This window comes from Bubalus kerabau, chromosome 5, assembly GCF_029407905.1.
Source record: "Bubalus kerabau isolate K-KA32 ecotype Philippines breed swamp buffalo chromosome 5, PCC_UOA_SB_1v2, whole genome shotgun sequence".
In the NCBI taxonomy this organism is placed as follows: domain Eukaryota; kingdom Metazoa; phylum Chordata; class Mammalia; order Artiodactyla; family Bovidae; genus Bubalus; species Bubalus kerabau.
Genome location: NC_073628.1, coordinates 48,686,225 through 48,830,403, shown reverse-complemented (window position 1 = coordinate 48,830,403; position 144,179 = coordinate 48,686,225).

Here is a 144,179-nt window from a genome sequence, read left to right as displayed (position 1 = left end):
TAGTCCCAGAGACTGTAGACCACCAAGGCTCCTCTGTGCATGGAATTCTCCAGGCAAGAATACTGGAGTGAGTAGCTATTCCCTTCTCCAGGGGATCTTCCCAAATCAGGGATGGAACCTGGGTCTCCTGTACTGCAGGCAGATTCTTAACCATCTGAGCCACTATCCAAGGCTGTTCTCAAATGCCTTTTTGTCTTTGAAGCTGACCTCCCATTTGGGATGTTACTCTTTCTTCCATGCCTCACAGTGTATATCTTGATTATAGCAAGCATTTAATTTTCATTTATGTTGAGGGAGCCTTCACAAGAATGTTGGGAACTACTCTGGAATTTATGAGGAGCTAGTAAATTTTTGAAGTCAAATTGGATTTGTTTAATATTTTAGTCTCTAGCATTAGGGCTCATCTCAGCTTTCTATATTCCTGTATTTCATCATCAGGGTGATAATCTGTACTTTTATCTTCGAACATACTAGCTTCCTCTTTCCTCCACCAGTGTGTTGGAATTTTTTGCAAAGCTGCTGTTCATTTGATCTGTTCATGTTGAACATGAAAGTTAACTTCAGTTTCATCCTAGGAAAGAAGCAGAGAATAAATGCTCTTCTACTTGCACACTTCACCATGTTCTTGAGCAGATGAACTTAGGATACTGAGAATTCACAGAAAAATAAGACAACATCATAACTCTCCAATTAGGGCCAGGCCCTTCTTGTCATGTCTGTGTGGAAAATGGTGTGGGGGTGCAGTTAGAAGTGTAGATTTGGAGACAGACTGCCTGAGTTTGAATCCCTGATCTGTATTTATTAACTGGGTGTGATGGTTTTGTGCTGTGTCAACTTAGGTAAACTGGAATGACATTTTGAGAATCTCTTTTTGGTATGTCTCTGGATTAGGGTTGGCCACAGGAGAAATTTGTGCTTCCTTCCAGCTGTGACGGGCATCATGACATCACTAAACTCTCCTAGGAATCTAAGACTTAGAAAAATTTGTAATCACTCAGAAGCTCAAGGGGTCAAAGATGCAATAATAATAATAAACATTGTTTTAATAAATGCTGAAAAATCTTCTCTTGTCACCAAGTTTTTATGTTTGTCTCTTCTACCATATAATGTGGTCTTTAAGATCAGCAGATTTTTTCAATTATTTTTCATCTTGTGTCACCCACACAGCCCGAGATAGTGCCCTACATATAACAGAAATGTTACTGAAAATAATTGAATTAAAATAGGGAATCAAACAAATCAATTCTAGGAAATCAACCCTGAATATTCATTGGAAGAACTGATGCTGAAGCTGAAGATCCAATACTTTGGCAACCTGATACGAATCAGTCAGTTCAGTTGCTCAGTTGTGTCAGACTCTTTGTGACCCCATGGACTGCAGCACCCCAGGCCTCCCTGTCCATCACCAACTCCCGGGGTTTACTCAAACTCATGTCCATTGAGTCGGTGATGCCATCCAGCCATCTCATCCTCTGTCATCCCCTTCTCCTCCAGCCTTCAATGCTACCAAGAGCTGACTAATTGGAATAGACCCTGACGCTGGGAAAGACTGAGGACAGGAAGTAAACGGGATGACAGTGGATGAGATGGTTGGATAGCGTCACTGACTTGATGTACATGAGTTTGAGTAAACTCCAGGAGTTGGTGATGGACAGGGAAGCTTGGTGTGCTGCAGTCCATGGGGCCACAAAGAGTTGGACACGATTGAGTGACTAAACAATAACAGTATTTCGTGACACTATAGTTTTACTTTTTAAATGTTATTTATTTACTTATTCTTTTTTAAAATCTTTGATGGTGCTGGGTCTTTGTGGTACACACTGGCGTTCTCTAGTTGTGGCCAGCTGTGGTGCATGGGCTTCTCACTATGGTGGCTTCTCCTGCTGCAGAGCGTCAGCTGTGATCACAGGGCTTCTGCAGGTGCAGCACACAGGCTCAGTGGTTGGGGCACAAGGGCTTAGCCTCCCAGGGCATGTGGGGTTGAACCCCTGTGCCCCTCACTGTAGGTGGATTTTTAACCACTGGACCACCAGAGAAGTCAGATCTTTCTTTGAAGATCTCAGGTAGTGCTGCGAGGACACCTGTGCCAAAGGAAGGCTAGCAAGAAAACTGGAGCAGTTAAAAGGAAATCAAAGGACCACAGCTGCATCTTTTCCAACTAAAAAGAAGTGGAGGAATCAGTGGTCACTGTTCAGTAACTGATAATATCAGACTTGATCATGGGGTCATTGAAATCTTGTGTACCATTATCCTAGATGAGTGCTTAATTAATGAGGTGAATGAATTTCATCTCAAGTTTCTTAAGTTTGGGGGAGCATGATTATAGTGATGTCAACATTCCTTATAACAGGAGTCTCTGGCCCCCAGACCACAGACCAGGGCCAGTCTGTGGCCTGTTAGGAACTGGGCCACACGGCAGGAGGTATGAGTTGGGCAAAACTGAAAGCATACCTCCATCTTAGTCAGTGGAAAACTTGTCTTCCACAAAGCCAGTCCCTGGCACCAAAAGTGTTGGGAACCATTGCCTTATAAGACTGGAATTAGGTATTGATTTGATTAAGGGCTAATGGTCTAGTTTTAGTGAGGCTCCAGCTGTTAATTCTCTTTTCCCTGAAGCAATGAATTTTTACATAGGTTTGGATGTGATGGTTATTAAGCTTTGACCTCTTGATTCAAAACTCACCAATCTATACTTTGCTTTGTGAGCCCGGGACTTCACAGATCGGATTTCTCCTTGGTCAGCTTGCTCTCTGTTAGGCTTCATTGATGAGAACACCAAGGACTGGAAGGAAAGACAGAAAATTGATTTTTTTTTGGTTTGATTCCTGTTTGTTTCTGTACAACTCCAAATACCACCTTCCACTCTGGCTGCAACTGTTGAATCCAAGAGCAGCAGTTGGCTCTGGTTTTCGTGACCCCCCTAACCCCACCTAATTTCAGAACCACCTCAATCAACTCACCTCACAGACACCAGCAGTACTCCCTGGGGCTGCTTAAACCCGTTCTCAAAGATTTAATCCTGCTAGGGGGAAGGGGTGCTCCCCAGACCTTCTGAGTGTGAGAGTCAGTGGTGACGTCTTTTCTCCTTAGAGCTCTCAGTCCCAGGTGAACAGGGACTTATCCAAGTTTCTAAATCCTAGTAACCTCCAGCTGTTTGTTCAATCAGCTCTGAGAATGGTAGCAGCTTCTTCTAGTCATTATTTCTATGTTATTTCAATGCCCCCTTTTGGTCTTCAATCCTTCAATTGTTACTTAAACAATTCCTTAGAATATGATTTCCATTTTCAGTAAAAGAGCAACTAGTTCCTGTTTTCCTAAGTGGACACTCACCGACACAATGAGGAAAGGTAAGTAGGTTTTAGTGTCACTTGTAATCTTTAACTCAACAGTTAAAAAACTAAGATCATGGCATCCAGTTTCATCACTTCATGGCAAATAGATGAGGAAACAACAGAAACAGTGACAGACTTTATTTTCTTGGGCTCCAGAAACACTGAAGATGATGACCTCAGCCATGAAATTAAAAGACACTAGCTCCTTGGAAGAAAAGCTATGACCAACCTAGATAGCATAAAAAAGCAGAGACATTACTTTGCTGACAAATGTCAGTCCAGTCAAAGCTATGGTTTTTCCAATAGTCATGTATGGATGTGAGAGTTGGATTGTAAAGAAAGCTGAGCACCGAAGAATTGATACTTTCGAACTGTGGTGTTGGAGAAGACTTGAGAGTCCCTTGGACTGCAAGGAGAGCCAACCAGTCCATCCTAAAGGAAATCAGTCCTGAATATTCATTGGAAGGACTGATGTTGCAGCTGAAACTCCAATACTTTGGCCACCTGATGCGAAGAACTGACTCATTTGAAAAGACTCTGATGCTGGGAGGGATTGGGGGCAGGAGGAGAAGGGGATGACAGAGGATGAGATTGTTGGATGGCATCACCTACTCCATGGATGTGAGTTTGAGTGGACTCCGGGAATTGATGACGGACAGGGAGGCCTGGCGTGCTGCAGGGGGTCGCAAAGAGTCAGACACGACCGAGCAGCTGGACTTAGCCGAAATAATCTTTAACAAACACAATGAGAAAGAAAGAGAATGGCTACTATCCAAAAGAAAGAGTAAAGTCCTTTTGCTTCTCAGCATGCCAGGCAGGCTGAGGTTCAAGTTGACAATAGAGAAAACGGAGATGGGTTTGTTTCAGCAGTTTTCTGGTTTCCAAAGAATGTGGGTCCTTCCTTATGTAGTCAGGAGATGAACAACATTTCCCAGAAGGTATCATAGGGATTCAAGCGAGCGGCATGAGTTGTTTGTACCTTATTGCCTCAAACTGTCCCCAACAGATAGCTACTTGTTACTATCCATTAATGGGGACAGCTGAATACATGTAAAGGCTGGACTATCCAGGCACAAAGAGCAGTTTCAAGACTACCACATTGGTGTATTACAGACACAGTGATAGATTCTAAAATCAAATGGCTGTAGTATAACTTCATTGTGGCAGCCAGACTATAAGCTTTAATAATTCAGGAAACATTTTGGTGTGCAAAGAAAGTCTCATACAAAGTGAAGTCCCCAAGTCCCTAGTTGAGTTTATTCCAGGAATACCAGCAAGACAGATAATATCTGGTTTATCTTTGTAAGTTTCTGGAAACCTTTCCTCACTAAGGTGATGTATAGGCCATGGGTATCACAAAGGGGTATTTTTCATGTTTAATGTTGTAATGAAATAGAGGACAGAGGCTAGCGGTATCTGATGAAGCACAGGAAGAATTAATCTTGTTTATAGAGTTGTTTGTTATCACTTGGCGTGTCTATAAATAATAATTTATAGTAATCTTCATATAAACATTTGCTGTTTCTAAAAATAATCACCTAATTATATTGAGTGTACGGCATTTAAAATAATTAGACACTCATATTTTATAAATAGAATAACTAATAATTGCTAAAAAAAATCAAGAAATGGATATAATTACTCAGAAAAGGTATAATGCATATCAGAAAAACAGTCCAAACTCAATTTCTACTTGAAGGATATGGAGTCATATCAAAGGACCTCTGTCTCTATTATGATATTCCAGACAACTTGATTGGGTAAATGTGGAAATGCATTATTTAAAAAAGATTAAAAGTGGTAACAGTTAAAAAGTCAACAACATCAAATAAAACAATCCAAATATTCTAAACTTAGCCACAAGTATGTCAAATTGTATTAGATTCTGCTGACAGATTACATTAGATAAGTAAGTAAGTAGCCCTCATGGAAAGAAAGGACATCTTTGTGATTTTAATGTGCATATTTATTGGAAGACAAACAGTCCCTTGGAGAAAGCTCTATTTTCTGATTACCAATAACAAAGTCATTTAAAAGGCTATCAGAGTATCTATAGGATAAGCAACAATTTCCAGTGTCTCCTTTACCTCAGAAGTGTTGAAATGCAAGGATTCAAAGGATAACTAATGAATAGAGATAACTTTCCATTATGTTTGAACTTCCCAGGTGGTGTTAGTGGTAAAGAACCCACCCGCCAATGCAGGCAAGAACATAGGAGATGAAGGTTCAATCCCTGGGTTGGGAAAATCCCATGGAGAAGGGCATAGCAACCCACTCCAGTATTCAGGCCTGGAGAATCCCATGGACAGAGGAGCCTGGTTAGCTACAGGCTGTGGGGTCCCAAAGAACTGGACGGGGGATGGTTGGATGGCATCACTGACTCAGTGGACATAAGCTTGAGTAACCTCTGGGAGTTAGTAATGGACAAGGAGGCCTGGCGTGCTGTAGTCCATGGGGTTGCAAAGAGCTGGACAAGACTGAGTGACTGAACTGACCTGACCTGAACTGAACTGAGCACCATTATTTTTATTGGACCAAATCTTTGTAATAATTCTGTGAATTGCATGTACTTAAAAATAGGATTCAGATTAGCATTATACATTGTTCATATTGGAGAAATCCCTTCTTCTGTCTTTAGAAAGGAAGGAGCCTCGGAGAAAAGAAGAAAGAAGTTAATCTTTCATTTTTGAAACATTTTTTGTTTTCTGAAGTAAAAAATTTTCTAGAGGTAAATAATTTACAAAATGCAAAATGATTAAAATGGTAATTCTTCTAGGCCAAGGTCCAAGTTGGGTAGCAGATGGACCCTGAATCTTCCTGGCTCATTCCTGTTTTATCAGTGCTTGATTTCAAGCAGCTAAGTGTAAAATTGGCTGCTGTAAAGAATGACTTCGAACATTTCCGTTGCCACTCTAGAACTGTGGGAGCTACAAATCTCTGTAAAAAATAGAGCATAGTATCTGACTAATTTTAAAAACAAACAAGCGAATGAAACCAAACTAAAAAGCAAACCACAGATTTCCTCAATAAAAATGCTAGTCTATTTTTTTTTAAGTCAGAGTATTTATGCAAGTGCATGAATCCAAGAAATTATAAATTATTTTAAGGGTTACTTTTAGTCATATCTTTGTATATAAATGTGAGATGGTTTTTTTTTTAATATTTATCTGTGATTTTTTTCATGAAAATTTAAATAGAATTTCAGTTAAACTTTAGCATTAGGCTAGTTTCAGGTTATATTTTTGAAATGTGTTATGAATTTTAAAAAGCTGAAAACAATCTTATTACAGAATAACTTTTTCTTCTCTCTGTCTCCGTCCGTCCTTCCTTCTTTCCTTTCTTTCCTTTTCTTTCTTTCTCCTTCTCTCACTCCTCGCTCTCCCTAATCAGGTAGAATTGTGAATCAACCAATATATCTCTATCATGACTTTTTTTGTATGATTATGAGCTGCTTGCCATCTCAAATTTGAGTTTATCTATCTTTGGAGATGGTTTTCCTGGTGGCTCAGCAGTAAAGACTCCAACTGCCAGTGCCGGAGATGTGGGTTTGATCCCTGGGTCAGGAAGATCCCCTGGAGTAGGAAATGGCAACCAGCTCCAGTATGCTTGCCTGGGAAATTCCATGGACAGAGGAGCCTAATGGCCCATAATCCACTGGATCACAAAGAATCAGACAGAACTTAGCAAAAAAACAACAGCATCTTTGGAGAGGGTGCAATAATATTTTCAAAGCTATTCTCCTGCTCTCATAAGAAATAGGTTACTAAGGCAGGAAGCTTCCCGTACTTAAGTTTTGGAATCTAGGTGGTAATCTAGATTTCCAACTAGTTGGCAATCTCTTCCAACTAGTCCCCAAAGTGAGGGCCCCTGAGAACATTTCCCCTAGTTGGAATTCCCTCTGATGTGTCAGCATTTATTTCTGGATATACCTCAAACATATTGAATCTATCCAGTAGTCTATTTATCCCACCACTAATTCAAAGAAATACTTATTGATTACCTACTATGGATAGGAACTCTAAGAATTACTAGATTATTAAGGACCTAAGTAATTTGAAATTTATCTTGGAAGCTACAGACTGTTACTGCAAGATTTTAAGTAGAGCAGTGATGTAATTAACCATTGCTGCTAAGTCGCTTCAGTCGTGTCCGACTCTGTGTGACCCCATAGATGGCAGCCCACCAGGCTCCCCCGCCCCTGGGATTCTCCAGGCCAGAACACTGGAGTGGGTTGCCATTGCCTTCTCCAATTAACCATTGCAGGTGTTTATAGTAGCAATTTTTAGAAGATAACTATAATAATGGGAGTGTGACTAGAGAGGATTAATTCCACAGATATTCAGCACAAAGTATATAAAAGATTAAAGAAAAGTGAAAGTGTTAGTAGCTCAGTCATGTCTGACTCTTTACCCATGGACTGTAGCCCTCCAGTTCTCTGTCCATGGAATTCTCCAGGGGATCTTCCCAAGGGATCAAACCTGGGTGCCCTGCATTGCAGGCAGATTCTTTACCATCTGAGCCACCAGGGAAGCCCATGTTAAGCATACTAGGGCTTATAAAAAGAAATGATCATAAGCCAGTTGGATACACAAGTCTGGAACACAACAGAATCACATATATAAAGAAATTTTTCTAGATTTTTCAGCTAGAAACAATCTTTATTTCTCACACACCCATAGCAGCCTACGTGTACTGCCCTGTAGCACTTACCACCGTCTATGACGCATGTAAATTATTTATGTGGGTGTCATGTCTGCCTTATTAGCAAGCTCCTTGAGGCAGGACCCACGACTGTTTATAATAAACATCCTTTTAGCCACAAAAATGTCTAGAAAATGACAGGCCTTCAAAATCATCTGCTAAATGATGGACAGACATCCATCTCACTGAAGATGTTCCCGGGAGATTTTATGAGACTCCCCCTCAGAGTTCCTGTTGTTATTAATGTTTGCTTCATTTTATTTTGGCTACAGGGTTGTTTTTACTAGATTGATGCTTTGTAATCAGATTATCTCCCACTAGCATCCCTAGCAGAACCAGTTGTCTGGTTGGCTGAATTCTATCAGAATCATAGGTTTTTTCCATTGATTCACATGCATAGTATCAGAGGGGAAAGGCTCTTGATTCAGTTGAGCCGTCCTGGGCATACGCAGTACTACATCAATGTTCTCAAGCTTTAGGGACAGCACATTAAGACCTCTCCCATTATAAACAATCCTATGTGGGGGAGATACATATATATTCAATAGGTGTTTAGTAAACCTTTTTGTAACAGTGATATTACATGTTTCTGAGTGGTAAGTTTATCAATGGTGTTGCTCCAATCCCCCCAAAAGATTAAAAGCCTTTTTTCTTTTTTTAAATAACAGATTCAGCATTTTGGATGAATGTTAGCCGGCAAAAGCCAGCCAAGATTCAGGATTCAGATGTACCATTTACTCTGAGGGCTGACATGTGGGAGCTGATTGTTTGATACACATATTTAATGGTGTATTAAACTGCCTTTATCACCAAGTGCTTAGCTTGGCATATCTAAAATGGTACAGGTGTCACCCTGTAATCCTGACCTTCAAGCTGGTATTCTGTTTCTGACATTGATACCATGGAATGTTCTGTGGGAAAGTTTTTAGAACATACTTACATCTCCATTGTATTCATCTGGTTCATCCATTAAGACCCAGATCATGCGGCACCCTTCCAATAACCCATCTATTTTCCTGGATTCTGGATCAGGCACCCCTCTTTTGGGTTCTTATAACAGAAAATGTTATTTTTTTTTAATACTTGTAGGCTTATTGGTCGTGGACATTGAATTATAAATTTTAAGAACTGGTAATTGTCTTCAATGTTCTATCTCTGCTGCTGCTGCTAAGTTGCTTCAGTCGTGTCTGACTCTGTGCGACCCCATAGACGGCAGCCCATCAGGCTCCCCCGTCCCTCGGATTCTCCAGGCAAGAACACTGGAGTGGGTTGCCATTTCCTTCTCCAATGTATGAAAGTGAAAAGTGAAAATGAAGTCACTCAGTCTTGTCCAACTTAACAATCCCATTGAGCCTACCACGCTCCTCCGTCCATGGGATTTTCCAGGCAAGAGTACTGGAGTGGGGTGCCATTGCCTTCTCTGGTTCTATCTCTAGCATCTGGTAAAGTACCAGACATATAATAGGTGGCATGCTATCAAATAAATTGGGCTTCCCTGGTGGCTCAGCTAAAAAAGACTATGCCTGCAATGAGGGAGACCTGGGTTTGACCCCTGGGTAGGGGAGGTCCCCTGGACAAAGGAACAGTACTCTGGCTTGGAGAATTTCATGGACTATATAGCTCATGGGATCACAAAGAGTCAGAAATGACTGAGGGACTATAATTGTATAATAATAGTATAGTATCAGGTAAATTAAATAACATAAATTTTCAGAAATCTAGAATGCATTTTGGCATACCAAATTTTTCTTAGAAATTGCAATGAGGTAAGAAACTTTCTTGAGGAACCATTGGTGTGGTTGAGAGGGTGGGAAACCAGATACCTTCCATGTGTTTATTCCTATACTCATAAACTCATTAGAACTTTATGCTTTTTCTCTTTTCCCAGCCACTACTTATAATTCATCTTACGAGGGAACCTGGTTATGACAGACCTAGCCTCTCCAGGAAGCAGCAAGTAGGAGGTTAAATAGTTTTGGAGTGAATTCTTCAGATAGAGTTGAACCTAAGGTAGAAATATTGACTTTGTACAGACTTTATTGGGTCAGTCAAGCCAAACTCTATCTAGACTATGGTAATCTCCTCTTGAAAATCACATTGTAGCAAATTTATTCGCATAAATTTTTTCAACTGTTCTAAAAACTCGCAGGAGAGGATATAATGCTGACAAAGAGTTACTTATAAAAGGTGTGGAATCAACAAATGATTTTATAAGACTATTTTAGGTTTTTAGGCTTAAAAATATGTTCTTTTTTTTCTTTGTCACCATTTCTACTGTTTTGAACTTTTCTTTTTGTTTCACGATGTAATTTCTTAGCAAATTTTATTGAAAAATTGCTGTCTGTTCCAAGTTGGTCCAAGAGAAAAGGACATTTATTCACTCCCGCTTCAGAAGAACCACAGCAGTGAAAGCGCTGGGCATGGTTGGTGTAGTGCTGGGTGGCACCTGAATGGGTGACATTGTGACTTCAGCTGGAGAAATGGGGGTATGTTGGGTGATGTGAGTGTAAGAGGACTTCAGACAGATAAGTATAAAAGGTTAGGATGGGGGGCTTGGGAGAATTATGATTGCAAATTTCTTCTGATTTTTGGTTTTATCCAGTAAAAATCTGTCATGCATTATTTTACCTAAACCAGAGGTCACAAGTTCCTAAAAGGTAGAGATGATTATCTAGGGATGAGCCAGTAACACAAATGAGGGCAGCAGAGTGAATGAGTCAGTAGGAAGAGATGAGAACTTAGGCAAACTAGAAAGGACATGCAAATTCTGTCTAAAAGCTTTCAAGTTATTTTCTTTTGTAACTCTCTACAGTAGAGGGCTAAATGCAAAACAGACATGTAAATTTAAATTCAGATCACTGGTCAATATTTTTGTACCTCTTTGTATGGTTCATCTCTTAGCATAACCTACTTAAAATGAACCCTTAAGATAATGCATATCATTAGTAATGCAACTATAGCCGCAGTATTACTGATATCTCCATAGAAATCGCTGCTCCAGGACTAACCTTTACTGTTTGTAGCTCTGTTCCCAAGGATTACTAACAGCAGGCATCTGGAGATGCTCAGACTTAACAACTGAGGTCATTATGTTAATGGCTTTGGAACCTCTTCTCTTCTGATCAGTGCTTTGCCATGTACATCTAGAAATCAATTCTGGGCTCACCTTGCTAGCCAGTCAGACAAAGCCTAACATGCTAGAATCCCTATTGAGCACACACCAAACTGATTTCCACTGAACACATCTACAACATAGAGTGTCTAGATCCCTCTGTTAATAAGTTGCAGGCATAGAAATGATCACTGCATGTTATTCAAACCATTTAATAAGCTGTTATGCCTTTAAAATGAATTAATGTGTTCTAGAGAAGGCGATAACACCCCACTCCAGTACTCTTGCCTGGAAAATCCCATGGACGGAGGAGCCTGGTAGGCTGTAGTCCATGGGGTCACAAAGAGTGGGACACGACTGAGCGACTTCACTTTCACTTTTCACTTTCATGCATTGGAGAAGGAAATGGCAACCCACTCCAGTGTTCTTGCCTGGAGAATCCCAGGGATGGGGGAGCCTAGTGGGCTGCCGTCTATGGGGTCGCACAGAGTTGGACACGACTGAATCGACTTAGCAGCAGCAGCAGCAGCAGAACATAGCACTTAAGTCAAAGTCTTATTACATGTTTAAGTTACTATTTCCTGTAACCAAAATGAATGAGACAACACTTCCCCCCCCCCACCAGATTGTATGGATTATTTATGATCTTAAGTTAATTCTTCAGGGGCACTTGGAGGTTTCCAGCTCTATCACTTAGCCTGTCAATTATAGGATACTTGATTCTTACTTACTTACTAACTGCAGCCATGAAATTAAAAGACACTTACTCCTTGGAAGGAAAGTTATGACCAACATATATAGCATATTGAAAAGCAGAGACATTACTTTGCCAACAAAGGTCTGGCTAGTCAAGGCTATGGTTTTTCCTGTGGTCATGTATGGATGTGAGAGTTGGACTGTGAAGAAGGCTGAGCGCCGAAGAATTGATGCTTTTGAACTGTGGTGTTGGAGAAGACTCTTGAGAGTCCCTTGGACTGCAAGGAGATCCAACCAGTCCATTCTGAAGGAGATCAGCCCTGGGATTTCTTTGGAAGGAATGATGCTAAAGCTGAAACTCCAGTACATTGGCCACCTCATGAGAAGAGTTGACTCATTGGAAAAATCTCTGATGCTAGGAGGGATTGGGGGCAGGAGGAGAAGGTGACGACAGAGGATGAGATGGCTGGATGGCATCACTGACTCGATGGACGTGAGTCTGGGTGAACTCCGGGAGATGGTGATGGATAGGGAGGCCTGGCGTGCTGCGATTCATGGGGTCGCAAAGAGTCAGACACACCTGAGCGACTGAACTGAACTGAACTGATTCTTACTTACCAAGAATAGTTGAACTCATACTGCCAAGATATTAGATATTGTACACACTAAGTTATAGTCTACAGGAATGACACGTTGTGAATTATATTTCATTGATCCATAATTAATCTGTAGAACCTGCATGCAATGTGGGAGACCTGGGTTTGATCCCTGGGTCAGGAAGATCCTCTGGAGAAGGGAATGGCTACCCACTCCAGTACTCTAGCCTAGAGAATCCCATGGACAGAGGAACCAGGTGGGCTACAATCCATGGAGTAGCAAAGGGTCAGACATGACTGAGTGACTAACACTTAAGTGCCTTGTATTTAGTAGGGGCTCAATAAATAGCTACTGATGAATTGATACATGCTTCAATAAAGTGAATCCATTTCATTTTCCCCCTTTCTCAATCCTGTTTTGATATAAGAGGTTTAACATGCCTGATTTGAGGATACTTTAAACCATGTAGATCCCTTAGTTTCAGGATTTACTGATCACATTTGTCTCTTTCATGGTAATAGATGGAAAAGGTAATGGAGCTGTGGAATGGGGTTTAAGTTTGAAGTTCTACCTGAGCTGTGTTTCGTGATGTATACACTCTTTTCACCCTTAAAGTGTCCCTGGAGTGTGAAACAGCATTTCTGTACCAGAGTCAGGTTTTCCTCCTTCACCGAGTATTTTATTTGCTGATTTATGCTATACTTCCTCACACTTCTCTATTTCATTCATTCAGTAGTCAAGTATGTCTCATTCTCCTCTCTTACTATAGGGTCTGCCTAGTTAGCACATGCGTGCATGCTAAGTCGCTTCAGTCGTGTCTGACTCTGTGACCCCATGGACTGTAGCCCCCAGGCTCCTCTGTCCATGGGGATTCTCCAGGCAAGAATAGTAGGGTGGGTCACCATGCCCTCCTCCAGGTGATCTTCCTGACCCAGGGATTGAACCTGTGTCTCTTATGCTGTGTAGTCAGACATGGTCCTAAATCATATTTCTTTCAAACTTAAAAATGTCCTTCAGCCCCAGGTTTATATTTGTTTTAGGCTTAATTGTGGTCTTCTTTCTATGAGGGATGAGAGTCCAGAGGGAGTTGGATTTCTACCCAGTGTGATGTCTTCTGCTGTGGTTGGGAACCCAAAGGCTTGTGGCTAGAGCCCAAGGGCTTGTGGGTGCAATTCCAAACACCTGCCCTTTCCTCGGTTAGAGGAATAAGTTGGGTCCTGAGAGGCTGAAGCTGCACTGCTGCACTCGTTCTGCTCCTTCCTGCTTCTGGCAGGCAGGATGAGGAAGGCAACCTCCTCCTTGACCGGAAGCGGGGTCCGGGCCCAGGCTGAAGGTTCCTTCCCGTGTGTGTGCACCTGTGAGCGGGCAGCGGTGGCCTCTGGCCCTGGATGGAACGGTGTCAGAGCGGGAGCCTAGTGCAGACCTGGGGGTCCCTGGGGCGGTCCTGGCAGGCTGAAAGGCCAGAACACAGGCACTTTTCAGTCTGCTGCCTGTATACTGAGACTGGAGGCAAGCAAGTCTGTACTTGTGCTCTCAAAACTCTCTGTTTTTCTTGCAGTATTCGGACTTTAAAAGTCACACTACTGTTCAAACAGCTAAGGGGGCTTATCTCTCTGATGTCAGACTTCAGGGCTGAGGCACCTGATACATGGCTCGAAACACTTGTTTCCCTAGGATAGACCCTTGAAACCATGATCGCGCCCTCCTTATCTGGGTCACCTGCTGGGGTTTGGAACCCAACGAATTCACTTCTCCTGTCTTCCTACCAGCACTGTGTAGTTCTTTCTTGATAGCCTTGGTTGTAGTCTGCTAATCTTCAGGTGATTCTCAGCATGAGATGCTCTATATGAAATTGCAGCTTTGATGTGTTTGTGGGGAAAGTGAGCTCAGGATCTTGATCCCTACTCTGCCATATTGATCCTGCTGACAAAAAATGTTGTTTTATTGGCACAGTATTGAAGCACAGGGGGCTTCCCTGATAGCTCAGTTGGTAAAGAATCTGCCTGCAATGCAGGAGACCCTGGTTCGATTCTTGACTCCAGAAGATCCTCTGGAGAAGGGATAGGCTACCCACTCTAGTATTCTTGGGCTTCCCTTGTGGCTCAGCTGGTAAGAATCTGCCTGCAATGCAGAAGACCTGGGTTCAATCCCTGGGTTGGGAAGATCCCTGGAAGAAGGGAAAGGCTACCCACTCCAGTATTCTGGCGTGGAGAATTCGCAAAGAGTTGTACACGACTAAGCAACTTTCACTTTCTTTGAAGCACAGGGCATAAAATAATTTCACACATACATGACAAAATATAGAAGAGCTGATTTGCACTAACAGATAATAAACCAAGAAAGGTGATTTGGCATTTCACCAAAATAATTATTTGGAGAGAAGATCTGAATCAAAAAAACAATAGTTATACATTTCAGCCTTAACACAGAAGTGACAAAACCCTCTCTAGTTTGTGGCTTTAAATAATGTGTAGCTTTAAACATTTCATTCATTCAACACACATTTATTTGGTGTTTAGTGTACACCACTCTTTGCTAGGAATTGATGCTGAAAAGTGAATTGTCCCTTCCTATGGAATTTATAGATTAATATGGGAAATATCCCCAAGAATGCTGTGATAAAATTATGCATAGGGTAAAGAGATGACCTAAAGGAAGGGTTGGACAAATTCACCTGAAAGACAGAGGGAAGATTAATGAAAAGATTCAGGGAGGGATGAACCAATGAATCTTAACAATTTAGTAGGTCATCAAGCAGACATGGCAAATCCATATGGAATGAAAATTAATCTTAATTATAGTCCTAATAATGCAAACTACCCTGGTAGCACCAAATGTGTAGCACTTGACAAATGCTGTTTATATTAAACATACTTTATTTTTATTCATTTTCTTCTTTGTCAAATTGCTGTGTACAAGTTTTTCAATATTATTTCTAAATTGTCATATGCTAAAGTAAGTTTTTATTTTGGTTTAGCCAATTTTAACATGTATAGATCAAAGCAATCCCATTACCCCCCAAACAAAGCTCCTAAGGTTGCCATCACACCCTCCCTACCTCCTAACCCCTGTTTTCTGTCAATGCAGGTTTCTGCTTATGAAAATGTCATCTGTATTGAATCGCTGAGTATGTGAATTTTTGAGACTAGCTCCTTCATTCAGTATAATGCATCTGAGGTACAGTCAAGTTTTTGTGGCATCAATAGTTTTTTTCTTATTTTATTGCCAAGTTGGATTCTTTTATATGGATGTACCAGTTTCCTTTTCCACTTACCTGTTGAAAGAAATTGGAGTTGTCTTCAGTTTTTGAAGATGATGAATGGAACTGATTAAAAAAATGTATATAGGTTTTGGGGTGAGTTTAAAAGTGGAGAAGATGAGTCATATGGTTAGTGTATGGTAACCATTTTAAGACACTGAAAAATGGTCTTGCAGAACAGCTGTACCATTCTGAATCTCCAGGGCAATGTATGAGTATTCTATTGTTTCACTCCTTTACCAGGACTTGGTGTTCCTGGTTTTTATTTTTTTAATTTTAGCTATTTTACTAGGGTAGGTGGTAGTGTCTCATCATGGATTTATTTTGTATTTAGTTTTAATGGGGATCATTTTGCCAATTTTCTTTTCTTTTATAGATTGTACTTTTACTGTCACATCTAGGAATTCTTTATTTCACCTTCATTCTTGAAATATATTTTTACTAGGCAATACTGACATGATAGCTTTTTCTTTCAGCATTAAAAAGTGTCCTGTCACTTCCTTTTGGTTTCCATAGTTTCTGATGTGAAGTCTATAATAATTCAAGTTGCTTTCCCTGCATAGAAAATGCTTCTCTTTCTTCTAGATGTTTTTAAATTATTTTTGTTGCTTTTAGTTTTCAGATTTTTATATGTCTGGGCATGGACCTTTGGGGTCCTGCTAAATGTTTGCTGAGCTTCTTGAATCTATAGTTTTACGTCTATTGTCATATTTCCAACCATTGCTTCTTCAGATATCTTCTTGGTGTTACACTACTGTATGTAAAAGAGATAGCCAGTGGAATCTGTTATATGACTCAGGGAACTCAGCCTGGGGCTCTGTGCCAACCTAGAAGGGTGGGATGGAGTGGGAGGCAGGAGGGAGGTGCAAGAGGGGGGATATATACACCTATGGCTGATTTCATGTCGATGTATGGCAGAAACCAACACAATATTGTAAAGCAATCATCCTTCAATTGAAAATAAATGAATTTTAGAAATAGAAAAAAATCAAATCTTATGTTACTGTTGCTCAGGTCTCTGATGTGTTATTCACTTAGTTTCATATTTTTCCCCCTGTGTTTTTCAGACTGAATAATTTCTGTTAATCTGTCTTCAAGTTCACTGAGTACCTTCCTTGTAATCTCCGTTCAAAGATTTCAAAATTTTAATTATTTTACTTAGTTATAAAATATGCTTAGATATTCTTTCTTCTTCTTTTTGCTGATAACTTTTTTCTATTCATTTCAATAATGCTTATGATTGCTCTTGGAGTAATTTTTTAGTAGCTATGTTAAAATCTTTCTCAGAAAATTCCAAGATCTGGAAGGGATCTTTGATCCCTTGGATCAAGAAATGCAAGGGATTTCTGTATGTTGATTTTATATCCTGCAACTTTACTATATACATTGATTAGCTCTAGTAATTTTCTGGTGGAGTCTTTAGGGTTTTCTATGTAGAGGATTATGTCATCTGCAAACAGTGAGAGTTTTACTTCTTCTTTTCCAATTTGGATTCCTTTTATTTATTTTTCTGCTCTGATTGCTGTGGTCAAAACTCCCAAAACTATGTTGAATAATAGTGGTGAAAGTGGGCACCCTTGTCTTGTTCCTGACTTTAGGGGAAATGCTTTCAATTTTTCACCATTGAGGATGATGTTTGCTGTGGGTTTGTCATATATAGCTTTTATTAAGTTGAGGTATATTCCTTCTATTCCTGCTTTCTGGAGAGTTTTTATCATAAATGGATGTTGAATTTTGTCAAAGGCTTTCTCTGCATCTATTGAGATAATCATATGGCTTTTATTTTTCAACTTGTTAATGTGGTGTATTACATTGATTGATTTGTGGATATTGAAGAATTCTTGCATCCCTGGGATAAAGCCCACTTGGTCATGGTGTATGATCTTCCTAATGTGTTGTTGGATTCTGATTGTTAGAATTTTGTTAAGGATTTTTGCATCTATGTTCATCAGTAATATTGACCTGTAGTTTTCTTTTTTTGTGGCATCTTTGTCAGGTTTTGGTATTAGGGTGATGGTGGCCTCATAGAATGAGTTTGGAAGTTGACCTTCCTCTACAATTTTCTGAAAGAGTTTGAGTAGGATAGGTGTTAGCTCTTCTCTAAATTTTTGGTAGAATTCAGCTGTGAAGCCATCTGGACCTGGGCTTTTGTTTGCTGGAAGATTTCTGATTACAGTTCCAATTTCCGCGCTTGTGATGGGTCTGTTAAGATTTTCTATTTCTTCCTGGTTCAGTTTTGGGAAGTTGTACTTTTCTAAGAATTTGTATTTCTGTGTTGTCTGTTGTGATCTCTCCATTTTCATTTCTAATTTTATTGACTTGATTTTTCTCCCTTTGTTTCTTGATGAGTCTGGCTAATGGTTTGTCAATTTTATGTATTCGTTCAGAGAACCAGCTTTTGCCTTTTTGATTTTTGCTATGGTCTCTTTTTTTTCTTTTGCATTTATTTCTGCCCTAATTTTTAAGATTTCTTTCCTTCTACTAACCCTGGGGTTCTTCATTTCTTCCTTTTCTAGTTGCTTTAGTTGTAGAGATAGATATTTATTTGACTTTTTTCTTGTTTCTTGAGGTATGCCTGTATTGCTATGAACTTTCCCCTTAGCACTGCTTTTACAGTGTCCCACAGGTTTTGGGTTGTTGTGTTTTCATTTTCATTCATTTCTATGCATATTTTGATTTCTTTTTTGATTTCTTCTGTGATTTGTTGGTTATTCAGCAGCGTGTTGTTCAATCTCCATATGTTGGAATTTTTAATAGTTTTTCTCCTGTAATTGAGATCTAATCTTTCTGCATTGTGGTCAGAAAAGATGCTTGGAATGATTTCAATTTTATTTGAATTTACAAAGGCTAGATTTATGGCCCCTGAGAAGGCAATGGCACCCCACTCCAGTACTCTTGCCTGGAAAATCCCATGGACAGAGGAACCATGGGGTCACGAAGAGTCAAATGACTGAGTGACTTCACTTTCACTTTTCACTTTCATGCATTGGAGAAGGAAATGGCAACCCACTCCAGTGTTCTTGCTTGGAGAATCCCAGGGATGGGGGAGCCTAGTGGGCTGCCATCTATGGGGTTGCACAGAGTCAGACACGACTGAAGCGACTTAGCAACAGCAGATTTATGGCCCAGGATGTGATCTGTCCTGGAGAAGGAAGGTTCCGTGTGTGCTTGAGAAAAAGGTGAAACGCATTGCTTTGGGGTGAAATGTTCTATAGATATTAATTAGGTCTAACTGGTCTATGTATCATTTAAAGTTTGTGTTTCCTTGCTAATTTTCTGTTTGGTTGATCTATCCATAGTGTGAGTGGGATATTAAAGTCTCCCACTATTATTGTGTTATTGTTAATTTCCCCTTTCATACTTGCTAGCATTTGTCTTACATATTGCGGTGTTCCTATGGTGGGTGCATATATATTTATAATTGTTATATCTTTTTCTTGGATTGATCCTTTGATCATTATGTAGTGTCCTTCTTTGTCTCTTTTCACAGCCTTTGTTTTAAAGTCTATTTTATCTGATATGAGTATTTCTACTTCTGCTTTCTTTTGGTCTCTATTTGCATGGAATATCTTTTTCCAGACCTTCACTTTCAGTCTGTATGTGTCCCGTGTTTTGAGGTGGGTCTCTTGTAGACAACATATATAGGGGTCTTGTTTTTATATCCATTCGGCCAATCTTTGTCCTTTGGTTTGGGCATTCAACCCATTTACGTTTGAAGTAATTATTGATAAGTATGATCCCATTGCCATTTACTTTATTGTTTTGGGTTCTAGTTTATACACCCTTTTTGTGTTTCCTGTCTAGAGAATCTCCTTTAGCATTTGTTGGAGAGCTGGTTTGGTGGTGCTGAATTCTCTCAGCTTTTGCTTGTCTGTAAGGCTTTTGATTTCTCCTTCATATTTGAATGAGATCCTTGCTGGGTACAGTAATCTGGGCTGTAGGTTATTTTTTTTCTTCACTTTAAGTATGTCTTGCCATTCTCTCCTGGCCTGAAGAGTTTCTATTGAAAGATCAGCTGTTATCCTTATGGGAATCCCCTTGTGTGTTATTTGTTGTTTTTCCCTTGCTGCTTTTAATATTTGTTCTTTGTGTTTGATCTTTGTTAATTTGATTAATATGTGTCTTGGGGTGTTTCGCCTTGGGTTTATCCTGTTTAGGACTCTCTGGGTTTCTTGGACTTGGGTCATTATTTCCTTCCCCATTTTAGGGAAGTTTTCAGTGATTATCTCCGCAAGTATTTTCTCATGGTCTTTCTTTTTGTCTTCTTCTTCTGGGACTCCTATGATTCGAATGTTGGGACATTTAACACTGTCCTGGAGGTCTCTGAGATTGTCCTCATTTCTTTTAATTCTTTTTTCTTTTATCCTCTCTGATTCATTTATTTCTACCATTCTATCTTCTAATTCACTGATCCTATCTTCTGCCTCTGTTATTCTACTATTTGTTGCTTCCAGAGTGTTTTTGATCTCATTTATTGCATTATTCATTATATATTAACTCTTTTTTATTTCTTCTAGTTCCTTGTTAAACCTTTCTTGCGTCTTCTCAATCCTTGTCTCCAAGCTATTTATCTGTGATTCCATTTTGATTTCTAGATTTTGGATCATTTTCACTATCATTATTCAGAATTATTTATTAGGTAGATTCCCTATGTCTTCCTCTTTTGTTTGGTTTGGTGGGCATTTATCCCGTTACTTTACCTGCTGGATATTCCCCTGTCTCTTCATCTTGTTTATATTGCTGTGTTTGGGGTGGCCTTTCTGTATTCTGGCAGTTTGTGGAGTTCCCTTTATTGTGGAGTTTCCTCACTGTGGGTGGGGTTGTACAGGTGGCTTGTCAAAGTTTCTTGGTTAGGGAAGCTTGTGTCGGTGTTCTGGTGGGTGGCACTGGATTTCTTCTCTCTGGAGTGCAAAGAAGTGTCCAGTAATGAGTTATGTCAATGGTTTTGGAGTAACTTTGGGCAGCCTGTATATTGGAGCTCAGGGCTGTGTTCCTGGAGAATTTGCGTAGTATGTCTTGCTCTGGAATTTGTTGGCCCTTGGGTGGTGCTTGGTTTCAGTGTAGGTATGAAGTCGTTTGATTAGCTCCTGTCAATTAATGTTCCCTGGAGTCAGGAGTTCTCTGGTGTTCTCAGGGTTTGGACTTAAGCCTCCAGCTTCTGGTTTTCAGTCTTATTTTTACAGTAGTCTCAAGACTTCTCCTTTTATACAGCACCATTGATAAAACATCTAGGTTAAAGATGAAAAGTTTCTCCACAGTGAGGGACACCCAGAGAGGTTCACAGAGTTACATGGAGAAGAGAAGAGGGAGGAGGGAGGAGGGAATTATAGGTGATCCGAATGAGATGAGATGGGATCAATAGAGGAGAGAGCAAGCTAGCCAGAAATCACTTCCTTATGTGCACTCCACAATTGGACTGCTCAGAGATGTTCATGGAGTTATACAGAGAAGAGAAGAGGGAGGAAGGAGACAGAGGTGGCCAGGGGGATAAAAGGGGGGAATCAAAAGGAGAGAGACAGATCCAGCCAGTAATCAGTTCCCTAAGTGTTCTCCACCATCTGAAACACACAGAGATTCACAGAATTGGGTAGAGAAGAGAGGGGGTAGGGAGAACACAGAGGCGACCTGGTGGAGAAAAAGTAGAGTCCAAAGGGGGAGAGAGCAATCAAGCCAGTAATCTCGCTCCCAGGTAAAAATGGGTACTGGATATTGGATTCTTAAAGGTACAAAATTGATACAAATACCAAAAAGCACAGATTAAAAATCTAGAGTTTGGAATGTCAAAAATACAATATTAAAGAAAAGAAGAAAAAAAAAGAGAAAAAAAAGTAAAAAAAAAAAAAAAATATATATATATATATATATATATATGAAGTTTGCTTTTAAAAAATAGGGTATTTTTTTTTTTGCAAAGTAATAGTAGGTTATAAAAGTGAAAATTAAAGGAGTAATAGAGGACTTAAAAATTTTTTAAAAATTAAAAAAAAAGAATGGTCGTAAAAATAGTAAAAATATATCTAGGATTTTCTCTGGTGTTGTTGTGGGTATTGTAGGGTCAGTTCATTTTCTGATAGTTCCTTGGTCCGGCTTATATTTCTCAAGATCTATAGGCCCATTCCCATGTAGTCGGTACTACAAACAGTGTTTTAATCTATTGCACCTGTCACTTCCAAGGCAGTTCCCTCTGTTTTAGCTTCTTCTGTTTGCTGGTCTCTTCAGTGTCTGATTTCCACCCTGACACAAAGGGGCAGTGGTGGACACCTTTTTAGGCAGGCTTGTTCAGTCGTGCTGTGGGGAGGGAGGGAAGCTGCAAACAAATAGTACTGGTATGTGCTCGCAGTGTCTCAGCCACAATGGGCCTGCCACCGCTCACGGCACATGTGTCCTTCCTGTCCACACTGCTCAGACTCTAGGTTGCTCCACCAGGAAACGTCCGAGGCCAGCCCTGGGCTGCATGTACCTCCCAGGTCTAAGCCACTCAGGTTCAGGCACTTGGGTAGTCCTCACAGGTGCAGACTCGGTTGAGCCTGCGTTTTGTGCTTTTCCCAGGTCCGAGCAGCTCAGGTGATGAGGTGTTTGGCGAGCACGATCACTGCGACTTATCACCTCCCCTGTCCCTGCTGCTGGGTTTCTGGGCGTACAACCTGTGCACCTTCTCAGGCGGATGTTGACTGTCCAGAACCTCAAGAAGTCCTAGTTAGCAAGGAAGCCTGCTTGCAGTTTGGTAGATAATGTCTCTCTGGGGCTGCAATTGCCCCCTTCTGGCTCTGGCTGCCTGTCACTGAAGGGGGATGGTCTGCAGCCGGCTATCTCTGTTCAGTCCTTTGTTCTGTGCACAGGCCTGGCCGTGTCTTAGGTTAGCGCTGGCTTTTCACGTGGTAGCTATCCCACAGTCTGGTTTGCTAGCCCAAGTTGGTTCCCTCAGATTGCCCTTAGGGCATTCAGGCCCGGTCCTTACTCTAAGCCATGCAGCCTGCACCTCCCTGCACAGCCCCCACTTGCTAGTGGTGGGTGTAGGTGTCTGCGCTGCTTCTCCGCTGGGGGAGTTACCATTGGGCTCACAATCTGTGGGTTTTAATTATTTATTTATTTATTTTTCCTCCCTGTTATGTTGCCCTCTGTGCTTCCAAGGCTCGCCACAGACTCAGCAGTGAGAGTTTTTCCTGGTGTTTGGAAACTTCTCTCTTTTTAAGACTCCCTTCCCAGAACGGAGCTCCATCCCTACCTCTTTTTTCTCTAATTTTTGTCTTTTATATTTTTTCCTACCTCCTTTCGAAGGCAATAGGCTGCTTTTCTGGGTGCCTGATGTCCTCTGCCGGCCTTCAGAAGTTGTTTCGTGGAATTTACTCAGCGTTTAAATGTTCTTTTGATGAATATGTGGGGGAGAAAGTGGTCTCCCCATCCTATTCCTCCACCATCTTAGGACCCAAAATCTGCTCAGTAACTTTGAATTATATCCTAGATATTTTGAGTATTATGAGTGTATTTGTCTTTTTTAAATTCTATGGATAACTTATTTTTGTTTTAGTTAACAATCTAATTATGTTCAGATTGCAAGTTCTAGTTTATCTTCTATCAGTAATGGTTCCTTTGTTGGTTCAGTTTCAAAAGACCTTATTAGACTATTCGCATCTGTCTCCCACCTGGGGACGATCTGTGTGTTGGTTTAGTTCTCAAATTGTTTCGTATTTTTATTACTATCAGATCCACACATAAATAGCTCAAGCTTTAGCTCAGAAGTTTATAAATTATTCTATGATGTTGCTTTTCCAAGCTCCATCCACCCTATTTGCAATCTCTCTGGTGTTGGAGAAGACTCTTGAGAGTCCCTTGGACTGCAAGGAGATCCAACCAGTCCATCCTAAAGGAGATCAGTCCTGGGTGTTCATTGGAGGGACTGATGCTAAAGCTGAAACTCCAATACTTTGGCCACCTCATGTGAAGAGTTGGCTCATTGGCAAAGACCCTCCTTCCCAGCGGAGGGATTGGGGGCAGGAGGAGAAGGGGACGACAGAGGATGAGATGGCTGCATGGCGTCATTGACTCAATGGACATGAGTTTGAGTAGACTCCGGGAGCTGGTGATGGACAGGGAGGCCTGGTGTGCTGCAATAGATGGGGTTGCAGAATCGGACATGACTGAGTGACTGAGGTGAACTGAACTTAACTGGATGTTTTGGTTCCTTTTCCCTGGAGCCCCTCTTTTAGGTCATGTGGCCAGGAAGCTGGGGTTTTGGTTAATCCTTTTTCCTTGCCCTTTCATAAATATACCCATCTCTTGACGAAGCAGAGATACAGTGGAGTGAGAGAAAAGGCAAGGAAGGATCACCTCACCTCCTTGGGACCATAGTTCCACTGAAGGGGCAGAATGTCCACCTGTTTCACAGTTTTGCTTCCTATAGGTTTCTGTTGTGTGTGGGTGCCCAGTCGTGTCAAACTCTTGTGACCCCGTGGGCTATAGCCTGCCAGGCTCCTCTGTCCATGGGATTCTCCAAGCAAGGATAATGGAGTGGGTTGCTATTTCCTTCTCTAGGGGATCTTCCTGACCCAGGGATCAAATACAGCTCTCCTATATTGCAGGAAGATTCTTTACTGACTGAGCTATGAGGGAAGCTCAGGTTTCTATTAGAACTTTTATTTACCTCAGTCTTCCCTGGTAGCTCAGATGGTAAAGAATCTGCCTGCCAACACAGGAGATGTAGGTTTGATCCCTGAGACAGGAAGATCCCCTGGAGAAGAGAATGGCTACCCACTCCAGTATTCTTGCCTGGAGAATGCCATGGACAGAGGAGCCTGGTGGGCCACAGTCCACCAGGGGTTCCAAGGAGTTGGACATGACTGAGCAACTAACACACACAGAAATATTGTTTGGGTGTTCAAATGCAAGAGGATGGGGAAAGAGGGAAAAATACAAAAAGGTGGTTTCTGTAGTCTATCTAAATACTAGATGTTCCTTTTCCTGCTTCTTAAGTCAGAACTAGAGTCGTCTTCTAGAATGCTCTCTGGATGAACCCTGTGCCATTTCCTTCAGGCTTTACTTAATTTAGCTCTAGGATGTTGTTGTTTAGGCTCTAAATTGTGTCAAACTCTTTTGCGATCCCATGGACTGTAGCCCTCCAGGCTCCTTTGTCCATGGGATTTCTCAGGCAAGAATACTGGAGTGGGTGGCCATTTCCTTCTGCAGGGGTTATTCCAGACCCAGGGATCAAACCCACATCTCCTGTATTGCAGATGGATTCTTTACCACCGAGCCACCAGGAAAGCCTTAAAGGATATCCTGGTAAAAGTAGTAATCTCATCTCTGGTTTGGTATTACTTTGAATTCTAGTCATGATACACAAGTTTCTGGTATTACTGTTTCCAGAACCCTCAAAATCTGCTCCACGCATTATATCTAGTTTTTATAGTTGCATTCAGTGGGAAAGACAGGGTAAAATGTGCTTATTCTGTTTCATTCAGTATTGAAAATGCATATGATATTTTTAAATATCTGTTCTTATTTATTAAGCCTTTACTTTTCTTTTGAGGAGCTATGAAAAACTTTTCATGTCAACCAGGCATATTTATGTAGAATCAGCAATGCCACTTGTGAATATATGACCCTGTCAATGGGCATTGAGTAAGACTTGATCTCAACAAGTTAAAAATTACCATTTGCTATTTTGGAAGTTATAAAACCCATTTTGTATTGTCTTAAATAGTTCCAGAATGGCATACACAATCAACATTCCACAGTTAAACAAAGTAACTTTGGTTTAGTAATATTAATGTATCTATAATATTAGTTGTAAATTGTAAATTGTTTTTCTTTTTTTTAATTTGAGGATATATATTTATATTTAATAAATATTGGTCCATACTTTATTTTTATCTTTCTTCAGATAATTTAAATCACTGGGTCTACTAATAAGATAAAATAGTAAAAATTTAAATTAATACACATCTTTGAGACTCTAATGTAAGCAATGGACCCCCTTTCCAGAAAAATAAAAAAAAAAAAAAGAAGCAGCACAAAATTTAGGGCTTTACAGATGGATTAGAGTTCATCTGTGAAAACTAGGTAAGAATTTCTATTATGATCAGCATATTTATCACTATTAAGTAGTCAGTCATTAAAGTCTAGTTAAAATGAAAGTTTTTATTAGAAAAAGCTGAAAGAGAAGACCCAGGAATGAGTTTTACATGCATTTCAAACAGGATAATCAAAGACTAAAGTCTGAAGAACTATAAAATATTTTCCTGTCAGAATGTCTACTTTAGTTCAGCTTGAATATTCTACTTTCATCTGATATTACATTCAGTATTCAGAAGAAGAATATTCTGGGGATTTATGCCAAAGTCTTTTCACGGAGACACACAAGTGAGCTCTCAGAAATCTGAGCTATATCGTGACCAAATTGCTGACAGCATCTTCTAATGCAGACAGCACATCTGCCGACCTAGAGAAGCGATGACTGGCTGGATTGGCATCCCCTTCTTCTATATTAGGAAAGGGGAATATATAATCGTGTGTGTGATTGGAGCAAACATTAGCATTTTGGCTGGTAGAACCATCATCTTAATGCTTCGCCTGAAAAGACTGATCTGGAAGCAATTTAGAGAGTTTGATTTACAACCAACTTTGAAAAGAATAACACATGTTCTCAAGACGTCTCGAACATGCAGTGAATAGGGAGCTGTCCAGTCACTTAAACTTGCTTTAATCTTATAGTTTAATCAAAGATTCCCTCACAAACTTTACCCTTGGGAAATCGGGGACACTCCTCGGAGAGCCTTAGGTCAGAAATCAATGTGTAGTTTTGCTACAGTCACCACATGCACCTCATGTTTGCAAGACATGTTTCAATTTACGTGCCAGGTTGAACTTAATTGTTTCAGAACTGCAGATACCCCCGGAGAATGAAAATCAGAAACTGTGCACAAAACACTACCAGGGGACACAGCATGTCCTGACAATGAAACGAAAAGCATTTCTCTAACGATCCTGGAGAGATTCTGGCATATTGGGTATCTGCTTGTTGAAGCTAAAGTGATGGAGCTAAGACATAATAGACTGAGCAGTTCAAGTCACACTGTATACCTACGGACTCCCTATGATAACACCCTGGTAGATACAGGGAGGGGAAAGAAACTTCAAGGAATTCAGCAGTTTTTAGGTCTGTGATTTGAACTATAGTTTCACAGTTTTTGGTCTACCCTCTTAGGGTACACATACAATACATACAATTATTTTTTATCCCAAATAATTGTCTCTCCTTTATTGTTGTTAAGTTAATAACACCCATTACATTACTCTAATTATAAAAAAAAACAAAAACAAAAAAAACAGTACTTTTGCTAGAAAGAGATGGTAACCATATGGAGAAATATAGGGAAATACAATGAAGACAAAACAATATTAAATTATATTAACTATATTAAGTTATGTTATTAGATAACATAATACATTACAAGTAGAAATAGAGATAAATAAGGAAATTCAGATGCTAAAAATTTAACTGTTTATAAAGTGTATTTCTAAATTACAAGAAAAGAAATTCTTCTTCTGGAGAAATGGAATATATTTCCCCTGGTCCTCCTGGTAAGTACAACTAGAACTCTTGGACATCACACATAAAACAAACACAAAGAGAGAAAGATGGAGAGAAGAAGGCAGACTAGGAAGGAATCTTGGGACCAAGGGAATGACACACAGTATCCCCGAATTTTCTTTTTGCCTTGTATATCCCAGGCTTGGAGCTGAAGAGGCCAGCAAACTGAAAACACCAAAAATCCCATCAAGAACCTGCTCTTTATTCACTAATGATCAGAAGAGGGGCTAGAGAGCAAGATAGAAAACATTTAGATAATTACTTCCCTAAACTAGTCAAATACCATTGTTTCTGCAGTCCCACGTCTGTCTATGTCAGCAAAAGCCCTAGGGAATCCAGATATCTACCCTCTTGAGGCTGTAACAAGATGCTAATCAACAATGACAGGTGTTGTTGGGGAAAAACAGAGACACAAGACTTTCATTGCTGCCAGCTGGTAACGAGCTGTCTTTCCCCCATAGAGCTGTTGGAACTCATGTGGGGAGCCTGGCTTTTTAACCCCTACTTTGCAGTAAGGCATCTCTCCTATCTGCTGAAGAGGGTATCGGTGGGAGTCAGCAGGTTCAACATCTCCCAGGGATAATGAGGCCACCCTCAGTTCAAGGTTAGTGGAGACAATAAGGGGAATCAGAGCTTGTACTCAGCCCAGAAGTAACAAGGACCACCCATCCCTCAGGTACCAATGGAGGCTGATTGGCAATCCTGCCTTTCTACGTCTACCTGGCAATAACAAAACAGCATTCACTTTTCTCTCAATTGAATAGTGTCAGAGAAAGCCAGTTAATATAAAAAGGTTTAAATAAGATCTAGAGTTCCTATATAATATGAAAATATTCAGGCTTAATTGAAAATCACTTCTTATAGCAAGAGCAGGAAGGTTTCAGACTGAATGATAAAATACAATCGATGCCAAAGTGAAATGACAGAGAAGTTGGAATTATCTGGCAAATAGCAAGGCATCCATGACAAACATGTTTCTGCGAGCAGTTATGAGCAATCTGGATATAAACGATACACCAGAAAGCCTTAAGAAAGAAATAGAAACATTTCAACAAGGGAATAAAAGATATAAAGAAGAACATGTAGAAAATTTAGACCCAGAAAATACAATAACAAAATTAAAAAGCACAGTGGTTGGGTTTCCAGTATGAAGGAGGAGATAGAGAAAAGAATCAATAAACTGGAAGATAATACAATCTGAACAGCAGAGAGGAAATCGAGACCATGAATGAACAAACCTTAGGGTGTTTGTGGGATTATAAAACAAAAAATCTAATATCCATGTGATCAGAATTTCATGAAAGAAGAAAGGGGGTAGGAATACAAAAGAAAGTGGCTCAAAACTCTCAAATTTGGCAATACATGTAAACCTATAAATTCAAGAAACTGAGTTAAATAGGCCAAATAGAGAAAGACATATACTGTATGCTGTCACTCACGTGAGGAATCTAAAACAGTCAGAGGCATAGAAATAGAGGGTAGAATTGTGGTTGCCAGGGACTGGGGACAGGAGAAATTGGGAGATGTTGATCAAAGAGTATAAACTTCCAATTATAAGATGAAGGAGCTATGGGACTCTAAAGTGCAGCATGATAAGTGTAGCTAATGACACTGCATTCTGTCCTTCAAAGTTGATAATAGAGTGGTAACTATGTGAGGAGATGAATGTGTTTATGAGCTTGGTTTTACTAACCATTTCACATGGAATACATTTATTAAATTATCATAATGTATATGCCTTGAGATAATTAAATTTAGAGAAGAAAAACTTAGAGAGTGAATTCCAAACAGTATAAACCCAAAGATATCCATGCCAAAGCCTGTCATAAATAAACTTATAAAAGCTTAAAACAGAGAAAAAATTCTTAAGGCCAGTGAAAGCAAAATAACATTTCTAGGGAAAAACAATTTGAATGACAGTGGCTTTCACATCAGAAACTGAAGGACTGAAGGAAGTGGCATGATACTTTTTTCAGTGCTAAAAGAAAAGAACTGTCAACCCAGTTCTAGTACAAGTGAAAATATCCTTCAGGAATGAAAGGGGAAATCAAGACATTTTCCGATGAAGAAAGCATAAGAGAACTTGATGCTGGTAGTTGTACTATAAAAGAATGGCTAAAGGATGTTCTCTAAACAGGAAGGAAATGAAAGAAATACGAACTTGGGAACATCTAGGAAAGAAGAAAGAATATGAAATGCAAAATATGGGTAAACATAATAGTTTTTTCTCCTCCTCTTATGTTTCAATTCTGTTTGAAAATTGAAACAAAAAGTATTGCACAGTCTGACGTGATTCTAAATGTTTCTAGAGGAAATATCTAATTAAATTTTTTATAAATGAAGGAAATTGAAGGAATGTAAAGGAAGGTGAGGTTTGTATATTTGATTTTTCTGTCCAGTCACTCATTCACGTTCGACTCTTTGTGACCCCATGGACTGCAGCACACAAGCCTTCCCTGTCCATCACCAACTGCCGGGGCTTACTCAAACTCATGTCCTTTGACTCGATGATGCCATCCAACCATCTCATCCTCTGTCGTCCCTTCTCATCCTGCCTTCAATCTTTCCCAGCATCAGTGTCTTTTCCAATGAGTCAATTCTTTGCATCAGGTGGCCAAAGTATTGGGGTTTCAGCTTCAGCATCAGTCCTTCCAATGAACATTCAGGACTGACTTCCTTTAGGATTGACTGGTTTGAACTTGCAGTCCAAGGGACTCACTCTCAAAAGTGTTCTCCAACACCACAGTTTAAAAGCATCAACTCTATGGCACTCAGCTTTCTTTATGGTCCAACTCTAACATCTATACATGACTACTGGGAAAACCATCAGATCAGATCAGATCAGTTGCTCAGTCATGTCTGACTCTGCGACCCCATGAATCGCAGCACGCCAGGCCTCCCTGTCCATCACCAACTCCTGGAGTTCACTGAGACTCACGTCCATTGAGTCAGTGATGCCATCCAGCCATCTCATCCTCTGTCATAGCTTTGACTAAATGGACCTTTGGTGGTAAGGTAACGTCTCTGCTTTTTAATATGCTGTCTAGGTTGGTCAGAGCTCTTCTTCCAAGGAGCAAGTGTCATTTAATTTCATCACTGCAGTCATCATCTGCAATGTCTTTGGAGCCCAAGAAAATAAAGTCTTTCACTGTTTCCATTGTTTCCCCATCTATTTGCCATGAAGAGATGGGACCAGATGCTCTGATTTTAGTTTTTTTAATGTTGAGTTCTAAGCCAGCTTTTTCACTCTCCTCTTTCACTTTCATCAAGAGGCTCTTTAGTTCCTCTTTGCTTTCTGCCATAAGGGTGGTGTCATCTGCATATCTGAGGTTATTGACATTTCTCCCCACAATCTTGATTCCAGCTTGTGCTTCCTCCAGCCCAGCATTTCTCATGATGTACTCTGCATAGAAGTTAAATCAGCAGGGTGACAATATACAGCCTTGACACACTCCTTTCCCGATTTGAAACCAGTTTGTTGTTCCACATCTGTTTCTAACTGTTGCTTCTTGACCTGCATACAGATTTCTCAGGAGGCAGGTCAGGTGATCTGGTATTCCCATCTCTTGAAGAATTTCCCGCAGTTCATGGTGATCCACACAGTTGAAGGCTTTGGCATAATGAATAAAGCAGAAATAGACATTTTTCTGGAACTCTCTTGCTTTCTCTATGACCCAACAGATGTTGGCAATTTGATCTTAGTATTTCATTTTAACTGGTAATAGAATGATGACACTAGTAGACTAGATATGTATATATAATGCAAGACATTGGACAACCACTAAAAACACTATATAATGAGACATGCTAAAAACACTGTTGATAAATCAAAATCAAGCTGTAAAATATATTCAACTACTTTAGAGGAAGGCAGGAAAAAGAAAACAGAGAAACAAAATCCAAAAGAACAGAGAACAAAAGATAAAATGCCAGACTTTAGTCCAAAATATGACAATGAATAAATGTACATATACATTTTCTAATAAACCAATTATGAGACAGAACTTGAAAGAATGAATTGAAAAACATGATATAATTATATGTTGTCTATAAGAAACTCATGTTAAATATAAATATTTGGCATCATGAAAATAAAAGGATGCATAAAGATATATAAAACACAGTTTAATAAAAAACAGGAAGAGCTATTTTTATAATTATTTATATATAAATATATTTTAATAATTAACATGAATTAATAATTAGTAATTACTATAATTATTAATACTTATTAATATTAAAAAATAGATGAGGGTGAAGAAAAACTTTAGAGACAGAGTGGAGCATTATATAATGTTAAGCAGGTCATTTCACCAAAAGACATAACAGTCCTATGTATGCAACAAGCAAGAGAGTCAAGATATAAATCAAACAAAAAGTGACAGAGCTGAAAGGAAAAATAGACAAATCAACAATATAGTTGAAAACTTCAAAATCCCTCTCTCAAGTATTGACAGAATCACTGGATGTATAATCATCAAAGAGATAGAAGAACTCTATAACATATTGGACCTCCATGAACTGTAGTCCGCCAGGCTCCTCTATTCATGGGATTTCTCAGGCAAGAATACTGGAGTGGGTAGACATTCCCTTCTCCAGGGGATCTTCCCAAACCAGGGATCGAACCTGTTATCTCCTTGTAGATAGCAGTTAAAATGTAAGTTGTATGCTATCTATATTATAACACATTAGAAAAAGTCAGTTCTAGAATACTAAAATGGTAATGCTTCATGCTGACAAAGAATATCCACATATTACATGCATTATATAGAAGTCAGGAAAGTGAAGGCCCTCCGGGAGTTGCTGCTGCTAAGTCGCTTCAGTCGTGTCCAACTCTGTGCGACCCCAGAGACGGCAGCCTACCAGGCTCCCCTGTCCTTGGGATTCTCCAGGCAAGAGTACTGGAGTGGGGTGCCATTGCCTTCTCCAATGCATGAAAGTGAAAAGTTAAAGTGAAGTCGCTCAGTCATGTCCGACTCCTAGTGACCCCATGGACTGCAGCCTACCAGGCTCCTCCGTCCATGGGATTTTCCAGGCAAGAGTACTGGAGTGGGGTGCCATTGCCTTCTCCGTCTGACAGTAGTAAATGAAAAAAAGTAAGAAAGCTCTGCAAATGCTGATTTCTTGATATGGGTTCTTACAACACAAATATTTCCGTTTATGACATTTCACTGAGCAACACATGTAGGACATGTGCACTTTCATGTATGTTTCGTATACCTCAATAATAAATAAAAACTAAATATTTCTAAACATTATAAAAGTGTGTTCTCTGATTACAAAATAGTCTAAGTAGAAATCAACAACAGAGACGTAATAGGTAAATCTCTAAACATTTGGAAACTGAATAGAATATTTCCAAATATTTTATGAGTCAAAAAGGAAGTCTCAAAAGAAATTAAAAAGCATACACTGAACCAAATAAGAATGCAAATACAATATATCAAATTTTTTGGAAATAGCTGTGATGAAAATTTATGGCATTAAATGTATATATTAGAAAAGAAGAAATCTAAAACTAGTCATCTATACTCCAACCTTAGTAACCTATAAAAAGGTCAAAATACCCATAACAAACAGAAGAAGGAAAATAATAAAGATAAAAGTAGAAGCCAAAGAAATTAAAAGCTGAAAACAATAGAGAAAAATCAATGAAATAAAGAGCTGTTTTTTTGAAAATATTAATAAATAGTTAAAACTCTACCAAGATTAACAAAGGAAAAGAAAAAGAGAGAGAGAGAAGACACAAATTCCAATATCAGGAATGAAACTGGGATATCACTACAGATTCTACAGACATCAAAACAATAATTAGGAAAGTACCACGAAAATCTCTACAAATAAATATGATAGTATATTTACAACAGAAAATGGATCCAATTCCTGAAAAACAAACAAACAAAAATACCAGAACTCAGTCAATAGATAATTTTAATTGCCTTAAAATTATTAAGGAAATTGAATTTATAATTATTATTCTCCCAAAAGAGAAATTTCCAGACTTAGTTTCCCCGGGGAAATATATCAAGCATTTAAGGAAGAATGAAGAACACTTCTATACATTTCTTTCCAGAAAATAGGAAAACAAAAGAAAACAAAACACTTCCCAGTTGATTTTATGAAACTACTATTATCCTGATACCCAAACCAAACATAGACATTCCAAAGTAAGAAAATGTAGACATATATATTCATGACTGTAGATACAAAATTCAACAAAATATTAGCAAATGAAATTTATAGATAGATTAAAAAAACTATACATAATGACTAAGCAGATTTTATCACACTGATGAAAAGCTGATGCAATATTAAAAAATCAGCTGATGCAATTCACTACATTAAGAGGCTGAAGAGAAATAAAACAATGAGCATATCAATTAATGCAGAGAAAGCATTAACAAAATTCCCCACTAATTTATAAGAGCTTCTGGAAAAATAGTGATAACTTTCTTAGTTTGACAAAAATTACCTTTGGAATTTTAACTAACATTATCCTTAACCTGGAAAGACTGCATATGCTTCCCTAAGATTAGGAGAAAGGCAAAGATGCTGATTTATTCTCAACACAATCCTGGAACTTTCAGTCAATGTAATAAAAAATACAGAAAATAAAAGCAATATCAACAGAAAAGGAGAAAATAAAATTGCTCCTATTGTATATGACATAATTGTTTAAGTACAAAATCCCAAAGAAGCTCCACAAAAAGTTAAAAGCCAATGCCTTAAACTAGTGAGTTTAGCAAGTTTGCAGGATACAGGATAAGCATACAAAAATCAATTTTATTTCTACACACTTACAATGAACATGTGGACTTCAATTTAAAAGTACAATACCATTTAAAGTTGGTATTGAGATTGGTATATACAGTGCTGTGCTGTGCTTTGTTGCTCAGTGATGTCCAGCTCTTTGCAACCCCATGGTCTGTAGGCGCCAGTCTCCTCTGTCCATGGGGAATCTCCAGGCAAGAATACTGGAGTGGGTTGCCATGCCATCCTCCATGAGATCGTCCCAACCCAGGTCTCCCACATGGCACGTTGATTATTTACTGTCTGAGCCACAAGGGAAGCCCAAGAATACCAGAGAGGGTAGCCTATCCCTTCTCCAGGTTATCTCTGTATATCCCTTCTTCAGGGGATCTTCCTGACCCAGAAATTGAACAGGGGTCTCTTGCATTGCAGGTGGATTCTTTCCCAACTGAGCTACCAGGGAAGCCCTATATACATACTGCTGCTGCTGCTGCTAAGTCACGTCGGTCATATCTGACTCTGTGCGACCCCATAGACGGCAGCCCACCAGGCTTCCCATCCCTGGGATTCTCCAGGCAAGAACACTGGAATGGGTCACCATTTCCTTCTCCAATGCATGAAAGTGGAAAGTGAAAAATGAAAGTGAAGTTGCTCAGTCATGTCCGACTCTTTGCGACCCCATGGACTGTAGCCTACCAGGCTCCTCCATCCATGGGATTTTCCAGGCAAGAGTACTGGAGTGGGTTGCCATTGCCTACTATACATCAAATAGATAACTAATAAAGACTTACTGCACAGCACAAGGAACTCTACTCAGTACTCTATAATTACCTCTATGGGAAAAGTATCTAAGAGTGGATGTATGTATATGTATGACTGATTCACTTTGTTGTACACCTGAAACTAACATAGTAAATCAACTATACTCTGATAAACTTTTTTAAAAAACTGGTGAAAAAGAGAAATAGGTGTAAATCTAACAAAATATTTTCAGCACTATGTGCACAGGACAAAATGCTGATGAAATAAAATAAGATGTAAATAGACATTCTATGATTCTGGATTGGAAGACTGAGTGTAAAAATGATGTCTATTATACCCAAGTTGGTACACAAGTTTATCACAACTCTTATCTAAACTCTACAAAACTTTTTGTAGATATGTGCAGAATTAATTTAAAATTTATAAGGAAAAGAAAAGGAACTAGTAGAAAACAAACTACTGGTTACCAGAGGAGAGAGAAAAAGGAGGGAGTGATTAAGTTAGGGGTATGGGAGTAAGTTGTACAATCTACCATGTATTGATCTTCCCTTGTAGCTCATTGGTAAAGAATCTGCCTGCAATGCAGGAGACCTGGGTTCGATTCCTGGGTTGGGAAGATCCCCTGGAGAAGGAAATGGCAACCCGCTCCAGTATTCCATCCTGGAGAATCCCATGGACAGAGGAGCCTGGCAGGCTATAGTCCATGGGGTTGCAAGAGTTGGACACAACTTAGTGACTAAACCACCACCACCATGTATAAAATAGGTAAACAACAGGGGTACATTGTACATCACAGGGAATTATAACCATTAACTTATAATGACTTAATAGAGTAAAATCTGTAAAATACTGAATCACTATACTGTATATTTGAAATTGACATAATATTGCAAATCAACTCTACTTCAGTTAAAAATAAGTTTGAAAAAAGAAGAATAAAGTGGAAGGAATCAGTCCACCTAGTTTCAATATTTATTATACAACTATAGTACAATAATAAACTGTGTGGTCCTGGTGGAGGGATACATGTATGGATCATTGGAATAGAACAGAGAGCTCACACAAATATGCTGAAAAGATTGTTGACAAAGATGCAAAAGCATTGAAACATGTAAATATCATGTATGAAATGAGTTGCCAGTCCAGGTTCGATGCACGATACTGGATGCTTGGGGCTGGTGCACTGGGACGACCCAGAGGGATGGAATGGGGAGGGAGGAGGGAGGAGGGTTCAGGATGGGGAACACATGTATACCTGTGGCGGATTCATTTTGATACTTGGCAAATCTAATACAGTTATGTAAAGTTTAAAAATAAAATAAAATTAAAAAAAAAAAAAAAAAAAAAAAAACAAAGATGCAAAAGCAATTCAATGGGGGAAAGATAGTCTTTTCAACAAATAGTAGTAGAGTAGTTGGACATCAATAGGGAGAAAAGATGAACTTCAATTCTCACACTTCATACAAAAGCTCAGAATTGTTCATGAACTTAAATGTAAAATGTAAAAGTGTTTAAGTCCTTTAAAAGAAAAAGGAAAATTTGGAGATTCCAGAGTTAGTAAAAAATGCTCAGCTTTGATGGAAAAGCCACAGTCCACAAAAGGAATAATTGATAAAATAGAATAAACAAAGAGTGGAAGGAAATATTTTTAAACCACATATTCAACAAAGAATTCATATCCACAATATCTAATTATTTCAAAGCTCAACAATAAAAATGTATCCAATTAGAAAATAGGTAGTTTAGGAAATATTTCATTAAAGAGGATATATTTACAGTGACAGCTGAATATATGGAAATGATCAACATCATTAACCATTAGGAGTATTCAAACTATAACCCGATGGGTCATCACAATATGCCTATCAGTTCAGTTCAGTCACTCAGTTTTGTCTGACTCTTTGAGACCCCATGAACTGCATCACGCCAGGCTTCCCTGTCCATCACCAACTCCTGGAGTTCACCCAGATTCACGTCCATTGAGTCAGTGATGCCATCCAGCCATCTCATCCTCTGTCGTCCCCTTCTCCTCCTGCCCCCAATGCCTCCCAGCATCAGTCTTTTCCAAGAAGTCAACTCTTCGCATGAGGTGGCCAGAGTACTAGAGTTTCAGCTTTAGCATCATTCCTTCCAAAGAAATCCCGGGGCTGATCTCCTTCAGAATGGACTGGTTGGATCTCCTTTCAGTCCAAGGAACTCTCAAGAGTCTTCTCCAATACCACAGTTCAAAAGCATCAATTCTTCGGTGCTCAGCTTTCTTTATAGTCCAACTCTCACATTCAAATATGACTACTGGAAAAACCATAGCCTTGACTAGACGAACCTTTGTTGACAAAGTAGTGTCTCTGCTTTTTAATATGCTGTCTACGTTGGTCAGAATGGATAAAATAAGAAATAGCTGGATTACTCTCAACAGTTGTCTTTGAACCCAACTTCTTTTTCTACTTTCTTCTGGGTTTACCTTCTCGGAATTCTTTGAAGTCTTGCCTTTGAATTGTTATCTTCCTCTAGATATGCTTACTCAATGTGGAGATACATGATTTTCAGGTGGAAAGTCAGAAGGCATCACAGGTTGGTGTTGAATAAAATGAGTTTAAAGATATTGCTCCTCTCTGCAGACAATAGGCCATCTCAACCTGTATGCACATGTGGTTCTCAGTGAAATACTGTTTTTCCAGAAAACCGAGACCTAGCCGTCTTTAAGGTTAGAAAGGCAGGTGAAAGCAAAAAATGAGTAAGACATAAAGTGAACTAGTTTCACAAACATGAAGGAAATGGCAATTGTGAACATAAATATTTTTGTCCTTTATAATGGGAATGTATTTGCCAAGAGGGGCTTTAATCTCATAAAAATGATTTTTCTGTAGAGAACCACCAGCCTAAATTCCAAAAAGAAGGCATAAATATCTTGGGGGATCTTTGAACTCTGAAAGCTCTGAAAGATGGCATGGATATATTTGGCACAATTTACCTCCTTGGGATGGTAAGAATCATTTCAAGCTCTTGGTTTAGCTAATGTGCCTATAGGCAAGGCAATAAGCTGGCAGCCAGCACACACTGGGGAAACTGAAGCATGAGCACAGTGCTTTCCCTTTCCTCATCCTGTATGAATCATGTCCTTTTGCTGCTGCTGCTGCTATTACTGCCCCCATTCCTGTCCCTGACTCAGCTGGAAACCAGAAAGTTCATTTTGATATTAGGCAAAACTAATACAATTATGTAAAGTTTAAAAATAAAATAAAATTAAAAAAAAAAAAAAACTTTGCCATCAATGCGGCTTAGGGCTCAGACCAGGATAACAAAGGAAAAGTAGTTATCAGAGAGCCAGATTTTATGGGGAGTTTGAGTCCTTAAACACAGATTGAGACTATGAGTGGAATTCATTCAGAATCAAATGTTCAGATTTCTACCATCTTGATTCCCCCCACCCTACCCCAACCCATCGTTTAATTTTTATTTCTGGGATGGTGATGTCTATCTTCTGTTGACAGCTTTCCTCCTCCTCGTCTTTGACTCCATTCAGCCAATACTGCTAATGGTGCATGTGCAGGAGAAACAGAGAGATATGGAGATGCAGAAGTGTGTCTGGTCCTCCCACTTAGCACAGCTGTGCGACACACCTGTAGGAGCTGAGTCCAGCTGTCAGTTAACTTAGTTTGCATTAGCAATAAGCACATATTATGATATTATCTTGATCATATTGATATTATCATAATGATATTATCTTTATCTGTTTCAGATAAACTGGAGTCTTGTTTTTCACTTGCCTACAGCTTTGATCCTTCAAATACTACTACCCAACTTTGTGCTTATGTAGTGTGTTAATTAACCTCATTCTTACAACAACTGGGTAAGGCAAGCGGGATAGATGTTATCACCATTTTTCACAATGGAAAATTAAGGTGATTTGAAATGGTGCCATTTTACTTACTGCCCAATGTCTGTGCTGTTCTACATTGTTTCTGCTGCCTGCTGTCTACATGGCTATTGTCTGTGTGATTACTTTGCTTTGAAGGTTGATACTAAATCCTTATAAGCCTAGAAAATAGGTATTGTTGGCCTCGATGCACTTTTGTTGAGGCCAAAATGGATCAATCAAAATAGCTCTTTAAACTTATCCCCAAACAATTTTTCTTTCGGTCTGGGATTCAGAATTTTATTTTCTTGTCTATCTTTCTCATTAAGAGAAATTGTAAGGTTAGGAGGAAAAATAACTGTGGATGATAAATCAGAAAAAATTGAAATGACTGTTGAGTGAGGGCTGACCTCACGCTGATACTCTGTGGGGCATAGTCTTTCAGGCTTTGAAAATGGTACAAATTTCTGAGGTTCTTAAAAAATAATCCTTCACATGACTATGCTGGCTGTGTCTGGAGCCAGATCAAAGTTCTATTTGCTTTGTGATAGAGCCTCCTGGGGAAGGGGTCAGTACTTTGGCCTGCATTTGTATTCTGGCTCCATCACTGATTTATGTATGACAGGTGAAATTGTTCAGTCTTCGTGCCTGAGTCTCCTCATTCACAAGGTGAGGCTTGTAATAATACCTATCATAGGGTTGAGAGCCTCCAGGAGATAGTATATCTGTTATGTAGAACAATAACCAGATACTCCAATATGCATTAGCTATATTATTGGTGATTTTCTTTTCATCTGGCTGCTTGGAAAATATATACATTTTTAAATTTTTTTTCTGAGCTTTTGATAGTAAATTTTAAGCTTTTTAAGTTAAGGGGACTAGTGTTCATGCTTTTGTAGAAATAAGTAATATTAGAGACAAGTCACTAGATGGATAAAGCAGTAGAAACCCAAAACTGTGATCACAGTTTTGTGCAGCAAGGAGTGGATTTTAAGCTAGTTAAGATTGTCTTGCTGCTGCTGCTGCTGCTGCTAAGTCACTTCAGTCATGTCCGACTCTGTGTGACCCTATAAATGGCAGCCCACTAGGCTCCTCTGTCCCTGGGATTCTCCAGGCAAGAATACTGGAATGGGTTGCCATTTCCTTCTCCAAAGATTGTCTTGCTACTTATTAACTATGTGTTCTTGGCTAATTACATATCATTTTGACTATATAGCTCTGTAAGATGAAGATAGTAACACTTCATCTCATCTTTGGTTGCTGTAGTGCTCAGAAGTTATATTCAAGAAATGGTTCTGTGAGTGTCAAATTGTAAGAAGATTGTTTATTATGATTCATGTTTAGATAAAACTTAAGGGTTTTTAAGTGAAGAAGTCTGCTTTCAAGAGCTGTTAAATGAGTCACATAAGTTCTTACCTAGAGACTCTACTTCCTAAACTGCATGAGAACCTAAATGTCTCTAATGACTCACTGAAATATTAATACATTAATTTCTTGATTATAAATGAGTCACAAGCCATTTTATATTTGTTTTAATGTTTTAAAGTTACAAGCTGTTTTAATGTTTGTAATCTAGAAGACAGTTGTTGTTCAGTCACTCAGTTGTACCCAACTCTTTGTGACCCCATGGACTGCAGCATGCCAGGCTTCCCTGTCCATCACCATCTCCTGGAATTTACTCAAACTCATGTCCACTGAGTCGATGATGCCGTCCAACCATCTCATCCTCTGTTGTCCCCTTCTCCTCCTGCCTTCAATCTTTCCCAGCATCAGGGTCTTTTCCAATGAGTCAGTTCTTTGCATCAGGTGACCAAAGTATTGGAGCTTCAGCTTCAGCATCAGTCCTTCCAATGAATATTCAGTGTTGATTTCCTTTAGGATTGGCAGGTTTGATCTCCTTGCTGTCCAAAGGACTCTCACAGAGTATATTTATTCAGAATGCTATTTTTGGTTTTTGCCTGGTTCCTGTGACATCTGCAACAACTGACTACAAAGGCTAGCAGTCTGTGGTTGTCATGTTTGTTCCTCCCTCCCTCCCTTCATTCTTTCCTTTATTTCCTCTTTCCTTTCTTTTAATGAGTAGCATTGAATAACATGGAGGATGATTATTCCACTTTGAGGCTTTTCAGAAATTAACTTTTAATATTTCCATTTGGTAAATCAGCTCATCTATTAACTATTTCTTTCAAAATATCTACTATGTTATGTACTGATGGTGATAAAATGAAAGCATAATATCTTTAAGCTTGAGAACTTGAGGCAGTTGACAGTACAGAATATTCTCACAACATTTATTGGACTTTTTTTTTGCAGATTATACATTGTTTTTGATATGCACTATTTCATCATGATATTACCTATTAATAATATTGCTACCATACTTAATGAAACTCCAAGAAACAGGGACCTCTGATATATGACACCTAATGACAAAAATAAGGAATGCAATAAAAATGGAAGAGCGGGATACTATGAAAAGATATAATAGAGGGATCTATTGTACTCTTTGAAAGGAGGTGTCTGGAGTGCTCATGGAAAGATTCGACAAGGAATTAACTTCAAGATGATTTGTAGTGAAGCATATGGGGTCGGGTTGGGGTAACATTGGTGTTGGATGGGGGGAACATAGAAGAAAGTTCAGCAACCAGGAGGTGAGTATGCATTTGACATATTTTGAGAACAGAAAGCACCCCATATAGCTAGAGTAGGGATGACATGGGGGAAGGGTAGCCAGACTATAGGTTGGTGAAGTAGTCATGGGCCAGACCATGAAGAACACTGTAAATGCTGCAATGTGTTTTAGACTGTACCTTAATTGTGATGGCAAATCATTAAGAGGTTTTGAGCAGAGGGATGACTTGATTTTAAAATATCACTCTGGTTGTAAAATACATTATTGTGTTTAGTCAATAAGTTGTGTTTGACTCTTTGCGACCTCATAGACTGTAGCCCAGCAGGCTCCTCTGACCATGGGATTCTCCAGGCAAAAATACTGGAGTGGGTTGCCATTTCCTTTAGCAGGGGATCTTCCCAACCCAGGGATTGAACTCACTTTTCCTGCTTGATAAGCAAATTCTTTACCAGTGAGCCGTTTGGGAAGCCCTATAAACTATATATGTGCTGGTATGATATTGGAGGGCCAAAGGAGCCAAGCTCTATTAATTTAGGGTAGAATCTGACCTTTGAATTGGAGAAATGGAGGGAGCTAAGAATTTCAAGTTGGATAATAGAGAATATAGAATTCTAAGTAAGAGAAATTTCAAGTGAAAAGATATTAAAGAGGGAGCATCAGTCCAATGCTGCTTCCAAGGAACAGGTACAATGTAAGGTAAGGGTTTATAGTGATCCATCCGTTTCTGGCCTTGGCAGGTGACAGTTTTAGGATCATGTAAATGGTAAGGCAGAGGGTTAGGGTTAGTACAAAATACTTCTTGTATTTCTTGGCATTAGAATAGCAGTGTAATGACCTTGATCTTGAAAATGGGATCTATTGGATACTTTGCTTTAAGAATCTTAGGACAAAAGATTGGCAGAATGGGGCAAAATAATACAAACATTTATAATAATAAAAAAGACAATAGAGGAGATCTAGAAATAAAGGAAAGATTTTTAAATTAGACTTAAGATAACTTCAGTTCAGTTCAGTTCAGTTCATTTGCTCAGTCACGTCCGACTCTTTGCGACCCCTTGAATGGCAGCATGCCAGGCCTCCCTGTCCATCAACAACTACCGGAGTTCACTCAATCTCATGTCCATCAAGTCAGTGATGCCATCCAGCCATCTCATCCTCTGTCATCCCCTTCTCCTTCTGCCCTCAATCCCTCCCAGCATCAGGGTCTTTTCCAGTGAGTCAACTCTTCTTATGAGGTGGCCAAAGTACTGGAGTTTCAGCCTCAGCATCATTCCTTCCAAAGAACACCCAAGGCTGATCTCCTTTAGAATGGACTGGTTGGATCTCCTTGCAGTCCCAGGGACTCTCAAGAGTCCTCTCCAACACCACAGCTCAAAAGCATCAATTCTTCAGTGGCTCAGCTTTCTCACAGTCCAACTCTCACATCCATACATGACCATTGGGAAAACCATAGCCTTGACTAGATGGACCTTTGTAGGCAAAAAATACCTTTGTGGCTATTACAGCCACAAGTAAAGAATGATCAGTTGAACAACATTAAAATTAGAACTTAATGTTCTTCAAAAGTTGTCATTTATGAGTCCAAAGGAAAGCCACTCAATGGGAAAAGATAGTTATAATACATAAGCTGACAAGGACTTGAATTCAAATACATAATGAATGGTTATAAATCAATAAGGAGAAGGGCCAACTCAATACAAAAATAAGAGACTCTTCTTTTGCTAAATTGTTTTCATACATCTCATTTCTCTGTAATGTTTCATTGTGTGACTTCTCCATAATTATCTAGTATTGATGGATATTTGGGTAATTTACAGTATTGGACTATTAATAACTCTATCAACATATATATATATATATATTTTTTTTTTTTTGCATAGATAAGTACATGTTTACAAGTTGTGCATCTAGTAGTGGAACTTCATAAAAAAGGGTTCATTGAATGTATTAAAAATTGCAAATATTATTTGTAAAGAGGGAAATAAAAATTAAATCATATGAGCTTTCATTCTATACTAAAATTGAGAAGACCCAAAGTACTATGTATGAAAAAAAGTTGATGCAAAGAGAACGGTCAGGAATGAAATTGGGATATTCTATTAGTGGGGGTTCAAATGGTTGCCATGATTTTGGAAATGAGCTTTGCATTATCTACTAATATTGATAGTACACATGTCTTTTGCTTCTGACTGGGGGAGTGATTGGAAGGGGCACTAATGTAGTCTGTTTCTTAGTAGTCAGTGGTTACAAAGGTATTCATTCTGTCTCAGTTCACTTATGTATTTATGTTTTGTGTAATTTTCTGAATGTATTATACTTAAGCAGTTTTAAAATATGACAATAATTTGCCTTATAAGATAATTTTCCACAATGTGCCATTCATTTGAGTTTCCAGATTATATGTAGCTTCTAATTTATAAACAGATTAGTTGGCTAGCTGAACCATAAGTTCCACAGCTGAAGTCTCCTGTATACTGGGTTTTTGGCCAAAAGATTCTATGTTACAGAAAAACCCAAACCAGCATTTTGGTCAACCCAATACCAATATATCCCTTTGGAAGAGTTAATTAAGGAATATGAAATACTAGCAATGTTTGGAAAAAAATCTAATAAAAACTATATCAACTCTTTAATGTTACACAGGCTAACCCCAAAACATTTAATTTATTCCTAAGTGGCTTGATTGGAGAAGGCAATGGCACCCCACTCCAGTACTCTTGCCTGGAAAATCCCATGGACGAAGGAGCCTGGTAGGCTGCAGTCCATGGGGTTGCTAAGAGTCGGACATGACTGAGCTACTTCCCTTTCACTTTTCACTTTCATGCATTGGAGAAGGAAATGGCAACCCACTCCAGTGTTCTTGCCTGGAGAATCCCAGGGACAGGGGAGCCTGGTGGGCTTCCGTCTATGGGGTTGCACAGAGTCGGACACAACTGAAGTGACTTAGCAGCAGCAGCAGTAAGTGGCTTGATATTAGTCAGTTTACATATACTGGACTTGCTATTTATTTCAGACATCTTTAATAAAAATATGAAAGCTATTATTCCATTTATTGGTAGGCAGGATTTTTTTTCAGAAGTAATTTCCATAAATGAAAAAAAGAGAACTTGTTTTGACTGGTGCAAACACTGCAAATTTGGGAATTAGATAATCTAAATGGCAGCCCACTCCAGTATTCTTGCCCGGGAGATCCCATAAACAGAGGAGCCTGGCAGGCTACATTCCATAGAACTGCAAAGAGTCGGACATGACTGAGCACATACACACACACACACACACCCCACACACACAAACACACACCCACAGTTTCTCTAATTTAAAAATTCCATAATTACTTCTTATGATATAGGAAAGTGAGGCAGATAAATGTATATGAAAGGTATGGTAAAATAAACCTTTTGTTATCAAGAGGTTGATCACCAAATGAAGGCAAGGAAAATCATGTAATTTGCAAGCAATGTTTCCCTGAACATAATTGGAAAACTGAATGCCTGTCAATTCATTTAGCAAATTCCTTCTTAAAACTGCAAAGTCTATATATTTTCTGAAATTTAGAAGTATCCTGAAAAAACTTAACAAAATTTGCATGCATTTCAGGAAAGCTGTTGCTTAACTTGCAAGAAAATTCCTCTAGGTTAGCATGAAGAGAAGTAAAAATAAAATAAAATAAAGACCGCCAGTAAAAAACTGGTCTGAAACAAAGAAACTAACAGAAAGTGAAGCGTTAGACAAAAATCCTTCCGTATCATGTGATTTTCTGTCGCTTTACTGAAGTCTTTAATCACTTTTTCCTGAGGCATCTTAACTGGTGGCACTGCCTTTCTGTATTAATATTCACACTCAAGGAGTCTCTTCTTAGTCTCCTGTTGTGTGAGTGACAGTTAGCTTGAAAAAGAAAGAATAATAATGAGAGCTAGAGTGAGAGAAGATAAACATGAAAAAAGGAGTAACTGGGATCCCATTTATTTCACTTTGTAGTAAATAGCACATTGTAAACAGTTTTATAAAACAACTAAAAATTTAACCAACTGGATATGAAATATAAACTGACAAGTTCCCCTTCCTCACTTTTACAACAGTGGCCAAATCCTAAATTTTACTCATGACTGAATAACAACAGGTATTCATTTTTGTGTATCTGTGTGTGTGTGGCCGGGGGTGGGGGGGGGCACAGTTAATTTATTAGTTGGTAAATCTCAAGAAAGTGGGAATCATGTCTTACCTAGTCACTCTTTAATCTCTACAATCTGGTAACAGTGATTTGCCAATCATAGACTCTCAGTAATTACATCTAATCACAGCTAGTCAATGAACACTGATTTCTAGTTGTTTGTTCCAAGAAAGGATGATTAATAGTTGAAGGAGAAAGTGACATCTGGTCCCATCACTTCATGGGAAATAGATGGGGAAACAGTGTCAGACTTTATTTTGGGGGGCTCCAAAATCACTGCAGATGGTGATTGCAGCCAGGAAATTAAAAGACGCTTACTCCTTGGAAGGAAAGTTATGACCAACCTAGATAGTATATTCAAAAGCAGAGACATTACTTTGCCAACAAAAGTCTGTGTAGTCAAGGCTATGGTTTTTCCAGTGGTCATGTATGGATGTGAGAGTTGGACTGTGAAGAAAGCTGAGCGCCGAAGAATTGATGCTTTTGAACTGTGGTGTTGGAGAAGACTCTTGAGAGTCCCTTGGACTGCAAGGAGATCCAACCAGTCCATTCTAAAGGAGATCAGTCCTGGGTATTCATTTGAAGGACTGATGCTAAAGCTGAAACGCCAATACTTTGGCCACCTCATGCGAAGAGTTGACTCATTGGAAAAGACTCTGATGCTGGGAGGCATTGAGGGCAGGAGGGGAAGGGGATGACAGAGGATGAGATGGCTGGATGGTATCACTGACTCGATGGACATGAGTCTGAGTGAACTCTGGGAGTTGTTGATGGACAGGGAGGCCTGGCATGCTGCGATTCATGGGGTCGCAAAGAGTCGGACACGACTGAGTGACTGAACTGAACTGGACTGAACTGAATGCTTGTTGATGCTCAAAAAATGGTGAATGGTATTGAAACTTAATCTCTTATTAAGATCAATTTGCTATATGAGTGAGACAAGTTGAAGTCAGAAAGGTAAATAACATTTTTTAGAAATCCTCTAGTGAACTGAAAGGAAAAGGAATTAAAGCTCAAAGAACATGATCTGTGAACAAATGGTGTCTTTCATTCCCAGATAAAAACATGCTGTAATTATAATTGTTGTTGTTGTTCATATAACTCGACATATACATACATATATATTATTTCCTGTTCTCTGAATGGGATACGTATGTGGATGCCTGTTAAGTCACTTCAGTTGTGTCTGACTCTTTGTGACCCCATGAACTGTAACCCTCCAGGCTCCTTGGTCCATAGGGATTCTCCAGGCATGAATACTGGAATGAGTTGCTGTGTCCTCCTCCAGGGAATCTTCTGGACCTAGGGATCCAACCCACTTCTCTTAAGTCTCCTGGCTTGGCAGGAGGGTTCTTTACCACTAGCACTACCTGGGAAGCAAATACCAGTAATGCAATCAGAAACATAACATACTTATTTTATTGTTTCCTTAATTCATACACATTGCGGATGTTCCAGTGAGTTAGAAAAGACAATCTACGTCATTTCCAAAGGAACATGTCCAGTAGTCTTTCATGTGACTATAATGTAGCATTATAAAACTGCTAAGTTGTTTTCATTTTCTATTCAGTTTACTATTTAGTTGTTTATTCAATTCATCCAAGTAACTGAATGATCACCTAGTGTCTAGAGGTAGATATAGAAGGAAGTATCTTCCTGTCTACTCACATGAATAGAAAAAAAGTATAGCTAAAATAGCTCTCTCCTGTCTAGATGGGGAAGAACATGGGCACCCCTAGCCCAGGCAGAGTTTGAGTTATACATATTATTGTCCCTGGTAAAGTGAGGTGCGTGAAGAAGGGGTTTGCCTCTGTTCTGGTGGTGAGATCTGCCACCTTGTTCATTTAAAGGAAAGATGGAAGTTCTTTTCAGAGTTTCAGGCATTGTATCAGCATAAAAACCAAAGTGCATACCTGACAATTTCAGAAAGTCCCAGGGACCATAGAACAAAATTTTTTAACATAGTCAACTCTTTTTGGGAATAGTCTGCAATTATGGACTGTCTCTCTTCCCTGTGCTTATGCAAGTCATTAATATATTCCTAAGAGCCAATCACTTCTTAAAAGTTAAAATATAGAGGTTGTGCCTACATTCCACCACCTGCACCATCAGGAAGGAGCACCACCTTGATTGTTAATGCAGGTACAAAAGACATCACCTATCTGGGGAACTAATCCATGAGGTCCATAACTGCTAGACATTGCTGAATTTTTTCTACTTCTTTGGATTTCTTCACAGTGCATATCTGGAAATAATTCAGAGCTGGCATGCAGGTACTATCAACTCAATTGCATTTACTGAAGATTCATTTCTCTCAATTGCAAAATGAAGCCTTTGAGAAAGTGATAATGGATTTGGGATAATTTAGTCTACTAAAGAGAAAGCCTGCTCTTAAAATATTTTCATAATATTTTGTCCTATTTATACATCCATGATTTCCCATTTATTTGCAAAGGAATAAAACCTATTAAGAAAATTTTGGTAACAGTTGATCCAGGAAACAAATTACCAATAAAACAAGGCATTTTTTGGGAAGTCCCTGGTTCCATGAAATAGAATCACTCCCAGGATCTCTATTAACTTACCTTGCTCAAGTTTTACCTTTGATAAATACCTGATGATCACATATGTGGGTATACTGAGTGATCCTAATTAGAGAATTACTTTCTAAATAATAGCTCTTCAGTTTGTAACAGCCTCAATTTAATTTTCTACAGTCCATGCTTCAAAAGCCTCCTCTGTACCCCTACAGACCTGAATGATACCTTGCACAGAGCAATAGTCAAGAAACATTTCTTAAACAATATCTCACTTCCCCTGAAAATGAAAGCAAAAATTTGATCTCTAAGTTATCAGGTCTTCAACCAGAGGCAAAATGGAATATCATCATCAAAGTAGAGATGACTACCAATAATGTTTTCTTGTAGTTGTTCATAGTTTGCTCATTGATTGTTATATAAATCTGCTTTGTAGAGAGATTTATGATCCTTGATAATTCATAAAACAATTTAACATTGAATATTTTCTAACAGTTCCCTTGTTTTCTTCCATACAAAGATTTTTCTCTTTTGGCATCTAAAATGTTATAAATCTATTGAAGTTGAGAGGGGTATGAAACATTTACACACAAATGTTCTATTCCTGCTATATTCTCTATAATGGAGAGAACTTGCCATGAGTAGAAGCCAGGACTGCCAGTGCTTGCAGGGAATGCTACTGTCAGTGAGGGCTTATATTGGTTTTCTTTCATGGGTTCATAGACTTTGCTATCTGTTATGTGAGTTCAAACTCTCGATGAGATTTGCATGGCCTAAGTGCCCCCAAAAATCAGATGCTGCAAATTATTAAAAACTTCCTGAAGAATATATTTTCAAGCTATATATCAGCACATATTAATTAAATCAAAATATTTGTCATTAAGATTTTAATCTTGTGTTTTGCAACCATAAAGTTTGACTCAGTGTAACAATTATTATTAAGGGCATCTAAGAGCTCAGAAAAAAATTAGTAGCCTAAAATCTCTGTTTCTTGGGCTGAAGTATGACGTGGCTTTTGCATTTTCAATGTTAAATATGATTCTCTTTTTTGGGCAAGAAAAACATGATTTCATAAGTAAACTTGGAATTTCAGTGGAGGGTGATTTTCCTTTCTATTTCCTTCTTCCCCACAAAAAGGCAGGTCTGTCTCTCTTTGAGTCACAACTTCACATGAGCAATGTCAAAGTAGTCCTGGTTTCTGCTGAAAATACCATGTCAGGACTTGCCACATTCCTTGTCTGATTTGCATGGTAATATGAACTATGCTTCTGATATCTTTGAATTTCTCTGCTCAGCTCCTGATGATGCTAGAAAATATACTGAGTTGAGTACATTGTTGAGTAGCCTAGATCAGGAGAGTAACCAGACAATCTACTTTATCCTAAGTAGCAGATGGGGTTAATGTGGCTGTTCGATATTGGAATTTGGTAACCTGGTTCAGTAGCTCAAATTAAGTAATTTGGCCTATAAGGCCGGCCCATTTCCAACAAAGACATTAGCAGGGTGTCTTTTAATAAATTGAAAGGAGCTACAACTCCTGCACATTTCCATACCCTGTCATGATTTTTTACCCAACTACCTCAGTGTTAAGGGACTGTGTATAAGCATCGTTGCCTTATTTGTCAAATTTCAGGGTAAAGGAACTTTCATACTATATCCACCTGTACCACTTGCCCTTTGCAGCCAGTTGAGGATCCAAATCACTTCACAAGGTGGTTTTGCTTGTGCTGCATCCATGAAGCATCCACATCCCTGTAATATCAGAGCTCCCAGCCTCCACAGCCAGATGCCCTGCTGTATGCTGCTTGCTTTGGGAATGAACCACTCACTTTATCTTATGGTGGCATAAATTGTATTCATGCATGCTTCCCTGCTAATAAATGATAAGCTGTTTTCCAGAAGAATTGCTGACATAGTAGGCTTATGGAATGGGATGAGTTGTATGAGTGGCTGCATAACAACCTGAGAGATATAATAGAAACATCCATGATCTGAGGAGCAGTAGACCAGGAGTCTGCCCTTAAATAAGCTCTTTGAGGAGGAGCAGCATGGCTAATAAAAACTAGCTAAGATTTACAATACACCAGGCTTGAAGCTAAGCACTTTTAATACAATATTCTGATTAATCCTTACAGCAGACTAATAAGGTATATGCTGTCATCCTCATTTTACAAAGGAAAAATAGGAAACTTGCTGTTGTTCAGTCGCTCAGTCATGTCCGGCGCTTTGTGACCCCATGGACTGCAGCACTCCAGGCTTTCCTGTCCTTCACCATCTCCTGGAGTTTGTTTAAACTCATATCCACTGAACCAGTGATGCCATTCAACCATCTTATTCTCTTTTATCCCCTTCTTCTCCCGCCTTCAATCTTTCCAATGAGTCAGCTTTTCCCATCAAGTGACCAAAGTATTGGAGCTTCAGTTTCAGCTTTGCTACTTTATTCTATTTCTTTGGATATTCTCTGTATATAATCCAGAGTAAGTTTAAAGACATTCAGTTCCAATCAACTGAATAGTGTTTATTAAAGACTCATTTCAAACAACTGCAACATAAAGCCTATGGGAAAATGATAAAGGATCTGGAATAATATCACCCACTGAAGAGAATGTGTGCTCTTAAAACATTCTCATATTTATTTTGTCCTTTTTATGCACTAGTAATTTCTCATTTACTTCATAGAAGTGTAGCATATTAAGACATTTCAGTAACTTCTTTCTCTGTCTAGAGTGGTGTTATGTTAATGTTTTTCAAATAGATACAGGTTTAATGCCCAACTATTCTCCATTTCTATTGCTGACAGAATAAAAGGAAATAGACTTAAAATTATACCATGAGATATTTAGATTACATATAAAAAGAGGATTTCCCTGGTAATGCAGTGGTAAAGAATCCACCTGCAAGAGAATGTGGCTTCAATTCTTGGATCAAGAAGATTCCCTGGAGCAGGAAATGGCACCCACTCCATTACAGGTATTACTGCCTGGGGATTCCCATGGACAGAGGAGCCTGGTGGGCTATAGTTCATGGGGTTGCAAAAGGGTCAGACATGACTTAGCGACTAAACAAAAACAGTAAGAATAGATCTGTTGAAAGTGAGATTGATGAAAAAGTAGATTGGTAGATTGATGGTGACGATGCAGTGATCCTTTTGAATTCCATGTAGTAAGAGTGTGGGCATGGGCAACATGACTTTAAACAGTTTGGTTGGCCTCGTGGTTCTTGGTTCCTACACACATGTCTGTCTACACGTGTCAGATGGGCCATTGAAGAAACAATTGACAACTCACTACTACCTGTGGCATGTCTACTTTGTATCATGTACTTTGCGTGTACTCAGCAAAAGGGGAATCATGGTGAACAAGATACACTTAATTCTTGCCTTCACAGAGCTGAGAGTATAGTGGGGCATTCAGGTGGAAATAATCATTTTCCATAAAATTTCACAATAATTGTAGACAAATTATATAAAATAGTAAAAGTTGGTTGTTATCACCATATTTTTAGTTTTAACCATAATAAAATAAGCTCTTCATGACTGACCAATGATGTGTTTCCATCAAGAAGCTTCTGTGTCAGGGCAAAAGAAACTTCACACTTACTGGAGTATCAAAAGTCATATAATAGGATTTGGAAATCTCTCCAGTTCTGACTTCATAACTATAAAATGCTCTTATACTGGCAAGGGTGGAGAGAGGATAGCCCATGTCAAAATGAACTTGCCCCTTGACGTATTTTGGCAAGGCAAAGACATATTGCTTAAGAGAATATTATTTTGAAAGACTTCCCTCTCTATGATACAATCAATATTGTTAATTAGAATTAACTATTAATTCTAATTAACCAAAATTGCCTACCTCATTAGTTTGCAGTTTATATGTGTTTCTAGATACAGGCTGATTTAGTGATTGTAATCCTACTCTCAATGTATGGGATAGAGATGCTTATTTAAAAAATGCTAACTCTGGCATTCCAGTTTTAAGTTGCCCTTGTTCTTGATGAATGAACAATTTTGCTTGTATATATGTTATTTTAAAATAATAAATTATGTAAGCATTCATTCTAAATGTGTAAACATTGGATTTTGGAAAATTGAATTATTAAATGCTGGAACCATTTGATTACTAAAAATTGGTACCACCATCAATGCTAGATTCTAATATACTTTTGAATGAATACTTTTCATTCTAAACGATCTGTCAAAAACCTTGTTTATATTTCCATGGCCTACCATTTGTTAAACACAGGGTCTTAGAGTATATTGGATCAACTTGTCTATTTTGGGGAATATATGTAGGGATATATTTAGATAGTAAAACACAAGGGTCTTATTTGCTTTTAATGAGTGAAATGAAGACTAATAAGGATAGTCATATGCTGGGAATAAAAGACAACACAGTATCTCTGTGGATCATTTGAAGGTCATGTATAAAAGACATTCCCTATATGGTGGAAATGTGAGAATGAGGGAGAAAATAAGTATTAGCTTGTACTGAACATCTGCTTTCTACCAGGAATAGTGCTTAGAACTTTGGGAACAGGATTTCATTTAATCTTCATAAAATCCAGGATTAGGAGGTGAAGTTAGCCTCATTTTGTATTTATAAAACAAAAGCTTCAGGTTTGGAGTTTAAGTTTTCCAAAATTGTATGTTTATTAAATCATAATTTAAAATAATATTTCTGGAAGAGTTTGAGCAGGATAGGTGTTAGCTCTTCTCTAAATTTTTGGTAGAATTCAGCTGTGAAGCCGTCTGGACCTGGGCTTTTGTTTGCTGGAAGATTTTTGATTACAGTTTCAATTTCCGTGCTTGTGATGGGTCTGTTAAGATTTTCTATTTCTTCCTGGTCGAGTTTTGGAAAGTTGTACTTCTCTAAGAATTTGTCCATTTCTTCCACGTTGCCCATTTTATTGGCATATAATTGTTGATAGTACTCTCTTATGATCCTTTGTATTTCTGTGTTGTCTGTTGTGATCTCTCCATTTTCATTTCTAATTTTATTGATTTGATTTTTCTCCCTTTGTTTCTTGATGAGTCTGGCTAATGGTTTGTCAATTTTATTTATCCTTTCAAAAAACCAGCTTTGGTTTTGTTGATTTTTGCTATGGTCTCTTTTGTTTCTTTTGCATTTATTTCTGCTCTAATTTTTAAGATTTCTTTCCTTCTACTAACCCTGGGGTTCTTCATTTCTTCCTTCTCTAGTTGCTTTAGGTGTAGAGGTAGGTTATTTATTTGACTTTTTTCTTGTTTCTTGAGGTGTGCCTGTATTGCTATGAACTTTCCCCTTAGGACTCCTTTTACTGTGTCCCACAGGTTTTGGGTTGTTGTGTTTTCATTTTCATTCGTTTCTATGCAAATTTTGATTTCTTTTTTGATTTCTTCTGTGATTTGTTGGTTATTCAGCAGCGTGTTGTTCAGCCTCCATATGTTGGATTTTTTAATAGTTTTTCTCCTGTAATTGAGATCTAATCTTACTGCATTGTGGTCAGAAAAGATGCGTGGAATGATTTCTATTCAATATCTGCAAATCAATCAATGTAATACACCACATTAACAAATTGAAAAAAAAAAACCATATGATTATCTCAATAGATGCAGAGAAAGCCTTTGACAAAATTCAACATCCATTTATGATAAAAACTCTCCAGAAAGCAGGAATAGAAGGAACATACCTCAACATAATAAAAGCTATATATGACAAACCCACAGCAAACATTATCCTCAATGGTGAAAAATTGAAAGCATTTCCTCTAAAGTCAGGAACAAGACAAGGGTGCCCACTTTCACCATTACAATTCAACATAGTTTTGGAAATTTTGGCCACAGCAATTGGAGCAGAAAAAGAAATAAAAGGAATCCAAATTGGAAAAGAAGAAGTAAAGCTCTCACTATTTGCAGATGACATGATCATCTACATAGAAAACCCTAAAGACTCCACCAGAAAATTACTTGAACTAATCAATGACTATAGTAAAGTTGCAGGATATAAAATCAACACACAGAAATCCCTTGCATTCCTATACACTAATAATGAGAAAACAGAAAGAGAAATTAAGGAAACAATTCCATTCTCCATTGCAACAGAAAGAATAAAATACTTAGGAATATATCTACCTAAAGAAACTAAAGACCTATATATAGAAAACTATAAAACACTGGTGAAAGAAATCAAAGAGGACACTAACAGATGGAGAAATATACCATGTTCATGGATTGGAAGAATCAATATAGTGAAAATGAGTATACTACCCAAAGCAATTTATAGATTCAATGCAATCCCTATCAAGCTACCAACAGTATTCTTCACAGAGCTAGAACAAATAATTTCACAATTTGTATGGAAATACAAAAAACCTTGAATAGCCAGAGCGATCTTGAGAAAGAAGAATGGAACTGGAGGAATCAACCTACCTGACTTCAGGCTCTATTACAAAGCCACAGTTATCAAGACAGTATGGTACTGGCACAAAGACAGAAATATAGATCAATGGAACAAAATAGAAAGCCCAGAGATAAATCCACGCACCTATGGACACCTTATCTTTGACAAAGGAGGCAAGAATATACAATGGATTAAAGACAATCTCTTTAACAAGTAGTGCTGGGAAAACTGGTCAACCACTTGTAAAAGCATGAAACTAGAACACTTTCTAACACCATACACAAAAATAAACTTAAAATGGATTAAAGATCTAAACATAAGACCAGAAACTATAAAACTCTTACAGGAGAATAGAGGCAAAACACTCTCCGAAATACATCACAGCAGGATCCTCTATGACCCACCTCCCAGAATATTGGAAATAAAAGCAAAAATAAACAAATGGGACCTAATTAACCTTAAAAGCTTCTGCACTTCAAAGGAAACCATTAGCAAGGTGAAAAGACAGCCTTCAGAATGGGAGAAGATCATAGCAAATGAAGCAACTGACAAACAACTAATCTCGAGAATATACAAGCAACTCCTACAGCTCAACTCCAGAAAATAAATGACCCAATCAAAAAATGGGCCAAAGAACTAAATAGACGTTTCTCCAAAGAAGACATCCAGATGGCTAACAAACACATGAAAAGATGCTCAACATCACTCATTATCAGAGAAATGCAAATCAAAACCACTATGAGGTACCATTTCACACCAGTCAGAATGGCTGCAATCCAAAAGTCTACAAGTAATAAATGCTGGAGAGGGTGTGGAGAAAAGGGAACCCTCTTACACTGTTGGTGGGAATGCAAACTAGTACAGCCACTATGGAGAACAGTGTGGAGATTCCTTAAAAAACTGGAAATAGAACTGCCTTATGATCCAGCAATCCCACTGCTGGGCATACACACTGAGGAAACCAGAAGGGAAAGAGACACGTGTACCCCAATGTTCATCGCAGCACTGTTTATAATAGCCAGACATGGAAGCAACCTAGATGTCCATCAGCAGATGAATGGATAAGAAAGCTGTGGTACATATACACAATGGAGTATTACTCAGCCATTAAAAAGAATACATTTGAATCAGTTCTAATGAGGTGGATGAAACTGGAGCCTATTATACAGAGTGAAGTAAGCCAGAAAGAGAAACACCAATACAGTATACTAACGCATATATATGGAATTTAGAAAGATGGTAACAATAACCCTGTGTACGAGACAGCAAAAGAGACACTGATGTATAGAACAGTTTTATGGACTCTGTGGGAGAGGGAGAGGGTGGGAAGATTTGGGAGAATGGCATTGAAACATGTAAAATATCATGTATGAAACGAGTTGCCAGTCCAGGTTCGATGCACGATGCTGGATGCTTGGGGCTGGTGTACTGGGACGACCCAGAGGGATGGTATGGGGAAGGTGGAGGGAGGAGGGTTCAGGATGGGGAACACATGTATACCTGTGGAGGATTCATTTTGATACTTTGCAAAACTAATACAATTATGTAAAGTTTAAAAGTAAAATAAAATTAAAAAAATAATTTAAAATAATAACCTGATGACTCTAGATAACAGCTTTTCTTTTTATTTTTAAAACAATAACATTCAAAACAAGCTTCAAATCAAAGAGTATAGGGTTTTGTTTGTTTGTTTTTCCATCTAGCCAAGAAAGAGAACCATGAATGGGACTACTGAATCTCCTCGTGTATGGATATACATTTATCATTTATGAATGCCTAAATGAAGGTCATAGCATCTGGTCCCATCACTTCATGGGAAATAGATGGGGAAACAGTGGAAACAGTGTCAGGCTTTATTTTTTGGGGCTCCAAAATCACTGCAGATGGTGATTGCAGCCATGAAATTAAAAGACGTTTATTCCTTGGAAGGAAAGTTATGACCAACCTACATAGTATATTCAAAAGCAGAGACGTTACTTTGCCAACAAAGGTTCGTCTAGTTAAGGCTATGGTTTTTCCTGTGGTCATGTATGGATGTGAGAGTTGGACTGTGAAGAAGGCTGAGTGCCGAAGAATTGATGCTTTTGAACTGTGGTGTTGGAGAAGACTCTTGAGAGTCCCTCGGATTGCAAGGAGATCCAACCAGTCCATTCTGAAGGAGATCAGCCCTGGGATTTCTTTGGAAGGAATGATGCTAAAGCTGAAACTCCAGTACTTTGGCCACCTCATGCGAAGAGTTGACTCATTGGAAAAGACCCTGATGCTGGGAGGGATTGGGGGCAAGAGGAGAAGGGGACGACAGAGGATGAGATAGCTGGATGGCATCACTGACTCGATGGATGTGAGTCTGAGTGAACTCTAGGAGTTGATGATGAACAGGGAGGCCTGGCATGCTGCGATTCATGGGGTCGCAAAGAGTCGGACACGACTGAGCGACTGAACTGAACTGAATATGTGCTCCCCTGGTGGCTCAGACGGTAAAGCGTCTGCCCACAGGGCAGGAGGCCAGGGTTCGATCCCTGGGTCAGGAAGATACCCTGGAGAAGGAAATGTCAACCCATTCCAGTACTCTTGCCTAGGAAATCCCATGGATGGAGGAGACTTGCAGGCTACAGACCACTGAGTAGTTGCAAAGAGTCAGACACAACTGAGCGACTTCACTTCACTAATATTGCCTTAAATAGCTGTTTTTTTAAGGACTAGCTTGTTAGGTGCTGTTCAAAATGTCTTATATATTCTAATTATTTTATTCCTCATAGATACCTTATATAATATTGATAGATATTATCATCACTTTAAAGAAGAAAAAAATAAGAGAGAAAGTAAAGTGATTTATTTTTATATTTTATACCTAGGAAAGCCAAGAGATTTTAGTTTAAAGCCATGTGAACCAATAAGAAAATTTCCAATACTAATGAACTTAAGAATATATAAAATTCAAAGCTATTTTTCAATTAAGTAAAAAGCAGGAAAAAGACATGGAAAAATCTATCCATATTAGTAACAAAGACTATATGCATTTAAGAATAAATTAAATTAAAAATACAGGATATAAATTCTTTTATTGAGAAACAATAAAGCAATGCCTTATGTTTAGAATGGAGATATTAAATATTAATTTTCACAAAAGTTAATATATTAATTTAGTTATCTGCTAATTAGTAAACTGAGAGCTTTCTGGGTGGCTTTCAGATGTTCAAGGTGGTTTTAGAAAAGACAGAGGAACAAGAGATCAAATTGCCAACATTCTCTGGATCATGGAAAAAGCAAGAGAGTTCCAGAAAAACATCTATTTCTGCTTTATTGACTATGCCAAAGCCTTTGACTATGTGGATCACAATAAACTATGGGAAATTCTGAAAGAGATGGGTACCAGACCACCTGACCTGACTCTTGAGAAACCTGTATGCAGGTCAGGAAGCAACAGTTAGAACTGGACATGGAACAACAGACTGGTTCCAAATAGGAAAAGGAGTATGTCAAGGCTGTATATTGTTACCCTGCTTATTTAATTTCTATGCAGAGTATATCATGAGAAACGCTGGGCTGGAAGAAGCACAAGCTGGAATCAAGATTGCCGGGAGAAATATCAATAACCTCAGATATACAGATGACACCACCCTTATGGCAGAAAGTGAAGAGGAACTCAAAAGTCTCTTGATGAAAGTGAATGAGGAGAGTGAAAAAGTTGGCTTAAAGCTCAACATTGAGAAAATGAAGATCATGGCATCTGGTCCCATCACTTCATGGCAGATAGATGGGGAAACATTGGAAACAGTGGCTGACTTTATTTTTCTGGGTTCCAAAATCACAGCAGATGATGATTGCAGCCATGAAATTAAAAGACACTTACTCCTTCGAAGGAAAGTTATGACCAACCTAGACAGCATATTAAAAAGCAGAGACATTACTTTGCCAACAATGGTCCGTCTAGTCAAGGCTATGGTTCTTCCAGTGGTCATGTATGGATGTGAGAGTTGGACTATAAAGAAAGCTGAGTGCCGAAGAATTGATGCTTTTGATCTGTGGTGTTGGAGAAGACTCTTGAGAGTCCCTTGGACTGCAAGGAGATCCAACCAGTCCATCCTAAAGGATATCAGTCCTGGATGTTCATTGGAAGGACTGATGTTGAAGCTGAAACTCCAATAATTTGGCCACCTGATATGAACAGCTGACTCATTGGGAAAGACCCTGATGCTGGGAAAGATTGAGGGCAGGAGGAGAAGGGGACGACAGAGGATGAGATGGTTGGATGGCATCATCGACTCAATAGACATGGGTCTGGGTGGACTCCGGGAGTTGGTGATGGATAGGGATGCCTGGCGTGTTGCAGTACATGGGGTCGCAGAGTCGGACACGACTGAGAGACTGAACTGAACTGAACTGGGTGGCTCAATGGTAAAGAATTCCCCTTCCAGTGCAGGAGATGCAAGTTCAGTCCTTGGGTTTGGAAGATCACTTTGAGAAGGAAATGGCAACTCATTTCAGTATTCTTGCCTGGAAATCCTATGGATAGAGGACCCTGACAGTCTACAGTCCATAGGGTTGCAAGGAGTCAGAAATGACTTAGTAGCTAAACAAGAGCAACAACAATTAGCAAACTGAAGATTTTCTTGGGAAGATACTTTGTCTTTGAAATAGATAAAATGATTTTTAAAATGTGTATGTAAGAATAAATGCCCAAGAAAAACAAAGAAAATTATAAAAAGTAGAAAGGAGAAATAGGAGGGGATTTGCTTGGCTTTGAAGAAGAGCATGGCAACCCACTCTAGTATTCTTGCCTGGAGACTCATCTGGACAGGGGAGCCTGGCAGGCTACAGTCCATGGGGTTGCAAAGAATCTAATACAACTGAGTGACTAACACTTTGCTTTACTTAATACAGAAACTTTTGTAAATGCACCATAGTAAAATTAATATTATAATGGCATGAAAGTCAGCAAAATAACAACAAGTACACAATAAAACAACACAGTAGAGACTCTGGCAATAAATCTAATATAATTGATTATTTAGTGTATAATTGAGATAATAGTTAAACTCAATGGGAAAATGATGATTCACTTAAGAAATGATTCAGTTCAGTTCAGTTCAGCTGAGTCGCTCAGTCGTGTACAACTCTTTGCGACCCCATGAATCATAGCACGCCAGGCCTCCCTGTCCATCATCAACTCCCGGAGTTCACTCAGACTCATGTCCATCGAGTCGGTGATGCCATCCAGCCATCTCATCCTCTGTTATCCCCTTCTCCTCATGTCCCCAATCCCTCCCAGCATCAGAGTCTTTTCCAATAAGTCAACTCTTCGCATGTGGTGGCCAAAGTACTGGAGTTTCAGCTTTAGCATCATTCCTTCCAAAGAAATCCCAGGGCTGATCTCCTTCAGAATGGACTGGTTGGATCTCCTTGCAGTCCATGGGACTCTCAAGAGTCTTCTCCAACACCACAGTTCAAAAGCATCAATTCTTCAGTGCTCAGCCTTCTTCACAGTCCAACTCTCACATCCATACATGACCACTGGAAAAACCATAGCCTTGACTAGACGGACCTTTGCTGGCAAAGTAATGTCTCTGCTTTTCAATATGCTATCTAGGTTGGTCATAATTTTTCTTCCAAGGAATAAGCGTCTTTTAATTTCAAGGCTGCAGTCACCATCTGCAGTGATTTTGGAGCCCCCCAAAATAAAGTCTGACCACTGTTTCCCCATCTATTTCCCATGAAGTGATTAACCATTATAAAAATAAAATTATATTCCTATTATCACTCATGTGCAAACCTAAATTTGAAATAGATTATGTATGTCCTTCTAACATAGTCATGTACATAATGACAGTTTAGAAAAACATCTAAGATGTTACATGATGTACCCAATAATAGAAGTGATTTTATTGACCAAATAAGATGTTCAAAATCTGTAATAAAATATGCTTATATAAGGAAGTGTAACATTTAAAGTTTGTATGGCAAAAGACAACATGAAAAAAACTGATAGGCCATTGTTTGGAAAATATGTTTGCAACTTAAATGGCACATAAATAAAGCTCTAACAAATTAGTAAAATGAGCAATAACTCAAGAAAATAGACAATTCAGAGGAAAGTAAAATTAAATACATATATACATATATATGTGTACATATGGTTCAGTGGTAAAGAATCTGCCTGCCACCTCCTGAGTGCAGGAGATGCAAGAGATATGGATTCAATTCCTGGCTAAGGAAGATTCCCTTGAGGAGGAAATGGCAACCCACTCTAGTATCTTGCCTGGGAAATCTTTTTTTTTTTTTTATTTATTATTATTATTATTATTTTATTTTACAATATTGTATTGGTTTTGCCATACATCAACATGCATCCACCATGGGTGTACACGTATTCCCTATCCTGAACCCCCCTCCCACCTCCCTCCCCATACCATCCCTCTGGGTCATCCCAGTGCACCAGCCCCAAGCTTCTTGTATCCTGCATCGAACCTGGATTGGCGATTCATTTCTTATATAATATTATACATTAAAACATGATTCTCCCAAATCATTCCCCCCCTTCCTCTCCCACAGAGTCCAAAAGACTGTTCTATACATCTGTGTCTCTTATGCTGTCTCGCATACAGGGTTATCGTTACCATCTTTCTAAATTCCATATATATGCTTTAGTATACGGTATTGGTGTTTTTCTTTCTGGCTTACTTCACTCTGTATAATAGGCTCCAGTTTCATCCACCTCATTAGAACTGATTCAAATGTATTCTTTTTAATGACTGAGTAATACTCCATTGTGTATATGTACCACAGTTTTCTTATCCATTCATCTGCTGATGGACATCTAGGTTTCTTCCATGTTGCCTGGGAAATCTTATGGATAGAGGAGCCTGGTGGTCTTCAGTACATGAGATTGCAGACAGTGAGACTTAACTTAGCACACACATGCACACAAATGTGTGTATGTGCACATATACATGTGTGTATATAAATATATGGGCTACCCTGGTGGCTCAGCTGGTAAAGAATTTGTCTGCAGTGAGGGAGATCTGGGTTTGATCCCTGGGTTGGGAAGAGCCCCTGGAGAAGGAAATGGCAACCCACTCCAGTTTTCTTGCCTGGAGAATCCAATGGACAGCAGAGCTGGCGGGCCACAGTCCATTGAGTCACAAAGAGTCAGACACAACTGAGTGACTAAGCACCTTATATATATTTATTCAATTTACAAACACTAGCATTCAGAGACATGCAAATTAGTGCAAAAAGAGAAAAGGGTATCTAAAAATAATATTTCTCCTATATGAATAGATTTCTTCAAAATATGCCACTTTCTATTTTTAAAAAAGTGCTTTAAAATATTTGAAATTTAGAATTCTGAATACAGTCCAATGCTTGTACTGAAACAGAATTATACTTTTCAGTAAGCTTTGTTCGCTACCTCAATATTGATGAGAATAGCGAGTCCCTGATTATATAAATAAGAAGATAGCCTGGACTGAATTTTAGTAGTTCACTATCTTGTTCAGAATTAGTAGAAACAAAGAAAAATCAATTGGACAGTGTTGACACCCAGCCAAAAAAGAGTATTTAGGAAGTTCTGACTGAGATGTGGCTGTCAATTTTAACAGCTTCTATGGAGAGTAGGCATAACAGGCTATAATGGTTATTGTGTGGAGCACTTGCAATATTGACAGAAATAAACAGATTAAAAATGATGAAAATTGACATTTTACAGAGAAATTAAAGCATAGTGATTTTTAAATATATGTATGTATTCATGACCAGTCTGAGATAATGTTGGAAGAAAGGCGCTGAATTCTACCCTATCGATTACTTATTCAATCAGAAGACTAAAAAGAGCAGCAGAGAATTGCTAAGTGCCAATGTCACATTGACCATATTTTTCTGCAACCCAGATCTCTTACAAAAGAAGCATTCCAAAAAGGAAGTGAAAATAGTTCTCAGATAAGATGAGAAGATGATGAGAACAGTAATCATATAGTTATGGCTTTTCGTGCATGGCTTCTGACCATGACTTTGGGTACTTAAGCTGCTAGAAAGACATAATTAGGTGAACAGTTGGTTTGCATGGTGCTGCTGCTGCTAAATCGCTTCAGTCGTGTCCGACTCTGTGAGACCCTATAGACAGCAGCACCATCTTACTTCATCTTTAATTTGTATTTCCTTTAAATGTAAAAGAATTTAGATTTGACATCATTTATGAATTTGCCAAAAGCCTGGTTCTTGAATGCTCAAGATGTTTAAAGTTGACTATTAAACATTCTATTAAACATAGAGTACAGTTGGATACTCTGTAAGAGAGATAATGAAGATGACTTAAGAAAAGGTTGCAGATTTATGAACAGCCATTATAAGGAGTGTGGTTACCAGCTGTTCTACATGTCCAGAGAGACTTGTGCAAGAGGTCCTTAACTGCAAGGGTAATTAAACACAGAAATAAGTTTCTGAAGGCATGGCTGTTGTAATTTCCTTTTGGGGAGTGATTTCTGTAATAAGGTGGTTATCTTTAAGGGGGTTGCTTGGAAACAAGAGGATGATCTATATGACCTCATCGAGATCTCTCATAGCCCAACAATCCCATCCTGAAGTGATCTCTATGAAGTATAACCTCAAAGAACCACTGCTTCAGTAAATGTTTTCAGTGATGGAAATGCTAATTGAAGTAAAGACATTTTTATAAAAAATAACAGTGGAAAAATGTTTAGAAAAGCAGGTTGGGGGAGGTTCACAAATACAGTTTGGTACTGTTGTTTAAAATGAGGTTGAGAGTCTAGGCTGTATAAATGGGAGAATTATCGCAGAGACTGTGAGACAGTTCTCTATACTTAGCAGACATCAGCCTTTTGTTGTACTGTTATGACAGTTGAGGGTCTCAAAATCCTCACCTAAAATTGGGAGACTTGGAGCAGCTCCAGCAGAATGAAGAAACAAAGATGAGTGTTTGTACAGAGCTTCTCTCACAGTGAAAAAGAACAGGGGAAATGAAATTTGAAATGGGAAATCACTTTATTTGCTTTGTACTTTCTTTGTTAGACATCTTTCTTGCTACCTACATTTCAAAAATAAAACTGTATGGGATTTAAGCGTGCTGTGGTCCATGGGGTCACAAAGAGTCTGACAGGAAAAACTACAACAATGGGATTGAAAATTGAGGTGTGTCCTATGGATTTGAGTACCTTAAGATGAATTAAATCATATCTGTCTATCTAGTCATTAATTTTCTGTTCCTGTGTTAAATCTTTTCTGTGCTGCTTTTGTAATTTTCTTCTTTCCTGGGCAATCACATCTTCTGATAAGGCTTTGATTTCCATTCATAATCTTCCTCCTCAGTGTGATAGGCAGAAGTCTAAGAGAGCCTCTAAGGCTCTTGCCTTCTGATGAATTGCACCCTGCACGATCTCCTCTTCATGGTGGAAGGAGCATGTACATACTACGAAATATCAGTCTATAATCACTTTACCTTGTAAGGCAGAAGGGATTTTGCTGTTATAATTAAGTTCCCTAATCAGTTGAGTTAATTAAAAGGAGATCATTCTGGGTGAGCCTGAGATAACAATATGTTAAAAAAAAAAAAAAAAAGGAGATATTGAAAGCAGCAGCAAACACCTTCCTACTAGCTGTGAAGGAATAAACTGCTTTAGGAGCTGACAGCATCCTCCAATTGACAGCAAGAAAATGGAGACCTCAGTCTTACCACCACCAGAAAATGAGTTCTTCTGTCAACCCAAGAAAATCTGTGAGTGGATTTTTTTTTTCCTAGTCAATTAGCAGGTACCTTAATTTCAGCCTTTTGAGATTCCAAGCAGATGACCTAACTAGAATAGGCTAGACTCTAGCAGAAACTGTGAGATAACACATTTGTGTTGTGTTAAGATGCTAAAGTATGCTAATGTGTTATCCAGCAATATACAATTACTACACTGAGCATGGTCCACCTTGCGTGCCTTCTCACTTGGAATTGGTACACTTGGCCACATATTGATCAGCCCCCACTGCCCTTCATTCCTTTATTTTTCAGTGAGAACTGTTGATTTTAATTTGTAAATTAGTCTAAAGCAACTGGCCACAACCTCCCAGGTCACGCTCCTTTACTTCTCTTCAGTTACTGTGGTCATATCCTACTCAGTATCCCTACCTCTGTCTTGTTTCCCCCTAATACTGTTGTGTCTGGGCTGTCAGAGTAAACATCCCAAAATAAATATCTGTTGACAGCTTGCTGTTGCAAAATATCCTACACAAAATTTGTGCTTCAACTCTTCCATAACACCTTTTAGGACTGGTTCCAGACTGTCCTTCTCATCTCAGCGACTCCAAACATTTTCAGGACATCTACTTCACCCATAAGTCTCTGAACAAGTAAGTAGCTCTTTTACTATATTTTTCTTCACACTCTTTATACGGACTTTATACTTCACACTCTTTTATACTCTTTATATGGAAATTTTCATTGCTTGGCTAGTCCCTTCTGCTGCTGCTGCTAAATCGCTTCAGTCGTGTCCGACTTTGTGCAACCCCATAGACAGCAGCCCACCAGGTTCTTCCATCCCTGGGATTCTCCAGGCAAGAACAATGGAGTGGGTTGCCATTTCCTTCTCCAATGCGTGCATGCACGCTAAGTCTCTTCAGTCGTGTCCAACCCTTTGCGACGCTATGGGCAGGAGCCCTCCAGGCTCCTCTGTCCACAGGATTCGCCAGGCAAGAATACTGGAGTGGGTCACCATTTCCTTCTCCCTGGCTAGTCCCTACTCCATTTTCAATAGACAAGTAAAATATCACCACTTTGGGAAATGCTTCCTTGATTCCCACATTCATTCAATATGCCCTTTTCTGTGCCTGCTGCATAGTCTTTCCTATATTTTAGTTGTGGAGCTCTTTGTCTAATCTTTTCATTTGATTGAGAAATCCTTGAAATTTGAAAGTTGGCTCATCTTTGCAATCCTATCATCTTGCAAAGAGTCCAAGTTGTGAAAGGAGCCAATACATGCTGACTTTACAAGCTGAAGATTAGATTTATTAATAATGAAAAAAATTAATGCTTTGGCTTAGGGAAGGTTTTATAGTCTTTTCACATAAGTGTCCAGAAGAAGGGTGAAACTGAAAAAAAAAAAATTGAAGACACTTCAAACGGTAAAATGTGAAAGTGTTAGGCCTAAGAATTGTCAATATTATCCAGGAGATTTTCAAAAAATCAGGGATTCTTTTTATACCAGTTCAGTTCAGTTGCTCTGTCATGTCCAACTCTTTTGCGACCACATGGACTGCAGCATGCCAGGCTTTGCTATTCATCACCAACACCTGGAGCCTGCTCAAACTCATCTTCATTGAGTTGGTGATGCCATCCAACCATCTCATGCTCTATCGTTCCCTTTTCCTCCTGCCTTCAATCTTTCTCAGCATCAGGGTCTTTTCCAATGAGTCAGTTCTTCACATCAGGTGGCCAAAGTATTGGAGTTTCAGCATCACCATTAGTCCTTCCAATGAATATTCAGGACTGATTTCCCTTAGGATGGACTGGTTGGATCTCCTTGCAGTCCAAAGGACTCTTAAGAGTCTTCTCCAACACCACAGTTCAAAAGCATCAATTCTTCAGTGATTGGCTTTCTTTATAATCCAACTGTCACATCCATACATGACTACTGGAAAAACCATAGCCTTGACTAGACAGACCTTTGTCAGCAAAGTAATGTCTCTGCTTTTTAATATACTGTCTAGGTTAGTCATAATTTTCTTCCAAGGAGCAAGTGTCTTTTGTTTTCATGGCTGCAGTCACTATCTGCAGTGATTTTTGGAGCCTAAGAAAATAAAGTCTGTTTCCATTTTTTCTCCATCTATTTGCCATGAAGTGATGGGACCAGATGCCATGATCTTAGTTTTCTGAATGTTGAGTTTTAAGCCAACATTTTGACTCTCCTATTTCACTTTCATCAAGACGCTCTTTAGTTCTTCTTCACTTTCTGTCATAAAGGTGGTGTCATCTGCATATCTGAGGTTACTGATATTTCTCCCTGGAATCTTGATTCCAGCTTGTGCTTCCTCCAGCCCAGCGTTTCTGATGATGTACTTTGCATATATGTTAAATAAGCAGGGTGACAATATACAGCCTTGTTGTATTCCTTTTCCTACTTGGAACCAGTATGTTGTTCTGTGTCCAGGTTTAACTGTTGTTTCATGACCTGCATATGGATTTCTCAGGAGGCAGATCAGGTGGTCTGGTATTCCCATTTCTTTAAGAATTTTCCAAAGTTTGTTGTGATTGACATAGTCAAAGGCTTTGGCATAATCAATAAAGCAGAAGTAGATGTTTTTTCTGGAACTCTCTTGCTTTTTTGATGATCCAATGGATGTTGGCAATTTGATCTTTGGTTCCTCTGCCTTTTCTAAAACCAACTTGAACATCTGGAAGTTCACAGTCCACATACTGTTGAAGTCTGTATTGGAGAATTCTGAGCTTTACTTTGCTAGTGCGTGAGATGAGTGCAATTGTGCAGTAGTTTGAACATTCTTTGGCATTGCTTTCTTTGGGATTGGAATGAAAACTGACCTTTTCCAGTCCTGTGGCCACTGTTGAGTTTTCAAAATTTGCTGGCATATTGAGTTCAGTGGCATTCATATTGAGTTCATATTGGCATTCACAGCATCATCTTTTAGGATTTGAAGTAGCTCAACTGGAATTCCTTCACCTTCACTGGCTTTGTTCATACTGATGCTTCCTAAGGCCCCCTTGACTTCACATTCCAGGATGTGTGGCTCTAGGTGAGTGATCACACCATCGTGATTTGTCTGGGTCATAAAGGTCTCTTTTGTATAGTTCTGTGTATTCTTGCCAACTCTTCTTAATCTCTTCTGCTTCTATTAGGTCCATACCATTTCTGTCCTTTATTGTACCCATCTTTGCATGAAAATTTCCCTTGGTATCTCTAATTTTCTTAAAGTGATCTCTAGTCTTTCCCATTCTATTGTTTTCCTCTATTTCTTTCAACTGATTGCTGAGGAAGGCTTTCTTATCTCTCCTTGCTATTCTTTGGAACTCTGCATTCAGATGCTTATATCTTTCCTTTTCTCCTTTGCCTTTACCTCTCTTTTCACAGCTATTTGTAAGGCCTCAGTCAACCATTTTGCCTTTTTGCAATTCTTTTTATTGGCGATGGTCTTGATCACTGCCTCCTTTATAGTGTCATGAACCTCCATCTATAATTCTTCAGGTACTGTATCAGGTCTAATCTCTTGAATCTATTTGTCACTTCCACTGTATAATTGTAAGGGGTTTGATTTAGGTCATACCTCAACTGTCTAGTGGTTTTCCCTACTTTCTTCAATTTAAGTCTGAATTTGGCAATAAGGAGTTCATGATCTGAGCCACAGTCAACTCCTGGTGTTGTTTTTGCTGACTGTATAGAGCTCTCCATCTTCGGCTGCAAAGACTTTAATTAATCTGATTTCATTATTGACCATCAGAGTCTTTTCTTGTGTTTTTGGTAGAGGTTGTTTGCTATGACTGTTGCATTCTCTTGAAAAAACTATATTAGCCTTTGCCCTGCTTCATTTTGTACTCCAAGGCCAAATTTGCCTGTTACTCCATGCATCTCTTGACTTCCCATCGTTGCATTCCAGTCCCCTATAATGAAAAGGACATCTTTTTTTGGGTGTTAGTTCTAAAAGGCCTTGTAGGTCTTCATAGAACCTTCAGTTTCAGCTTTTTCAGCATTACTGTTTGGGGCACAGACTTGGATTATTGTGATATTGAATGGTTTGCCTTGGAAATGAACAGAGATCATTCTGTTATTCTTGAGATTGCTTCCAAGTACTGCATTTCAGACTCTTTTGATGACTATGAGGACTACTCCATTAATGGTCATTTGAATTAAATTCTCCCTTTCCAGTCCATTTTAGTTTACTGATTCCTAAAATGTCAGTGTTCACTCGATAGATAATTTTTATCTGATGCAGATATAAATGATTTAGGTCATTTATATAAAATGTATATAAAATTATATGGAAGACATCCTATGGGTTGGGATAAATACTTGCAAGTGATGTTACAGACAATGGGTTAATTTCCAAAATATACAAACATTTCATACAACTCAGTATAAAAAACAAACAACAGAATGAAAAAACTTGCAGAAGACCTAAATAACGGAGAAGGCAATGGCATCCCACTCCAGTACTCTTGCCTGGAAAATCCCATGGACAGAGGAGCCTGGTGCACTGCAGTCCATGGGGTCGCTAGGAGTCAGGCACGACTGAGCGACTTCACTTTAACTTTTCACTTTCCTGCATTGGAGAAGGAAATGGCAACCCACTCCAGTGTTCTTGCCTGGAGAATGCCAAGGACGGGGGAGCCTGGTAGGCTGTCTTCTATGGGGTCGCACAGAGTCGGACACGACTGAAGCGACTTAGCAGCAGCAGCAGCAGCAGTCACTAATTATTAGAGAATGCAAATAAAAGCTACAATGAAGCATCACTTCACAGTAGTCAGAATAGCTATCATCAAAAATTTTACAAATATTAAATGCTAGAGAGGATGTAGAGAAAAGGGAACCCTCCTACACTTTTTATGGAAGTGTAAATTGGTGCAACGACTATGCCAAACAATATGCAGCTTCCTTAAAAATCTAATTACCATATGTTACCAACAATCCCAATCTGGTGCATATATCCGGAAAAGATGAAAACTCTGGAAAAGCAAGATGCACCCCAGTGTTCATAGCAACACTGTTTACAACAGCCAAGACATGGAAGCAACCTAAGTGTCCACCAATAGATAAATGAATAAGAAAGGTGTGACATTCAATCATAAAAATGAATGAAATAATGTCTTTTGCAGCCACATAAATTGATCTAGAGAATATCATAGTAAGTGAAATATCAGACAGAGAAAGACAAACATTATCTATGGAATGTAAAAAAATAATACAAATGATTTACAGAATAGAAACAGATTGCAGACCTGGAGAACAAACTTACAGCTACCAAGAGTAGGTGGGAGAGGGGTACATTAAGAGTATGGGGTTAACAAAAAATACATTATATGCAATTTCTCAATCTATAAAAGTTAACATCTTATTCTATAGAATCTGAGCTTTAATAAATAGTAAATCAAATAAAGTTACCTTTTTAAATATTATATCTTTAGACAGTGATCAAGTTTGACATCAGTAGGGCACAGCATAATGTTTCTTTTCCTCTTTCCAATTTTGAGATAATTTTTAATGGCATATCCATTCCCTCCTTCAAATATTTTCACTGCTGGTTTGTAAAAACCAAGAAAATCTGTGTGTTAACAGGACAGGAAAGAAGGTGAATGCCAGGTGACAACATTCTTCTTTCTTTTCTTATTGTGCTATGTCTCTTTAAGAATTAGGCAAATTTAGCTGTAGAATTTAACCCTGTCCAGTTGATTTCCTCTTGCCTGCCTTATGATATTCATATCCTCTCTGTAACTGCATAATTTTGACGCTCTTCCCAATTTGAGGTGACATTACAAAGCCTACTGTCTTTAATTCAGCACTGTAACATATTATGTCACATCTTCCCATTCCCCGTCATGATTTTCCCTGACACAGAAGGAAGGAAACATTTAAGAATGAGACTAGAGTACTACTGAGCCACGCAAGTCAAAGGAGGGCATGGATAAATTCTATTAAAAAAAAAAAAAAAGAACTAAGGTATATAGATAAATTAGATTTATCTTTTCTTTTATTCTTTAGAACCTGGAGTCAATATCCATGGATCTCTCAGTAATTTTTCCCATCTCCTTTTCCCCTATATATACACTTACTCCATTATTATATATCTTTTTTCTCTCTGTCTTAAAGGTATTTTGTCTCATTCTAGTGACTGACACCTACAACTTAGGTCAATAATAAAGATTTCAATCAATAATCTTTAGCCATCAATAAAATTGCATCATTTATTTCTGTTCTAGATGAAAACTCTTAGATTTCAAATAGCTTCCTCCTAAGGGGTAAGACCGATCTGAGTTTTAATATGAAACAAGCAAAAATAAATTGTTCTTGTATTTGTAAATTAAGTTACAGAAAAGAATTCTGAGTGTTTGTAAAAGTTTCTCTTTCTCTGGACAATCTTTAATTCTAAGGATAACTAATCTGGTTTTTCTGGTATAGCTTCTAATCATAATATGAAATGAAATCATCATTTTGAAGATTATAGTTTAAAGGAAAGTAGTTTTCAAAGCAAATCTGAGAACTTAAATTGTCATTTCTGTTCTATTCCAAAGAGATTGTGTACCAGTCTTCTTTTCTGAGTGCCAGGTAAGCAGAAATGGACCAATTTCCTCATTTGCAAATTGAAGAATGAGGATATGAGAACTTTCTCAAATTTATTCAGCAAAGCTTTAATGGTGAGAATTAATGCCCATTGTCACATAAATTAGAGAAAAATTGGGTAAACAAAGGGAGTTATCAACAAGTCTAAGTCCCAACCACTAATGCTGAAGAAGACGAAGTTAAATGGTTCTATGAAGACTTACAAAACCGTCTAGAGCTAATACCCAAAAAGGATGTTCTTTTCACTATAGGAGACAGGAATGCAAAAGTAGAAGTCAGAAATACCTGGAGTAACAGGCAAATTTGGCCTTGGAATACAGAATGAAGTAAGCAATGGCTAATAGAGTTTTGCCAAGAGAACACACTGGTCATAGCAAACACCCTCATCTAACAACACAGGAGAAGACTCTGCACATGGACCTCACCAGATGGTCGATGCCAAAATCAGAGTGATTATATTCTTTGCAGCCAAAGATGGAGAAGCTCTATACAGTCAGCAAAAGCAAGACCAGGAGCTGACTATGGCTCAGATCATGAACTTCTTATTGCCAAATTCAGACTTAAATTGAAGAAAGTAGGGAAAACCACTAGACCATTCAGGAATGACCTAAATAAAATCCCCTATGATTACACAGTGGAAGTGACAAATAGATTCAAGGAATTAGATCTGATGAACAGAGTGCCTGAAGAACTATGGATGGAGGTTCCTGACATTGTACAGGAGGCAGGGATCAAGACCATCCCCAAGAAAAAGAAATGCAAAAAGGAAAAATAGTTGTCTGAGGAGGCTTCATAAATAGCTGTGAAAAGAAGAGAAGTGAAAAGCAAAGGAGAAAAGGAAAGATATACCCATTTGAATGCAGAGTTCCAAAGAATAGCAAGGAGACATAAGAAAGCCTTCCTCAGTGATCAATGCAAAGAAATAGAGGAAAACAACAGAATGGGAAAGACTAGGGATCTCTTCAAGAAAATTCGAGATACCAAGGGAATATTTCAAGCAAAGATGGCCACAATAAAGGAGAGAAATGGTATGGACCTAACAGAAGCAGAAGATATTAATAAGAGTTGGCAAGACTACACAGAAGAACTTACAAAAAAGATCTTCAAAACCCAGATAATCACAGTGATATGATCATTCACCTAGAGCCAGATATTCTGGAATGAGAAGCATCACTACAAACAAAGCTAGTGGAGGTGAAGGAATTCCAGTTGAGCTATTTCAAATCCTAAAAGATGATGCTGTGAAAGTGCTGCACTCAATATGCCAGCAAATTTGGAAAACTCAGCAGTGGCCACAGGACTGGAAAAGGTCAGTTTTCATTCCAATCCCAAAGAAAGGCAATGCCAAAGAATGCTCAAATGGCTGCACAATTGCACTCATCTCACACACTAATAAAGTAATGCTCAAAATTCTCCAAGCTAGGCTTCAACAATACATGAACCATGAACTTCCAGATATTGATGCTGGATTTAGAAAAGGCAAGGGAGCCAGAGATCAAATTGCCAATATCTGTTGGATCATTGAAAAAGCAAGAGAGTTCAGGAAAAAAAATCTATTTCTGCTTTATTGACTATACCAAAGCCTTTGACTGTGTGGATAACAAAAAACTCTGGAAAATTCTTCAGGAAATGAGATACCAGACCACCTAACGTATCTTTTGAGAAATCTGTATGCAGGCCAGGAAGCAACAGTTAGAACTGGACATGGAACAACAGACTGATTCCAAATCGGGAAAGGAGTACGTCAAGGCTGTGTATTGTCACCCTGCTTTTTAACTTATATGCAGATTACATCATGAGAAACACTGGGCTGGAAGAAGCACAAGCTGGAATCAAGATTGCTGGGAGAAATATCAATAACCTCAGATATGCAGATGACACCACCCTTATGGCAGAAAGTGAAGAACAGCTAAAAAGCCTCTTGATGAAAGTGAAAGAGGAGAGTGAAAAAGCTGGCTTAAAACTCAACATTCAGAAAACTAAGATCACGGCATGTGGTACCATCACTTCATGGCAAATAGATGGGGAAACAATGGAAACAGTGTCAGACTTTACTTTTTTGTGCTCCAAAATCACTGCAAATGGTGACTGTAGCTGTGAAATGATAAGACAGTTGCTCCTTGGAAGAAAAGTTATGACCAACCTAGGCTAATATTAAAAGGTAGAAACATTACTTTGCCAACAAATGTCCATCTAGTCAAAGCTATGGTTTATCCTTCCCTGATGGCTCAGAGGTTAAAGCATCTGCCTGCAATGCGGGAGACCTGGGTTTGATCCCTGGGTCGGGAAGATCCCCTGGAGAAGGAAATGGCAACCCACTCCAGTATTCTTGCCTGGAGAATCCCATGGACGGAGGAGCCTGATGGGCTACAGTCCACGGGGTCACAAAGAGTTGGACACGACTGAGCAACTTCACTTCATGCTTTCTTTCATGGTTTTTCCAGTAGTCATGTATGGATGTGAGAGTTGGACTATAAAGAAAGCTGAGTGTTGAAGAATTGATGCTTTTGAACTGTGGTGTTGGAGAAGACTCTTGAGAGTTTCTTGGACAGCAAGAAGATCCAACCAGTCCATCCTAAAGAAAATCAATCCTGAATATTCATTGGAAGGCCTGTTGCTGAAAATGAAACTCCAATACTTTGGCCACCTGATGCAAAACAGTGACTCCTTTGAAAAGACCCTGATGCTGGGAAAGATTGAAGGAAGGAGGAGAAGGGGATGACAGAGGATGAGATGGTTGGATGGCATCACTGACACAATGGACATGAGTTTGAGTAAACTCCAGTAGTTGGTGGTGGACAGGGAGGCCTGGCGTGCTGCAGCCCATGGGGTCACAAAGAGTCGAACACGACTGAGCGACTGAACTGAACCAAACCTGTAGCAATTCCTAAGATCACTTGTTTCATAGGATAACTCCCGCTTGATAACACCTCCTAATTATTCCATCATAATATAATGAGAAAAGATCCCCTGGAGAAGGAAATAGAAGTCCACTCCAATATTCTTGCCTGGGAAAACCCATGAACGGAAGAACCTGGCTGGTTACAGTCCAAGGAGTTGCAAGAGTCAAATATGACTTAGCGACTAAATCACCATACCGGAAAAGGATCCAGTTAAGAGTCAGTAAATTATATATTTGCATTCCATTTTTTCAGTTCCTGGCTGTATGACCCTGGATCAATTACTTATTCTTTTATGTATCTTTACAGTGATGACCATTCTTTACTCTTAGGTGTTGTGTGCTAATTAAATCAGATGACCAATGTAAAGTTTCTAGCATACAATTGACAGGTATTTTCCTGTTCTGAAGTTAATTTTTTCCTATTATCACTCTCAAATTTTCTGCCCTGAGAATTTCTTATCCTTCTTATTTGGCTTTGGTATAAATCTTGGTCATTTATTCATTGTCTCAGATGAAAATGCCTTTCTATTTCATTCAGTATTTGCATGCCAATTTCCAGTCTCTTCAGAAAAGCTGGTGAAACAAGGTCTCTTTCTCAGTATTGTTAACTATATGGATTTATAATTGTGATGGAAAGGGTGGAAATTAATAATGAACAGTTCTTAATTATCACATAGGTCACAGATAGACTTATATATACATCCATATGTTTAATAAATTGACTGGCTTGAAATTGTGTTGGAGTGATATTATTTGGCCTGGATATAGGACCTGAGTCTTAAATTATAGTCACTTATATACCATTATGGAATATGTTGCTGTTGTTCAGTGGCTAAGTTGTGCCTGACTCTTTGTGACACCATGGACTGCAGCACGCCAGGCCCTTGTCCTTCTCTGTCTTCCGGAGTTGGCTCACATTCATGTCCATTGAGTTAGTGATGCCATCTAACCATCTCATCTTCTGTTATCTCCTTCTCCTTTTGCCTTCAGTCTTTCCCAGCATCAGGGGCTTTTCCAGCGACTGAGAAAGAGAGAGGGAGAGAGACTTATCAAGGCCAAAAAAAGCTATACTCCCTATAATGAAGATTTTCCCCCAAACCTAGTAAGAACTGCATTGAACCACATTGGAACCAAACTGCAAACCCCTTGTTCCTTGACTTGTTTTTCCCTAAGTCTATGCTTGTTACTATTTCTGATTCCAAAGGCAAGCTAAAGGCAAATCCTGTGAAATGTGCAAGCTTGAGTGGGGGATTGGGAAGGGAGAGGGAGGGACTGTATCACTCTCTGGTGGCTCAGAGGTTAAAGCCTCTGCCTGCAATGCGGGAGACCTGGGTTTGATCCCTGGGTCAGGAAGATCCCCTGGAGAAGGAAATGGCAACCCACTCCAGTATTCCTGCCTGGAGAATCCCATGGACGGAGAAGCCTGATGGGCTACAGTCCACGGGGTCGCAGAGTCAGACACGACAGAGCGACTTCACTTTTCTGATATCTATCAAGACATTTTCCCTAATCTGTCCATGCTACTTCTTTGTAAAGAAGGTAGATTTTCCCCAAAGTCATTTCACTGTCAACCTAGAGAGAGAAAGGAAAACAGTTATATCCCTATGTGAACTAAAAGCCTTATTACAGGGTCACAATGCAAATGCCTATGGTGGCAAGTCAAGTACGTGAGTGAGTCAGGAAAGTAGGCAGGGTGGACTTTTGGATAGTACTTGGTCTTTTGGAAGGGAATAGCTTCTCCCAGAGCCTGTAATTATTACCGCATAGGAATGCAGAACCAATGTGCTCAAATTTTCTCATTTTCATAAGATATTTTAAATCCAGATTTTTATCTAAGACTTCTTGGTAGAGTATTGTTTGTAACTTACAAAACAGTAAACTGGCTTAACAAAATATGTCTCTATAACATACACAGAAAGAAAAGAGAAGATTATGAACTTCTTTAGGCCAGGAGACAATGTTTGGATTTATTGTCTTAAAAACATAAGTGCCCAGTTTAAATTTACTCTAGTGTATTCTGTATGTGGTCTTCCGTGGTGGCTCAGTGGTAAAGAATGTGCCTGCAATGCAGGAGACGCAAGTTTCATCCCTGGGTAGAGAAGATCCCCTGGAGAGGGAAATGGCGACCCACTCTAGTATTCTTGCCTGTGAAATCCCATGGACAGAGGCGTTTGGCAGGCTACAGTCCATGGCATTGCAAAGAGTGGGACACAACGTAACAACTAAACAACAACAACATTCTGTATGTACACTTCTGTATTCCATCTTAAAAAATAAGCCCAAATTATTTGAATCAACTTACTAAGATTTTGGTTATTCATGTCAAGAGAAACTTCATTCTTTTAAAAATATATTGTTAAAATGTGCTTGTTCTCAAAAGATTTTAGAAACATTTGAAGTTTTATTGCTGCTGTTGATTTTGAAATTCAGTAACATTTCTTTAAAAATGATCTATGTTTTTCTGTGTTAGGTGTATTTGAGAGGGTTAATTCTGTTCCTTTCTGTTGTTGTCATTTAGTTTTACTATGAATCTTCACAGTTAAAATTGAGAATACAGGGATTTATTTTTAAAAGAATGGCACCCAAATAAAAATCAGAACGTGTGGTTTAAACATACGATCAGTGAAAATATATGGCAGTTGAAGGTAACCTTATGCCAAAGGTCAGTGAGAAAATCAGATAGTTTGAGGAATATATGCTACAAGAGAGCAGTAACCATGATATAGATTAGAAGAAGGGATTTCCTAAATGAAGAGAGCTGGTAGAAATGTCTCACTGACAGAGACTTTGCCAAGCATTACCAAGTATGCAAGTTAGAGAAGAAAATGCAAGAATGTATCATGATGTAATTAGGAAGAGAAACAGCTTTTAGCTTACTGTTTTCTCTTTACTAAAAAATGTTTTTATGAAAGAAGTGATTTGGTTTAATTTTCTGATGAATGATGTTGAAGTAGTTACTTAAGGAGTTATGGCCTTTCTTGAGTAGCACTAGCAGAGAATACCTAAAATATAATTGATCCGTGAGTCAATCCCTGGTTTGTAGGTTTCAAACTCACCTACTGAGAGAGGGCACAGGGCCAAGCATTCATAACTCCTTGGATGATGTTTTCATATGTCTGCATTAGCTTTACTTACTCAATCAGGCTTCAATGATTCAATGTAATAAGCAACTAAGTGATGTTCACTGTTTAGCTGAAATTAAAACCAGTGGCTTAAAACTCAACATTAAAAAAAAAAACAAAAAACTAAGATCATGGCATCTGGTCCCATCACTTAATGGCAAATAGATGGGGGGAAATGGATACAATAATAAACTTTATTTTGGGGAGCTTAAAAATCACTGTGGATGGTGACTGCAACCATGAAATTAAAAGATGTTTGTTCCTTGGAAGAAAAGCTATGACAAACCTAGACAACACATTAAAAAGCAGAGACATCACTTTGCTGAAAAAGATCCATATAGTCAAAACTACAATAGTCATGTATGGATGTGAGAGTTGGACCATAAAGAAAGCTGAGCTTCAAAGAATTCATGTTTTCAGACTGTGATGTTGGAGAATACTCTTGAGAGTCCCTTGGACTACAAGGAGATCCAACCAGTCCATCCTAAAGGAAATCAGGCCTGAATAGTCATTGGAAGGACTGATGCTGAAGCTGAAGCTCCAATACTTTGGCCACCTGATGCTGGGAAAGATTGAGGGCATGAGGAGAAGGGGACGTCAGAGGATGAGATGGTTGAATAGCATCACCGATTCAGTGGACCTGAGTTTGAGCAAACTCTGGGAGACAGTGAAGGACCGTGAAACCTGGTGTGCTGCAGTCCACGGGGTTTCAGAGTTTGACACAACTGAACGACTGGAACAACAAAGCCAGTGAGGGGACAAAAAATAGTTATGTAGAACTTTTATTTTCTTCATTTGTTATTTGATCTGAAAAGAACTAAATAGCACTGGAAGTGATAAAGTTAAGGAGTTCACAATGACAGTAATAAACTCACTTTGTTCTCCAGTTTGCTTTTTTCTTCTTTCTATTGTCTTGATTCTCTTTTCCTTAAATCATTAAAGGTAAGGGAGTATGTCAGGGAGACAACTTCTGTTGTTTAATAGGATGCATTGTTTTGGTTAGCAAATATATTAGTTGTTCTGGTATTGAGTAAAGTTGAAGTTTATTTATAATAATGATACTCAGTTAATGTCTATTTTGTTAGATAGGAAGAAACTTTGTGACTTAATTAGACTCCCAGTAGAACCAGAGAATGTGAATGCCTACATAAAGAAGTCAATGTGACTGTTTATATTACTGTGTCAGTAATTTTCTCGATGTGCCATAGGCCTTATGCTTCTGAGCATTTTCCTACTTATTTACTTAATTTTAAATGCCTTTTTCATTCATACTCATACCTTCCCTCACTGTTGTTGATCTGGTTAAATTTGTTCAAGGTGCCATTTTTTTGTAAATTATTTGTCTGATTTAAAAAAAAAGGGAGAATGTCTAAGAGATCTAAGGAAATCTAGTCCTAAAAGAGAGAGAGAGATCATTAGAATGATTAATTCAAAGAACCAATTAAAGTTACTACGAAAGGTACCTAAGAGGTAACAGCAGAGCTCAGATAAAGAGGTGAATGGCCAGTTTATATGCAACATGAACATGTATGTCCCAAATTCTGTATTCCTAGGCAAACACACATACATACACATATATATTTACATAAAAGTTGGAAAGAATAAGCATTTTATTTTCCTCCAGGGAATGATTACAAAATGGATTGTGGAATCTTATTGGGTAAAGAAGAAAGTAAAAAAAACCAATAGTAGGATCAGAGAAAGTGGAAGTGCTAGGAAAAAAAAAAAAAAAAGTCTGGAGAAAGGACCCAGGAAAAGAAACTTTTGGAGCTTATATAATCAATGTGAGTAAGTAACTGAAAAGCAATGCAAAAAAAAAAGTTTTTGTTTAAGATAGTCAATGAAGGATGAAGATAAGGAAGAGAAAACAAAATGCAGTTTGAGCTTCAAAAAATCTAGTATCTGGTCATCTAGAAATATTTAAGGAAATTTTCAAGCTTGATTTTGACTTTTTAAATTTTCTTTGGTAAATTTTAGCTCCTACTTAGTCCTCCCAGTTAAACCACTTCTAATTTGTAATAGTTTCCCCTAGTCTAGAATTTTTGATCTAATCTTTTTTTTTCTTTTCTGTAATTACTTGATTTTATTTTCCTTTTTAATTATTTTATTGGGTTATAAATTATATCTAACATAAAACCATGAAGCATTTTTTGGAGTAAGCAGAAGATATAGAAATAATTGCCAGTAATGAACAGGGACTCTGGAAAATATGGAACTGAAAGGTAGTTGTTTACAAACTGACTAAACTTTTCCCAGTGGATGCTGGTTGTAATAGTCATTGGATTTTGGTGGAAGGATTTCTGAGTAAACAAGATATTGGTAATCAGAGTTCTTTGAAAAATCAGTAACAGACTAGAAATTCACTCTGCTGCCTTTTTTTTCCCCTCCAATTAACCATTCTTTGCATGCTTTCTCTTTATCCTTTGGTGATATGTGTAAGATGCCACCCTCAAAAAAGTCACTGAAACCACATTTATTCTTCACTTGAATCCTGGCCACAATCCTCAAAATAACAGATTTATGCAGCCTACTGGTTGCCCATATATTTTGTTCCATCTGCCTTTATATTCCATGTATTTATTTTCCTTGTCTTCTAGAGTTATCTTCCTCAGGTTCAGGGCATCCACCCTTGTCTTCTGTCTAGACTTTATTGTTTGACTTATTCCTTTATCTAATTTTAATAGCCAAGGCTCTGCTTTAAAGCCAGGTTTTATTCCTAATCCCTTTATACTTTGACCATTTTTGGATCCTCTGAAAGGATCACATTCTATTTTGCATTTTGGCAGTTTATAATTTGCATTTTACTTTATATTTAGTTCTTGGAAAATCTTACTCCTGGTCCTTGTCCCTCTCACCACCATTTGTCTCTAACTGGTGAATTGATGACCAGTATAAATATTGGAATAGGATTCATTAACATCCTTCATAGCTTCTGAAAATTGATCACTTCCCAGCTTTTTAGAGTTTAAAAAATTTGACAGGCATGTGTGCAGTGAGCTCAAGTGACATGGATGATATAAGGCACATATACTTATTGTAATTCATAATTTCCAGCTTAAGTTTCTATCTTCCCCCAAGGAAAATAGGGTTATAATCAGGTTTTACTGTTGATCTTTTTGCAATGAGAAAGGCCTGGCACATAATAGGTGCCCAAGAAATATTTATTGAATAAATGAATAGGTGCTATGGAAGTAAAGATGATTGTTGTTGTTGTTCAGTCGCTCAGTCATGTCCAGCTCTTCCTGACCCCATGGACTGCAGCACACCAGGCCTCCCTGTCTCCTGGAGCTTGTTCAAACTCATGTCTATTGAGTTGGTGATGTCATCTAACCATCTCATCCTCTGTTGTCCCCTTCTCCTCCCACGTTCACTCTTTTCCAGCATCAGGGTCTTTTCCAAGGAGTCAGTTCTTTGCACCAGGTGGACAAAGTATTGGAGTTTCAACTTCAGCATCAGTCCTTCCAAAGAATATTCAGGACTGATTTCCTTTAGGATGGACTGGTTGGATCTCCTTGCAGTCCAAGGGACTCTCAAGAGTCTTCTCCAACACCACGGTTCAAAAGCATCAATTCTTTGGCACTCAGCCTTCTTTACAGTCCAACACTCACATCAGTACATGACTACTGGGAAAAAAACATAGCTTTGACTATATGGACTTTGTCAGCAAAGTGATGTCTCTGATTTTTAATGTGCTGTCTAGGTTGGTCATGGCTTTTCTTCCAAGGAGCATGCATTTTTAAATTTCATGGTTGCAGTCACCATCTGCAATGATTTTGCAGCCCAAGAAAATAAAGGCTGTCACTGTTTCCATTGCTTCACCATTTATTTGCCATGAAGTGATGGGCCTGGATGCTATGATCTTAGTTTTTTTAATGTTGAGTTTTAAGCCAGCTTTTTCACTCTCCTCTTTCACCTTCATCAAGAAGCTCTTTAGTTCCTCTGTTTTCTGCCATTAGGGTGGTGTCATCTGCATATCTGAGGCTGAATACAGCCTTGCCGTACAGCCTTGATGTCCTTCTTTCCCAATTTTGAACCAATCTGTTGTTCCATTCTGTCAAATCTCTCCACCATGATCCACCCGTCTTGGGTTGCCCCACGGGCATGGCTTAGTTTCATTGAGTTAGACAAGGCTGTGGTCCTAGTGTGATTAGATTGACTAGTTTTCTGTGAGTATGGTTTCAGTGTGTTTGCCCTCTGATGCCCTCTTGCAACACCTACCGTCTTACTTGGGTTTCTCTTACCTTGGGCATGGGGTATCTCTTCACAGCTGCTCCAGCAAAGTGCAGCCATTGCTCCTTACCTTGGACGAGGGGTATCTCCTCACCGCTGCCCTTCTTGACCTTCAACGTGGGATAGCTCCTCTATGTGGTCCACTGGAGAAGGGAATGGCAAACCACTTCAGTATTCTTGCCTTGAGAACCCCATGAACAGTATGAAAAGGCAAAATGATAGGATACTGAAAGAGAAACTCCCCAGGTCAGTAGGTGCCCAATATGCTACTGTAGATCAGTGGAGAAGTAACTCCAGAAAGAATGAAGGGATGGAGCCAAAGCAAAAACAATACCCAGCTGTGGATGTGACTGGTGATAGAAGCAAGGTCCGATGCTGTAAAGAGCAATATTGCATAGGAATCTGGAATGTCAGGTCCATGAATCAAGGCAAATTGGAAGTGGTCAAACAAGAGATGCAAGAGTGAATGTCGACATTCTAGGAATCAGTGAACTGAAATGGACTGGAATGGGTGAATTTAACTCAGATGACCATTATATCTACTACTGCGGGCAGGAATCCCTCAGAAGAAATGGAGTGGCCATCATGGTCAACAAAAGAGTCTGAAATGCAGTACTTGGATGCAATCTCAAAAACAACAGAATGATCTCTGTTCGTTTCCAAGGCAAACCATTCAATATCACAGTAATCCAAGACTATGCCCCAACAAGTAACGCTGAAGAAGCTGAAGTTAAATGGTTCTATGAAGACCTAAAAGACCTTTTAGAACTAACACCCCAAAAAGATGTCCTTTTCATTATAGGGGACTGGAATGCAAAAGTAGGAAGTCAAGAAACACCTGGAGTAACAGGCAAATTTGGCCTTGGAATACTGAATGAAAGAGAGCAAAGACTGATAGAGTTTTGCCAAGAAAATGCACTGGTCATAACAAACACCCTCTTCCAACAACACAAGAGAAGACTCTATACATGGACACCACCAGATGGTCAACACCAAAATCAGATTGATTATATTTTTTGCAGCCAAAAAGGAGAAGATCTATACAGTCAGCAAAAACAAGACCAGGAGCTGACTGTGGCTCAGACCATGAACTCCTTATTGCCAAATTCAGACTTAAATTGAAGACAGTAGGGAAAACCACTAGACCATTCAGGTATGACCTAATCAAATCCCTTATGATTATACAGTGGAAGTGAGAAATAGATTTAAGGGCCTAGATCTGATAGATAGAGTGCCTGATGACCTATGGAATGAGGTTCGTGACATTGTACAGGAGACAGGGATCAAGACCATCCCCATGGAAAAGAAATGCAAAAAAGCAAAATGGCTGTCTGGGGAGGCCTTACAAATAGCTGTGAAAAGAAGAGAAGAGAAGTGAAAAGCAAAGGAGAAAAGGAAAGATATAAGCATCTGAATGCAGAGTTCCAAAGAATAGCAAGAAGAGATAACAAAGCCTTCTTCAGTGATCAATGCAAAGAAAGAGAGGAAAACAACAGAATGGGAAAGACTAGGGATCTCTTCAAGAAAATCAGAGATACCAAAGGAACATTTCATGCAAAGATGGGCTCGATAAAGGACAGAAATGGTATGGACCTAAGAGAAGCAGAAGATATTAAGAAGAGATGGCAAGAATACACAGAAGAACTGTGCAAAAAAGATCTTCACAACCCAGATAATCACGATGGTGTGATCACTGACCTAGAGCCAGACATCCTGGAATGTGAAGTCAAGTGGGCCTTAGAAAGCATCACTACGAACAAAGCTAGTGGAGGTGATGGAATTCCAGTTGAGCTATTCCAAATCCTGAAAGATGATGCTGTGAAAGTGCTGCACTCAATATGCCAGCCAATGTGGAAAACTCAGCAGTGGCCACAGGACTGGAAAAGGTCAGTTTTCATTCCAATCCCGAAGAAAGGCAATGCCAAAGAATGCTCAAACTACCGCACAATTGCACTCATCTCACACGCTAGTAAAGTAATGCTCAAAATTCTCCAAGCCAGGCTTCAGCAATATGTGAACCGTGAACTTCCCTATGTTCAAGCTGGTTTTAGAAAAGGCAGAGGAACCAGAGATCAAATTGCCAACATCCGCTGGATCATGGAAAAAGCACGAGAGTTCCAGAAAAACATCTATTTCTGCTTTATTGACTATGCCAAAGCCTTTGACTGTGTGGATCACAATAAACTGTGGAAAATTCTGAAAGAGATGGGAATACCAGACCACCTGACCTGCCTCTTGAGAAATTTGTATGCAGGTCAGGAAGCAACAGTTAAAACTGGACATGGAACAACAGACTCGTTCCAAATAGGAAAAGGAGTATGTCAAGGCTGTATATTGTCACCCTGTTTATTTAACTTATATGCAGAGTACATCATGAGAAACGCTGGACTGGAAGAAACACAAACTGGAATCAAGATTGCTGGGAGAAATATCAATAACTTCAGATATGCAGGTGACACCACCCTTATGGCAGAAAGTGAAGAGGAACTAAAAATCCTCTTGATGAAAGTGAAAGTGGAGAGTGAAAAAGTTGGCTTAAAGCTCAACATTCAGGAAACTAAGATCATGGCATCTGGTCCCACCACTTCATGGGAAATAGATGGGGAAACAGTGGAAACAGTGTCAGACTTTATTTTTCTGGGCTCTAAAATCACTGCAGATGGTGACTGCAGCCATGAAATTAAAAGACGCTTACTCCTTGGAAAGAAAGTTATGACCAACCTAGATAGCATATTCAAAAGCAGAGACATTACTTTGCCAACAAAGTTCCGTCTAGTCAAGGCTATGGTTTTTCCTGTGGTCATGTATGGATGTGAGAGTTGGACTGTGAAGAAAGCTGAGCACTGAAGAATTGATGCTTTTGAACTGTGGTGTTGGAGAAGACTCTTGAGAGTCCCTTGGACTGCAAGGATATCCAACCAGTCCATTCTGAAGGAGATCAGCCCTGGGATTTCTTTGGAAGGAATGATGCTAAAGCTGAAACTCCAGTACTTTGGCCACCTCAAGCGAAGAGTTGACTCATTAGAAAAGACTCTGATGCTAGTAGGAATTGGGGCCAGGAGGAAAAGGGGACGACAGAGGATGAGATGGCTGGATGGCATCACTGACTCTATGGACGTGAGTCTTAGTGAACTCCGGAAGATGGTGATGGCCTGGGAGGCCTGGCGTGCTACGATTCATGGGATCGCAAAGAGTCGGACATGACTGAGTGACTGATCTGATCTGATCTCTTGTTCCATGTCTGATTCTAACTGTTGTTTCTTGACCTGCATACAGATTTTGCAGGAGGCAGATAAGATGCTTTGGTATTCCCATCTATTTAAGAATTTTACACAGTTTGTTGTGACCCACATGGTCAAACAGCATGCTGTAGTCCATGGGGTAACAGAGTTGGACACAACTGAACTGAACTGAACATGGTCAAAGGCTTTAGTGTAGTCAGTGAAGCAGAAGTAGATAGTTTTCTGGAATTCCCTTTCTTTTTCTATTATCCAGCAGATGTTGGGAATTTGATCTCTGGTTCCTTTGCCTTTTTAATTCCAGCTTGTTTATCTGGAATTTCTCAGTTCATGTACTCTTTCTGGGGACATAGCTAAACTTCATTCCCCACTACACATAAGTATAGTTATATGTTACTCTGGGCTGAGGCAATTTTCAGTGTGTGAGCCATTCCATGTTTTTTCTTTTCATTTCATGAATACTCTATATTGAAGAGGCAGAACTGTTAAATATTGTCTGGGTAACCTAGCTGCTGTTTGGAGGACATATTCTCAGGAATAATGCTTCTCAACCAGGATTTTCCATACTGACCTTATGTAAGTTCAACCACTAATAATTGAGGTTGTTTGTAATGATACCTTCCTTTCCTCAATCTCAATAATTGAGGAACTTAGCTTAAAAATTTCCTCAGAAAAGTTTTCCCTGAACTACAGTGGCACTCCCAACACACAAGCACACATAAAATTTCATGGAGTCATTTAATTTCCTTTTATAATAATTACCTCTTTTGCATTGACACCATTATTTGTGTGATTAATATTCATTTCTCCTACTGGATTATACCTTCCATGAGAGTAAGGCTATGTCCTTTCCCTCACCATTTTATCTGCTTTAGGCATTTGATAAATATTTGTTGAATAGATTAATTGTAAATTGACCATCTGGAACTATCATTATGCCTGAATTTGTGGCTAGAAGATTCTGATACTCACTGCTTTTTGGACTGCATTTCTTCTTCACAAAGTGTGACAAAAACATGCCCTCCATCTGAACTTCTCACCCAGTAAGTTATACCCAACTACTCTTTATCAACAAGGTTAGTTTCTGGATGTGAAATTTCATTCAGATTTCCACTTAATCCTGACCCCTGCTTCTTCCCCTTCCCATCAGCAGATTGCTGAGGTAGATCCCACCTCATGCCCAGATCTCCTTTAATTATGACAGTTTTGTTCAAAGCCTGGACTTCCATTACCCAAAGAAATTAAAAAAAAAAAAAGTTGGTTTTGAGAATTTTGACCTGTATTCTTATCTGCAAAGCTGCAAAACCTACAATTCCTAATGTTGCTTGATTTAGTTTTCTGGGTGGACATGTGCACGTACATGTGCTCAGAACATTAATAGAAGTTTGTTCACTTAGATTCCAAGAAACCTTCACTTCGAAGAGAAATAAAAAGTCCTTGTGCATTTCTCTCAAGCATGGAAATGTATAATGCAGTTAATTTGGTTATTTCCCCCATAATTACCATTAGTTAACCTTGAATTTCAATTTCACAATGTAAGCTGCAAACTATTAAGCATGTTACAGTGTTTTCTACTAAAATAGTATGGTAAATCACCCCCCCTAAAATATTTATGATACAATATACATGTTTTATTAAGTGCTTTGGCTGCTAAGTTCATTTTTTATCTTGGAACATTAACATCTACATCATTACTGAAGCTGTAATCTATTAACCTAGTGGTATTTTCAGTACCCGCATTCCATGCAAATGCTAAACTTTGGCTGAAAAATTATAGAACACCTTAAGTTTACACTGTGTGATTTATAGTTTTGGAGTATGTTATATGCACATTACTTTTGGATCTTTGTCAAACAAAAACACATATAATTATGCCATTCTGTAGAATCCAGGCTTCTGGGAAGTGATATGGCTTATCAAGTTCATGAAGCTACTGAAATCAAAGGGTCAAAGCTAGTCCTTTGAGTTAAGTTTTCAAAGGTCTCAGACTTCTTTTATTTCTTATTTTCCCTAGAAACCCAGAATGAGGATTCTAAAGGGCTACTCTTTGCCATCCAAACCTTAGTTACTTAGGATTTTCCAATTGCCATCCTGATAGTTTTTTCATGGTGTTGACAGTGGTACCTCTAATGCCGAGGTCACTGGTAAAGGTATTGCATTCATCACAAAGCCAGACTTGGTTATTGCTGTGACTTTTTCCAGTTGAATCAATTAGCAAGTACTTTTTCAGATCAATTAGCATGGCATTGTGAAGGACACATTCAAGTAAATACATCTCAGAGACTGACTGTTTAGAAGTAGATAATCAAGGAACAAAATTAGCACACATGAAGCAGTGATGAAGAACACAAACACCGTAAGACTTGAACAATTTTAGAGTGTCCTGAAAGGCAGAAGGGACCTGACTGAGACTAAGGGAGATGGAGGAATGTATCCAGTCAAACAGCACACAGGCTGGCAAAGGGATTCAAAATCAACCTTTGGCCACAGATACACCTCAGCCCATACACTGGAGATGAGAGAGCTGAGATTAGGAAAAAAAAAAAAGATAGCTTATCTTTAAGCCTCTTCAAGAAGGTAGGATACAATCTACTTTAGAAAGAAGTAATGGTGTTTATTCCATGTGGAAAAATATAATAAAGACACCAATGAGGAGATGGACATGGAGGTTTTGCCAGACAGGAACCAAAACTGACCCATTTGTTAAAAGCAAGATGTGCCAAACACTGAAATGAGCATTTTTCAAATATTATTTCATGTTATCCTGACAATGGGCCCTCCTTAGTGGCTCAGCGGTAAAGAATCTGTCTGCAATTCAGGTGATGAAGGAGATGCTGGTTCAATCCCTGGGTCAGGAAGTTACCCTGGAGGAAGAAATGGCAACCCACTGCAGTATTCTTGCCTGGAAAATCCCATGGACAGAGAGGCCTGGAGGGCTAAGGTCCATTTGGTCTCAAGGAGTTGAACATGACTGAGTGACTGAACACATCTTGACAATATATCTGAAAAAAAAGAGATTTACTGAGAGAGTCTTCATATATTTTTCTATTTTCTTCATAACTGTTTCTTGTTTCTATTCTAAAAATACACATAAGCCTGGTATCCATGCCTTCTTTTTTTTTAAATTTTATTTTATTATTTAACTTTACAATATTGTATTGGTTTTGCCATATATCAACATGAATCCACCACAGGTATACATGTGTTCCCCATCCTGAACCCCCCTCCCTCCTCCCTCCCCGTACCATCCCTCTGGGTCATAGCATACTTGATGGATTTTGACCATTAAGGACAATTGCTTAATATTATGACCTATTGTCACCTAGGAGAATGTTGTTTAGTAGCAGCTATGATTTCACGGAAGACTTTGCTTCTTCCATTTCCTTTCAGTGAATATATATCATGATCTTTACAAGATGGTGAGGAAGAAAAATTCAAAACACCTAGTCTTTGCCTCTGAAAACTTAGAGTCTAGTAGGAAAACAAAAGAACACAAATAACCTTTGTAGAATAACAATGCTCAGACAAGAGATCAACAATTAATACAAAGTGAGCACCTACTTATACTATATACTATTAGACATAAACACCATCTGCGCATGTCATCTCATTTATCTTTCAATAACCAGCCAAGAACATTACTATGCCAGTGTTAAGAAAGGGAAAATGAAATATCAGAGTAATTCAGAAGATTGTCCTTAGTCACACAGCTGCTGCAACAGTTAATCTTGAAGCCAAATCTGTCTAACGCAGAAACCATGTCCTTCATAGAGCCGGTGCCTAATAAAAGAGAGCAGTTACTATTGTTTTATATTCATTTGGAATATTTGTTTAACTCTTTCACTACACAAGCCCACACTTCCTTAACAGCAAATCAGAGAGAACTTCATTTAACCACACTAATTCAATTAACCTCTACAATTTTCCTAAAGGAAATGATTTTGTCTTACTTTCTTCTCAGATCCTGATTTCTTACCACATACATAGTCTTCTTAAGTCTAAGAAAAAAAGAAAAGTTTATTTTTTTAATTTTTTAATTGAAGGATAATTGCTTGACAGAATTTTGTTGTTTTCTGTCAAACATCGACATGAATCAGCCATAGGTGTACATATGTCCCCTCCCTCTTGAACCTCCCTCCCACCTCCCTTGCCATCCCTCCCTCTAGGTTGACAGAGCTCAAGCTCAAACTCAAGCCCCTGTTTGAGTTCCCTGAGACCTACAGCAAATTTACATTGGCTATCTATTTTACATATGGTAATGTAAGTTTCCGGAGAAAGCAATGGCACCCCACTCCAGTACCCTTGCCTGGAAAATCCCATGGACAGAGGAGCCTGGTAGGCTGCAGTCCATGGGGTCGCTAGGAGTCGGACACGACTGAGCAACTTCACTTTCACTTTTCACTTTCATGCATTGGAGAAGGAAATGGCAACCCACTCCAGTGTTCTTGCCTAGAGAATCCCAGGGACGGGGGAGCCTGGTGGGCTGCCGTCTATGGGGTCGCACAGAGTCGGACACGACTGAAGTGACTTAGCAGCAGCAGCAGCAGCAACAATGTAAGATTCCATGTTACTCTAAACATACATCTCACCCTCTCCTTCCCTCTCCCCATGTCTATAAGTCTGTTCTCTATCAGTCCTGTTTTAAATACTGTGTAAGTCTCACTACAGGAGAAATTTAGAGAATAGCATCACTGACCTAAATTCTGCAGGCTGAATCATTCAGGACCTTTAAGTGACAGCTTTGCTGGAGGTGGGAACTCAGGCTTGACTTGAGTACCTAATGCTTGTTCCCAGCTTTTCTGTGATTTGGAAGTGACTTGCTAAAGCTGAAGTATTAATAGAACATTGTTCCTTCTGATTTGCAGAAGGGAACTTGTTTCTATTCCAAAAATATACAGTAGTGAAGCTCAAGTATGTGTCTCCTAAAACAAGTGAAAGTCGCTCAGTCATGTCCAACTCTTTGCGACCCCGTTGACTATACAGTCCATAGAATTCTCCAGGCCGGAATACTAGAGTGGGTAGGCTTTCCCTTCTTCAGGGGATCTTCCCAACCCAGAGATCGAACCCAGGTCTCCCTCATTGCAGGCAGATTCTTTACCAGCTGAGCCACAAAGGAAGCCCTCCTAAAACAAATCATTATAAAAACAAGAAGTTGATCTTAAGTAAGCTATATTTAATCAAAAGGTTGTTGCTACCTGCACATCAACATAGCAACTCATGTTCAAATTAATTTTTGAATCAGATAATGACAGGTACATATTTTCTGAGTATTGATATTCTGTCATAAGTATATCTTTCTTTTTGATTAAAAGGCTTATGTGCCTTTTAACTTAAGGATGATTTGTTGTCCTCTTTTTGGCAGTTTTAGGTGAGCTCTAATTTAATTTTCTTTTCCTGGGAACATGAGTCAGTATCACATAGTGATGGAAAGTCCTATGGCTGACGGTGTCTAGTGTTGAAAATAGGAGTGAGTTTATTTCTTGACAAATTGAGAACAAAAATCTTAGCACTGATTCTCATTTGTGTGTGTGTGTGTGTGTGTGTGACTTTGCTGAAGTCACAAAGACTCTGACTTCCCTTTCACTCACATGTTAAATTATTTAGTGTGAGTATTAAATAATGTGCTCCTGAGTACAGAACAGGCATATAGCAAATTTTTAATACCTTGTCTTTGAAAAGTATACCTCATTAATATTTCTCTTCTTTGCTTGTACTGATCCTTGAATTTATGGATGCTGCTAGGACGCAAAAGACAAAAGCATCCTTAAAGAGGAAATTAAAATGAAATCTGTGAGATGTAGCCCTATAATTATTAATATTAAAGCTGAATTATCAAAGACCTGGGGAACAATGCAATGAGAGCAAATACGTAGAAATTTTACTAGTCCTTCAAGGAGGCTGCAGACCCATGTTCTGAGAGATACAGACTACTATATATGGTCCTTCTTGGTTTCCTAATTCATTTTGCAGCATTATGAACCTAATCTGTATTATTTGCAGTAATATCAGTCACCTCTTTACTTCTATGATTTAGGACTCAATTTAAGAGGTGGTGGCTACCTTTGTCTCTTTCCTGAGTATGGAAGAAACCCCTTACCACAGAAGTGGACATCTGATGCTTGATATAATCTTATAAAGTCAACTACTTCCTTCCTGTCGTTAAAGCATCTTATCTGGGTACTGCTCAGATCCAGCTCTGCAGTGTCAACCATCAGGAGGGACCAGGCATATTCAACACAGTCTGAGTACAGTGCTCTCAACGAACCCAGGTGTAGTTTAAACTGTCTCTCAGCTGATGCTGCATCATTATGTGTTTTGTAAGTTCTTACAAAAATGGGAAATAGATGGGGAAACAGTGGAAACAGTGTCAGACTTTATTTTTCTGGGCTCCAAAATCACTGCAGATGGTGACTGCAGCCATGAAATTAAAAGACGCTTACTCCTTGGAAGGAAAGTTATGATCAACCTAGATAGCATATTCAAAAGCAGAGACATTACTTTGCCAACAAAGGTCCGTCTAGTCAAGGCTATGGTTTTTCCTGTGGTCATATATGGATATGAGAGTTGGACTGTGCAGAAAGCTGAGCACCGAAGAATTGATGCTTTTGAACTGTGGTGTCGGAGAAGACTCTTGAGAGTCCCTTGGACTGCAAGGAGATCCAACCAGTCCATTCTGAAGGAGATCAGCCCTGGGATTTCTTTGGAAGGAATGATGCTAAAGCTGAAACTCCAGTACTTTGGCCACCTCATGCGAAGAGTTGACTCATTGGAAAAGACTCTGATGCTGGGAGGGATTGGGGGCAGGAGGAGAAGGGGACGACAGAGGATGAGATGGCTGGATGGCATCACTGACTCTATGGACGTGAGTCTTAGTGAATTCCGGGAGGTGGTGATGGACAGGGAGGCCTGGCGTGCTGCAATTCATGGGGTCGCAAAGAGTCAGACACGCCTGAGCAACTGAACAGAACTGAAGTTCTTACAAAGGTTGCTGCAGAATGTGGTGAAAATCAATTGCTGTGGCTACATTGTTTCATCTTGCCTAAAAACTCCCACTTACTTCTACAGCAATAGATACAGGTAACAGCTTTTTATACCTTATAAATCTACATGAAGTACCTTTTTGCCTTTTCATCCATGATCTTTTTCTCTTAACTTTTTCCTTGGTTTTCTCTGTAACAAGTTTGATAGCAGTATTCAAAAGTCACTTAATTTATTTATCAATTCACTTAATTTAATTTATTTATCAAGCTAACTATTGGTATGTAACATAGAGAAAAAAACTCACAAATCATAAATACAGTTGCATACATTTTCAGAAAAAGAACCTATTTATGTTATCAGAAGCCACTGAAGAATAGATGAAGAGACTTTACCAGCATTTCAGAAACCCCTTAATTCCCTATATAGTGACTCTCTCTCACAAAGGTACCACATCCAATACAACAGATACATTTTGTAAGGTTTTAATGAGTTCAACAATTGCAGAAATTTTTTTTCACTTACATTTTCCTAAATAAAAATTTCATATCAAGTTCTACATATAATTGAAATATAATCTCTATTATTATTATCATTAGCATTTCAAGACCAAGTATATCCTTTAAAATGTACATGTTTTAAAATAATAACTTTTTTTAAAATTTTAAATTTATTTATTTTAATTACAGGCTAATTACTTTACAATATTGTATTGGTTTTGCCATACATCAACATGAATCCACCACGGGTGTACACATGTTCCCAATCCTGAATCCCCCTCCCAATGTACACTGACAAAATTTGGGGAGAGAAGTTAGTTGGACAGCATGTATCAGCTTGGAAAATATGTATTTCATTACTCAGAAATTCTAATTGAAGACTATAACACATAGAAATAGACATCTAAGCATATATCTGTATGTTTTACCTTGCAAAATTATTTAAAATGAAAGATCTGAGGGACCAAACCTAAACAAGGTTTAATATGGTAGGAACTTTGCAATTTGTGTTGGTCCCACTTTGAAAATCTGAGTGTACGCATTAATCGCTCAGTCATGACTGCCTGTGACTCATGGACTTAGCCCGCCAGGTTCCTCTGCACATGGGATTTTCCAGGGAGGAATACTGGAATGGGTTGCCATTCCCTGATGGCTCAGACAGTGAAAATCTGATCCTGCATGCAAATACTTATAGGAATTTTTAGTTATAATCACCAAAAACTGGAAACAACAAAGTTTTTCATTAAGAGAATTGATAAGCAAGCTATGAAATATCCATAGAATGGAATATTACTCAGTGATAAAACTGAATGAGCTATGAAGATGTAAAAAGACATGAATGAAAGTATCAGGGAGAAAACAATGATGGAAGTAGGTTAAAGGTACACAGGAGCCAACTGAAAGAGCTCTTAACAGTTTACAGAGCAGAATAAAAAAATTAATGTATATAACTCAAAGTATAAAATAAATATCAATGAAGCTACACTTACATGAATAAATTATTGAATAAATAAACAAATGAAGGAGAAGAGGCAAATCTTTTATGTAAAAGATTCCAGATAATTTGCTTTGTTATTCCAAACTCAAAATTTCTCCATTTGGTTAAGTTTCTTTAGCTCATTTCTGTCACTGTGTAGAATTCATTTGACGATATATTGCATGCTGTTTTTCTTATTGAAAGGTTTTATTTGGGGGGGAAAAATGGTTCTTACAACAACAGCAAAAACAAAACCAAAAAAAATTCCAATAAACATGTACTTTTTTTTTACATTTGCTATTCATGGGGTCACAAAGAGTCCAACAGGATTGAGCAACTGAACTGAACTGAACTGATACTTGCTGAACCAATATTGATACATTATTACTAACTAAAGTATACACTTTAGTTAGATTTTCTTAATTCTAGCCTAATATCTTTCTTTTTTAAAATCTCATTCAGTATTTCATAATACATTTAGTTATTATGTCTCCTTGGGTTCCTGTTGGCTATAACAATCCTCAACCTTTCCTTGTTTTTGATGACCTTTCTAGTTTTCAGGAGTACTGGCCAAGTATTTTGTAAGGTGTCTGTCAATTCAAATGTGTCTGATTTTTTTTTTTTTCATAATTAGAATGAGATTATGGGTTTGGAGAGGAAGACCACATAGATAAAGTGTTATTTTTATCACATTAAATCAAGTGTAGATAATACCAGGATGAGGCAGCATTGTTGCTACTGACGTAGATGACCTGGTTGAGGTAGCATTTGTCAGATTTCTCTAATATAGTTATTTTTTAAAGTCATTTTCCATATTATGCCCTTTGAAAATCACTATGGCCAGGTTACACTTTATATTTGTAAAGAATTTCTATTAAAACCAAAAAAAATTAATCACCTGATTAAAAAATAAGCAAATAACTTGAAAAAAAATAAATAAAATAAAAAATAAGCAAATGATTCATACAAACAATTCACAAAAAATGGAAATACAAATGGTTTAAGCATGTGACAGGTGTTCAACTTTACAAATAATAAGAGAATTGCAATTTAAACCATGTAGGTTGGAAAGTTTACCAACATGTTGCATTGGTGTGGAATCAGGAAACAGCCAGATTCATGTATTTATTGTTGAAGTGTAGGTTAATATGACTTTTGTGGGAGGCCTTCATTAAATCTATCAAAATTTAAAATGCACATATACATCTATCCAGTGAATCTTACTCTAGTAATATTCAACAGATATGATTGCTCATGTCCAAAGTGACATATGATGAATCATCATAATTGTATGTTTTTAATTGCAAATATTAGAAATGATGTAATTTTACATCTATAGTCCTGCTCATTGCAATAAAATGATTGGTATGTCCTTTAGGAATTCAATTGCAAAGTAACTTAGAAGAAAGACAATTAGAATTACTTGGTGCTTACCATATGCCAAGTTCAATGTTTCATGCCTGAAGATTCAGTAATTAAAAAGATATTATACCTTCCCTTAAGATTCTCCATGACTAACTACCATTGCTGCTGTTGTTGTTCAGTTGCTATGTTGTATCCAACTCTTTGTAACCCCATGGACTGCCCCATGTCATGCTTTCCTGTCCTTCACTATCTCCCACAGTTGGCTCAGATTCATGTCCAATGAGTTGGTGATGCTATTTAATCATCTCATCCTTGGCCACCCTCTTCTTCTTTTGCCTTCGATTTTTCCCAGCATCAGGGTCTTTTCCAATGAGTCAGCAACATTAGGTGGCCAAAGTATTAGAGCTTCAGTTCTAGCATCAGTCCTTCCAATGGATATTCAGGGCTGATTTCTTTTAGGGTTTATTGGCTTGATCTTGCTGTCCAAGGGACTCTCAAGAGTCTTCCCCAGCAATACAATTCAAAAGCATCAATTCTTCAGTGCTGTTTACATTCAATTCTCATATCCATACATGCCTACTGGGAAAACCATAGCTTGGATTATAGGCATGTTTGTCAGCAAAGTGATGTTTCTGCTTTTTAATATGCTGTCTACTTTTGTCATAGTTTTCCTTCCAAGTGTCCCTTAATCTCATTTCTGCACTGTCCGTGGTGATTTTGAAGCCCAAGAAAATAAAACCTGTCACTGTTTCTACTTTTTCCCCATCTATTTGCCATGAAATTATGGGACCAGATACCATGATCTTCATTTTTTAAATGATGAGTTTTAAGCCAGTTTTTCTGCTCTCCTCTTTCACCTTCATCAAGAGGGGCTCTTTAGTTCCTCTTCATTTTCTGCCATTAGAGAGGTATCATCTGCATATCTGAGGTTGTTGATATTTCTCCCAGCAATCTTGATTCCAGCTTATGATGCATCCACCCCAGAATTTTGTATGATGTACTCTGCATATAAGGTAAATAAGCAGGGTGACAATATACAGTCTTGCTGTATGCCTTTCTCAATTTTGAACCAGTCTGTTGTTCCATGTCCAGTTCTAACTGTTGCTTCTTAACTTTTTCTCATATAGTTTTTCAGGAAACAGGTAGGGTAATCTGGTACTCCTATCCCTTTAAGAAATTTCCACAGTTTGTTGAGATCCACACAGTTCAGTAAATAAATTTATTAAAACAAGATCATATTACGATCAAAAGTGACTCTTCACCACACATTGTGAACATTTAATGGAGGCTCTGATTTCCTGGGGACAGGAAGTGTGAGTGTAATAATGGACTCAATAAAGGCTTTATAGAATAAATGATGGTTATAACTAAACAAATGTTCTAGACTGAGAAGAAGCAGAGAATAACATGAACAATGGAAAGAGCATTAAGAAAGCAAGATCTGTTTTAAAGGCCTTTTTGTGAGTCTTAAGCTGTTCAGTATCAATATCTTTATGCTTATCTTGGATGTATTCTATTTCTTAGAAATATGACACGCCTCAAAGTCCCAGAATAATTCAAAGCACAATTGTATGTCTGTCCATAATTAAAAGTCGAATAGTAGTCTAGGGTGTTGTGAGAAACATTCTTCAGTTCTTTTTGTTTCATGTAAATCCATTGTATAGATATTTTCAACAATTAGGTGAAAGCACTTTATAAAGTCTAAATCCATATGTGTGAGTTTGACAAAAGGATGATGATGATAATGATAGTGATGTTGATGATGGTTGTGATGATGATGATGAAAAAAACACAGAATCTGCTTTGTTTCATGACAGAAGAGAAGTCTCTTACATACAATCAGTTTGTTGATAAATAAAGACTAATTCTACATGAGCTAAAATCCTGAACAGAGATGTTTGACAAGAGAAAATGGATTGATACCGTCTTGACATATCCCTATGAACTGAAAAGTAGATGATTTCCCCTGGTATCTGAGAGCTTGGAGAAGACAGATTGTCTCACTAATAACTCCACTTCTTCCACCAAAAACTTCAATAAAAATGATATAGTTTGAGCTTCAGCATATGTCCTTAGTTGTGAATGGAATCTGGCCTCTTTGAAATAATAGGAGCAGGGAGATATAAAAATCAATGAGACTTTGTGTGCGTTTTTTGTGTAACTGCATGTGCATGTGCATAATGACATATATTGATCCGTGCATACATATACACATAAATGTGTGCACACATGTCTACATATGTCAATATCCATATACACATACACATATCTAACGTGTTATTTGCAAATATCTTTCATACACTTTTCCAGGTTTGGGTGGACTCTGGCAGTTGGTGATGGAGAGGGAGGCCTGGCGTGCTGCAGTTCATGGGGTCACAAAGAGTCAGACACAACTAAGCAACGGAACTGAACTGAAGTTCTTTTTCTTCCCCCAAACTGCAGGCATATTAATTTGAGCCAGGGTACCTCAACATCATTCTAGGAATCGATGCCATTGCATCGCTGTCATAGTATTCATAAAGAAATCATCAGGAGTGACTAGTATCTAATGTAGTGCATGCTGCTTCTGTAGTGTGTGAGTTCATGATAATTAAACCTGCCGTTTTGGATGCTTTGACAAAGAACTTGAATTGGAAATACTTTCCTTCACTTGTTTTAATACAATTATTTAAATGAGTGCTTTTAAATAATTTGGGATAATATAAAATACTCACCTCCAAGGTTTAAATGGGCAATAAGCTGCATAATAATTTTTTCTCTGCCTTCTATTTCTCCTACATTAACCACACAGAAGTAAGGCATAATAAAGAGGATAGATGGAGGAGTGAGCCAGTTGTAAATAAACATACATCCAAGAAATACTGTGTGTCACTGGACTGGACATGCACCTAAATATCAGAATTAACTAGTAAAATAAGACAATAATCTTATACCTCAGAGTTACATTTCATTGCCCAAAGAGGCATATAGATGAAGAAATTTGAGTTGCAAAGAAGATAGACCCAATAAAATTTGTTCAAATATGAATGAGGAGAGAGTTTATTATATAAATATGATGAACAATCTCATTTACATTAATGATAAGGAATGAAGTATATAGCTGGGCCTCATGGGCTTGATTCTAGATTGTCAGGAGCTAATTTCTCTCTCTCCTCTCTCTCTCTCTCTCTCTCTCTCTCACACATACACACACACACACAAATATAAATGCACTATGGCCTCCCTTCCTTCCTTTTATAACACACCAAAAATTCCTTCCTTCCTTTTTCCTGTCTTTCCTTCTCTATCAGTTTGTCTGATGCATTCAACCTACTGGAAACCAGCTGGTCTATTAACTCTCTGTGTTATTTCCCCCTTAACTATAGCTTGAATGTGGCTCTAATTTATCTTGACACAAACTCTGCAAAGTCTGGCCTCAACAATACACAGATTTTTATCTATAGAAAACATACTATCCCGTGGCTAACCTCTCTGTCTTCTAGTTCATTTTCTCAAGAAGAATCCACTATGCCAATGGGCTGCCTAGCCTTGCTTAAATTTAGGTATTACCATTTTGTTCAGTGGAGATATGTGCTCATTTATGTCACTCTTCTGGAGTTCTGTGGGACTAGCAAATTGACTCTCATACTCCAGTATGTTACAAACAGTGCAAATTGTTTAGGCACCTATTGTCTACCTTATTCATTAGTCATCCTCTGTAATTTGACTTTCCAAATGAAATTTAATCAATTAATTGACAAGTAGATTTGAGCACTTTTTGTAGATCATCATTACCTTAAACTCTGGAGAGATTGCAAGGCAATCATAAGATATATTACTAGTTATAACGGAATTTAGAAAACAACTGTGGGCAAAACCAACAAAGTGTTTGAGATAATCAATAAATAAATTACTCATTTCTGCAGCATATATATAATAGCTAAATAATAGCAGAATTATGGGTAAACATAGTCTTGGATTTCATAGACAGGATAGGAATTATATATGTGCCTCCAATGATGTGTAGGACTTCCAGAATTTAGGAGAAAGGACATTCAATATAATGTTAAGTCACAGGTAATATCGTCCTTTCTAAAGAGAACATCTAGTACAAGACAGAGGAGACAAAGGAATAGAAGGAACACAGAAGACTGTTCTATAGTAAGGAGATAGTGTAACTACAAGGGAAAAAAAAAAACTACATAAAGAAGAATGATACTATGCAAGCAGGTAGACCGTCTTGGAAGTTTAAAGTGAGATTAAAGCCTTTATTTCAGTTTAATGTCATGGTTGTAAGTATGGGAAAAGCACAAGCCTGGGAGATGTCATGAAATGACGCATTCTTGAGAGCAAAGGATTTATTCAAGTTTTAGCACTGACTCTGTTCTCATCTGCTCTGTATCCTGGAGCAAGCCACTTGTTTTCTCTGGGACTTAGTTCATCTTCACGATGCCTTTTGGAGGAGATCATTAAGAGACCATGACCACTGCTTGACGTGGTTGGTCTAGAGTAATCAGAAGCTCTGCATCCTTGGAATGTATTTTCTTCATCCTTGGAATGTATTTTCCACATTGTTCCTGCAGTGGGAGCCATTTTCAAGGACGCAGCCTTGAGAAAGCAAAGTGCTGCTGAGACCATCTGGATGGTCTACATGACTGATTACTCACATTAGAGCCTCTATAAAAGCTTTGAAGATTTTGGTGGGAGGATATGGAGATCTACTCATCTTGAGACTGCCCAAGACAAGCTTTGTATATAATTCTTTTGCTTCCTAAACCTGCCTCCCGCCAATCTAGAGTGGCTCGCCCCTTTCTCCAATCTCTCCTTGTCCTCTGTGTAGAAAGTCAGTTTCAGATTTCATCCAGGAAGCTCCTGAGTTTTCAAACCAACATGCCTGTATTATAATGTTTCCTTAATTTCCTTTCATCTTGAGCCTGAAAAAGTCAGTGATACATATGGGAGAACGTCTTTATTATTGGATTTTGTGACAAAGAACAGAAGGATAAAGGGGAGAGAAAAATCAGGAGTCACATCAGTGTTTCTAGTCTAGTTTTATAAATTTTTCTTATAAAGAAAGTGTGTTGAGGTCAGTGTAATGCTAAAAGTTTTAAGCCTAGAACTGAAATAAATGCTTAGTGTGTTTAAGAAAGGTAATTGCTTATCACAGTTTTCATGTGTATGTGATTTATATGTATCTTTGCAGTAAAGCTGGAGTGAAAAGTTTTTTTTTTTTTTATCTTGGGTTAAAAAGTGATTTTTGATAAAGTAACTCTGCTATGCTTTGGAAATTAGTTGTGGATTTCAGCAAACCTGATTCCCTGCTGTGTAAAATGAGAAACCCAAAGAAGAAGAAAGATCTGTCAGGAGAATAAGTGAACTCAATGCTTTGATTAACAGGCGGCCAGGTGTTAAATTTAATTGCCTCTAGAAGTAAAGAAAATTTTGCTTTTCAACATTAGTCCCACACTTCCTAATGATGGTGCACTTTTTCATGAGAAAGGAAAGGAATGGTTTACCTGGCAAAGCTTATATTTTAAGGAAATATGTTGATGGTAAGAGACAAAATTACTCTTAATTTAATAGATTTTATTATAAAAGTATTAGATTTTTAATGTAAAAGATATAAAACATGCAACAGAGAGAGTAAAAAGATACATATCTATATTCCATTTTTCTCAGTTACTAACATTCACCATATTTACTTCATATTTACTTCTTAAGAAGCCAAGTAACTACAGATCAAAGTGATAACCCCAAGACACCTTCTTTTATCCAATTTCCCAATTTTCTCACAGAAATTTATTATCTTAAATTTATTTTCTTAATCAGGAAAAGGGAGACACAATGTTTATGGACACATATACTTTCTGCATGTTTACATATTCATAAAAGTACGCTGTATGATGGCCAGTGTTACATGTTCATGTGTATTTTTAAATGAATGTTTGCAAAATTTATAAAATTGTATCTGAGTTTTTCATTTTAAAACACTTTATGGGTACTTCGCTGGTGGTCCAGTGGTTAAGACTCTGTACTTCCACTGCAGTGGGTACAGGTTCGGTCCCAGTGTGGGAAGTTCCATATGTTTCCTGGAGCAGCCAAGAAAATAAAAAAAGAGAGAGAGAGGTAATTACCTATATGGAAACATACTAGCTCTACTTAATTCTGTTGTCTGAATATGCCGCCATTTATTTTTTCATTCTTTTATTAATAAGTATTTAAATGGTTTCCATTTTTAACTGGTTAGCCACATGAACATTCTTGTTTATATCTCAAAAGAGATGTGTGCTACATTTTCTCTATAAATCCACAGGTATTGGATGGATACATGCTCTTTCATTTTACTTTTCATTAACCAACCGCTTTCAAGATAAATTGTATTAATATAAATGAAAAAAATTATAAAATCCCATCAATAATGTATATGATATCTGACTTGTTCATATCTTCACTATTAATTAAAAAGTTCAGACTTCTCAGATTTTCAGCATGCTGAATATTGGAAAATATTGCAGCTTGTTTAATTTGCATGTCCTGAATAATGATAGAATTAAAATATTTTTGTAGGTTTACTGTTTATTCTGACTTGCTCCTCTATAAATTGTCTTTTGTAGTTTTTGTCAATTTCTCACTGCATTGGTTATGCTTTTGCATTAAGATTTCTAAAATATTTTAAAATAAATTATTGATGCTTGTCCTTTATTAATAATTTTCCTTTATCACTTGACTTTTAAAATTTTTAATATTTCTTCTGTTCACAGACATTTTAATGTACTCACACTTATTGATTTTTTTTTTTGATGTTTTTTCTTTATATGACCAGCAATTCATGAATTTTGCAATAAATATTTTTCCATCTTAAGTTCATAAAATGTTATATTTTACTTGGCAAAATTTTAAATGTGTGTGTATGTGTGCCAAGTTCCTTCGGTCATGTCTGACTCTGTGGGACTCTGCCTGCTGGGCTCCTCTGTCCATGGGATTCTCCAGACAATAATACTGGAGTGGCTTGCCATGCCCTCCTCCAGGGGGTCTTTCTAACCCAGAGATCAAACTTATGCCTGTATATCTCCTGCACTGGCAGGCAGGTTCTTTACCACTAGTGTCACCTATTAGCATTTAAATATAAAAATAACTATATTTATTGGAGAAGGCAATGGCACCCCACTCCAGTACTCTTGCCTGGAAAATCCCATGGATGGACGAGCCTGGTGGGCTGCAGTCTATGGGGTCGCTAAGAGTCGGACACGACTGAGCGACTTCACTTTCACTTTTCACTTTCATGCATTGGAGAAGGAAATGGCAACCCACTCCAGTGTTCTTGCCTGGAGAATCCCAGGGGCGGGGGAGCCTGGTGGGCTGCCATCTATGGGGTTGCACCGAGTCGGACACGACTGAAGCCACTTAGCAGCAGTAGCAGCAACTATAGTTATACTCATTTAAAATGATTTATTTTAAATGTATTGTTATTTTTTCCACAAGGATAACTAACATTACTGAGTAATCTGAAATTTTTTACTGGCGTGTCATGCTACTACAAACCTAAATTAAATTTATATATGTGTTGCTCTCTTTCCAGGCTCATTATTATAAAGTGATATTTAGTAAGTAAATCCTACTACATGGTTCTTCTTTCAAATTTTGTTTTATTTTCTTCCCACTTTCTACATGAATTTGTGGTTGGGGCTGTACCAAAAAGTAGAAAAACCTATATAAGTATTAATTGTATTTGTATTAATTTTATAGGTTATAGTGGAGACATTTGCATCTTTATAATTTCAGATATTTTCATCTATGAACATGGCATATATTTCTATTTGTCCATGTCTTTTTATTTTATTGTTTATTTTATTTGTTCTTGAACAAAATATTCACATCTTTTGATAAGCTGTTCCTATACCTCTCACAGTGATGGTGCTTATTAAATAGGAGTTATTATTGTTATTGCATCAGTTATTTTTTTTACTAATAAGAATGCTATAATTGTTTAAAGATTGGACTTTACCAGAAAAACAGGTGAATGCTCCAAGTTTTATCTTGACATTTTTGGTAGAAAATATTTTTACTCAAATAGAAATTTTTTTTAATTTTATTTTATTTTTAAACTTTACAATATTGTATTGGTTCTGCCATATATCGAAATGAATCCTCCACAGGCATACACGTGTTCCCCATCCTGAACCCTCCTCCTTCCTCCCTCCCCATACCATCCCTCTGGGTCGTCCCAGTGCACCAGCCCAAGCATCCAGTATCGTGCATCGAACCTGGACTGGCGACTCGTTTCATATATGATATTATAGATATTTCAATGCCATTCTCCCAAATCATCTCACCCTCTCCCTTTCCCACAGAGTCCAAAAGACTGTTCTATACATCAGTGTCTCTTTTGCTGTCTTGAATACAGGGTTATTGTTACCATCTTTCTAAATTCCATATATATGCATTAGTATACTGTATTGGTGTTTTTCTTTTTGGCTTACTTCACTCTGTATAACAGGCTCCAGTTTCATCCACCTCATTAGAACTGATTCAAATGTATTCTTTTTAATGGCTGAGTAATACTCCACTGTGTATATGTACCATAGCTTTCTTATCCATTCATCTGCTGATGGACATCTAGGTTGCTTCCATGTCCTGGCTATTATAAACAGTGCTGTGATGAACACTGGGGTACATGTGTCTCTTTCAATTCTGGTTTCCTCAGTGTGCATGCCCAGAAGTGGGATTGCTGGATCATAAGGCAGTTCTATTTCCAGTTTTTTAAGGAATCTCCACACTGTTCTCAATAGTGGCTTTACTAGTTTGCATTCCCACCAACAGTGGAAGAGGGTTCCCTTTTCTCCACACCCTCTCCAGCATTTATTGCTTGTAGACTTTTGGATTGCAGCCATTCTGACTGGTGTGAAATGGTACCTCATAGTGGTTTTGATTTGCATTTCTCTGATAATGAGTGATGTTGAGCATCTTTTCATGTGTTTGTTAGCCATCTGTATGTGTTCTTTGGAGAAACGTCTATTTAGTTCTTTGGCCCATTTTTTGATTGGGTCATTTATTTTTCTGGAGTTGAGCTGTAGGAGTTGCTTGTATATTCTCAAGATTAGTTGTTTGTCAGTTGCTTCATTTGCTATTATTTTCTCCCATTCTGAAGGCTGTCTTTTCACCTTGCTTATAGTTTCCTTTGTTGTGCAGAAGCTTTTAAGTTTAATTAGGTCCCATTTGCTTGTGTTTGCTTTTATTTCCAATATTCTGGGAGGTGGGTCATAGAGGATCCTGCTGTGATGTATGTCAGAGAGTGTTTTGCCTATGTTCTCCTCTAGGAGTTTTATAGTTTCTGGTCTTACATTTAGATCTTTAATCCATTTTGAGTTTATTTCTGTGTATGGTGTTAGAAAGTGCTCTAGTTTCATTCTTTTACAAGTGGTTGACCAGTTTTCCCAGCACCATTTGTTAAAGAGATTGTTTTTAATCCATTGTATATTCTTGCCTCCTTTGTCAAAGATAAGGTGTCCATATGTGCGTGGATTTATCTCTGGGCTTTCTATTTTTTTCCATTGATCTATATTTCTGTCTTTGTGCCAGTACCATACTGTCTTGATGACTGTGGCTTTGTAATAGAGCCTGAAGTCAGGCAGGTTTATTCCTCCGGTTCCATTCTTCTTTCTCAAAATTGCTTTGGCTATTCTAGGTTTTTTGTATTTCCATACAAATTGTGAAGTTATTTGTTCTAGCTCTGTGAAGAATACCATTGCTAGCTTGATAGGGATTGCATTGAATCTATAAATTGCTTTGGGTAGTATACTCATTTTCACTATATCGATTCTTCCAATCCATGAACATGGTATATTTCTCCATCTATTAGTGTCCTCTTTGATTTCTTTCACCAGTGTTTTATAGTTTTCTGTATACACAGGTCTTTAGTTTCTTTAGGTAGATATATTCCTAAGTATTTTATTCTTTTCGTTGCAATGGTGAATGGAATTGTTTCCTTAATTTCTCTTTCTGTTTTCTCATTATTAGTGTATAGGAATGCAAGGGATTTCTGTGTGTTGATTTTATATCCTGCAACTTTACTATAATCATTGATTAGTTCTAGTAATTTTCTGGTGGAGTCTTTAGGGTTTTCTATGTAAAGGATCATGTCATCTGCAAACAGTGAGAGTTTTACTTCTTCTTTTCCAATTTGGATTCCTTTTATTTCTTTTTCTGCTCCAATTGCTGTGGCCAAAACTTCCAAAACTATATTGAATAGTAATGGTGAAAGTGGGCACCCTTTTCTTGTTCCTGACTTTAGAGGAAATGCTTTCAATTTTTCACCATTGAGGATAATGTTTGCTGTGGGTTTGAAATTGAAACTGTAATCAAAAATCTTCCAGCAAACAAAAGCCCAGGTCCAGACGGCTTCACAGCTGAATTCTACCAAAAATTTAGAGAAGAGCTAACACCTATCCTACTCAAACTCTTCCAGAAAATTGCAGAGGAAGGTAAACTTCCAAACTCATTCTATGAGACCACCATCACCCTAATACCAAAACCTGGCAAAGATGCCACAGAAAAAAAGAAAACTACAGGCCAATATCACTGATGAACATAGATGCAAAAATCCTTAACAAAATTCTAGCAATCAGAATCCAACAACACATTAAAAAGATCATACACCATGACCAAGTGGGCTTTATCCCAGGGATGCAAGGATTCTTCAATGTCCGCAAATCAATCAATGTAATACACCACATTAACAAATTGAAAAATAAAAGCCATATGATTATCTCAATAGATTCAGAGAAAGCCTTTGACAAAATTCAACATCCATCTACAATAAAAACTCTCTAGAAAGTAGGAATAGAAGGAACATACCTCAACATAATAAAGCTATACATGACAAACCCACAGCAAACATTATCCTCAAATAGAAATTTTTTTTTCTTTTTATTTCCAATTATAATACATTTTATTTCTCTTAATTTGTCTTATGAGTTGCTAGGGCTTACAGTAACAATTTATAATTTTATTAGATTACTCAGTTTCCGATATAGATATTTATATCATCTACAGATGGGGACTATTTTATTTCTTCCTTTCTCATCTGTATGCCTTTTACTATATTTTCTTGCCTTATAATGATGGCTAGTACTTTCATTACTATGTTGAATAGCAATGGAGAGAATGAATATCTTTGTGCCTTGTTCCTGTAAGGCAGTGAGTATTTAGTCTTTTAGAAATATGTCTGATGTTAACTTCAGTATTTTTTAAATATTTCAATCTAATTGAAATATTTCCCTTATATTCCTAGTTTTCTGAGAATTTTTATGTTACAAACATTGTCGAATTTTGTTAAGTGTTTTCTCTGCATCAAGGATTTTATTCACATAATTTTTCTTATTTATCCTGTTAAAGATGGTATATTACATTGATAGATTTAAAAATATTAAATCAAGTTTACACCCCTGAAATACTCATAATTGGTCCAACCGAAAAGGGGCTTTAGTGTATTTTCTAGCTTGTTGCCTTATGAGCATCTTTGTAAAATTTTTTTGAAATCCCTCTTTATCAATACAGAATGAATTTAATCAACTAGGGTATTGCTAATAGGCTAAGAGGCCTATGTTTATATATTTTATAACCATGTATCATTTTTTCAACAGTAATTTCATATCACCATTATGTCAATGTTCCTTTTGCTCATGTAGAGTTATTACTCTCCACTTACAGACTTTACCCTTCCTTATACGTCCTGTTGAAGCTCAGCTTCTCTGAAGAACTTGTGCTAGTTTCCATAGTCATGCAACCCTGATGTTTTTTTGATTATGTAATTTAAATTATGTAATTTGGTTATGTATTGAAGTCTAGTGCTTTTTCACCTTATCATTTTATTTGTTGAAGTGCTGCCTTCCATCTGGTCTTTACCTGAAAAATTAAACTGAAATCAGTGTGTGTACCTCAGGTATCAATATTGTTTAAAACACTCCAGTTGATATCAATATGTAGCCAAGTCTTTAAGACAACAAATGTTGTCTCAAAGTTGTGATTCTCAGACTTTAGCACATGAAAGAATCATGAGAGTGAGGAGAGGTTAAAGAAACAGTTTCCAGGTTCAACCTCCAGCATTTCAGATTTAGTAGAAATCTAAATATGTGAAACCCAACAATTTGCATTAAATAACTGACTAATTGCTTGCTCTCCTGTTCACAAAACACTATGGAAATAACAGATGCATGTACACTCTGTGACCAATCGCATCACTCCTATCAGATCTGTCACTGACTGGTCACAGGACAGTGGGTATCCAGTTCTCCCAGGGGTAGTGAAGCAGTGTTGTACTGCCTTCCCATCTCTTAGTGATAAATTCACATGGCGTTTCACAAAAATGGATGACTGAAAGATGAAACTGGCCAAGAAAGATGAAAGTGCAACAACTAAATAAGAAGTAGTGATGCTGAAACTGAAATTGAAATCTAACGTCAATGAGTTATAGAAAAAAATAGCTGGCAGTGGGAATGTTCACACTGACACTATCATATACGCAATGAGAGAAACTTATTAAAAGGGAACTTGTCAACAGAGATAAGGGCTATAATAGTGATGAAACGAACAGCAATATCCCAAAGAAGACACAATGGTGAAGAAGCTTCATGTTATAGGAAATCAAGGAGATCTTGCATAACATCTTAAATACAAAATATAAAATAGTAGAAATTAAGATAATTCACAAAGGCATAGCAGAGATGCTTATCTCAAAGTACAAGTTATCTGATGAGAAGGTAAGCAGTACTTAAGTTGCTTCTGATATCTTCTACAAAGAACTCAAACATTAATTCTCAGTATTTTGGTATTTTAAAATATAGTATACTAAAGTAACTTTATTTTAAAATTTTCTATATACTTATTATCTACAGGACAGAGTTTTAAATGTTTTGACAAAATAAGTCAGAGAAAATTATAATCTTTTCATGATCATTAAGACTGTTTTACAAGGTTTCAGATTGCTTGGTTATTTTTATGGTCTCTCACTATTGTACAAAATGAGAATTGTTTAGCTTTCTGGCCTGGAGAATCCCACGGACATAGAAAACTGGTGGGCTACAGTCCATAGGGTCACAAAGAGTCAGACACAACTGAAGTGACTTAGCATGCACACAAATAACAGCTATCTAAGAAAACCTGTATCGTTTGTAAGGGGAGTTGACTGTATTCTTGATAGTCATTAATCCGTATCAATAAGAAGAGGAAAGAAGGGGTTTAATTTCTTATCGGCACCATCTTATTTTCCTTTTATGAGTAATGTTTTGAATCCCTGATATAATTCCATTAGCAAAGAAGTAACTTCAACTTTGCCATTTATTAGTGGAAACAATTTTTTTTTTAAGATGGAAAAGTTCAAGCCCAAAGAAACTAGAAAACAATGCAACAAAAATCCATTTTAAATGCTAATATTGTGCCATATGTGTTTTATATCATTACACTTTAAGAAATAAAACATTACAGACAGATCATAGTTGAAGCTTCATTTCTCCTGTCTTCTTCCCCAGAGGTAAGTAGGACCCTGTATTTGGTGTGCATCAAGGTAGGAGAAACATTTATGATAATATGATGTTTTGAAACAAGCATTAACTTCAGAATAAGGCAGATTGTGTTTATTCCCCAGACCAGTCACTGGAGATGAGTCGTTAAATTCTCTGAGGTTCAGTTTTCTCATGGATAGAAAAGGAATAATCCTGCTTCTCTCACAAAGTTGAGTAAGGATGAGGAATGATTGAATCAAAGCTTTCCACACTTAGGAAACAGTAGGTAGTAGCTCTCAGCTTTACTACTGTTACTGTCTTGTCTGCTATAGGCTCAGGAGAGCTCAGCGTGGAGAGACGTCTGCGATGTTTCCTGACGTAGGAGTGTCCTTTCTCTTCAGCTAGTTCGCAGCTCTTCCCCTGAGCCATTGGAGCCATTCCTCGCTTCTGTCTCCTCTTTCGGTTTCTGCAGGCTGCTGTGGTTAAGCAACTCATTGCGGTCTCCCAAGCAGCGGTGCCCTGAAGCTGACAGTAGCCCTACAGCAAACGATAATATGAAGTGAAGTTCTGGGGTGGGAATCCTGCATTAAAGAGAAAACGATTCTGTGTAATCACTGGGGGTAGGAACTCTTTTCACGCTGCATACATATCAGGCACTTTGCCACGTGCAGCATCATCCTCCAAAGTCTTCAATGGGATGGGAGATTTTGCCAAGTGTGTTTGTGTAGCATCAAATAGCATTTGCCCTCTTCTTGTCACAACCTACAGAATGGCTTAAATGAAACTGAAAAGGCCACCCCAAAGCATGGCTGGCAATGGACCATTTATTTCTGCCCCAACATAGCCAGAAGAGCATTTTAACAAATTCCCCTTTCTGAAAGCAGGCATCCTTTGTTTCCTCCTACAGACTTCATTGGCAGTCTGCTCCCATTCCAAGAAATCAATAAGTAAAACCCAGTTAAGCCACATTTATTTCTAGAAGCAAATAGCAATCAGCGCATTACCATGGAAGCTCAGGCCCTGTCCATCAACTGAATCAGTAAACAATGAAGGTTGGGGCTTTGAGGCTTCCTCCTAAAGGGGAACTGCTGCCTTAAAGGCAGAGAAATAAGCCCGTAACTTAGATTTGTATGTTACTCTACTCCATTGTCTGGAGAATAAGATGAAGCCTTCATTCACGTAACATGTACAAGTCTCACCGTCTTGGAGGTACTGTCTTTTACCAACACTTTGTTGTTGTTTTTCATCTTTTAATGATTTTATGGCAATTAGTAACTTTAAAGAAAAACATTTGATAATTACCTACTATTTCAGGCACTGCTTTATATTTTATCTCATTTAATTCTCATACCCTGCAGAATAAAAAAAAAAGAATCCAGGTTTATAGTGATAAAAAGCTAGGTGTTTCTTATTCAATTCTCAGTTTGCTAAGATAGTCTGTTTACTTTATTCTTTCAAATGAATTGTCGTCTCCTTAAAGGCATAGAACAAGTCTCACTCAACTTGTGGCCTTCCTACAGCCTTGTCTGTTAGGTGCTCATGTGTGTGTGAGTGCTAAGTCGCTTCAGTCATGTCTGACTCTTTGTAACCCTGTGGGACTGTGGAGTCCAAGATCCTCTGTTCATGGGATTCTCCAAGTAAGAATAGTGGATTGGGTTGCTGCTGCTGCTGCTGCTAAGTCACTTCAGTCATGTCCGACTCTGTGTGACCCCATAGATGGCAGCCCAGCAGGCTCCCCCATCCCTGGGATTCTCCAGGCAAGAACACTGGAGTGGGCTGCCATTTTCTTCTCCAGTGCATGAAAGTGAAAAGTGAAAGTGAGGTCACTCAGTCATGTCTGACTCTTAGCAACCCTGTGGACTGCAGCCCACCAGGCTCTTCTGTCCATGGGATTTTCCAGGCAAGAGTACTGGAGTGGGTTGCCATTGCCTCCTCCGACAATAAACATGTATTTACTGAGTCTATTTAGTAGGTGCTTAGTAAACACATATTGATTAAATGAATGTACTAATGAGTTAAGATTAGCTATCCCCAGAAGTGGGCTTCCCAGGTGGCGCTGGTGGTAAAGAACCCACCTCCAGATGCAGGAGACATATGAGACTTGAGTTTGATCCCTGGATTGGGAAGATCCCCAGGACAAGGGCATATAATCCACTTCAATATTCAGTCTTTAGCATCGCAGAGTCACATGTGACTGAAGTGACTTAGCACACATGCATCCTCAGACATATTTATCCTATTTGCACATGCTTGCTCTCTAAAAGTAATACCACATGATTTTCATTTTGATATAATAAAATCAAGGGACTTTGCTACAGAACAGCTGAGTGACCTTGGCCAAGCCATTGCACTTCCTTGGGATTCACTTACTTCACAAAAGGGGAAAAAGATACTTTCTGAATGCCCCTTCTACTTCCAAACTTCAGGGTAATTTCTCTGGGAAAGAGTTAAAATAAGTCTTGTTTTATTTTTCATAAATATTTTAAGTACCTTTTTTGTTATAGTGATACCATGAGACATGTCACTTCAGAAGTAGAAATAGAGCAGTTTTAATACATTTGAGGAAGGTGTGGTTACATCTTCTTTCTGTGAAAGTTCAGAATATCTGACCCCACATAGCCATCATCACCAAATATGGTAATGGTCATGTAGTACTTCATTCTGCAGCATTTTCATGAGAAGAGAGTATAGCTGAGAACCACAATTTAAATCAAGATCCTTCAATGCAGTTGTAATTTAATCAGTCATACATATAACTATTTATTTGCATATACCTCCAACCTCAGGTTTCTGGAGCTCTTAATCCATTTATGGTGTGTGATTGTATGCCACACACACACATATATATATATATATATATATATATATATATATATATGTATATATATATGTATATATGTATGTATATATGATATGAATAAGCATTCAAGTTCTAACACCAGTGTTTATTTACTTTTTTATAGTAGAAGATATTTTCAGACTGATTCAAATCTTTTAACTTATATTTTACAGACCCACAACACTGCTGGGTAAAATCATATACCTGTTGCTTCAGACCCTCCAGCTATGTATCCACAAGCCAGTGTGCAGCATCAGCTCCATGGTAAGTCAATACTCCAGGCTACTGTGGAGAAAGACTGCTTATTTCTTTGAGGTACCCTCAGGAGCTCCCCAGCAGTGAGTTTTGTATATCTCATGGAGCCTATTTTTCAAGTGAAAGAATCAGATTTTTTTCTTTTTTTGAAAATTGGGTGAAAATCTACCTAGTCCTTTTTTTTCACTTAAAGAATAAGTACATGGATAAAATTTACCTATATAAGCATATTTCTATCTTTCAGTGTATTGTAGGAGAATGGCTGTGACATGATACAATAGGATTTGCATTTTTAAAACACTTTGTCTTCAAAAAGGAGAGTATTTTGTCAAAGGATGAGTCAAAATATTGGAGGCCCCAGAGAGGAGACAAAGGCAGTAACTGGTTCACTGGAGAGTTGACTGTTTTGTGGGTAATGGTGTCACATTACTATGAAATGGAGAAGAAAAGGTACATTTGAGAAATGCATAAAGTGTAGAATTCACTGTACTTGGTGGCTGATAGGATGTGGAACATAAGCAAAGATTCAACATATCAGGCTTGAGGTTTATGAGGGAAAACTGATTGATATAAATTTGATGAATTACTATAAAACTTATTAGCCTTTTCATTCAGCTTCTTCATTCTTATTTAATTTTTGTGAACTTAGGACAGAAAAAGAAAAGGTTTGTATAAAGCCTCACTTTCCTATTTGTTCTATGGGGAGCAATATGTCAGTGTTATAGTTTTTATTTTTATTCATTATAAATAATATTTTTGGTGCATAGTGAATTTTCTAGCTAGTTAAAAATTAATGTTGACCTTTTTGTGTTTATTTACATTTGTCTGAAAAAATATGTGATGACTTTATCTTTGATGTATTTTTAAAATCATTTATAAACAGAATACTTGTTGTTCAACTGAAGCACTTTATAAGAATATTTTCTGTTTCACCTGATATATTTTAGTTTGGTTACTTATTTCTACCTTTGCCTTTTATTTTTCTACTTACTTTCTATGAAATGTATGTTTGTTTTGTTCAGTTATTTTAAAACATATCAATTATTTTTAAGTTTTCCAAGATAGTGTTTAATCTGTATTCTCTGATTATTGAAATAAAATAATAAATGGACATTTTTATTTCTTTTCAAAGACTAAGAATAGGTATACTCTGATTGTTTCTAAGGAGAGATAAGAAAGCCTTCTTAAATGAAAAATACAAAGAAGTAGAGAAAAACAATTGAATGGGAAAGACTAGAAATTTCTTCAAGAAAATTGGAAATATCAAGGGAACATTTTATGCAAGGATGGCAGGAAAAAGGATAGGAATGATAAAGACCAAATAGAAATAGAAGAGATTAACAAATGGTAAAAATACACAGTGGTAACAAGTGGTAAAAATACAGAGTGGTAAAAATACACAGGTTACCTGGGTTATTGTGATACAAAAAAGATCACAATAACCCAGGTAACCATGATGATGTGATCACTCACCTAGAGCCAGACATCCTGGAGTGTGGAGTCAAGTGGGTCTTAGGAAGCAAGACTACAAACAAAGCTAATGGAGGTGATGGAATTCCAGCTGAGCTATTTTAATCCTAAAAGAAGAGGCTGTTAAAGTGCTGCACTCAATATGTCAGCAAATTTGGAAAACAGCAATAGCCATAGGATTGGAAAAGGTCAGCTTTAATTGCAATCCCAAAGAAAGACAATGCCAAATAATGTTCAAACTACCACACAATTGCATTCATTTCAGATGCTAACAAGGTAATTCTCAAAACCCTTTAAACTAGGCTTTAGCAGTACGTGAACTGAGAGCTTCCAGATATAGAAGCTGGGTTTCCAAAGGAAGAGCAGCCAAGTTGCCAGCATTTGTTGGATCATGGAGAAAGCAAGGAGATTCCATAACAGCATCTGCTTCTGCTTCATTGGCTAAACTAAAAGCCTTCGAATGTGTGGATCACAGCAAATTGTGGAAATTCTTAAAGAAATGGGAATATTAGGCCACTTTTCCTGCCTCCCGAGAAATCTGTATGAGGGCCGAGAAGCAACAGTTAGAACCAGACATGGAACAATGGACTGGTTCAAAACTGGGAAAGGAGTAAGACAAGACTGAACATTGTCACCCTACTGATTTAACTTATATGAAGAGCACATCATGTGAAATACCAGGCTGGATGAATCTCAAGCTGGAATTAAGATTGCCAGGAGAAATGTCAATAACCTCAGATATGCAGATGATATGACTTTAATGGCAGAAAATGAAGAGGAATAAGGAGCCTCTTGTTGAAGGTGAAAAAAGAGATTGAAAAAGCTGGCTTAAAACTCAACATTCAAAAAACTAACATCATGACATTCAGCCCCATAATTTCATGTTAAATAGATGCAAACAGTGAGAGACTTTATTTTATTGGGCTCCAAAATCACTGCAGATGGTGACTGCAGCCATGAAATTAAAAGATGCTTGCTCTTTAGAAGAAAAGCTATGACAAACTTGCCCACCAGTCTCCCTCATCCCTGGGATTTTCCAGGCAAGAGTACTGGAGTGGGGTGCCATCGCCTTCTCCGATGACAAACTTAGACAGTGTATTAAAAAGCAGAGACATTGCTTTGCTGACAAAGGTCTTTATAATCAAAGCTAGATTATAGCTTAGACTACTAGAATTTTCTAGTAGTCATATGGATGTGACAGCTGGACCATAAAGGAAGCTGAGCAACAAAGAATTGATGCTTTCAAATTGTGGTTCTGGAGAAGGCTCTTGAGAAATTCTTGGACAAGGAGATCAAACCAGTCAATCCTAAAACAAACCAACCCTGATTTGGAAGGACTGGTGCTGAAGCTGAAACTCCAATATTCTGGGCACCTGATGCGAGGAGTTGACTCATAGAAAAAGAAACTGATGCTGGGAAAATTGAAGGCAAAGTGAGAAAGAGGCAGCAGAGAATGAGATAGTTAGTTAAGATCACCAACTGAATGGACATGAATATGCACAAACTCCAGAAGATAGTGGAGGACAAACGAGCCTGGCGGGCTGCAGTCCATGAGGTCACAAAGAGTTGGACATGACTTAGCTAGTTTACAACAATAACATATGTATGTAAACCTAGGCTGCTTAGTAGAAGCACCTCTAATGCTTTTACAAGTTCTGATTCCCAGTCCCCATATCAGAAACAATAACCAAATTAGAAAATTGAGGGTTGAACCCAAGTAGCCTCATTAAACAATAACAAGAACAACTATTCAAGGGGTCCTGACTTTCTACTGTGTTCCTCTTCTTTCTACCCTCTTCTGTTTATTATTCTCTTTCCCTTATCCATCAGTTTAGCTCAGTTCAGTTCAGTTGCTCAGTTGTGTCTGACTCTTTGTGACCCCATGGACTGCAGCACGCCAGGCCTCCCTGTCCATCACCAGCTACCAGAGCTTGCTCAGACTCATGTCCATTGAGTCAGTGATGCCATCCAACCATCTCATCCTCTGTCATCCTCTTCTCCTCCCACCTTCAATCTTTCCCAGGATTAGAGTCTTTTCTAATGAGTCAGCTCTTCACATCAGGTGGACAAAGTATTGGAGCTTCAGCTTCAGCATCTGTCCTTCCAATGAATATTCAGGACTGATTTCCTTTAGGATTGACTGGTTTATCTCACTGTCCAGGGGACTCTCAATAGTCTTATCCAACACCACAGTTCAAAAGTGTCAATTCTTTGGTGCTCAGCTTTCTTTATGGTCCAACTCTCACATCCATACATGACTACTGGAAAAACCGTGGCTTTGACTAGATGAACTTTTGTCAGCAAAGTGATGTCTCTGCCTTTTAATATGCTGATAGGTTAGTCATAGCTTTTCTTCCAAGGAGTAAGCATCTTTTAATTCCATGGTTGCAGTCACCATCTGCAGTGATTTTGGAGCCCAAGAAAATAAAGCCTGTCAGTGCTTCCACTGTTTCCCATCTATTTGCCATGAAGTGATGGCCCAGATGCCGTGATCTTATTTATATATATATATATTTATTTTAATTGGAGGCTAATTACAATATTGTAGTGGTTTTTGCCATACATTGACATGAATCAGCCGTGGGTGTACATGTGTCCCCATCCTGAACCCCCCTCTCACCTCCCTCACCATCCCATCCCTCAAGGTCATTCCAGTGCACCAGTCCTTAGTGGCCTGTCTCATGCATCGAACCTGGACTGGCGATCTATTTCACATATGATAATATACATGTTTCAATGCTATTCTCTCAAATCATCCCACCCTCTCCTCTCACACAGAGTCCAAAAGTCTGTTCTTTACATCTGCGTCTCTTTCGCTGTCTCGCATATAGGGTCATCATTACCATCTTTCTAAATTCCATATATATGCATTAATATACTGTATTGGTGTTTTTCTTTCTGGCTTACTTCACTCTGTATAATAGGCTCCAGTTTCATCCACCTCATTAGAACTGATTCAAATGCATTCTTTTTAATAGCTGAGTAATATTCTATTTGTATATGTACCACAGCTTTATCTTAGTTTTTTGAATGTTGAGTTTTAAGCAAATTTTCACTTTCCTCTTTCACTTTCATTAAGAGGCTCTTTAGTTCTTCTTTGCTTTCTGTCATAAGCGTGGTGTCATCTATGTATCTGAGGTTATTGATATTTCTCCTGGCAATCTTGATTCCAGCTTGTGCTTCATCCATCCCGGCATTTTGCATGATGTACTCTGCATAGAAGTTAAATAAGTAGGCTGACAATATACAGTCTTGATGTACTCCTTTCCCAATTTGGAACCAGTCTGTTGTTCCATCACACCAATCCAATCCAATCCAAGCCATTTGTTCCAGTTACCTATTGGAATAGTCTGCATCAAAACTTTATGTCACAAAGTATTTATCATTTTTCTCTCTCAGGATACTATAGATTAGGAATTTGGCAGGGTTCAGTGGGGAAAACTTTCATTACACATAATATGCAGAGTGACAGGGTAATTGTACTGGCAGATAGGCTCTTCTGGAGGATATAAATAGTTTTACTCACATGCCAGGCATCTTGGCAGTGACTATCTACTGGAGGAATGGACTCATCTAGAATTATCTAATGTAATATTTAATTGTGGCCTTTCTAGCATGTTTTGTGTGTGTGTGTTTCAAACAACTGTGGAATATTCTTTACTAGAGTAAATATAATATTTTATTATAATTTTTAAAAACAAGAGCATATTTTGTTTTGCATATAATATTCCCTTAAAGTTGAATAGTTTCTATTTTTATAATCAATGTTTGTATTTTGTTTCTAACTATAAAATTCCTTAGCGTGTGTCATCACTACTGTTTTCACTAAATATTCTGATTTCTTTCTCACTATTTTTCTTATTGTGTGCATACAATTAAAATATTCATACATAGAATAGCACAAATTTTAAGTACACTGCAAGTTGGATTTCAAAACATGAATCATCCCAAAGAAAATATGCAGTCATGAAAAAATGTGTAGACAAATGTTCATGGAAGCTTTATTTGTAGTAGCCAAAAACTGGGAACTATTTAGAGATTCATCAAGAGAGGAAAGTATAAATAAATTTTGATATATTCATGCAAGTGAATACTATTCATAAATAAAATCAATGAAGTATTGATGCATGTAATGACATGGATGAATTTCAAAATAATACTGAGTATAAGTAGCCAGACAAGAAAAGGAGCACACCAAAAATTATATTTATATAAAACTCTAGAAAATGCAAGTTCTTTTCTTTAGTGACAGAAACTGGATCAGTAAAGCTGATCTTGTGATTAGAAGGGAAGAATAGGAGGGGGTGTATGTTCTCTAACTTGATTGTGGCAATGGTTTAATTGGCTTACATGTGTCAAAGCTTATGCAATTTTACAGTTTAAATATCTGCATTTATCATATGACAGTTACACTTCAGGAAAGTTCCTTTGTTTTAAAACGTATAAAATCTGTGAAATGTACATTCACATGAAGAAAAAACATATTACCTGGCTACAGAAGCCTCCCTCATGCCTCCTTCCTGACATACTATTTCCCCATGTCATCAAGGATAACTCTATCTGGGTTTTTACCTCCCCTGATTAGTTGTATCTATTTTTGAACTGTGTATGAATAGCATTATACAATAAGTGCACTTTTCTGGTTATTATGGTCAACATTATGGTTGAGAGAGTCATCTATGTGTTTCAGTTACTAATTCTCATGGAAGTATTTGTTTCAATTAATGGGCAAGATTCTCAAGGCACATGCACCACAATGTTCAACGCAGCACTCTTTACAATATCCAGGACGTGGAAGCAACTTAGATGTCCATCACGAGAGGAATGAATAAAGACATGGTACATATACACAGTGAAATATTTAAAAGCCACAAAAGGAACAAAATTGGGTCATTTTTAGAGATGTGAATGGAACTAGAGACTGTCTACAGGATGAAGTAAATCAGAAAGAAAAAAACAAATATTGTATATCCATGCATATATTTAGAATCCAGAAAAACAGTATTGATGATCTCATTTGGAAAGAAGAAATAGAGACATTAAGGTAGAGAACAAACATATGGATGCCAGGGGGAGGGAGGATGAGATGAACTGGAAGACTGGAATTGATGTATTCACACTGTTGATACTATGTATAAAGTAGATGACTGGTGAGAACTTATTATATACCACAGGGAACTCTAGTCTGTGGTGGCTTAAATGGGAAAGAAATCCAAAAAGAGATGTATGCATAGGTGTAACTGATTTACCTTGCTGTAGAGTAGAAAGCAATGCCACATTCTAAAGCAACTATAGTCCAATAAGAATTGATTAAAAATAAACAATATTTCATGTCAACTATCCTATTGGACACATGAGTTGTTTCAATGTCTTTTTTTTAAATCTTGTGGCTATGAACATTATCAGTTGTGCCTTTTGTATGTTTTTCTACTATTTATCCAGAAGTGGCATTGGCAAGTGATAATTGTGTATCACATGATATGTGTATGTTTTAATTTTTACGAAAATGCTAAACTATTTTCCAAAGTGTATCATTTCTATTCCAGCCAATAGTATTTGCGATTTTGAAGTCCTTTCTATTTCCATCTTATTTGGTCCAGTTAGCCTTTTAACTTGAGACATTCTAGTTAGTTTGTAGTATTCTCTCCCTAAATTTTAAATTTTAATTTCCCTAATGATTAAGAGGTTGAGGATATTTTAATAAGCATATGGGCCATTTGTATACCTCCTTTAGTAAAGTGTATGTTCAGATAATCTACCCATCTTATACAGGTATATTTATTTCCTTATTAATAAGTTTCAATGTTTCTGCAAATACTCAGGATACACGAATTTTACCAAATATGAAAGTTTGCAATATTTGTTTCTCGGTCAATAGCTTGTCTCTTTACTCTCTTAATAGTGTTTGCTGAGAAACAAAATTTCCTGATTTGGATATTCGATTTACAGTTTTTTCTTATATGGATCATGCTTTTAGTGTCTTTTCTAATAAATCATTGCCTAACTTATGATCACAAAATTATTCACTTATGTTTTACTTCAGAAGATTTTTAGCATTAAGGTATCCATGTAGATTTGTAATTCACTTTCATTTTGAGTTAATTTTGTATACCATGTGAGGTATGAATTTAAGTTCCTTTCTGTCACAAGAATATCCAATAATTCTGACACCATTTGTTGAAAAGACTATTCTCCAGTGAATTTTTTACATCTTGGCAATTAAGTGTGTGTACTTGTGCATTGTGACTGCACTTCTGTTTAATTAATTTTTTTATCTACATGCCCACATCACTCTGATTGGAATTTTGTAGCTCTTGATAAGGCATGTAGTTGGGTTATGAAATCTCCCAGCACTACTTAACATTTATAAAATTGTTTTGGATATTATAGGTCCTTTTCATTTCTATATGAATTTTGGAATCACATTTCAGTGTCTACAAAAAAAATTCTGTTAAGATGTTGACTGGGGAACCACTGCCTTTATATATCAATTTGGGAAGAATTAACATCCTAATACCTTAACAATATTAACTATACACTTATTTAGTTAAATAATTAGGGTGACAATATACAGTCTGGATGTACTATTTTCCCAATATTGATCCAGTCCATTGTTCCATGTTGTTGCTTCTTGACCTACATACACATTTAACAGGAGGCAGATAAGTTCAGTGGCTCAGGCATGTCCAACTCTTTGCAATCCCATGGACTGCAGGATGCCAGACTTCCCCGTCCATCACCAACTCTTGGAGCTTACGCAAAACATATCCATCGAGTAGGTAATGCCAACCATCTCACCCTCTGTCGTCCCCTTCTCCTCCTGCCTTCAGTCTTTCCCAGCATCAGGGTCTTTTTAAATGAGTTAGTTCACATCAGGTGTCCAAAGTATTGAAGTTTCAGCATCAGTCTTTCCAATGAATATTTAGTAATGATTTCCTTTAGGATGGACTGGTTGGATTTTCTTGCAGTCCAAGGGACTCTCAAGAGTCTTCTCCAACACCACAGTTCAAAAGCATCAATTCTTTGGCACTCTGCTTTCTTTATACTCCAATTCTCACATCCATACATGACTACTGAAAAAACCATAGCTTTGACTAGATGTACCTTTGTTGCCAAAGTAATATCTCTGCTTTTTAATATGCTTTCTAGATTGCTCATAACTTTTCTTCCAAGGAGGAAGTGCCTTTTAATTTCATGGCTGCAGTCACCATCTGCAGTGATTTGGAGCCCAAAAAAATAAAGTCTGTCACTCGTGTTGGGGGCCAGAGTGAGGTACTCCGCCCGTGACAAAGGTCATGAGGAAGGAGGCTCGACATACGCAAAGGTGGGATCGAGCCTCAGGAGTCCCCCTGGAAATCCTCGAGCATCTACCCCCATAACCAGAGCCTGCCTACTTTACTACTTTGTGCTCTCACCTACACCTCTGACTTTACGGGGGGCTGTCCCCCACCACCTCTTTTGGAGAAGGAGTTAACCTAGAGCTCCAGTTAATAAAAACTCCTGGGCGTGACAAGAGTGTTTTAACCTACAAACTCCTTTGAAGGTTCTCTAGCCTGCCTGACAGGCTTGTCCGGCCACGTATGATTGCTCACAGCCTCCCAACCATGAGAGGCACGAGATGCTTTAAACCTTCAAAAAACAGGTTCCTTAGAAAAGTTAGAAAGCTATTAGTATAAGTATAATGGGCTGGTTAGAAATTGTATTGGTGAAGGGTTTTTTCATTTGTTGAGCCAATATTTGTTGCTAAGTCTCCATATCCCCTGCCCTTACACACATTAATGAATATATAGAAGAAATAAGTATTAACCTTTGATATAAATCACATTAGACCTTAGGCTAAGTAAATTCTTTCTTTAACTAAAACCCACTACACCTTCACCCTATAGGAATGTAACTTTATTTGAGTGACGTCTGTTTAAGAATAATCACCCCTGGAGAAATAAGTGTCCTGGTTGACTGACTGCTGTCACAAGGAGAGGGTCATAAATTGTCAGCAGGCCCCCTGGCCAGAAGATGATGTAACACCTCTAAGACCTCTGTATACATTTGTATGAAGCACCTGACTTTGATAAAAGTCAGGACTGCTGACCCCACGTGACTTTTGCATAACATCTCAGTGTATAAAAGTAGACCATGGAAAATAAAGAATTGGGATCAGTTTCTCGAAATACTGGTCTCCCCATGTCTCTCTCTCTCTCACTCTGATTGAGTCTCCATCTGGAGCGCGGAACCCACCAAGCTTACTAATTTTGCCTGGGCTTCTAAGATCCGACCAGGGAGGCCTCAGTGTCTCCTCTCCTTCGGGAGAACGGAAGGATGCCTGCGGCCTACGTAAGTGGTGCAAGCTTCTTGTCTTGAAGTTTTATTGGTCCCCCGCGTAAACCAAGCTACTCAGCCTCTTTTCACCACTGAATTTTCCCACTGAGCTATCCTTATTCTATTACTCTTTATATCATTCATTAACGTTTAATTAAGCAGTTGTTTCCTGACCCTCGCCTATGCCGTCTCTCCTTCAAATACCCTGGATCAGCTGGGGCTGGACCCTGGCAACTGCGTCTATTGTTTCCCCATCTATTTGCCATGAAATGATGGCACCAGATGCCATGATTGTAGTTTTCTGGATGTTGAGTTTTCAGCCAACTTTTTCATGCTCCTGTTTCAATTTCACCAAGAGGCTCTTTAGTTCTGCTTTGCTTTCTGCCATAATGGTGGTGTCATCTGCATATTTGAGTTTTTTTTTATATTTCCAGCTTGTATTTCATCCAGCCCAGCATTTTGCATGATGTACTCTGCATAGAAGTTAAATAAGCAGGGTAATAATATACAGCCTTGATGTATTCCTTTTCTGATTTGGAACCAGTCTGTTGTTCCATGTCCAGTTCTAACTGTTGCTTCTTGACCTCCATACAGATTTCTCAGGAGGCAAGTCATGTGGTCTGGTATTCCAGTCCATTTTAGTTTGCTGATTCCTAAAATGACAAAGTTTACTGTTGCCATCTCCTGTTTGACCACTTCCAATTTGCCGTGATTCATGGACCTAACATTCCAGGTTCCTATGCAATACTGTTCTTTGAAGCATCAGACTTTACTTCCATCACCAGATGCATCCACAACTGGGTGTTGTTTTTGCTTTGGCTCTATCTCTTCATTTTTCCTGGGGTTATTTCTCCACTGATCTCCAGTAACATATTGGGTACCTACTGACCTGGGGAGTTAATCTTTCAGTGTTCTATTTTTTGCCTTTTCATACTGTTCATGGGGTTCTCAAGGCAAGAATACTGAAGTGGTTTGCCATTCCCTTCTCCAGTGGACCATGTTTTGTCAGAACTCTGCGAGTTATTATTCAAAGATAGTGGAGTAGAAGGACATACTTGTGCTCATCTTTTCCTGCAAGAACTCCAAAATTACAACTCATTGCTGAACAACCATCGACAGGAGAATATTGCATCCCACCAAAAAAAGATACCCCATGTCCAAGGGCAAAGGCAAAGATGAAGCCCCAGCAAGATGGCAGGAGGGATGAAATTGCATCTAGAATCAAAGCCCATACCCGCCAAAGACGTTTGGAGAGCTCAAACAAACCTTATGTGCACTAGGACCCAGATACCCCACAGAGACTGAGCCAGAACTGTGTTTTAGTGTCTCCTGTGGAGGTATGGGTCAGCAGTAGACTTCTGCATGGTCAGGGGCTCTGGATGCAGTAGACCTGGGTGTGGCATAAGCCCTCTTGGAGGAGGTGGCCATCAATCCCACCATAGAGCTGCCAGAACTTACACAGGACTGGGGAAACAGACTCATGGAGGGCACAAAAAATACCCTGTATGCACGAGGACCTGGGAGCCAGGGGCAGTGACCCACAGGTAACTGACCGACTTGCCTGTGAGTGTCCAGGAGTCTCTGGAGGAGGCATGGTTTGGCAATGGCCTGCTGCCTGACTGGGGGCACTGAGTACAGCAGTGTGTACATGGGACCTTTTGAAGGAGGTCCCCATTATCTTCATTACCACCACCATAGTTTGGTCTCAGGTCAAAAAACAGGGAGGGAACACAGCCCCGCCCATCAACAGAAAATTGGATTACAGGTTTACTGAGCATGGACCTGCCCAACAGAATAAGACCCAGTTTCCTCCTCAGTCAGTCTCTTCCATCAGGAAACATTATAAGCCTCTTATCCTTCTCCATCAGAAGGCAGACTGAATGAAAACCATAATCACAGAAAATTAACCAATCTAATCACTTGGACCACAGCCTCATCTAACACAATGAAACTATGATCCATCCCATGTAGGGCCACCTAAGACGGAGGCAGGTAAGGTGTTGTGGTGTTCCCATCTCTTTAAGAACTTTACATAGTTGTGATCCACACAAAGGCTTTGGCATAGTCAATGAAGCAGAAATAGATGTTTTTCTGGAATTCTCTTGCTTATTATATGATACAATGCATGTGGAAATTTGATCTCTGGTTCTCCTGACTTTTCTAAAGCCAACTTGAATATATGAAAATTCCCAGTTCACACACTGTTGAAACCTAGCTTGGAGAATTTTGAGCATCACTTTGCTAGCATGCGCAATGAGTGCAATTGTGCAGTAGTTTGAACATTCTTTGGCTCTGCCTTCCTTTGAATTGGAATTAAAACTGACCTTCTCCAGTCCTGTGGCCTCTGCTGAGTTTTCCAAATTTACTGGCATATGGAGTGCAGCACTTTAACAACATCATCTTTTAGGATTTGAAACAGCTCAGAGGGAATTCCATCACCTCCACTAGCTTTGTTCATAGTGATGCTTCCTAAGGCCCACTTGACTTCCACATTCCAAGATGTCTAACTCTAGGTGAGTGATAACACCATAATGGATATCATTAAGATTTTTTTTGTAATTTTCCAGTATTTTTTGTAATTGAAGGATAGTTGCTGCAGAGAATTTTGTGGTTTTCTGCCATGCATCAATGAGAATCAGCCCTAGGTTCACCCATGTCCCCTCCCTCCCAGCCTCCGTCCCATCTCCCTCCCCATCCCACCATTCAGATTGTCATGGAGCCCGTGTATGAGTTCCCTGAGTCACACGGCAAATTCATTTTAGCCATCTATCTATCTATTTTACATATAGTATGGGCTCGATAAAGGACAGAAATGGTATGGACCTAACAGAAGCAGAAGAGGTGGAAAGAATACATAGAAGAACTGTACAAAAAAGATCTTCATGACCGAGATAATCACAATGGTGTGATCACTCATCTAGAGCCAGACATCCTGAAATGTGAAGTCAAGTGGGCCTTAGAAAGCATCACTGCAAACAAAGCTAGTGGAGGTGATGGAATTCCAGTTGATCTATTCCAAATCCTGAAAGATGATGCTGTTAAAGTGCTGCACTCAATATGCCAGCAAATTTGGAAAACTCAGCAGTGGCCACAGGACTGGAAAAGGTCAGTTTTCATTCCAATCCCAAAGAAAGGCAATGCCAAAGAATGCTCAAACTACCGCACAATTGCACTCATCTCACACGCTAGTAAAGTAATGCTCAAAATTCTCCAAGCCAGGCTTCAGCAATATGTGAACCGTGAACTTCCTGATGTTCAAGCTGGTTTTAGAAAAGGCAGAGGAACCAGAGATCAAATTGCCAACATCCGCTGGATGATGGAAAAAGCAAGAGAGTTCCAGAAAAACATCTATTTCTGCTTTATTGACTATGCCAAAGCCTTTGACTGTGTGGATCACAATAAACTCTGGAAAATTCTGAAAGAGATGGGAATACAAGACCACCTGACCTGCCTCTTGAGAAATCTGTATGCAGGTCAGGAAGCAATAGTTAGAACTGGACATGGAACAACAGACTGGTTCCAGATAGGAAAAGGAGTCCATCAAGGCTGTATATTGTCAACCTGCTTATTTAACTTATATGCAGAGTACATCGTGAGAAACGCTGGACTGGAAGAAACACAAGCTGGAATCAAGATTGCTGGGAGAAATATCAATCACCTCAGATATGCAGATGACACCACCCTTATGGCAGAAAGTGAAGAGGAACTCAAAAGCCTCTTGATGAAAGTGAAAGTGGAGAGTGAAAAAGTTGGCTTAAAGCTCAACATTCAAAAACGAAGATCATGGCATCCTGTCCCATCACTTCATGGGAAATAGATGGGGAAACAGTGGAAACAGTGTCAGACTTTATTTTTGGGGGCTCCAAAATCACTGCAGATGGTGACTGCAGCCGTGAAATTAAAAGACGCTTACTCCTTGGAAGGAAAGTTATGACCAACCTAGATAGCATATTCAAAAGCAGAGACATTACTTTGCCAACAAAGGTCCGTCTAGTCAAGGCTATGGTTTTTCCTGTGGTCATGTATGGATGTGAGAGTTGGACTGTGAAGAAGGCTGAGCGCCGAAGAATTGATGCTTTTGAACTGTGGTGTTGGAGAAGACTCTTGACAGTCCCTTGGAGTGCAAGGAGATCCAACCAGTCCATTCTGAAGAAGATCCGCCCTGGGATTTCTTTGGAAGGAATGATGCTAAAGCTGAAAGTCCAGTACTTTGGCCACCTCATGTGAAGAGTTGACTCATTGGAAAAGACTGATGCTGGGAGGGATTGGGGGCAGGAGGAGAAGGGGACGACAGAGGATGAGATGGCTGGATGGCATCACTGACTCTATGGACATGAGTCTGAGTGAACTCTGGGAGTTGGTGATGGACAGGGAGGCGTGGTGTGCTGTGATTCATGGGGTCACAAATAGTCGGACACGACTGAGTGACTGAACTGAACTGATTGTAAATTTCCATTTTTCTCTCCATGCATCTCCCCTTTTCCCTCCTCTCTTCCCGCCATGTCCATAGGTCTCTTCTCTATGTCTGCTTCTCCATTGCTGCCCTAAAAATGAATTAATCAGTGCCATCTCTTCAGAAACCTTATATATGTGTCAGTATATGATATTATATTTCTCTTTCTGAGTTACTTCACTCTGCATAAAAGGCTCTAGTTTTGTCTACCTCATTAGCACAGATTCAAATGTGTTCCTTTTTATGGCTGAGTAGTATATTCCATTGCATATATGTACCACAGCTTCTTTATCCATTCACCTGCTGATGGACATCTAGGTTGCTTCCATATTCTAGCTATTGTAAATACTGCTGCAATGAAAAATGTGATACATGTGTCTTTTTCAATTTTGTTTTCCTCAGGGTGTATGCCTAGGAGTGGGATTGTTGGGTCATATGGTGGTTTTATTCCTAGTTTTTAAAGGACTCTCCATACCTTCTTCCATGGTGGCTGTATCCATTTACATTTCTACCTCTAGCAATGCAAGATGGTTCCCTTTCTCCACACCTTCTCCAGCATTTATTGCTTGTAGACTTTTTGATGATGGCCATTCCAACTGGTGTGAGGTGGTATCTCATTGTAGTTTTGATTTGCATTTCTCTAATTATGAGTGATGTTGAGCATCTTTTCATGTGCTTGTTAGCCATCTGTATGCCTTCTTTGGAGAAATGTCTCTTCATGTCCCTTTCCCACTTTCTGATTGGGTTGTTTGCTTTTCTGGTATTGAGTTGTATGAGCTGCTTGTAGAGTTTGGAAATTAATCCTTTGTCAGTTGTTTCCTTTGCTATAATTTTCTCCCATTCTGCGGGTTGTCTTTTCACCTTGTTTGTAGTTTCCTTTGCTTTGCAAAACGTTTTAAGTTTAATTAGGTTTATTTTTGTTTTTATTTCCATTACTCTAGGAGGCGGATCATAGAAGCTTTTGCTTTGATTTATGTCATTGAGTGTTCTGACTGTATTCTGTTCTAAGAGTTTAATAGTTTCTGGTCTTCCATTTAGGTTTTTAATCCATTTTGAGTTTATCTTTGTGTATGGTGTTATGTAGCCACTTAATTTCATTCTTTTGCATGTAGCTGTCCAGTGTTCCCAGCACCATTTATTGAAGAGGCTGTCTTTTCCTGCCTCCTTTGTCAAAAACAAGGTACCCATAGGTGTGTGGGTTTATCTCTGGGTTCTTCATCTTGTTCCATTGGTCTATATTTCTTTTTTTGTGCCAGTACCATACTGTCTTGATGACTGTACCTTTGTAGTATAGTCTGAAGTCAGGAAGGTTGGTTCCTCCAGCTCCATTCCTATTTCTCAAACTGCTTTAGCTATTCGGGGTCTTTTGTATTTCCATATGAATTGTGAAATTTTTTTGTTCTAGTTCTGTGAAAAATGCCACTGGTAATTTATTAGGGATCACATTGAATCTGTAGATTGTATCTGGTAGAATAGTTATTTTCACAATATTGTTTCTTCCTACCAAGGAACATGGAATATCTCTCCATCTATTCATGTCATCTTTGATTTCTTTCATCAGTGTCTTATAGTTATCCATATACAGGTTTTTTTTTTTTTTTTTTTTGTCTCCTTAGATAGGTTTCTTCCTAGATATTTAATTCTTTTTGTTGCAATGGGGAATGGGATTGATTCTTTAATTTCTCTGAGTTTTCATTGTTAATATATAGGAGTGCAAGTGATTTCTGTGTATTGACCTTGTATACTGGGACTTTGCTGAATTCACTGATTAGCTCTGGTAATTTTCTGGTAGTTTCTTTTGGGTTTTCTATCTATAGTATCATGTCACCTGCAGTGAGAGTTTTACTTCCTCGTTTTTGATCTGGATTCCTTTTATTTCTTTTTCTTCTCTGATTGCTGTAGCTAGGGCTTCCAAAACTGTATTGGATAATAGTGGTAAGAGTGGACACACTTGTCTTGCTCCTGATCTTAGAGGGAACGCTTTTAGTTTTTCACCATTGAGAATGATGTTTGCTGTAGGCTTTTCATATATGGCCTTTACAATGTTGAGGTAGGTTTCTTCTATGCCCATTTTTTGAAGTAATTTTTATCATAAATGGATGCTGAATTTTGTCAAAGGCTTTTCTGCATCTATTGAGATGATGATATGGTTTTTATCATTCAATTTGTTGATATGGTGTATATTGTTGATTTGTTCACATATATTGAATCCTCACATCCCAGGAATAAATTGGGCTTGATCTTGGTGTATGAGCTTTTTAATGTGTTGTTGGATTCTGTTTGCTAGAATTTTATTGAAGATTTTTGCATCTATGTTCATCAGTGATATTGGCCTGTGATTTTCTTTTTTTCGTGTTGTCTTTCCCTGGTTTTGGTATGAGGGTGATTGTGGCCTCATAGAATGAGTTTGGAAGTGTTCCTTCTTTTGCAATTTTTTTGGAAGAGTTTCAGAAAAATAGGCATTAGCTCTTCCCTAAGTGTTTGGTAGAATTCCCCTGTGAAGCCATCTGGCCCGGGGCTTTTGTTTTTTGACAAATTTTTGATCACTGTTTTGATTTCAGTGTTTGTAATTGCATTGTTCATAATTTCTATTTCTTCCTGGTGCAATCTTGGGAAGCTGATCTTTTCTAAGTATCTGTCAATTTCCTCTAGGTTGTCCATTTTATTAGCATATAGTTGCTCATAATAACGGAGAAGGCAATGGCACCCCACTCCAGTACTCTTCTCTGCAAAATCCCATGGATGGAGGAGGCTGGTAGGCTGCAGTCCATGGGGTCGCTAAGAGTCAGATACGACTGAGCGACTTCCCTTTCACTTTTCACTTTCATGCATTGGAGAAGGAAATGGCAGCCCACTCCAGCGTTCTTGCCTGGAGAATCCCAGGGACAGGGGAGCCTGGTGGGCTTCCCTCTATGGGGTCGCACAGAGTCGGACACGACTGTAGTGACTTAGCAGTAGCAGCTCATAATATTCTCTTATGATCCTTTGTTTTTCTGTGCTGTCTGTTGTAACCTCTCCTTTCTCATTTCACTTTGTTGATTTGATTTTTCTCCCCTTTTTTCCTAATGAGTCTAGTGTCAATTTTGTTTATCACAGAATCTGTTTTTAGTTTTATTAAGCTTTGCTATTGTTTCCTTCATTTCTTTTTCAGTTATTTGTGCTCTGATTTTTATGATCTCCTTCCTTCTGCTGACTTTGGGGGTTCTTTGTTCTTTTTAATAGATACTTTAGATGTAGAATTAGTCTATTTGATACATTTCTTGTTTCTTGAGGTATGACTCTATTGCTATAAACTTCCCTCTTAGAACTGCTTTTGCTGAATCCCATAGGTTTTGTGTTGTTGTGTTTTGATTGTCATTTGTTTCTAAGAATCTCTTGATTTCCTTTCTTATTTCTTCAGTTACCTCTTTATTATTTTGTAATGTATTGTTTAATCTCCATGAGTTTGTGTTTTTTGCTATTTTATTTTCCCCTGTAGTTGATATCCAGTCTCATAGAGTTGTGGTCAGAGAAGATACATGATACAATTTCAGTTTTTTTTAATTTACTGAGGCTTGATTTGCAGACCAAGATGTAGTTTATCCTGGAGAATGTTCTGTGTGCACTTGAGAAGAAAGTGTATTCTTCTGCATTTGGATGGAAAGTCCTGAAGATATCAATTATGTCCATTTGGTCTAATCTTTCATTTAAGACTTTTGTTTCCTTATTGATGCCCTGTTTTGATGATCTGTCCATTGGTGAAAGTGGGGTGTTAAAGTCTCCTGCTATTATTGTGTTGCTATTGATTTCTCCTTTTATACCTTTAGTGTTTGCCTTATGTATTGAGGTGCTCCTGTGTTGGGTGCACAGACATTTACGGTTGTTATGTTTTCCTCTTGGATTGATCCCTTGATCATTATGTAGTGTCCTTCTTTGTCTAATATCCTTTATTTTATAGTCTATTTTGTCTGAAATAAACATTGCCACTCCAGCTTTCTTTTGGTTTCCCTTCTCATGGAATATCTTTTCCCATCCTTTTACCTTCAGTCTGTTTGTGTATCTAGGTCTGAAGTGGGTCTCCTGTAGGCACCATATATATGGGTCTTGTTTATGTACCCATTCAGCAGTCTGTATCTTTTGGTTGGTGCATTTAATCCATTTATACTTAAGGTAACTATTGATACATATGTTCCTTTTGGCATTTTCTTGATTGTTTTGGGTTTGTTTTTGTATGTCTTTCCTTTCTCTTGCCGTTTACTGGATATGTAAGTCCCTTTAGTACTTGTTGCAAGGCTGGTATGGTGGTGCTGAATTCTCTTAACTTCTCCTTGTCCATAAAGCTTTTGATTTCTCCATCAGTTTTGAATGAGATCTTTTGCCAGGTATAGTAATCTTGGTTGTAGGTTTTCCCCTTTTAGAACTTTAAAATACTCTGCCATTCCCTTATGGCCTTTAGAGTTTCTGCTGAAAGATCCACCATTAATTGTATGCTTTTTTTCCCCTTGTATGTTACTTGTTGCTTCTCCCTTGCTGCTTTTAATATTCTTTGTTTGTTCTTAACCTCTGTTTGCTTGATTAATTTGTATCTTGATGTGTTTCTTCTTGGGTTTAGCCTGTAAGGGACTCTGCTCTTCTTGGAACCTGACTATTTCTTTTCCCATGTTGGGGAAGTTTTCAACCATAATTTCTTCAAAAAATTTCTCAGCGCCTTTCTTTTTTTCTTCTTCTTCTGGGGCCCCTATAACTCGAATTTTGGTACATTTAATATTGTCCCAAAGGTCTCTGAGGCTGTCCTCAATTATTTTCATTCTTTTCCCTTTATTCTTCTCTTCAGCAGTTATTTCCACCATTCTATCTTCCAGCTGACTTATCCATTCTTCTGCCTCAGTTATTCTGCTATTAACGCCTTCTAGAGTATTTTTAATTTCATTAATTGTGTTATTCATCTCTGTTTGCTTATTCTTTATTTCTTCTATGTCATTGGTGATTGTATTAACTGTGTTGAATGCTTGTTGCATTTTCTCCATTCTATTTTCAAGTCTTTGGAGCATTGTTACTATCAATATGCTGAATTCTTTTTCAGGGAGACTAGTTATTTCCTCTTTATTTATTTGGTCTGATGAGTTTCTACCTTTATCTTTCATTTATGCTGTATTTATCTGTCTTTTCATTATTATTATTATTTTATTCCTATCTTGCTCCACTTGAGGTCTCCTTTTCCAAGGCTTTAGGGTTGTATTACTTCTTCCTTTTGATTTTTTCCCTTGGAGGGAAATTTTTGTTGGGTGGTTTGTGTTGATTTCTTGTTAGGGGTGACTTGTGCCTGTGTTGTAGTGGGAGGAGATCAAGAAGGTAGCTACATATTCTGGGACATATGTACACACACTTCTACACATACAGTTATAACCAAAGTGTTCTAAAGAAAAGAGTACAGAGGTGATATCAACCAGTTGAAAGCAGAGTTAGCTAATGCTCAACCTAGAAATCTGAGCATGAGCAGAGCGCCAACTGGGGAATATAGCAAAGAGAGCTCAGCAATTTAACTTACCTGGTGAAAGAAGAAAGAGTGAAGGAAAAAAAAGGGAGAAAAAAAAAGAAAAAATGGGAGAAGGGAAGGGAAAGAGAAAAGGAGAGGATGGAGAAGAAGATTAAAATAGAGAGAGAAAAGAAAAATAGCAAAGCAAAAATGAATACACTTTCTATGTATGTAGAAAAGATTTATATATATTCAAGAATAGCTAAAGCTGGTAAAGAACTATAGGAAAAGTAGTTGAATATATAAAAATAAAATCCAAAAACATCATCAAGAAGAAAAAAGTGAATAAGATAAAAAAAGTGAAAAAAATTCTTAAAATGAATTTTTTTCTTTTGATAAGAAACACAGAAAGGAAAACTCCCCAGCACCACAGAAGGCTAAAATGGAGGTGGAAATATGTCGGGGGAATAAACCATATGATTTATAAGAAAAAACCAAACAGCCAAAAATCTTAAAATGAATTCTTCTTCTTCTTTTTATTAAACAAGGAAAACAATGAGAAAAACTCCACAACATCACAAAAGGCTATTTTGAAGATGGAGATATATTGAGGGAATAAACAGTGTGTTTTATAAGAAAAAAAATTAAAAAGAAAAAAAATTGAAAAATAGTTGTAGTTATCATTTGTGGAGTCTGCCTCTGTGGACAGGGTTGGGTTAGTGTCCTGTGATATTTTCCTCATTGGGGGAGCTTGTGCCTGTGTTCTGGTTGGTGAAGCTGGATCTCATCTCGTAGCAGGGGAGTGCACTGTCCAGTAGTATGTTTTGGGGTGTCTAAAGGCAGAGGAACAGGAGATCAAATTGCCAACATCTTCTGGATCATCAAAAAAGCAAGAGAGTTCCAGAAAAACATCTACTTCTGCTTTATTGACTATGCCAAAGCCTTTGACTGTGTGGATCACAATAAACTGTGGAAAATTTTTCAGGAGATGGGAATACCAGATCACCTGACCTGCCTCTTGAGAAACCTATATGCAGGTTAGGAAGCAACAGTTAGAATTGGACATGGAACAACAGACTGGTTCCAAATAGGAAAAGGAGTACGACAAGGCTGTATATTGTCACCCTGCTTATTTAACTTATATGCAGAGTACATCATGAGAAATGCTGGGCTGGAAGAAACACAAGCTGGAACCAAGATTGCCCAGAGAAATATCAATCACCTGAGATATGCAGATGACACCACCCTTATGGCAGAAAGTGAAGAGGAACTAAAAAGCCTCTTGATGAAAGTGAAAGTGGAGAGTGAAAAAGTTGGCTTAAAGCTCAACATTCAGGAAACTAAGATCATGGCATCTGATAACATCACTTCATTGCACATAGATGGGAAAACAGTGAAAACAGTGTCAGACTTTGTTTTTCTGGGCTCAAAATCACTGCAGATGGTGACTGCAGCCATGAAATTAAAAGATACTTGCTCCTTGGAAGAAAAGCTATGACCAACCTAGACAGCATATTAAAAAGCAGAGACATTACTTTACTTCACCAACAAAGGTCCATCTAGTCAAGGCTATGGTTTTTCCTGTGGTCATGTATGGATGTGAGTTGGACAGTGAAGAATGCTGAGTGCTGAAGAATTGATGCTTTTGAACTGTGGTGTTGGAGAAGACTTTTGACAGTCCCTTGGACTGCAAGGAGATCCAATCAGTCCATTCTAAAGGAGACCAGTCCTGGGTGTTCATTGGAAGGACTGATGTTGAAGCTGAAACTCCAATACTTTGGCCACCTCATGCGAAGAGTTGACTCATTGGAAAAGACCCTGATGCTGGGAGGGATTGGGGGCAGGAGGAGAAGGGGACGACAGAGGATGAGATGGCTGGATGGCATCACTGACTGGATGGACGTAAGTTTGAGTGAACTCTGGGAGCTGGTGATGAACAAGGAGGCCTGGCATGCTGTGATTCATGGGGTCGCAAAGAGTCGGACACGACTGAGCGACTGAACTGAACTGAACTGAACTTATGGGTTCTGTATGCCTTTGGGCAGTCCTTCAAGCTTTGGCGGTGTTCAGTTCAGTTCAGTCGCTCAGTCGTGTCCGACTTTTTGCGACCCCATGAATCGCAGCACGCCAGGCCTCCCTGTCAATCACCAACTCCCAGAGTTCACTCAGACTCATGTCCATTGAGTAGGTGATGCCATCCAGCCATCTCATCCTCTGTCGTCCCGTTCTCCTCCTGCCCCCAATCCCTCCCAGCATCAGAGTCTTTTCCAATGAGTCAACTCTTCGCATGAGGTGGCCAAAGTACTGGAGTTTCAGCTTTAGCATCACTCCTTCCAAAGAAATCCCAGGGCTGATCTCCTTCAGAATGGACTCGTTGGATCTCCTTGCCGTCCAAGGGACTGTCAAGAGTCTTCTCCAACACCACAGTTCAAAAGCATCAATTCTTTGGTGCTCAGCTTTCTCACAGTCCAACTCTCACGTCCATACGTGACCACTGGAAAAACCATAGCCTTGACTACAATAGAACTTTGTTGACAAAGTAATGTCTCTGGTTTTCAATATATTATCTAGGTTGGTCATAACTTTTCTTCCAACGAGTAAGCATCTTTTAATTTCATGGCTGCAGTCACCATCTGCAGTGATTTTGGAGCCCAAAAAATAAAGTCTGACACTGTTTCCACTGTTTCCCCATCTATTTCCCATGAAATGATGGGACCAGATGCCATGATCTTCGTTTTCTGAATGTTGAGCTTTAAGCCAACTTTTTCACTCTCCTCTTTCACTTTCATCAAGAGGCTTTTGAGTTCCTCTTCACTTTCTGCCATAAGGGTGGTGTCATCTGTATATCTGAGGTTATTGATATTTCTCCCGGCAATCTTGATTCTAGCTTGTGCTTCTTCCAGGCCAGTGTTTCTCATGATGTACCCTGCATATAAGTTAAATAAACAGGGTGACAATATACAGCCTTGACGTACTCCTTTTCCTATTTGAACCAGTCTATTGTTCCATGTCCAATTCTAACTGTTGCTTCCTGACCTGCACACAAATTTCTCAGGAGACAGGTCAGGTGGTCTGTTATTCCCATCTCTTTCAGAATTTTCCAGTTTATTGTGATCCACAGTTAAAGGCTTTCGCATAGTCAATAAAGAAGTAGATGTTTTTCTGGAACTCACTTTCTTTTTCAATGATCGAGTGTATGTTTGCAATTTGATCTCTGGTTCCTCTGCCTTTTCTAAAACCAGCTTGAACATCTGGAAGTTCACAGTTCATGTATTGCTGAAGCCTAGCTTGGAGAATTTTGAGCATTACTTTACTAACGGGTGAGATGAGTGCAGTTTTGCGGTAGTTAGACCATTCTTTGGCATTGCCTTTCTTTGGGATTGGAATGAAAGCTGACCTTTTCTAGTTTGTGGCCACTGCTGAGTTTTCCAAATTTGCTGGCATATTGAGTGCAGCACTTTCACAGCATCATCTTTCAGGATTTGAAATAGCTCAACTGGAATTCCATCACCTCCACTAGCTTTGTTCACAGTGATGCTTTCTAAGGCCCACTCTATTTCACATTCCAGGATATCTTGTGGTGTTAAGCACATCTATTTCCACAGCTGCTTCCAGTTGGTGCTCTCAGCATAACTGCTGTGCCACCAGCCCCTACTTGTCCCTGGGATCATTGCTGCTGCTTCTGTTCCCCTGTCCCACCCTGTGCAGCTGGCCGAAGCTTGCTAGGCAGGTGCTTGTGTGGATCCTTCTGCTTCACAGGCACTTGTGTGGGCTTCCCTCTGCCCCAAGCTCACCCTGTGCGTCACGGAGTTTGTGTGCAGTTGTTTTGGCTCCCTGGGCCTGCCCTTTGCATCACGGGGCGTGTGTGCACTTGTTTCAGCTCGCAGGTTGGCCTCTGCGATGCGGGGCTAGTGTGGACTTGTTTGGCTCCCCATGCCCGCCCTCTGTGTCACGCGGTTTATGTGCAGTTGTTTCGTCTCACCGCCAACCCTCTTTGTCATGGGGTTTCTGTGTTCTTCTTTTGGCTGTGCTGGGAGGGTTGTGTGCTCTGCCCAAGTTTGCATGCTTCACCTGTATTGGCACCCTGGGCCCACTCTGCAATGGCTGTGTTTGTCTGCTGCATCACACTCAGCTACCCAGTCAAGTCCTCTGTGCAGCAGGAGTTGGGTGTGCTGGCTGTTTTTCTTTTTTTTTTAGCTGCACCACTCTTATCCCAGAGCCCACCTTCTGCTTGAGGCCACAGTCCATGAGCTGTTAACTGGCTGAGAAGAGCAGCTTTTTCTGTTTACTGCCCTCCAAGTCCCTGCTTTGCCTGGTTTTCCGCGATATCCTCTCTCACAGGCTCTCCCTGAGACCCGCCTGTGAGGGAGTTTCCTTGGGCAGGGGAACTCCTGTTTAGGGCTTCCTCTCTCCCGTGGGGCACAAGCTCCTGCCCAGAAGGTCTCCATCTTTTCCCTTTTTATGTCTCCATCCTCTCTCCTACCTAATTTCAGGGAGCTTAGCTTGTCTCCCTGGAGCCCTGGGGTCTTCTGCTTTCACCTAGAGGATCCTTTGTAGGAGTTGTTTGATATCTTGATTAGTTTTTGATGTATTTTTGAGGAGCCTAGTGATCTCCCCATCTTACTGCTCCACCATCTTCTTCCATCTCCTTCATTAAGATCTTTTTGTATAGGTGCATTCTTGCCACCTCTTCTTAATATCTTCTGCTTCTTTTAGATCCATACCATTTCTGTCCTTTATTGTGCCTGATTTTCTCAAAGAGATCTCTAGTCTTTCCCATTCTATTGTTTTCTTATATTTCTTTGCATTGTTCACTTAGGAAGGTTTTCTCTGTCCTTACAGTTCTTTGGAACTCTGCCTTCAGATGGATATATCTTTCCTTTTCTCCTTTGTGTTTCACTTCTCCTTTTCTCTTAGCTATTTATAAAATCTTCTCAGACAACCATTTTGTCTATTTGCATTTCTTTTTCTTGGGGATGGTTTTAATCATCGCCTCCTGTACAATGATACCAACTATGGATGGAGATCCATAGTTCTTCAGATACTCTATCAGATCTAATCCCTTGAATCTATTTGTCACTTCCACTGTATAATTGCAAGGGATCTAATTTAGAGAAATGCCAGGCTGGATGAAGCAGAAGCTGGAATCAAGATTGCCTGGAACAATATCAGTAACTTCATATATGCAGATGACACCACCCTTAAGGCAGAAAGTGAAGAGGAACTAAAGAGCCTCTTGATGAAGGTGAAAGAGTAAAGTGATAAAGATGGCTTAAAACTCAACTTTGGCAAAACTAAGATCATGGCTTCTGCTCCCATCACTTCATGGCAAATAGATGGGGAAACAATGATAGACTTTATTTTCTTGGGCTCCAAAATCACTGCAGATGGCAACTGCAGCCATGGAATTAAAAGATGTTTGCTCCTTGGGAGAAAAGCTATGACAAACCTAAAGAGTATATTAAAAAGCAGAGACATCACTTTGCCAACAGAGGTCCATATAGTCAAAGCTATGGTTTTTCCTATAATCATATGTGAGAGCTGAACCATAAAGAGGGCTGAGAGCTGAAAAATCGATGGTTTTGAACTGTGGTGTTGGAGAAGACTCTTGAGAGTCCCTTGGACTTCAAGGAGATCTAATCAGTTCATCCTAAAGGAAATCAACCCTGAATATACTTGGAAGGACTGATGCTGAAGCTGAAGCTCCCAAAACTTTGGCCACCTGATGTGAAGAGCCAACTCATTAGAAAAGACCCTGATGCTGGGAAAGATTAAAGGCAGAAGGAGAAGGGGGCCATAGAGAATGAGGTGGTTGGATGGCAATTGACATGAGTTTGAGCAAGCCGTGGGAGATGATGAAGGACAGGGAAGCCTGGCATGCTGCAGTCCATGGGATTGCAAAGAGTTGGACACAACTGAACAGCAACTTATTTAATTATTCTTCCGTTTCTCTCAGCATTGTTTAGTAGTTTCCAGTACATTAGTAGGCACACCTTGTGTCACATTTATCCATAAATACTATATCTTGATGATGTTCCTGTAAAATAATATTTTTAAATGTCAGCTTTTGATTTTTCATGGCTAGTAACAGTAATATGGTTTTATAGATTAACCTTGTATCTTGCAACCTGGATAAGCTCACTTATTAAGTCTCTTGACATATTTATGGATTTCATAGCATTTTCTACATAGAAAATAAAAAATAAACTGCAAATAGAGATTTACTTATTCATATCCAACCTATCTGTTTTGGTTTCTTTTTTGTATCTTATTGTCTTAGTCATAAACTAACTTGATTAGAAATAGTGAGAGCAGTCACACTTGCTTTATTCCTCATGTCAGGGGAAGGCATTCAATATTCCACCAATAAATTTGCTATTGAAAGTAAAAGTGAAAGTCAGTTGTGTCCGACTCATACTTTTCCAATTCTTTGTGACACCATGAACTATACATTTCATGGAATTCTCCAGGCCTGAATACTGGAGTGGGTAGCCTTTCCCTTCTCCAGAGGATCTTTCCAACCTAGGGATCAAACCCAGGTCTCCCACATTGCAGGCAGGTTTTTCACCAGCTGAACCGCCATGGAAGTCCAAGAATACTGAAGTGGGTAGCCTATCCCTTCTCCAGTGGATCTTTGGGACCCAGGAATTGAACCAGGGTCTCCTGCATTGCCAGTGGATTCTTTACTGACTGAGCTATCAGGGTAACCCATCAAGTTTGCTATTACTTATATGATATTCATGAAAAGTGAAAATATTTTTCCCTCAGTTGTGTCCAACCCTTTGCAACCCCACGAACTGTAGCCTGCCAGGCTCCTCTGTCCATGAAATTCTACAGGTAAAAATACTGGAATAGGTTTTCCTTTCCTTCTCCAGGGGATCTTCCTGACCCAAGGATTGACTCTGGTCTCCTGCATTGCAGGCAGATTCTTTACCATCTGAGCCATCAGGGAAGCCCTACCTTTTATTAGTTAGAGGAAATTCTAGTTGTCAAATAGTGTATACCAAATCATAACAGACTTCATGGCTTATAACAATAGATATTTATAATCTCACAGTTTTAAAACCACTACAATATTGTAAAGTAATTAGCCTTCAATTAAAATAAATAAATTCATATTAAAAAATAAATTAACTTATTAAAAAAAAAAGAATCTGGAAACAGCTTAACTGAGTGATTTTGGGTTGAGGTCTCACATGAAGTTGCAGTAAAACTATATGCTTGGGCTACCCTGATCTTTTACTTTTACATTATTTTTATGTAGTTAGACATTTTAAATTAGTTACAGCATCTATATAGTTATGTAACATATATTATTCATATGTATAGATACACACTGACAAATATGTATATATATACATGTATGAACATATATGCATTATATATTTAGATTCACACTACATGTAATATGTAGTATTATATATATAATATATATGAAAAATACATTATCACATATAAATTTAGATTCGCTGAATTCTTTGAGAGAGCACCAGAAATATTAAGTTGGTAAGCATAAAAAATTATATTTTTCTTCTTATAATTTTTCTGGAAAGACAGCACAGTGTGTTTAAAACAAATCAAACCAGAAACAAGAGGCAGGATATATTTAAAATGATGTAAAGGAAGAACCTACAATCATGAATACCCCACCCACCAAAAGTTCTCATTCAGATTTGATGGAGACATCCAAAGCTTTACAGACAAACAAAAGCTAAAAGAATTTAGCACCACCAAATTGTCTTTACAACAAATGTTAAAGGAACTGCTTTAGGCGAAGAAAAAGTGAAAGAAAAAAAAAAAAAAAAGGCCACAGCTAGGAACAAGAGACTTAAGAAATGTAAAAGCTCACAGATAAAGGCAAGCACACAGTAAAATTAGGAAATTATCCATAGACAGAGTAGGGAGGTTCAAAGACAAAAGTAGCAAAATCATCTATATCCACAGTAAGCAGTTAAGGGATATATAAAACAATTAGATGTCAAATCAAAAGCAATAATCAGGAAGGGAAGAGAGTACAAATGCAGGGTTTTTAAAATGCATGTGAAATTGAGAGATCAGCAGCTTAATACAATTATGTGTATATATAGACTGCTATATAAAAACTTCATGGTAACCACAAACCAAAATTCTTCATATATATTTATATATGACTCAGTGATTGCATTTTATATATGGGTATATCTTCCTCTCTTTAAGTGAAAAAAATTTAGGTTAGGTTAACATAAGGAGTGAAAAAAAGAGCCATATCAAAGCTTGTAAGCTATGCAAAATTCTGAAAACCGTATACATTCAGCTTGAGATTGTTAAATACTTAATTTAGACCTTATCAAATTAGCATAGCAGCATAGTAAGGCATATTTGTACTCACTTTTCAGCTAGCAAATCTAGTAAATCTCTTCCAAACTCTATTGCAATACTAAAATGAAATAATAGTTTATTTAACTTGCATCTACCAATTATTTTAACCTGGATATTAAGAAAGAAATGTAATTTTTTGTAGCATGGTAAAATGTCCAAAGCCCAAAATATTTCAAAAGAAATATAGTTAAGTATAACTGAAAACAACTAACTTGGCAAATTATACTCAAAACTATCTCCTAGGAATAATATCTTTCTCATGGAAAACATCATGGTTTTGTTAGGGGAAGCATACTGATTGAAACTGCGCACCCTGGCCAGGCAGCATAGTAACCATTTGCATGAGTTGTTTTACAACAGGAGGTCCTGCTAAGGAACACGGAACTAATAAGCCACCACCATCTGGAAGAATTCGGGAAAGGTCAAAAGGAGACACCACATGTCCGACCACCTCTCAGAATCCTTCTCTCTGGCATCCATCTTGGTGGAACAAGGCGTGCACCACCAGGAAGGACTCTGAGTCAGAATGTTTGGCTAAGGCCAACCCGGAAACTAATCCCATCACCATAAAACCTGAGACTGCAAGCCATGTGACAGAGCAGTTTTCCTGGGTTCCCTTACCCTACTGCTCTCCACCCGGGTGCCCTTTCCCAATAAAATCTCTTGCTTTGTCAGCGCATGTGTCTCCTCGGACAACAGCTTCATGTATAGTAGAACTCGAGGAAAGACAATATAATGTAATAGAAAAACATATTGGTATGGGAGTAATAAAGGCTAGATTACCAAGACACCTCTTGCTTTGTGACAAGATTTGCTAAGTAGGTAGAGAAAAAGAGTGAAATGGGGGCCAGGTGAATATTAAACAATAATAAAACCCCCAAATAGGTAAAACTCATAGTCAGTCTCTGTACAGAGGAATCTATTTGGTATTTGGAGCTGTGGTGAGCTCCTGGGATCATGCCTTCCTAAAGAGAGGACTCCAAGAAGATAATGACTTATAAGTGGGATGAACTGAGTTTTATTTGTGTTGTTACCAAATTTTTGTTTTTAATATTATTTGAATTGTATGTAAATTCAAAACCAGAAATAGAAAATCAATAAAGATGGATAAGACATTTTTTAAAAAGAGAGGACACAATACTACTTTTGCCCAATTAGTGATTGCTATTGTCAACTACAAACTGGCACTTACCAAAGCATTGCCAACGACTGAACAACAAAGGCATTTTCCATCTGCCTCTATGGATATTGAATCCCATGCTGCCATAGCTGTTGACCTTCAGCACCCCCAGAGGGAGTTCAGGGTGAAGTGAGCACTCTGTGCTCCAGGGAATCTGGTTGGACAGGTCTTTAGATAGTTGGATGTTTTCAGGGACAGATTTTATGGTCTCAGTCCTTGCATCTCCACATATCTAGAGAAGCACTAAATCCCTTCATGGTGACATTAGATCCTCATGACTAACAAAAAACCTTTCGTAAAATGCTTCAAGGTATTGAACTCCCCCTTCACCAAAACCTTATATATTGACTTGACCCCACTGCCACTTTGGAGCAGTCTCTCAGAGCTATCTGAGATGTTGCCTCCTGGCTGCAGTCCTCATTGGTCCCAAATAAAACTTACAACTTCAAGTTGTATATCTATTTTCAGTTGACACTATATATATTTTTTCTAGAATTTCAAAAAGAAAACAGAAATCCAGGCTTTTGTTTTAAAACTCCCAATTCACCAAAAGTGACTCAACTTCACCAAAAAAATTAAGATTAATTAATTAATTAATACTTACAAGTTAATTTTTAACTAATGCTATGCTGAATTTCCATTTCAGCTCTGACTAAGTAAATGATAATACCAGACTAGGTCCCCATGCCATAGAAATCATAAAACCAAAATTATAGGAGGCAACTAATTTCAGGCATAGGACAACAGGCAGCATAAAGCCTCAGTTCCTTAGCAAAGGAATGTGTAAGGAATGCTCTCAAATCATGGTGATCCTCTGATTTTGCAAAAATGAAATATCCCAACTATGGAACTGTGATCTGAAATCCAAGCATGGTGATCCCTTCAAACTGAGGAGGCAAGGATCAAAATTTGTGGCAGCTGATGATAAAGCTGGAATCTGAATGTCAGTGGGGGTTGGGGGTTTTCCTCAATTTCTTAGCAGACAGCTTTGCTACGCATGCCTAGGTAGAGACTGTATAAGGTTTACTAGAGAGTGGATTATGCAGGGTTGAAAAAGAAACAGAAATATTCATGTCAAACAAAGTTGGAGGCATTGTTTTCCTGGGTCAGCCAGACTGAAGAGACTTCGTTAGTGTACATAGCACCTGGCTGAGAACTCACAAAGTCTACCCATAGAAATAAAGACTGAGTCTTAAAGAAGGGCTTGGTGTATGCTTATCCTAATAGTAGCTCAAAATAAATTCTAAAAGATAAACAAGGAGGCAAATTTTGGTAGTTAAATAACCCGAATTTAGGGAAACTTGAGAAACACTTTGGGCTTTCAATAAATTTACCCTATCAGGCCATGAAACTGAGCCTAAACAAGTTCAGGACAGAAAGCCAATAATTATACTATTTACCAGATCAAAATATATACTCTTCAGAAAAAATTTACAGAACTTAGTCTTTACAATGTTCCACCAACAATGTCCAGAACAGAATTAAAAATTAGTAGTCATGTAAATAAAAAGGAAAACGGAGCTCACTATAAAATAATTCAATAGATATTTATCTTGAGATGACTCAACTTCACCAAAAAAATCAAAATTAAATATAGACTTTAAAACACCCCGTAGAGTAATGTGCAAAGAAACAAATGAATGCAATTTTTTTTTAAAAAGAGAGAAATTTGATCTAAATAAGTGAACAGATAGCAATCTACAGTAGAGAAAAATATTAAAAAAATATTAAATAGATATTTTAGAACTAAAAATTAAATTTCTAAAAAATAGACAACATTAACAGCAGACTAAAGATGTCAGGGAAAAAATGGATAGGTAAATTTGATTGTAGCTTAATAGACATTATCTAACAACTGGAGTTTCAGGAGCCTATGAAGCAATATCAAATTCTATAACCCATCTATAATAGAAACTTTAAAAACAGAAGGGAGGAACACGCGGAGAGAATTAAATTTTGAGTTATAATTTCTCCAAACTTTTCAAATTTAATAAAAAAAAATTGACTTACATATTCCAAAGTTCTGAGTAAAACTGAGTCTAGAGGTATACAAAGAAAATCACACACTGGCACATCAAAATGAAATTACTAACAATCAAAATAAAAAGAAAATCCTTACCATATACATTGTGTGTGTGTGCTATGTTGCTAATGCATGTCCTAATTGTAGCAATCCCTGGACTGTAGCCCACCAGGCTCCTCTGTCCATGAAATTTTCCAACCAAGGATACTGGAGCAGGTTGCTATTTCCTATTCCGGGGATTTTCCCGATCCAGAGATCTAACCCTCCTGTACTACATACACATTACATCTCCCGCATTACAAACATATTAAATGCAGAAAACAATAATAAACAAATAAGGCTGACTTCTTATCAGAAATATCGGAAACCCAAAGGCAGAAGAACATATGCATTGTTGAAAGAAATAATAATCTCTTAACACAAAAGTATATGTATCCAATGAATCATTTACCAGCATTCCTAAATTACAAGAATGCTAAAATTTATTTTTCATGATGAAGGGGAATTTTATTAGAAGAAAACTTGTACATACACTGAAGAGAGAGAGGCACAAGAAATATTAAGTGGGTAAACATAAAAATAATACTTCTAATAATATTTATGCAAAGATAACACATTAAAACAAAAACAATAATACTGTAAAATGCTATTTAACATATACAGAAATTAAAATAAGACAATAATAGAACAGAGAAGATGGTTAAATGGAATTTGCTTTGTAAGTTTAATATACTTGTGAAGTGGGAAACTGGAATTGAGAACTCTGAAATATCAGGTGTGAATTGAGATGTAGGACATAGAAAGTACAAACAGTAAAGAGTGAGACTGGAGGTGAGAAAAGTGCAGTGGTAAAGTACTGATTTCAAATAAATATTAATTAGATCTAGTATGAACAATCTAGATTCTAGAGCAACCTCTAAAAATAACTTTTGAACAACAAAAGAGAAAACAACCAACAATCTGGTAAATTTAAATCCAACTACATCAATAATCCTTGAGAAGGGAATGGCAACCCACACCAGTATTCTTGCCTGGAGAATTCCCTGGACAGGAGGGCTTGCCAGGCTGCAGTCCGTAGAGTCACAAAGGATCAAATACGACTGAGTGACTGAGAAAATATCAGTGATTACAAAAATTATAAAACATTCCAGTTAAAGAACACATATTCCCTGTTAGCTCAGTTGGTAAAGAATCCCCTGCAATGCAGGAGACCCTGGTTGGATTCCTGGTTTCAGAAGATCCACTGGAGAAGGGATAGGCTACCCACTCCAGTATCCTTGGGCTTCCCTTGTGGCTCAGATGGTAAAGAATCCACCTGCAATGCAGGAGACCTGGGTTTGATCCCTGGGTGGGGAAGATCCCCTGGAGTAGGGAAAGGCTACCACTCCAGTATTCTGGCCTGGAGAATTCCATGGACTGTATAGTCCTTGGGATTGCAAAGAGTAGGACACGACTGAGCAACTTTCACTTTCATTGTCAAATAAAAATAAAGGCTTCTACATATGCTATAAAAGAAAACACTTTAAATATAAAGATACACAAAACATGGGATTTAAAGGATGGAAAAAATATGTGAAAATATATGTAACAAACCCCCAAACAAATGTGATTTTATCTATATAAAAAAAAGGATTCAGTAAGAAATATTATAAGAAATAAAGGACAGTTCATTATGGCATGAGATACAATTACTCAGGAAGATATAAAATCACAAATACTTACACACCTAAATAATAGAACTTCAAAATTCACCAAAGCAAAACTTGGTAGTTATACTTGAGGATTTTAACATTTTCTCAGTCATTGATAAATTAAGCAGAAAAAGAAAAATAAGAATATAGAAGATCTGAACAATCAACTTGTATATTTGATCTTTATACAACTCTACATCCAACAAGTTCAAAATACACATTTGTCATAATTTTTCATAATTAATTTTAAGAGATTAAAATGCTGTAGAGTCAATTCTCTGACACAGAATTAAACAAGAAATTAATAATAATAAAATATCTAAAAATTAACAAAGCATTTGGACATTAAATAACAGATTTCTAAATGATTCATGAATTAAAAACTACAGGGAAATTATAAAATATATTACCTGATAATATATATCAAAATTAGTGGTTTGCAGCTAATCCAGTGTATATAAAGAAATCTGTAGTTTTTTTCTTGTTTGTTTAGAAATCTGTAGTTTTAATTATTTTATTAAAAAAGAAAAGTTAAATTTAATGACAATTAAATTTCCACCTTAAAAGCCAGAAAAAGGAGAATAACTTAAAGTAAGTAAAAGATTCTTAACATCATTTTTTAAAAAAAAATACGGGCTGAATGCTATGCAGAGTACATCATGAGAAATGCTGGGCTGGATGAAGCACAAGC